The 144,179-nt window shown below is 37.8% G+C and overlaps 3 protein-coding genes and 2 pseudogenes across 3 annotated transcripts; 1 reads left to right on the top strand and 4 right to left on the bottom strand.

Annotated features, from left to right (window-relative positions):
- Positions 1-5,989, bottom strand: part of LOC109101538 — a 7,941-nt pseudogene extending 1,952 nt beyond the window's left edge.
- A 2,530-nt stretch (positions 5,990-8,519) lies between these two features.
- On the bottom strand, positions 8,520-9,080 carry LOC122139542 (rab11 family-interacting protein 1-like). The gene has a single exon (XM_042737690.1). The coding sequence runs from the start codon at positions 9,062-9,064 to the stop codon at positions 8,840-8,842; it is 225 nt and encodes a 74-aa protein (XP_042593624.1). The 5' UTR covers positions 9,065-9,080; the 3' UTR covers positions 8,520-8,839.
- A 21,049-nt stretch (positions 9,081-30,129) lies between these two features.
- On the bottom strand, positions 30,130-40,285 carry LOC122139687 (annotated as a pseudogene).
- A 3,840-nt stretch (positions 40,286-44,125) lies between these two features.
- On the top strand, positions 44,126-47,119 carry LOC109086644 (protein shisa-3 homolog). The gene is made up of 2 exons (XM_042738227.1): positions 44,126-44,559; positions 46,128-47,119. Exons 1-2 carry the CDS (start codon positions 44,286-44,288, stop codon positions 46,682-46,684), a joined length of 831 nt encoding a protein of 276 aa, XP_042594161.1. The 5' UTR covers positions 44,126-44,285; the 3' UTR covers positions 46,685-47,119.
- A 4,166-nt stretch (positions 47,120-51,285) lies between these two features.
- LOC122139688 (phospholipid-transporting ATPase IA-like) lies at positions 51,286-105,316 on the bottom strand. The gene is made up of 14 exons (XM_042738802.1): positions 105,177-105,316; positions 101,140-101,204; positions 89,236-89,336; positions 85,958-86,141; positions 75,340-75,420; positions 72,822-72,944; positions 67,548-67,626; positions 65,448-65,509; positions 65,066-65,122; positions 63,856-63,963; positions 55,609-55,697; positions 54,366-54,458; positions 54,000-54,091; positions 51,286-51,536 (listed from the first exon to the last, which is right to left on the bottom strand). The coding sequence occupies exons 1-14, from the start codon at positions 105,238-105,240 to the stop codon at positions 51,439-51,441; spliced, it is 1,296 nt and encodes a 431-aa protein (XP_042594736.1). The 5' UTR covers positions 105,241-105,316; the 3' UTR covers positions 51,286-51,438.
- Between the last annotated feature and the right edge of the window lie 38,863 nt (positions 105,317-144,179).

The following is a 144,179-nucleotide window of genomic DNA, read 5'->3' on the forward strand; positions in this document are numbered from 1 at the left end:
ATTAAATAACAATTAAATATTCCCATTCAGAAATGAATTTAAATGCAAGTGAAGAAAAAGTAACTCCATACTTTTCCAAGAAGGCCATTATGATTGGTGGAAGGACAAAGATTGGCAGAGGTAGGGCTACTCGCGTTAGTGCTGTTTCTATCAGTGCCTGAAAGAAGGATTTTTTTTTAAATTCATATAACAGTGCAACATGGCTAGTAAGAAAACAATTTTGCATTGATTTAAAAATAAAACAGTGTTACCAAAAAAACATTTTAGACAAAAAAGCTATCAACAGATTGAAGTGGGGAGTCCCACCTGTATAATTAACATACGCACGTGTTTGGCAGCTATCTTTGAGGATCCCACTACATTCCCGTTGCTGTCTAACACATCTATTCCCTCAGACAGCTCATTGTGTCTCATCAGAGCCACGTTACAGATGTTTGCACTGGCTGAGAAGTAAAACATAAACATATCTTAATGATGACCATCCATGCTAAACAAAACATGACATCCAGTTTCTGTGAAAGGTCATTTGTTCATTAACATTCCAGCACATGGATAGATGTGAAAAAAAAGTCTGATACAATATTCATTTGATATGTGTCTAAGAATTCCTAGTTGAATCTGCAATTTACTCGGTTCTAGTTGTTTTTCAGAAATTTTTACCACAGTAATAGACCCCACCCCTTAGACAGCTTTATGTTTATGATGTAGATGTTTATTTGTTTTTTAATAATAAAACATAGCTGTTCTAATAATCCTGGATAAATATGCATCACGGTTTCTACTAAAATATCAAGCAGCACAACTGTATTTAACATTGCCTATAATAAGAAATGTTGCTTTAGCATCAAATGAGCATATCAGAATGATTTCTGAAGGACCATGTGACTGTAAAATTAATGGCTGCTGAAAATAATTATAGGAAAAAATAAATCTGTTAATTAAATTGTAATGATATTTCACAATATTACTATTTTGCTGTATGACTGATCAAATAAATCAGTTGTGATTAAAACAAAATATTACCGACCCCAATCTTTTCAACAGTATTTTATGTGTTATGCTTTCATACTGACAGCAGGGGGCGCTTCATGCTATGCGCGCAGAGTGTAGCTGGATCTGTGTAAGGACATACCTACAGCAGGGAAAGGGATGAACCTCTGGATGAACAGTCTGGTGGCAGGGTTAAATTTGCTGGATTTCTCGATAAGTACATTCAGTCCCACCTACAGGAAGACAGAATATTACACATTAAAGAGAATTTAAATGACATTTACAAGTGAAACATTACTTAAGATGTTAAGTAGCATATCAGAACACTATTAACCATTTTATAATTGTAAATAAATATTCTTCAAAATTATTTTCATATCAAACATTAAACATTTTAATTTTATACACAGCTCATTTACATTATAAATCAAACTCAAACAAAACTTGCTCATCACTGACATACTGCAATAGAAACAGCGCTGGTGACGGCTCCCACATATCCCTGAATAAACTTTGAGGTTGGTGTTGGCTAAAGGTAAAAAAGGGGAAAAAACAATCATCAACATCCAGGTGTAGCAAATGTACCACAGACTGCTGTGCAACAAAAAAACCCCCAGTCAGATGCAGAACAGACGTCTGGCCCTCAGGACACAACAATGATCATTCAAACGGAATCAAGAAGAGGCAACACTTCACTGAAAGAACATCTGCAGCTGCAATGCAAGAGTTAAACCTCAAAGACTTGACCTGAATTAAAAGAGCATTTCAGAGCGTACCTTTGTGGCATTGCGGTTGGCGTAGTTCACACAAGCGTTGTGACTCTGGTTGAGCCACTGTAGAAGAGAAATTCTCAATCAGCATGACATTTAAATGTCAAATTAGGAATGATTTGATTTTCTATGAAGTCAGCTTCTTGGAAAAGTCAAATATATAAGAAATCTAATTAATTAGGACTACTTTAGTCTAATTACGTATTTCTGTTGGGATACTGACGAAGCAGTGTTTGGGCTTCAAATGATGGGAACAGGCCACTTTACCTGCCAGAACACAGTAGAGGCCAAAGTCTGGTTTGGAAGGAGAAGACCAACAACCTGCAAGAAAATCAACTTCTGATAACTATTTATCTAGTAATCCGGGGATACAGCAACACGCTGGTTAATAATTTACACCTATCTATAGAAACAAAGGTTTATTACAATGCAGATTTCAACAGCTCTCATGCTTAGAAGATTTGGATGTGTCAACACTGGATGCATAATGATTGGCAAGGCTTCCTTCTCTCATATTTGCTCTGTCTGTGTGGTCTTTATTTCGCTCTTTGATCTTTTTTTTTACAAGCAAACAGAAGACTTACGATTGGCGTTCCAAACGGCACATAACCTGTGAAATGCATCCAGATAAAAGAAAGAGCAACAACAAATTAGAACTCAGAAATCAGAACGGAGAAAAAATAGCCTCTATGGCTCTCCTCCTCCTCATTTGCATTTGTTTGAATATTTTTTACTTTAATTTTAAACAGTGTTAGTATAGTGCAATTATATTATTAATTTATGGCATGACCAAACTGCTGCACACATGCATAACTAATCACTGTTTTGGGGTGTACGCATCCAGAATAACATCTATAATATAATTTTGCTTAAGTCTTAATTCCAGTTAAACTAACAAATAACAACAGAAAAGAAAATAGAGTTTCTATGTAATTACAATGTTTTTAAAAGAAGCCACTTATGCTGACCAAGGCTGCATTTATTTGATAAAATAATATGATTATAAATAATTAGATTAAACAGGAAAATATATATTTTTTCTATTTAAATTTATTGAAAATATATTGTAAGATTTTTTAATGTTTCAAAATATTTTAAAAGCGGCAAAGCTGAATTTTCAGCAGCCATTACTCCAGTCTTCAGTGTCACGGGATCCTTCAGAAATCATTCTAATATGCTCTTCGTTGCTAACAATGGGAAAGGAACATTTGTGATACATTTTTTACAGGATTCTTTGATAAATCAAAACAGTTCAACAGAAAGGATCCTGAATAAAACGTATGCATTTCTATTTGTTTATACAGTGATCATTTTACATTATTTAAATGCTTCTAACCCTCTCTTTGCTCTTACCTGACATGCGGAAAGGCATGAAGATTTTTTCACCGGTATCGGGGTGAATGATGGCCTGAAAGGAGATGAGTCAGTGACTGTAATTCCAACCTTCATTTAAAAGTGACAGTGAACAATGACCAGAAGACTGACCTGCTTCACCTTCTGAGCCTCCCAGAGCTGAGCACAGAACACAAGTCGTTATAAAGCACTTCACCACATATACTACAGAAGTATCCATCAAAATGTCCGAGATTCACCTGGTGATCTGTAATTCCTGGAGGAAGATTCCCTTGCTTAAAATCATCCAGGAGTTTGATACATTCTTTTAAACGGCTCTATAAAAATAAAACAGAAATCCAGAGTTTTTAATTAGTTGATAAGAATCAGCATTTATTCTTTATAGATGTGACATAATTATGCAGGGTAAGAAGCAGTGCCACTCACTGATTAATTTAATTTAACACAGACAAGATTTCCATACCTCCGCCACAAACAAAGTGGAAGGATCGATGATATCAATGAAATGTCTCAACCTGCCAAGAAATGTGCTCTGAGGAAGAAAAACATTCCTTCAGTTCCACAAACTTACATTCTTAGCCAGAACCTAAGAAAAAAAACAAACAGGACAACCTACTCACAGCACAGGCCAAAACATGATTAAAACATGCTGTCTTATACCTTAAATTGTCAAGAGCTGTTCTAATTTTAGTTTAGAGTTAGACTGAAATATTTTAGGGTTGCAGTGACAAAGCACTGACAGGTTGTGCAGAATGTGCTCAAAGGAGCGACGACTGCCTGCATCAACATTCCTACTGTCTCTGAACCCCGGGCAGCAATGCAAGCGGTTTTCTGAGAGCTGACTGTTTCAGAGGCCCGATGGTTGAGCATGCCAAGGGTTTATTTGGCAAAGAACACAGTGTAAAAAAGCAGCTTCAATCAACTGCATCTTAATGATTTATCCAGGGGCAAGGCATACAAAAGCTGAAATCCATTTGACCTTACAATAGATGGTGAAGAGAGCAAGAAAATCTGACTTTGCTCGGCTAATAATCCTATTTCTAGGCTACAGACACTCGCTTCAAAGCTGTTGCAGAGAGCCATGTGAGCACATGTCTGCTGGAGAAGACTTGTTAATTATGCATGTGTTTCTGCTCCCCAGAGAATATGCAACACAGTTGAAGCAGGAAGAAATACCCTTCAGATGCATTGATTTCACCTAAAAACAGCAGCAATAAAAAAAGAGAACTGTCTGCATTTGTCAAGTGCACTTTTTGCCATGAAACCAATTCAATTTTGATTCAGCCTCAGCAGAGAATGATGATAGAGACAGGGACAGACCACAGACAAAAGACAGTGCGTTGGCACATATATTTTCAGAAATATCTTGGACCAGCTTGTCAGCGGGTCAGTGATCTTTTGTTTGGTTGTATTCCCTGTGGACCCAAAGCAGACTTAGTTGGGCAGCACATGGCATAATAATCAGATGAAACTCGTGACTGCATCAAAAAGAACACGGAGCGAAGTATTTCATTTGGATGCATCCAGAGACAATATACGCTATATATGAGCAGACTAACAAAGGGAAGAGAGATTATACCTCGCCATTCTGCCCTCTAAGACAATGTTAATATAAGGTTCTTTTCAAATGAAGTACTGCAGTAATAATATTACACTGACATTTTTTTTAAATGTAAATGTACATTGAAATTGACAGTATGTCTCAATATAAGCAAAACAGGTGTACTGAATACGACTGATTTCAGTCACAATCAACTACAAATTTACACCGTTTTATGTTTACAACATTTTACAAGATTATAATAATAAGAAAAAAATTATATATATTTTAGAACATTTAGGTTTTCAGAAAATCAATTCCAAATTTTAACTGAATTCAAGTTATCATTAATGCACATATATTAAAAATACCTGAATCTACTCTAATTCTGTATTCACATTTTTTTTAAGTGTTCTTGAAATTTTAAATCAGATCAAGCATGATTATCCAGTGTTGTTCAGAACCAATATGGACATCAGAACTACCTATTGAAACATTACCATTAACATTTTTTTTTTGACTGATTATCATTTATGACTGAATTCACAGTATAAATAAATTGAACACAATTCGGGTCTGAACGGGTTAATTAGGATGACCGCGGTGTTTCCATGGAGGCAACAGGATTTAAATAGATGGTCATTCATTTGACCGACACGAGCGCGAGAGATCGTACAGATAACATAACTGAAGAGACAATTATTTGCATTCGTTCAGTAAAAGCGGATCTATTTAAAAATGCAAAACTTGAATACCTGAGGTCATCCTGTGTATAGCCACATTTGTTTTAGAAAAAATAATAAAAGCGTGAGGACAGGTAGGTTTTCCAGCTTTTCAGAAAAAAATATGAACTTTGACAATGGCCCGCGAAACCACTCCCACGCAATGAAAAAATAAAAGTGAACAGTGAAATTGTATTCAACAGCTTTAAAAAAAAAAAAAAATCCTGCCCTACTCATTTCCTGCTATTTGCATATAAAAAGAACAGCTACTGTGCATGCATCTAATGTTTTATGGGGTTTCTAGTATAACGGTGCTACCAAAACCTCTGTTACGCTCATCACGAACAATTGCATCGGCCAGTTAAACTGCGATGAAGCAACGAGCAAAAGACACAACGCCAAAAAAGCGTGAGAAATGGGTGACTTTCGCAGAACAGTGCTGGAGCAAAGCAAAGGTATCTACACACATATGTTGTTTATCAACGCCCATCAAAGATGCCCAGACAGAAGATGCACTTTAACATCGCTGCAAACTCTTTACCTGCTCGTAACGCGGTCTTCCCAGCTGAAACACCGGACAAGGACGCAGATTCCGCCATCTCAGCAGCGCTGGAGTGATGTTAAATAATAAAAAGGTCCATGAGACGGAATTGTAAGAAGAGTCAACTCGGGTACGTGTGAAGCAATAGCTCGCAGGGGTTCATGGGAAGTGTAGTTTCCTGATGAACTCAAGACAAAGCAGAAAGAGCGCATTCCATCCACACCCATTACAATTACAAAAGTCTGAAAGATATCCATCACAATGCTAACGTTAAAAACCTGCTGATTTCTAACAATTTTGAAGTTGAGCAAAATAATTTACATCTAAAGAATTACAATGATTTGCACCAAATAGACCTTTTAACCATAAAAATACTTATCCATAAAAAAATGAATGATTCTGAAATATCCTTTTGTTAAAACATTTATGCAACTCTTAAATGGTTTAAATTAATCATAAATTGTAAGAGTAATGTTAAATAATTTTAACCATTCAATGATTCTTAAAATATTAAATGTGTTCCGCCCCCAGTCCTAAATATGGGGATTATGTAATAAAAAAAGGTCACAGAAGGAGCAGAAAACACCTACCCAGCAGTTAAAAATATTATCTCTTGAATTTAAAAATAGACAATCTTGAATAATCACATTGGGGAGATGTGGTTGTTTTTATGATTCACAATGAACTGTATAATATATGAATCATAAAATAACTGTATCAGACAAATAAATGTTGTTGAGTGATGTTAGTTTGGTTTATAATAAACATAAAATTGTCCATTTGTTGCTCTTAAAACAGTATAGGATTTCAACACTGTGCCAGTCAAGCCTACAGTCAGGAATAACTACATTTAGGGAATATTTTGTGACAATATGTTTGTTCCACCAGAGATAATAAAACTAAGAATGAAAATGAGTTTCCTCTATGCCCATAGGAACTGTTAAAGATCAAATTTGCATTACTGTGGCATATTCATGTTAAAACAGGCAAAATCTCATTGTCATTCAATACAGAGCCCAAACAATGAATGCAGAGACACTGTCAGTTTGAGCATTGATTCCCACAACATTAATATTTCATGAAACCCAGCTGCACAGTTTGCTGCTGTTATGAATCAGCTGACTGTAACATTTTATATATGTACAATTCATTATGTACTTTTTACTAATAGACTGTTTCTATGCAATATACAAAATTGTGTTACTATTACAATTTAGTCTAACGTTCACAAAGTGGGCCAAGCACAATTGATGTACAATAAATAATCTTATTACTTCTTGTAAGTGCGGTGGTGCCCCCCAGTGGTACTTAAATATATCACTACTGTGATTGTGGATGTGAGAACCACCAAACTGTTTCAGGTTTAGATGAAGATGAAGCTCAAAACCTCATAAACCAGTACAGGCCTTTATACAAGTCATTTATGTAAAGAACTCAAACAAAAACACTGCAAATGATCTTAAAACTTTATTTTCAAATAACTTTGAAAATGAAGCCGTTTGAAATAATTAGCAATAAATAAAACAAAATAAAACATACAAATGTGAATGTTGTAAATAAATCCACAGAGGCACGTTGCAAAATGAATCAGCAACAATCTAGAATCACAGGATGTATTGTTGGTGATACACAGAAAAATTGATGCCTTGAGTCAACAAAATTAAGAGGAACCCTGTACTTTCTTTACGTCCAATACTGAGACATAGAACTGATGTTCTTGTGTGACAGAATCACAATTACATCAGCCTAATAAATCACGAAACATCAACCAAGAAAACACTGAATACTGTATAATGAACAAAAGTCACACGTAACTTTATCTTTGAAAACAGAACAAAAACAATGATATGAAACACAATCAGAATGAATATCTGAGAAAATCACAAAGCCACTCTAACACGATGAAGTTATAATGCAGTAAAATGAACAAACAGATCTTCCATTGTTTTTAGTGGTTTAGAAATCTTAGGCATTTTGCATATCACTAAATTTGCTACGTTTGCATGATCTAAGTATGCTGCAGTGCTAAGGCTTCATGGATATATTTTGTGTAGCATATATTAACTCAAGCTACAGGCTTAGCAGGTTGTATTGCATAGCTTACATGTTTGCAGAGACAATCTCTGCTTTTGTGCGAGTGCTTGATGGAAGTGAGCATGCACTAATATCAGCGGTTTCTATGAAGCAAAGCTGACTGGCTCAAGCACAACGGTTTTGCATTAAGGTGCTTTTTGCCTTTTTAAAGCTATCAAGAAGTAAGATATTTATTTACATTTACATAATATTATTTAAAGCAGTATTTTACATCAACTTTGACACAAGGTGTATTAGACTACATATTATGTATTAAATTTTACTGTTTTTAAATCTCTGGATTCATAATACGTGTAACGTATTAGTTTTAATACCATGTGAATATACCATGTCAATAAATCGGGTCAACAATATTTTCTTGAAATATGGACAGGATTGAGATATGGAAGTTCGACACATTAACTGAGAAGTTTCCGAGTTATTGTTTTTAGTGAAAAAATGTCCAATTATGAGGAAAGATGAGTGTTAACGTTTCAAGAAGTCAATTAATAAAGGCAGCGTTTTTTTTATACTTGCATTTATGGATTTGTATACATTAAGAGACAGTTTGCTTGACATTTTGAATGCATAAATATCCCAGAACTTATTTCCTATTATGAAAATTAGCACATTTATGAATATGACTTTTTTACTTTTAACCACTGCCTTGTGCTCATAGCATGACTAGGAGTATGCTAAACCTCAATGATTGTGGATTTGGAAATCCAGTAAGAAGCATGCAAAGCTTTATCGTGTCTATGTGAATCTGGCAGTTTCGAAATTTAACAGAGCATCACAAATGGCTTTAGATCAATATAAGGTGTTCTTGGGACGGAGCAGGTCGCTGTAGTCATTTTGGTCTGGCGCGTACCTGCAGCAAGGTCGGCGTTTGTTCCATGATGCGCACCAGCAGCTTGTCAATGTAGTCCTCCAGGTCTCTGACCTGAACCTTCATCTTCTTCAGTTCGGCATCACGTTTCTCCAATAACGCCACCTGCACCTCAGTTTCAGCCTGCTGCTTCTTGACGTCCATTTCCTGCTGAAGCAGCAGAGCTATCAGCTCCATGTTAGTCATGTTCTGATACTGAGCCCGAGCCCTCCATCAGAGCCAGCTGCACAGGAAACAGGGACAGAATCATGAGAAGAACCGTAATGAGGTACTGTGTCATGTAGAGAATGATGAACCAAAGCTACTTCATTAAACACTTCAGCTGATCTTTGATCACGTGTGCATTCTTTCAATATCTTTATAGTGCACTCACCACAAGTCCACATTCATTTTAATGAGACTCTAAATAACCTCTCAGATCAATATGCTTTTTTCAGTGTCTGCTTGTAATCTGTTTGCAGATTACACTTTTCCAGAACCTGGGCCAAAGCGTGTCTTCCATCTCCTTACAGGAGCAGTGAACTGTTAGCAGTTTCACTTTATCAGTGTAAAATTAGAAAATTCTGGATTCCACGGACCACTACGTTTTAGAAAGGGGATCATTTACTTTCATGTATAAAGACCAATTTAAAGTGAGGAAAAAAATGTTTTTTTAATATTTCAATATTTTAATGCAACATTAAATGCTATATTGAAGGAAATTATTAATATGAAAACTACGCATATATGTTAGTAGGGAGTGCTATTAGATTTACAGCACCTTTAAACTTCCAGTACCTGGTTTTCTCATCCTCAGCAGTGGTTGCTGGTGCAGATCGTGCTGGGTTGATGGTGGACTTGAGTTTCTCCAGCACTGAGGCGCTTTCAGGTTTCTTCTCTCCCTGTAGAGTCGTGTTGGTCAAGGGCTTCACTGGGTGAGGGCTGTACAGCGGTGCAAAAAGGAGATCAATTAGGTATTTACGTTGACCTAGGCATTTCATCATGGTGTAACTGGTACTGTGTAAGCATCTTTTACTTTTTCTTTAAGACATTTTTTAGATCTCATGTTTATTAACTTCCTTAGTTCATTAGTATAACAAAGAAATAGCACACAGTTGAGGAAGCAATGGTTAAAAGTAATGAAAATACAACGAGCTGCTTTTTTATATCTCAAGGGACTTAGTTCTTAGTTATCTTTCATTTAAGCAAAAACTTGTTTGGAGATCTTCTCTTAGCAGTGATGTAAACATTAACTAAAAGTTAAACATAACATTAAAAAATTGTTTTCATTAATTGAAATAAGGTGAAATGACTGTAAATATTAGAACAAAAAACAAAAACAAAAAAACAAAGCTGTAGTACTGAAATAATTAAAACAAAAGTGAAATATATGTAAACTGAAATCTAGTGCTGTCAAATGATTAATCGCATATATAAATACACACCCATGCATGTACAGGAGCATCTCAATAAATTAGAATGTTGTGGAAAAGTTCATTTATTTCAGTAATTCATCTCAAATTGGCAAAACTTATGTATTAAATAAATTCAGTGCACACAGACTGAAGTAGTTTAAGTCTTTGGTTCTTTTAATTGTGATGATTTGGCTCACACTTGTAACAAAAAACCCACCAATTCACTATGACTTAACAAATAGAATATGGTGACATGGCCAAAAGCTAATTCAACTCAAAACACCTGCCAAAGGTTTCCTGAGCCTTCAAAATGGTCTCTCAGTTTGGTTCACTAGGCTACACAATCATGGGGAAGACTGCTGATCTGACAGTTGGCCAGAAGACAATCATTGACACCCTTCACAAGAAGGGTATGCCACAAACATTCATTGCCAAAGAAGCTGGCTGATCACAGAGTGCTGTATCCAAGCATGTTAACAGAAAGTTGAGTGGAAGAAAAAAAGTGTGGAAGAAAAAGATGCACAACCAAACGGGCGAGAAGAACCACCAGCCCTTATGAGGATTGTCAAACAAAATTGATTCAAGAATTTGAGTGAACTTCACAAGGAATGGACTGAGGCTGGGGTCGAGGCATCAAGAGCCACCACACACAGACGTGTCAAGGAATTTGGCTACAGTTGTCGTATTCCTCTTGTTAAGCCACTCCTGAACCACAGACAACCATCAGAGGCGTCTTTCCTGGGCCTAAGGAGAAGAAGAAAAATGGACTGTTGCCCAGTGGTCCAAAGTCCTCTTTTCAGATGAGAGCAAGTTTTGTATTTCATTTGGAAACCAAGGTCCTAGCGTGGCTGGAGAAGGGTGGAGAAAGCTCAATAGCCCAAGTTGCTTGAAGTCCATTGTTAAGTTTCCACAGTCTGTGATGATTTGGGGTGCAATGTCATCAGCTGGTGTTGGTCCATTGTGTTTTTTGGAAAACCCAAAGTCACTGCACCCGGATTTACCAAGAAATTTTGGAGCACTTTGTTTCCTTCTGCTGACCAGCTTTTTGAAGATGCTGATTTCATTTTTCAGCAGGATTTGGCATCTGCCCACACTGCCAAAAGTTGGTTAAATGACCATGGTGTTGTTGTGCTTGACTGGCCAGCAAACTCACCAGACCCTGAACCCCAGAGAGAATCTATGGGGTATTGTCAGGAGGAAAATGAGAAACAATGAGACCAAAAAAATGCAGATGAGCTGAAGGCCACTGTCAAAAAAAAACTGGTTTTCCATACCACCTCAGCAGTGCCACAAAACTGATCACCTCCATGCCACGCAGAATTGAGGCAGTAATTAAAGCAAAAGGAGCCCCTACCAAGTATTGAGTACATGCACAGTAAATGAACATACTTTTCAGAAGGCCAACAATTCACTAAAATTCACTTTTTTTTATTAGGCTTATAAAGTATTCTAATTTGTTGAGATAGTAAATTGGTGGGTTTTTGTTAAATGTGAGCCAAAATCATCACAATTAAAAGAACCAAAGACTTAAACTACTTCCAGTCTGTGTGGCATTGAATTTATTAATACATGAGTTTCACAATTTGAGTTGAATTACTGAAATAACATGAACTTTTCCACGACATTCTAATTTATTGAGATGCACCTGTATACATTTAAGAAAAATATGTTATGTTTATATATTAAATATATTTACATATAATATAAATTATATGAATATAAATATATACATGTAAATACATGTAAATATTTTCAAAATATATACTGTAAGCATGTGTATTTATATATACATAATAAATATACACAGTACACACAGATATATTATGTAAATAAAAGTTTATTTTGGAATGAGATTAATCGTGATTAATCATTTGACAGCACTACTGAAATTCTTTGGATAAATACAAATTTGATTGAAGACGTTGCCACTTCTAAAAGATTTTTTCTCAAGTCTCAAGCAATATAATATCAATACTGTCTAGGAGAAGCACTTTGAGAAGCATCTTTATGATTTTTGTCTCTTCAGGTACTAATAAACAGGTCAGTCAGCCCTCATAATGATACAGTCAACATCTCACATCAAACCTCTCATGAAAACTACATGCATACAATACAACTTTCATCTAACTTTAGTTACCTCTACAAAGGAATATGTGTTGCTGCCAAAACAGCATGAAGGCTGAAAGAAGCTAAAGAAAAGCAAAGATGAAAAATGAAAGAATCTAAACAGTAATGCAGCATGAGCAAACCAGGAGGAAACATAAAAAGAGATGGTGCTGGAAAAATGCCTTTACAACATTTGTCAAAGTGTCCGAAACCATAGCAAGTTGTGAGTGCAAAAACAAAGTCTGTTCTAGGCCAGTAGGCATATGTGAGGAGAGAATTTATGAGCCTGTCTTAATGCACCTGTGAGAGAGAATGAGCTTGTTTCTCAGGTGAGATCAGAGCTGAATTTTCATTCGGTTTTAATAGGAATCAGTGAGGTCTCACCTGCTCTCCTCATGGGGGTCTGACAGGAGGATGTTAGCTGGCTGTGTCTCCTCAGGTGAGAGGGGAGTGAGCGGTGCGTCAAGTGGGGCTCTGGGCGGTGGGAGGAGCATGTGGAAACCCATGCTGGGCAACGCGATGTGGGGGGGTTCGCAGGAAAGGGAAGGGTCAGGGTGGAGACAGGAACTAGTACCTGCTAATGGGAGGGGTGAAGGGGAAGGATCATGCAAAAAGAGATCTGACCTAGGATGAGGAGAGCCTGGGAGCGAATCGGCACCCGAGATGGTTTTGGGTGAGCCTGTGGTTGAGCGCGGTCTGATGCGGGCTGATCTGACTTCTGTTTTATAAGGGCTTCTGGAGTTTCTTGGAGCTACTCTATGCATGCAAGTCCTCAAAGCTTATTTGTTCCTCCAGCGTCGAACAAGATTCCTCGACTTTGTTGTTCTTTAAGAAGCAGACTTCAGAGTTTAGATTACCTTCTGTTAAATGATTATGCTCCTTATCATCATGTGTAGTGAGCAAAATCATTTGTCTTTTGCTACCTCTTGTTTGATTTGCATTGTCACAGTGTTGTCTTTGCTGTGAGCATGTGTGATTGATCACAGTGATCGATCTGCGTTGAGGAGCACGATAACAATGGCAACAGCCACGTCGGGGGAGGGACAAGAGCATGGCGTCACAAGTTAGAGGTTTCTGAAGCAGTGTTTTGGTGTTCACAAGTGTTCGACTTCAATGTCTTCCCAGTTCTTCCACTAGATCGGCTCTCAAAAGGTATGATGAAATGCAAGATTTCTGGGGGATTGTGAGTCCCTGACCTCAAATATGATGTGATATTAAAATGGGTATTTTGTTTGGTGAAAAATCTCCAACTCTGATGCCATTTTGCACAATATATCCGACGGGTAAAGCCTGTGGAGCTCGCTCTGGGAGGGAGCGCCGAGGGACCATTCGAGAGTGCAAATTTGAACAATCTTTGGATGATTTAACACCATCTTTTATTCATTTTTTCAAAAGGTGGTTGCAACTCAGACAGTGAACAACTTCCAGAATCAATAAAAGCAAACTCTGAGGGTTGTACTTTCTGTATTGTTGTTTGAATCTTTAGGTGAGAGGGTCAACAAACCCACGCCATCGGTCCTGCATTGTTGTACATTAGAGACCTTTAATTCAAAGGACGATTCTGAATCATGTTTCGGTAGGGTCTGAGGTGAACTGCAAAGGGATTCGGTCACTGTGGTTTCCCAGTCGGATGGGAAACACAGAGTTTCAGGAACTGTGTACTCACATTCAGAACTTCTGAGTGCATCTTCACCGAAACCATTCGGTGAGCCATTACCATCGTTGTTTGTGGCAAAATTCATGACCCCTTGCTTCCCCCAAACATTAATTCGTTTCCAGTTGTTTATTGGCTCCCTACTGAATACCGCTGTGAAACTCTGCATCTATCTTGCTACACCCTACTGAAAAAAATGGTGCAAACTCTTTATCTGAACATAAAATCTGAGAGTTTCCTCTTCACATCTCCATCTCTCACATGCTGAAGGGAGGCAAAGTCAGTCTGGGAAAGGAAGCAGGCCTCTTTCTGCACAGCCAGCTCATGGGCTCTATCCAAACCAGCTGTCCGTGGTGATCCCTTGGGTCCTCATGGGTCTACGTGGGGTAGAGGAGGAAGATCCCATGGCCTTGAAAACACCCATGTCAACTTCATCGACCCTTAAACCAGTGTTTCACATTGTTGTTTACAACACTGGTTTGTATTTGGTACCTGTGAGAAAAACGGTGCCGATGGAGGTCTGGCTGGAGTCCCACTTGGTGATTTAAGTCGGCTGGTGGCAAATGCTTCAAAATCATCCCATTCCCCGGCCCTCTCAGACAGAGAGTGGTTGGGATTAGTGTTTGAGTTTGATCTGGTGTCTCAGGCATAATAGCCGGAAGAGATCTCTCTGTCTGGACATACTTCTGGGTCTTTCCCGTTTTATTGCATACATTTTATTCTGTGATCCATTTTTGTTCTGGAGGGGACTGCATCCGACTGATAATGATAAAAACTGGAATTAAGAGAACAGTAGCAAGCAGTCGGAGACTTCAGTGATTCCTCGGCTATAAGATACTCAAAAAAAGGGGTTTGTTGTAGTCGTGTGAGGAAAGGGTTGGAGGGAGAGATGGAAGGGGGTGTTGGGGAAGATGTCGACGTGAATGGGTGGTGTGTTTGCCACTAGGGGGAGACACCGAGCTAGTAGTGCAACCAAGGGGAAGAGAGCATGGGGGCTGACTGGGGGGGGAGCAAGGGATCTGACAGGGGGGTGTCTGAGCTGCTCTCTACCTTAGGAGAGACTCCCAGCCTGCGGAGGGAAGGCACAAGTAGTCCTCTTAGTCATAGTGTGCAATGGGCCATAAAATCTAACTATGAGTGTGGAGGGGAGAGAGGAGAGACTGTTCTTTTTCTATTACAGAGAGGACACCTCTTAAAGGTATAGTTCACCCAAAAATGAAAATTCTGTTATTAATTATTCACCCTCATGTCGTTCCAAACCCGTAAGACCTTCGTTCATCTTCAGAACACAAATTTAGATATTTTTGATGCATTCCGAGAGCTCTCTGACTGTCCCATAGACAATAAGGATCCTAACACCTTGCATACATTGTTTACGTATGTGATACTTTCCAAAATGGCACTATAGGGTGACACGGAGGAAATGAATTGTTGAATAAAGTCATTATTTTTGTTTTCTTTGTGCACAAAAAGTATTCTTGTAGCTTCATAAAATTACAGTTAAACCACTGATGTCACATGGATTTTTTTAACAATCTCCTTGCTACGTTCCTGAGCCTTGATCGTGTTAGGATCCTTGCTGTCTATGAAAGGGTCAGAGAGCTTTCAGAATGCATCAAAAATATCTTAATTTTTGTTCTGAAGATGAATTAAGGTCTCATGGCTTTGGAAGGACATGAGGCTGAGTAATTATTGACAGAATTTTCCTTTTTGGGTGAACTATCCCTTTAATAGAAGAAAAACGGTCTTTAGATTCAAATTTGTTCATGTTTTGATCAGAAGTGTCTGGCATGTTTTGACCAGCTTGCACACTGTTCCTACATAAATACTGCTGGCTTAGCAGGGACAAAAGGGGAGAAAAGACATTTCCTGTCAGCCTATAAACTCTAATTAGAGGTGGGCGATATACCTGTAAACAGGATAAACGGGTACAAATTTCAAAATGGTATAAATCTCGGATCATCATCTCTAGTGTGATTATGCTAAAGTGATGATTTTATGTTGTTGCCTTTAAAACGTTTAGCATTTGCATGCATTCTTAAGCCTTGCCAGTTTAAACTTTAAATCAATTTTAGAACATTTAAGCACAATAAGACATGAGACATGAAAGAATTCAGTTTTGTTTCCCCATTTCACATAGCATGAGTACTGAATTACATTCTTTTTCATGGTTTATTTTGCTTATATTGTTAAATATTCAAAAGGTTATGAGACAATGCCAGTCTTGGCAGTACCGGTTTATTCACATAAACACTGTTGGTGATGTTTTTAGTGAACATAGACAGTTGGGAGAAAATTGGATGTGTATCAATTTATTATATGATGTATCAGTTTTAGGTCCTTAAGTGACAGCAGCATAATATACCTGCTGTCTGTGTCATTTAAAGGGATACTCCACCCCAAAATGAAAATTTTGTCATTAATCACTTACCCCGATGTTGTTCCAAACCCCATCAAAAGCTTTGTTCGTCTTGGGAACACAATTAAGATGTCTTTGGATGGGCCTGACGACCCCTACCGGGCGCCTGGGACTGTCCCCATAGACTGCCAAGAAAATAACAGTGTCAAGGTCCATAAAAGGTATGAAAGTACTCGTCAGAATACTCCATCTGCCATCCCCCGACATGCAATGGTTATATGAAAATGATTGGAACACTTCATTGTAAGCGAAGAAAACAAAAAATAACGACTTTATTCAACAATTCATGTCAACGGTCTCACGCTTGTGTCTCTCATATCACCATATGCTGCGTATGCTCTTCTGTATCAGCCGCGTCACAAGGATGCCCCCCCCGCCCACCTGTTTTACTACACAGGTGTATTTGTAGCTTTTGATCTGAAAGAAAAACAGCGCAATCACCAGATGTGTGGCGTGGAAGGATACAGAACAGCACCACGTAGCATCCGGGTGATATGGAGAAACACAGAGGAGACCGTTGACAAAGGAATTGTTGAATAAAGTTGTTATTTTTGTTTTTCTAGTGTTCCCGTTGCTTCATGTAACCCAGATTGCACGAGTCTGATGGCAGCTGGAGTATTCTGAGATGACGACTTTCCTACCTTTTGTTGGACACCTTACACACTGTTATTTACATGGGCAGTCTATGGGACAGGTCACAGGCCACCCTGTTTTCTGTCCAAAATATCTTAAATTGTGAGTCCGAAGACGAGACGATAAAGCTATATACGGGTTATGGAACGACATGGGGGGTAAGTGATTAATGACAAAATTTAAATTTTAGGGTGGGGAGTATCCCTTTAAGTGAACAAGCACTTATGAGTCTCTTGAATGATGACTACTTTTTTAGTCTTTGACATAATAATCCCTGCATATTTTAACTGATACAAGTGATGGACTGGTGCAGTGTTTTATTGTACATTTGATTGCTTCATTCAATTTCTGTAGTATTCTTACCCACTTTAAGAAAGTCATACCTCAAGAGTCACTATTTCATGTATTCATTGTTTTTATTGTAGGTTAGTAGTTTACTTGTTTTCACTTATAGCTTGAGACACTTATTTTTATTAAGGTAAGTAGTATTGTGCATAATATATCATTGTAAAATTTCTATTTCATATAAAAACTTATCATAGCAACTTTATTTCAAGCAAAAAAGAAGCTAACTACATCAATTTTTTTCGTATAGGGTAGCATGGCATAAAAATTAACGAATAAAGATTTGTTCATATCGCCCCTCTTAATTCTAAACTAAAAATTAATACAGATTATACAACAAGAAATGGCTGAATGTGTCAAAAAACAATCATGCTGATGAATGAAAAAATAATTAATGAGTGCATAACTGAAAATGTGAAATTAAAAAGTTACATAAATCAATCAAGTTAAATCTATTAGTGGACATTTCCTTACATAAAAATAGCTGATTGTTTTTTTGAATGCTTCAACAAATTTGTGGAACCACTTGACAAACAAGGTTTCTTTTTATTAAAACGCACCACTATTCAAACATCCCTTCTTTTTGAAAATTGTCTTTAAAGACTATCTCCTGCAGACCAAGAGCACTCTAAAAGGCCTGAGATGGAAACTGGCTGTTGCAGTAACGGTTGCATCGCGCAGACAATATCACAACACTAAAACAATCTCTTTCTAAGAATTTTCGTGCGTCGTAGGACCAAACTGCAGGCTGGGCATTCAATCGCCCATCCACCTGTGTTTGTAAAAACGAAACAGCTATCCCTTTCGTAAAGACGTCTGCACAAGAGCGAACTCAATATATGATCTTGGTGAACTGCGCTCATTGATCGGATATTTGCGTGTCACACAAGCCAAGTCAGGAACATCGTGTTGTACTGGTAACATAAAACGTTAGCTGACTTGGCAGCAGTATGACGACGCCTCTACCTTGCGATGTGTGGAATAGAGGCCGCGCCATGTCCGCTGTCAGCACTTGGAAGAAAGCCCAAACCATCTCTCTGCGTCTTGCCCTCAAGAGTGATCAGACACCTTAGCGACATCTGCTATCGGATCGGCTTAGGCAAGGAGCGAGTCACTGCCCGCTAGAAAACAGATGTGTTCCTCAGCGTTTTGTGTCCGTACTTGTTCCCCCACTTATCGCACCGCTCACGCTGGGTGTGACAGCTCCTTAGGGTCTGACGCTGAGCTTCATCTGCCTCACTGTTCCTCCTTCTTTGCTCTGGTTCAATGGACCACCGACTCCCATCGCGCTGCGTGGAGGGCTCTGAATCTTGCAACCACGTGCGCAGGTCCAGATTCTGGTGAGAGAAGCGAGGAAACGGGAGTTGCTATGGCATGGTCTCCTCGTCCAGGAGGAGGCGCTGGGCGGTCGATGGGGCCTGGGCCTCTTGGGGGCTGTACAGGCTCGGATGATAGTAGATGGCGGACTCGGTCGGCATTGATGCGACAGGGTCCCGACTATGTCGAGAGACGCCATACTTTGGCCTTTGAGGTTTCCAACAGCGCAGGGCTGGGATGAGGAAGACCGGTGATCTTACTGGCTTCCATCCACTGTAGTGCGAGAGATGTTACGATGAGTCATCACTTGAAAGACAGAGGGTCACATGAGAGAAGAGAAGCCGAAAGGGGTACAGACCAAGATCAGTAGTTGCCCACAACTCATACCACTGCGCCGAGGTTTTAAGAGTGACTCGGTCGTGATTCCCTCCCGCTCCATCATTCACTGCCAAAACATGTTTGACTTTCTTCAATTATGGGATTTACGCCACCACGCACAGCAACGAACACAGAGTACTATTTTGAAAAATGTCTCAAGAGTTTTTTTTGTACACAAAAGGAAAAGTCATTGAGTCAAATGTTGTGTTGTTCGGACACCACAAGGACTAACTCTCAAGCTTGTTCTGCTACAAATCTGCTGCGTGCTGAGAGTAGTTTTAAAAATATCTTTGAATATCAGTGCACAGAATTAAAGACACTCTTAACGAGTTTAGAACAAACACAAGGGTTGTCATTAAACACCCAATGGAGCCCGAAAGCCCACGATGGACACCTTTACTTCCCTCAACGTGTCAGTGTCCATCCAGGCTCGGAAGGGCCTCCACCACTCTGCTACTTTGCTGTATATGGTGTGTTCCTGTACAGCTCTACTGAGTCGAATGGATACCCGTCGGGAGGATCGCCCAGTAATCGTTACTGATCCCCAATGACGAACAAACGACCGAGTGTGTTCTGGAATTCATGCGTCAGCTTTCCCTTAAGTTGTGAAGTCTTTCACCTTTACTGCTGGTGTACAATCGACCCCCTCGTCCTCGCCACCGGTTCTATCTCGGTTCCCACATTCCGGGGGCGGGGGGGGGCTGCAAAATGAGTACCTAGAAGACCCTGAGTAGTGCGGCATAGTCGCCAGTTAGCAGTAAAGGCAGAAGCGGGATTCCATGGCCTCCTTCGTCATTTATTCTCCGTGGCGCTGGCTGGGATGCCTTTCCAGGCTTCTCCAGCAAACCCACACTCCTTTTATGTCAGGATCGTACATGCTAAAGCGGCTCACTGTTGGTGTTGCGGGTAAAACGTGTCACGGTTACCTGCAGCCGTCGCGCTCGCTCCTTCGTGCCTTTCCGACTCATCCTTGGCGTGCAGCTTCTAGCCCACCTTAACAAAGAGAAAGCAAAACAGTCATCTGAAAGCAAATTTGATTGATAATCACTTAAATATTATTTTTTTACAAAAACCAAGTAATCTTTAGCAAATACAATAATGACAATTTTTGCACCTGTACATTATAATGCTGTGTGTATATTATGCACTTGGTAGTATCTTAAATAAATGTATTACCAGTTTTTAATGTTGTAATTTAGACCAAAATCTTACTATAAGTGTGATAAAGTGTAATTCATCCTGTTAATTACAATTAGGAGAAATTTAATTTCTCATCAGGCTAGGAATGGTGCCAGTCCTTACCTTCAGAACCTCAATATCATTTAATAGTTTATCATAACATAAAAACAATTTAATGAATTAATCTTCAATGAATCCTAGTTTCTTTAAACAAAGTATACCAGTACCCTTCTCAAAGCGTTGATGTTATTTGTTGTTGAAGAGACAGTTTCTGCTGTTATTTCTCTGTCATGAATTGATCACAAGTGAACCCTTTTTATTTACAAGATTTACAATATTACAAAAGATTTTCTTTGAGACGTTACTATTCATCAAAAAAATCCTGAAAAAAAGTTCTATACACATTTCCACAAATATCTAAAAACAGCACAACTGTTTTTGTACAACATTGACTGGTGCTACACATGGCTAAAATTAAATTTTGGTATATTAGCAATAGAGAAAATGTTTATTTTAAACTTGTAGTATTTCACAATATACTGTCTTTACTGCATCAAATAAATGCAGCCTTGGTCTGACATAGGCGCCTATCTTTCATTGTGTAATTATTGATGTTTATGTTTTTTCTGTGTGTGTAATCTGTGTAGAAATAAATTGGTGTGCAGCGGAGAACAGGATCATAACAGTCAGGGAAAGAATACAAATCATACAAAGGTCCTGTCTGCGGTATCTATCATCTTTCTACTTAAGCGCGGTGTGGGACGCACCTGCTCCACACTGAAGATCAGAGCGCTACATTGACCTATCAATGGCGAGCTCGGGGTGTCACCAAACACAAGGGGGGAAACACACAGCGTAGTGTCTACTGAACGCCATCCCATATTGCTTCTCGCGCTGTCCGCTCGTTGTGGAGCGACTTCTAAGGGAAAAAAAAGGGGGGTATGGGGGGGGCGCCTTAGCACGGTGCTGTCCCTTTGTCCGTTCACACAGATACCAGTTGGGACAAACAGTTTCCTTTCCTCCATTTCCGGTAAGAGCAGACAGACACCTCATGGTTTGCATTGCCTTGTGCAGAGAGTCCAAGAAAAACTGCCTTACCATCTGGGAGACGAAGACGAAAGAGAAGCCGGAGATGTTTTATGGTGTTGGGGTTGGTCAGTAATCTCTGAGCGCAACTTTAAAGCCATATGTGCCGATATATAGCCTCACGCACCTACAACGACCACGTGATAGACCTCAAGGTACTGTGTGCAGAGACGGCCATTTCTCAAAACGTTCTCTCCACCATGACCTGACGCGCTGAGAGGCGTATCTACGGTATGCCAGTGCAATTACTTTTTGAACCGTATAGAGGTGGGTGAATGAACGTTTGTCACGAATAAAACAATTGACTGTTGACTGTACAAAGTCATTTATATGTATTTTAATAGACGGTTCTCCCACCACTACTCCTGCATTATGGTGTTCACGATGGGTTGCTAGGGCCGTTGCTACGGTGCATTGTAGTTTAGTGGGTTCCTCCAGCCTTGTAACTCAGATTCATCTTTGTCCCAAATACACAATATTTGGACGGCCCCCCATCATATAGGCTCAGATATTTCCAGTATTTCTACCATAATGGGACAGATCTGCTTGTTTTCACACAAAGATAAACAATGTACCATAAATGTCATATATACCTAGAAATGATTCTAAGTGGATCTTAACCAAACTTGATAATAACCACAAGTCTCAAACAATTTGTCCTTCCATACATTTTAAGAAGTGTATTTTCTTTCAACAACAAACAAAACACAAACACACACACATACATAATTCTTACTGCAGGAGAAAATATAATTGCAGTTTACATATTGTATTTGTGTGTTTTTCACATTTGTAATGTAGCTTATAATTAGTTTTGGCTTTGTAATCCAAGATACTAATCGTCCTAAGGTCAAAGAGGACATACTGGATCCTGTGAGGCCGACCCTTTGTGAATTTCAGCAATTCTAAATATATTTCGATTTTCTTGACACAATTTGGCAGATTGGGTGAGAATTTTTTAAAGCATTGTAACATGCTGACTGAAACTGGATAAGAAACAAATTATACCAATTACTGCTATCAGTGGCCAATTCCGTGGAAGATAAATGAGAATCCGATCGCTTCTGCTGGACCAGTTGATTATTGTTCTAGGGGTCATTAAGACTCACATGGTGAACTCTAGTGTATTACCATAACTTCAGCCGTGCACACAGAGCTGAAGTAATTTACGTCTTTTGGTTCTTATTAATTGTGAATGATTTATTGGCTCACATTTAACATCACATATCTCAACAAATCAGAATACTTGTCATAAGAGACAACTTAAAAAAACACAAATAACCAACATTTATTTATTTTATGTTACAATTGGTGACTTCTGGAAGTGTATGTTCATTTACTGTACATGTACTCCAATAGTTTGTGGTCGGGGCTACTTTATTGCTCTTAATTCCTTCCATCCTCTTCGGCAGATGGGCCTGAAGGTGATCAGTTTTTGGTGGCACTCGCTGAGGTGGTGTACTGGACGCCCGTTTCTTCTGTGACAGCTGGCCTTCCCTCATCTGCATTTTTTTTTGGTCTCGTGTTTCTCATTTTCCTGCGTTGACGGTACTCCCATATATTCGTCGAATGGTGTTTCAGGTTCTGGTGAGTTTGCTGGCCAGTCAAGCACATTCACAGCCCACCATGGGTCATTAAACCAACTTTTGGTGCTTTTGGCCAGTGTGCGGCAGATGCCAAATCCCTGCTGGATAAACTGAAAATCAGCCATCTTCAAAAAGGCTGTCTTCAGCAGTATGGAAGCATGAGTTTTGTTCTAACATTTCTTTGGTAAAAAAAAAAATACGGGGGGGGCACGTGACTTCAAAAAAACACAATGGCCCAACACCAGCAGCTGACATTAGCAACCTCCGAAATCCATCACAGACGGTGGAAACTTAACGCTGCGCAACTTCAAAGCTACTTGGACTATTGAGAACTCTCCTACCCTTCCGCCAGACTCTAGGGCCATGGGTTCCAAATGAAAAACAAAACTTGCTCTCATCTGAACAGAGGACGTTTTGGTTGATCCACTGGGAAAACAGTTCAGTCCTTCTTCTCCTTAGCCCAGGTAAGGATCGTTATTACGGCCATCTTGACGTTTGTCTGTGGGTTTGCAGGAGTGGCTTAACAAGAGAGAACACTGACAAAATGTCGCCAAACTTCCTTGGACCCTACGTCATGTGTGTGGTGGATTTAGCTCTTGATTGCTTTTTCCCTGACAACCGTGTTCACTTGACCCCAGCCTCAGGAGATAACCATTCCTTTAGCTGTTCATGTCGACAATCTGTGAAGGTCGTGAATGGATTTGGCAGTTGACTAATCCTCTACGTAAGGCTGGGGTTCTCCTCGGAGTCGTGGGCGTTTAGTGCATGTCTTTTTCTTCCACACTTGTGTTATCCTCCCACTCAACTTTCTGGCTGGACATGAGGCTTAGGATTACCTTAGCACTCGGTGAACAGCCCAGCGTCTTTGGCAACGACTCGTTGGTGGCTACCCCTCCTTGTGTGAAGGGTGTCGGTCAATGATTGTCTTCTGGACACAACTGTCAGATACACAGCAGTCTTCGAGCCGATGATTGTGGTAAGCCTAGTGAACCAAAAAAAACTGAAGAGGATTAAAATCTCCATTTTTGAAGGGCTCAGAAAACCCTGGTGCATGGTGTTGTGCTCGTTGTGGATTTGATTAGTGATTGGCCATGTCACCATATTCTAATATTTGGGGATTGAAAACTTGGTGGGTTTGTAAAAACTGTGATCCAAAATCAAATCCCAATTAAAAGAAACCAAAGGGCTTTCAAAACTACTTCAGTCTGTGTGCCACTGAAATTACTGGTAGGTGTGACAATAAGCCAGTTTTGACCATGTGGGTTGAGTTGAATTACTGAAAAATAAATGAACTTTTCCACCGAACATTCAAATTAGATTGAGAGGCGCCCTGTAAATTGTTTATATCCTTAACCTTGAACTGTATATTAGCAGTACTAGGATACTTTTAAACATCTTACTCGGTCGTTTAAATCGGTTTTGTTAGTTTGCACGTTCAGTGCATTTAAAAGTAAGAGTGATGCGGGGCGACCGTGAGAAGTAAAGTAAGGCGTATATGAACATATGAAAAACAACAATTGTTATGCTTTGCTCAGCAGCTCGCCTCACACATCTGATTTCCTACCTCCTCACGTTTGGGTTATAAGATGTTTCAGCCAAGATGCCCCCACCGACATCCTCTCGTCCTCCCCTCATAATGAACAAATGTTAGTGATTACGCTCCTCCTAATGGACGGGCACTACTAGCACGATGTACGTCTGAATTTTTCATCTATTAGATTTGCAAGCTTTTTAAAAAAAAAGAACCATGGGGGGCGGGCTATTCAAATAAATATAGTGAACCACATGAAATAATAAGACGGAAAACAAAAACAGTGAGAACAAGATTCCAGGAACCGCGTTATGTCTGTGTTGAGTAAGCGAGCGTGAACTGGGCCACACAAATAGGTGTCAGGTTACAGGGGGTCTGGGTGTGAGTGGGGTGTCCATTGTCGACATCTGTGCACCATTCTGACACATGCTGGTACTGCCCTGTGTGCAGTTGCGAGGTGATGACGAGAGCTGACTCCTGCACAGCCAAGCGCTACCGCACAACACACTCATGAGGACTAGATGCAGCAGCATGCCCCTCCACAGTATGTTGCTAGTTGTTGGTGTCTGCAAAAAGCCTATCCCATCACTCTGGTATTCAAAACAGTGTTGGTTTTGTGCACTTCCCATAGATCCTTGTGTGGCTTTGACCACTACTGCTGTTGTTTAATATTGCTGTGACATCAGTAATTTCACGCTTCTGTTTTTTGGGGCTGGGCCAAAAGAGTGATCTATCCTGCAGTCCTGTTGTTACTGTCGTCGAATGGGAATGTCTGGTCCAACTGTGAAATGGGTGTGTACAGAAATTCTTGCCGACCTAAAATCACAGGCTCAAGGTTTTTCGGCATAGCATTGCTGTCAAATATCCCAGGACTATATCAACTGAAAAACAAGATTTGTGTATCTTAGGCTAAACTTTTTTACTGTCACACTCTGGGAATGAAAAGAATGGGGAAAAACAGGACTAAAAATGCCTGAATTTTTTTTTCTTTTACATGTACCGTATAATCAGAAAAAAAAAAAAAATTATTGAGTATCATTGAGATAGGCTTATACTATCTATAGTTTTAATTAATGTTTGTAATTTTAAATAAGTGCGGTTTTTAAGTCCTATAACAGTTTCCATTTTATTTTCATTTCAGTTTATGTTCATTTCAGTCACATAAAATTTAAATATTCAATTGAGTTAACATATTTTTTTTTCCCAAGTAATGGGAAAACTAGCTTATGATTATATCCATACCTTGGCCTATACCTTGTTTTATGTATTACTCCTGCCTGAAACATAAAACCTGATCTGCGTCCGCTTTCCCTACATAAAATTAACCCATGGATTTACTTCATAGGAAACCATGGAAACCCTCAAGATTCACCGATGTTGTTGGTCCCACACCCTCAACCATGAATACTTGTAGTAATAAACTATGGCTTATACAAATTAACCAATAAACCATTGGATTACTACAGCTTTTACTACATACAATAAACCATGGTTAAGTTTCCGTAAAGCGTCTCTAGCTATATCTGGGTGGTGTTTAAGGAAGCGTTTGTATTTTTTTTTTTACTTTGTTTTTTTTTTTTAAGTTTTTTTAAGTATATTAAAGAGCAACTTTTTTTTTTTTTTTTTTTTTTTAAATGCACACATGAAATGATGAGTAATCATTCAAGTAACAATAGGTTAATCTGATGCCATCAATCGTCCCATGACAGACTGCAAAAGACCAAAAAGTCTCAAGGTGAAGGCTCGACCAAGAGGCCTAATTAATTGGTCCAAAAAAAAAACAAAAAAAAAAAAAAAAAAAAAAAAAAATAAAATGATAAGCCAACAAATTCAAAAAAAAAAAAAAAAAATAAAAAAAAAAAAAAAAAAAAACAAAAAAAAAAAACACATAAAATAAAATAAGAACCTATTATTAGCTGCAAATACGCACCATCATTGCTCCATTCCATCCTGAAAAACGCTGTGCGAGGGCGAATAACAATCTTGGACCGAGAAACACGTCGAGCCGGATGTAGCACGCGGTGCATCCACTGGGAGACACCAGGTTGCTGTTCCTCCCACCCTCCTCCAGCAACCCAGGAAAGCTAGCTCAAGGCCGCACTCGCTCGTCTTCCACTGCGGCTACGCAGGCCTTCCTCCACCAGGCGGTGGTTGTTGTACTTTCTCACGTGACTACCTGGATATTGGGTGTAACCTGTCGAAAACGGCTGCCTTGCCTTGCCTTTCGTCCGCAGACCCTCGCGCGAAGACGGTGTCTTCGTGGACGTGAGTCGGAGGGTGAACCACCATCTTGCTCGTCGCGTCGTCCGAGGCTGATCAGAGCGCATCCCGCTCGGGTTTGGCAGGACCGCAGTATAGTTAGGGGTTGGAAATAAACCAACAGAACAGAAAGACAATAACACTAATGAATGACACTTGACACTCTTCTGACTGACACTTGCGCAATGGCTAACAATGCACAGCCCGCGCCCTTGCGCCTGTCCTCCGCCCGAGTAGTTTGCAGTGACGGCGTGATTCGAGGCGACAAAAGCTGCTGCAGTCTCGTCCCAGATTGCCATTCCAAACGGTGACAATCACAATCGCCAACGTTTATAACTAACTAGTCCCTGGCGGAGTCAAACTTCCCAAACAATTTACCGTATTAGTGGGCGAGGTATACTGGACCCTCGGTATTCACCACCCCACAAACAGTTTTTTTTTTGACAACTTCAGGGCCACGTTAGCCTGTGCGCGCGGGCCCGCCCACCCAACCCTCTTTTTTTGTGGGGGCTCTCAGCCAAAATGCCATAAGTATCAGTATATTTCCGCCGAAATTATTAGAGAGAAAGGCAACGCAAATTCCGTGTCTGCGCGCTATAGTTCACCTCAGCGAGAGAAACAATCCAGCAGAGATCCACTAGTGTTGAGGCTCTGGTCGGGATGTCACAGGGAGCACCGTCGTGTGATAAGTGGTGGGATAACTTATCCACACGTCAGTCGAGAGAAGGTTACACTGCGTTTGTTTCTGTTTGTTGAACGGACGTTTGGAATGAATTTACTTTTAACGTGAATGAATCGGTTGGTTTGAACAAATCTCTTAAAGGTAGGTGTGTATCTGATAGCGGTCTCGTTATTTTTTAAATGCACTGAAGCCTTCAAAAGGATCATTCGAGTACGGATCTGACAGAAGATGCGGGCGTTTTGAGTAGTTCGGGGAGGCGGGATGAGTGAGTGGGGAGTAGGGAGAGTAGGGGAGGAGAGGAGAGTATGCGGGAGGTATGCTCAGCTCTCTAAAATTTAAAATCCAAAATGTGGCGTTAAATGCCGCTTTTGCGGGCGTTAAACGGTTTTTAACACCGATTACACCCAATTTTCTTAAAAAACCAAAAAAACACATCCACAACACACCGTGTCAACATACCTAGAGCAAATCTGGTAACACCCCATTATTGAAAAGTTCTTGTAGTCCATGAGGAAACGCGCAACTAGAAGAGATCCGTTTAGAGTTTCTGATGACATGTAGATAGATCAAGAAACAGGACGTTCTGCTCAGCCTCTTGCGGTGCAGTGGCGACAACCTCCTGCATCAAACTCACCGATGCCTGTAACGTTCTTCTAGCGGCAATTCTGAATTCACTTGATTAGCTTTTCAGACCCTGGTCGTCTCGGACGGATGAAGAAAAACAGGAGTCTGAACGAAACTAAAAACTGGAACACTGTATGCCAAAACCCGAAGAGCGAAAAGGCGCATTTCAAACCAAAGCGGTTGTGTGATATATGTAACTTAATGACGATCTAGCTCCCCATGATGTTATCTCGCAAAAAAGAGTCAAGTGAGGTGAATCAGAATCAGTAAACCTATTCAAAAGATTTTCGAATCAACTGAATTCAAAATCCCCATCATTCTTCTTGCAGTACAGTGCAGATAGTGATGAAGGTGGTGGAGTTCGATGCTATCGCTTGCCCTCAATGCTGTCCCATAAGGATGATGATGAGGATGATTTTTTTTCCGGCTGAACTAAATTTCTGTTTGAGCCACATATATTGCGCAATATCTGCAGCACGCATTACATACAAATACGAAGTTTTTTTTTTTTTGTAAAAGCTATAACTTTACAATGGCTGTTGATTAAACTGTCTGCATAAACAAAAAACAACAAGAGTTTAAAACTAAAAGGTTTGCTGGCCTTCGCTTTCAGCTTGGTCCAGCTGGTCGCCTGATAAGATTTTAAAAGCAATTTTCACTTTGAGCCCAATCTTTACATTCTTGTTTATCATAAATAGGCTAATATGCTGCCATTCCGACAATGATTTCATAAAGTAGGGGTACTCGCATGTCACTGGCCGCAGACCATCCTCCGCAAATTATGCGCAGTGGCGTTATAGTTGTTTACTGCAATCTATTGTTCAAACTTCTATGCAAATTACTAGACAGCTTACCATTGAAACACTAACACATTGCATTGTTCGGGATCACTTTTTTGGCTTCATTGTTCTTTGCTTATTTTTATCACACATTACATAAAAATGCATCTTCTGTTGGAAAAGAAAATATCATTAAGAGGAAAAAGATCAGTGCTAACCACTTTTTGGTGGGGTTGCACAGTGTTGAACATTCTTTGAATAGACTAGCGGACCTAACAAACTTTCCAATGTACCATGGATTTGTACAAATCCACAATCAGGTACCTAGCACAACAACAGTGGCTTTTTGTAGTCTATTGTAGTCACAGGCAACAGGCAACTTGGCTTATTTGAAGGTCCTACCCCACTCTGACACAACTAGTGTTTAATGTTTGGGGAATTGCAACAGAACAACTTGGGACGGAACGTATTTGGAAGCAGAATTATGATGACCACCACTCAACAGACACAACAAGTTTTATGCAGCGGCGTTTAAAATGTTAGGGATTCCCCACCATTGATGAGCGCGTGTGAGGGGGATTGGCGAAACTGAACATTGGAACGAAGTGGGGGAGGGGGAATCAATGGACAATTATAGTCGGCGAATAATAGGACGAATGCCGGGAAGGAACGGAGGGGGGTGAGAATGAAAAGGAGAGAAAATGCAGAATGAGAGAGCTCTGAGAATCTAAGGCCAGGACAGAGGATATTCACATAATGCCTGGGAATGAACGAATGCGAACAAGTGGGTCCATGATAGTTGATGCTAGTGGTGGAGCAGGTATGACGAAATGGTAGGGGGGGAGGTGCCCGCACCATCATGCACGACGTCTGAATTTCAATCTCGCAAAATGATTCTGAGAAATGAAAATTCAAAAATGAGCTTAATAATAAATGATCATGTATGACTGACTTGGCGTCATCCAGACCTGAAATTACACACAATGACCTGACTCAAGATTGCCATGTATAAACATTTCATTAGACAGAGACTTTGTCTAAGGCATTAAAGAAAAGAAGTGGTCCGTTTTCAAACACATTTTTCTTTTGTTTGAAAACCCAAACAGCCAGAGGCCACTAATGTAAACAGACACCAAGAGATAAACAACAGTCTGAAATTGGACAGTATTTGTAGTTCTTAGTGGTAGATGGTGTCTCTTTTTAAGGGCATTTCATTCAGTCTCTTATGCGGTCACACAGAATATTATAATGTGGTAGAAAAATGAAGTCGGGTGATCCTTTAAACATTGATCTTTGTGGTGCTTGACGAAACTGGAATGCAAGAATAGAGCAGCAGCAACACAAATTTATGAAACAACATCGCCTCCTTATTGGATTTCAGATGGACAGATTAGGAAGCCACCCAAACACCACTATATTACAGACTTACGGTATCTCCACAGGTCACAGACACGGACAAATTTGTAGAGTTCAGTAAGTTTCATCCTGCCAGCCACTGTTGGAAAATGAATTTTGCAACATTGCGAAGTTTTTTTTGTTTTAAATAAACATCACAGATTATTCAACATCATTGATTAAATAGAGGGGTAGAAGGGCGGGCACTGTAAATGTAAAACTATATCAAAAAAGAATAACAGAAACATCAGCTTAGGCACCTCATTTGCAGGCGTGTCTGTATATAAATATCTGACACTAGGAAAGAAAGCGCTCATTATTTATTTAAATGGAGTAAATGGATACATATGTTGCTTTAGTTAGATCACAGTTCTCTAATGACATTCGATGGAACAAATCATGGGAACAAATCGGAAAACGGCGCATAAAAACCGTGATATTGTGTAGAATTCAACCAAATCTGCTGCCTAGTGACTACTAACCATTTAACACAATATAGCAGGAAGAATCCCACATTATTTTAGTGGGTAGGTGTGAACGCCCTGGAAATGTTTTGACAGGAAGGAAACAAGGTCAAGATTATTTTCGTACACAAACCAAGTTAAGATCATGTAAGTGCTGCAACTTCTGTATGAGCAGATCTGGAGGGCTTGATCCATGATTTGGACGTATTTTTCTTCTTTAATCCCCACAAACCATTCTGTGAGCCCTTCAGATAGAGCTCATCCTGAGAGAGCTGCCCGTCATAGCTCTCCATGTATAAAACTACTACCACTGCTTGCTGCTGCCGCTACCGCTCTGCCCCCGTTGCCCCCAGGAAAGAGCATACAGCCCGGCCCCTGCCGCGCGCGTGCCCTACTGCATCGCTGAAAAAAGACTTTGTTTATCTGCTCCTCAGAGGGCAATCCAACCAGTCAGGATTAGAAGAAGCACAGTGCATCCGGATAAACTCTGCGAGAGGAGGAATGAGGGAGACAGTCGACATGTGAGATGCTAAATTAAGTTTGCATAATTTTGCACTGGGATAATATGATTAAAATTAAATGCTAAAATAAACAAGTGTAAGAATGTTTTAGCTCACTACCTACTGAGACAAGTGACCTTGACGGGCTGTTGAGAGGTCCTTCTCTCTGGCCCCGGCTCCCCTGTGGTTTGTACCGAAAACGTTTTCCCTCTTCCCCAGACCGCATGAGGTATTTCAGCTCATCTGTGGTGAACACGAACCCGAGGATAGATAGGTGAAGTAAAGCAGGAGCCGCCGGCCATCTTTTTTTGACGAGTTGACTGCCCCCGTCCCACTGCTTATTGGTGATGAAGAGAGGGATAGTTCCCCAGAAGCGGTTTACCTGCCCTATTTAGAAAAGACAGAGATTTATAGATCGTAGAGGGGAAGGACAAGACTTGCGCAATCGTAATGCGCTTTAGTGCATCAACATTTAAACAGATGCTGCACTAAATACAGTACAGGCACAAATTCAATATAAAAAAGAAACTATTGAAACTTTACTGGGATGCTAAAAGACCCTGGTGCTTTTAGTTTAAGTAACAGTATCTTTTAAAGTGATATTTTCATAACCCAAGATTAGACTTTAATTTGACTGGGTTTCAGTTCTTTTCCCACTTATAATCGTTTCTTGTGTAAACCTGCGTCTCTGTGGTTTTCATGACTATTTTAACAGCACTGAAAGGTCTTTTTGTCAGGCTCACCTCGGTAAAGCTGCTCTTCAGACTGGGGCTGCACAAATTGGTTGTTGTAGTGCCGAAAAGAACAGTCTTAAAAAAGTCCAGGACATTCTGGCAAGGAGCTGTTAAGGCAAAACCAGAGAAAACTGTTGGCTGATGAAACTTTTTGTTTCATTTAAACCAAACAAAGCTGAAATGTTTGTAAAATACAAATGGTACTGTTAGAGTGCACAGAGTAATCTTTACAGTTTTCTATTGTTTCCCCATTCGGTGGCAAATACAGCCAAATGTCTCAAACCTTCATATAAAAATCACATCTTTACAAGAAGACACAGTGAAAAAGGCTTTTTTGTTTATAAAAGGGTATCCAAAACTGAAATGTTTAATAATTTCCACTGCAAAAGTCAGACATGTTGATCAGCTAAGAGGACCAAAAAAAAAAAAAAACATTTCAAGTAAGTACCCCTGTTCTATATGGCTATACAATAATAATATTCAAAATAAAAAATTACAAATTTAAAAAGACAAATATTACTATTGCAACAAAATTATTATTCTGAATAATTAGAATGTAATATTTAATAATAATAATTAAATTTTAGAGAACAACAGTAAAATATTACAATACATTACTATATTTGTGCCATTCTGAATTTCTCTGCTTTCAAAAATTACTAACTACAGACTTGTTATGTTTGGTGGCAAACCGCTGGAAGACTGTGGAACTTCTCTTTTGTTGACAAACAGATTTTTAAAATGACTCTCTTTACAAATTTGTTGTAATGAGAATCTCTACTGTGTCCTCCAGAAAGTTTGATAAACATTTAGTGAACAGCCGCCCGAAACCCCTTTTAAGTACACTGTGCACCTTTAAAACATGCTTAGGATAGTAATAATGACTTTGTGGCTAATATAATGATTACAGTGGATTATGTGTCTAATATCAAGACAGAAATAAAACCAAATCAAAGTTTAATTACCTGGTATATTGGTCCAGTTTGTGTTATCAGTTTTCCTCTTTTTCCTGCTGTAGACTAAGAACTTCCTGTTCCAGCTCCCTACGTCCGGCATTCGTTGGACAAGCAAACCTTCCTCCTCATCTTCCTTTCCTAGGCAGTGTGGACCGAGGGGTGTCCGTACGGACTCAGAAGGTGCTGGAGGAAGCCCTCCCATCCGCCTAAGTTCTGCTCGGGGACCCTGATGCTGCCGGCTCAGACCTCTACGGGCGACTCACGTTCAATGTCCTGATGAACTGGGGTCCGGACCAGCAGGTAGTTATGAATCGACTCTGTGAAAATCCGACGACGCAGAAAAAGGAAAGCGCGAAGTCGGATGCGTGGTTCCACGTGGTTGCCCCGTTGAAGGTCTCACTCCCGTGGTTTTTCCAGGGATGAACGTCCTCTGAACCTGGTCTCTTAGAACTGAGCCTCTCTCTCACTGGAGACAAGCAGACTCTCACCTCCTGTTTTATTTGAGAGTGGAGATGGAAGAGGATGGAGGGACGAGGGAAGGGCTGGGGCCAAGGAGCCGTCCGTTGCTGTTGAGGAGGCTGAGCACACCGCGACTGCACTGCTGGGACAAAAGCATCCAATACAAGACGGTTTCTCTGAAGGGAAAGCAAAAATCACACATAAATTGCAGCATTAGATTCGTCATTTACATTTTTCATTATCCAAATGCAACAGTTTCAACCATAAGTGAAAGTTGAAATTAAAATAGCTAATTTTAACTCACTATCACGTATTTTTTAAAACCCTGCATGACATTGTTGTCAAATAAAAAGTCAAAAAAGGGTTATTTACAGATAGAATTTTCTGTACTACTTACATGTATTCAAGCAATTTTCCAATTTTAATGTTTACGAATGCTTTTTCAGTGCTATTTGAACAACATTTAATTTATTACAGTCAAACCAAAATTTGATTCAGACAACCTCAACATTTCTCACACTTGATCACAGTTTATTCACTATAGTTTAGTTTAGAAACATGGTAATAAAATATGACAAGAACTCAGAGTTTAAACCGAGTCAGAACAAATTAATCCTTGATAATGTCAGAAAAACTTTGAGAGAAAGGTAGGTAAATGCAATTTGGGTTTTGAATAGCTGGCAAGCTGTTTAAATTTAAGTACCATAATTAGATAATAACAATTTAGGTCAGCACACCTTACCAATGCTTAATTTTGTTCAAGTCCTGTGGTGATTGTAAAAAAGGTTCCATTAGCAATTAAAGAAAAAAAACCACTCAAGCAAATCAGGGTCGGGCCAAAGTATCTGAAGAATTTTTGGTCCCAAAGGTTACAGGTAGTCCACTTTATGAAGAATTCTGTCCTCGGCTAACATAAATGAACTATAGTTTCCCCCACCCACTAGTGATGAAAAAAAAAGATACATCAAAAATTATATCCGGGTGTCTGAATAACAATTTGGTTTGGACTGTATTTTAGTTTAGCCTAATTTCACATACCCATTGCTTTTGATCTTTATGAGCTCCATTTTTGCTTTTTTCGTTTACATCCTGGGCATGTCCTCTGTTTGCATGCATTTCCATCCATTTCTATCTTGTAAATCGGCAAACTCGGTCCTGCATGCCTATAGATTTAAGAGATAACGGAAGCTAGCGAATCTGTCCGCACACACATAACTCAATTTACATCATGGTGTCACGTGTCTAATAAACACTATGCAATCTTCCAAATCCTCTATAAATTGATGAGAAGAAGCAGAGAGATTAATAAAAGGAAAACTGCTGACCAACCAACCCCGCATACAATTACCTCTGTCTCCCCACAGCCTTTCTGGGCCGCGCCCAGATGCAGAATCTTAAGAGGATGATTATGAATTTGCCACCCTCACACAAAAGACACAGGGGGCAGACAATTATCAGCTCAGGCAGTCGCCTGCTGTGGCACCCGCAGCCTCCGCCGTCGCCATGGATGTGTCTAGCCAGGCTTAAAGCAGGATGTGGCCATTTATTAACATGCGCCGCAAGCATCTCTGTTTACCCCCAGCAAGATGGATTATGATATCATCTCCTAACCCCCCCTCCTTCACTCCTTTGCTGCTGTCATTCCCTCTCTCCACCTCTCTCCCTCCCTCTTTTTCTCCCTCCATTATGCCATGCCATGCAGAGTGAGCCTCATGAAATTTCATTAAACACAACATGTGCCGCAGAGCCAAAATTTATGAGCCACATTGTTTTAATCACAATCCCTTTGGAGGAGCTTTTAATGCAATTTGGTTTATTGCACTGATCTCAGAGCTGTGTCCTTGGGTTTGTTGTCTATGGCTCCTTTCCCCAGGGCTAGAAAGATGAAACCAGTAGCCCTTGTCTGCATTGGCAAAAAAAAAAAAAAATCCCCCCTCCCCGTGTATTGTTTTGCGGGTGGATATTCCTATAACGATAAACCAAAAGGGCTCGGTATGAAAAATTAGAATTGCACTGTTTACAAGCAGGCGCTGTGAACTCTGATCTTCAATGGAAACCATCTACTGTTGTCTCCAACAAGTGCAAATAATATTTAGTGAACAGCCTGAAGTCCTTTGAATGATGCCCAGGTGAATTTTCGAAATGACTCTGCATGTTAAACACTACATCAAAAAAACTAAAAGGGTGGCAAGGTTGATCTTAAAACCTTCCTATAATCCAATCCATAACTCATGTGGAGGGAAAAATAGATCAGCTAAATGTCTGTACATGACACTGAGGCCTCCTGTTGTGTATGATAATGACACAACTGCTCATTCGTGAAGGCCTGAGGCTCTGCTGACTGAAAACGAACGTCTTGCAACAAGCCACATGAAAAACAATTACTGAAGTTGACAAGTTTACGTAATCAGAGAGAGAGCTGGTGAGAAAAAAACAAGATGCTTTCCACAAATCCATGCTGTGAGGCGGGAGCATCTTAATGAAGCGTGTAAATAAATCTGACAGTACTTGAGAAAAATTTCATTTTTATGACAGTTACTCTCTATGATTCATGGTGTACCAAGTGTTTACATTTCATTGTAAAACTCTACACTACCTTCACTAATGAACTAAACATGAGGGATCTGAGAGCATTTTAGAAATTACCTAATCAGGCCTGTCGACGCACTGTGTTAGGAGCCTAATATAAAGATGTGTAAAAGAATTGCAAAATTTAAATAGAGGTAAAACTTTTATTATTTGTACGTGTTTACAAACTCAAGCGATTTTTAAAACAGCGCAAGACGAAGAGGCGGAAAGAGCAAACAACAGAACAAACAGCCTTGACAAAGATTAATCCGAATTCATTTATATAGTAAACACACTCAGAAGAATTGGAGAAACTGAGGAGGAGTTTCAACATCTGGAAAAGTGGTTGGAAACTGAGAAGGTCCTGGCAACAATGGTTAAAAATAAAAATAAATAAATAAAAAACTCTCCAAAACAACATTCCCCCACTAAAGCTCTCGTTTTTGACTAAGTCCATTATTTATTATAATTATTATATTGAATTTAAGACTGAACAATGGCTTGCTTAGATACAGAGAGAGGCATGAGCTAATTGAATAGAATATCTTTGTCATTGTACAAGTACAATTAGAATTTATTTTGAAACTTAATTTCAAATTGACAGTAAAGCTTAAGAATACAAATGATTTAAAATAGCAATATAAAATGATCAATTATAAAAAGTTTGCAGCAGTATTAAATATAGTGCAAATAGCTCAGATGTTTGCAATACAGCACTAAAAACCTAAAACAGTATAAAACAGAAAACAATGTAATTAAAACGGTAGGGGGTGGATTTATTATTCCATGTACATTTGAGGTTAATTTGTGTACTGGGCTACGTTTTAGTTACAGCAGGCAGCTATCACTGTGTTGTTATGAAGTCAGTTGTGCAGACAATTTTGGAGGCAGAGACAGATAGTGGGGGGCACTTATAGGGGAAAAAAACTTAAACTGCTGGAATAAAGAGTTTTAAAGGGTTCAGTGACAGAAAAACTTGCAGGTCAATAAGCATCAATGTTTAGGTAAACACGTACACGGCGGCATATAATACTACCCGTCTGACATTGGCATGTGTTATTCAGGTGTCAAAATTGAAGCCTACAAAATGTCCAACATTAATCATACATTGTGGTGCCAATACTCAATAAGTTACAACGCAAATCAAAAATTAAAAAAAAAATTCCTTTACTGGTCATTTTGAAATGTCAAACTTTGTCCAAAATTGTAATCCTCCTCAATCTGTATTATATTTTAAGGTTTTAAAAATATTCCCTCATGTCCAAATTCAACATGAAGGGGGGTGGTCTGCTGCAGAAAGAGGCATTTGAAAAGACTGCACTGTTCTCAGTCATTAGAGGTATATATATAAAACACACAACATTTACCAGAGAGCTTCACTCTTTTTAACACACTGAATGGTGATACACTATATATATATGTCTCCAAGCAAAAGAGAATGACTCCCTGTCACAATTAATGTAATTAAAAAAATGTCAAAAAGCTTTTCTTGTTTTTTCTTCTCATTTGGCAGATGCTGTGATAACCAACTTCCCGGCAGCAACAGAGTTGGACTTGAGGAATGCAGTTGGGAAGCATTTTAAACAAGCAATAAAACCAATAATTTATAATTTCCTTTAAGTTCACTGTTGGTTGCTTTATTTGTTAAAATAAGTAAAACAACAAAAGCGTTAATCTTTATGTTGTCATTTATCCGTAATGTTTTAATGTTAAGTGTGACATGTTCTTGATTTGTATTCGATTTTTTTCTTTTAAATATCTTGTTATTTAAAATATTTTATTATTTTATTATTTATTATTATTTTATTATTTTATTATATTTTATTATTAATTGTGTAAAAAATTCCCGATTTTTTTAATCATAATATTTATATTTAAGTGTATTGTATTTATAATATTTTATTTTGTCATTAATTATTTTGTTAAGTTTACGTTGTCCAAGTTCTAAAAAAATTAAATACACTAAACAATGTTGGATGGATTGCCATTTTGTTGTCCAATATATTTATATATTAGATGCATAAATGTAGGCATTCATTAGCTGTGTATTTGGTGTCTTGGGCTATGATTAGACGTCTATTAAATTTTCACTGACGGCCCAAATTCAACATTGTTTTAGCCTAGACCCATATTCACTGTCTATTAGATGTATATATGTAGGCATTCATTAGCTCTGTTTGATGACTAGTCTGTTCTTGGGCTATGATTAGAAGTCTATTATATTTTCACTGACAGCCCAAATTCAGCCTTGTTTTAGCCTAGACACTCTGGGCTGTGTTTGGAGGGCTAATAGATGTCTTTTAAACTGAAAATTGCTTGCTGGGATATATGTAATCGTTTAATATGTGTCTAATTGATGACTAGTCTATTCTTGGGCTACGGTTAGACATCAATTAAATTTTCACTGACAGCCCAAATTTAGCCTTGTTTTAGCCTAGACGTCTGGGCTGTGTTTGGATGGCTATTAAGTCTTTTAAACTGAGAATTGCTTGCTGGGCTGAGGCTCTGCTGAATGAAAACGAACTCTTGCAACAAGCACATGAAAAACAATTACTGAAGTTGACAAGTTTAGGTAAATCATCAGAGAGAGAGCTGGTGAGAAAAACAAGATGCTTTCCACAAATCCATGCTGCGAGGCGGGAGCATCTTAATGAAGCGTGTAAAGAAATCTGACAGTACTTGATGAGACTTTCATTTTTATGACAGTTACTCTCTATGATCATGGACCAGTGTTTACATTTCATTGTAAAACTCTACACTACCTTCATTACTAATACTCTATACATATTTTTTATTTTTAGGCAATATGAGGGATTTGAGAGCATTTTAGAAATGACCTAAGCAGGTATGTCGACCACTGTGTTAAGAGCCTAATATAAAGATGTAAAAGAAGATTTTTGGTAACTATACCACAAACAGACTTACAATGTCATCATAATACAACAGATACAAAACATTTTATTGCAGGGGTGTTATTAATTTACCAAGTCACTGTTGTTGTTTATTTTTTTTCCCGTCATTACTTCCAGGTAAAAACTGATGTGAAATTAAACGTCGACAATGCTTGAATGAGTTGCATCATTTGGGCGTGGGTCCCAAATTGTGGTTGTATTTGAGTCTAAAAATAATTGCAATGTTCGTATGAAAACACACACCCAAAGTTAAACACTTAAAGTCCTCAGCTTCGTGATGGATAAAAGTTTCTGAGGCAAAACTCGTTCACTTACCTGAGCTTATTCCATAGGTGCAGTCTGGAGACTGGTGGCGACCCGCCGGGTACCTGCCGGGTATCTCCTGGCCGGCGATCCGCCCCTGGCTGCCAAACGATGCCGCGGCGCTCCCCGCTGATGCCGCGCTGGGTGTCGCGACTCTGCCGCTGGGCCTGATTTCGCAGGGGAGACGGTGCTGCTGACTGCTGCTGATGGAGAGGGACGCTTGCGGAAGCGGTACGCGCTGTGAATACTGCTGCTGCTGATGACCGAGAGCTTGAGGATGGTCTCCGAGCTGCGGGATGTCCACCATTGTGGGTCTGTCGTATCTCGCCTTGCCCGCCGCGCGTTTGCTCGGGAAGGTCTTGAGGGAGCTGTACGGACTCCGCTGCTGCTGCTGCCTGCAGATTTTGGGCGCAGAGAGCCCTTCGTCTGCCGGTAGCATCTCCATCTCCCTCGCACTTGAGTGTCGTTCTGTCCCGGTCTGGTTAAATCAGTTATGCCAGTGTCTCGCCGCCTTGCCCTGTGTCTCAAACACTTCTAACTCTGTCTGAGACACTCAGAGGGTGGGTGACTTTACTGACAAGTCATTGCTCCAATCCCCTGGCGCTAACAGCACTCGCTGGCTTTTGTTCTACCAACAGGGGAATACCGGCGGCATCCGCACGCGCCTCCGCCGCTCGGTGTGTATATGTGGCTCGTGCTCCCATCAGTGGGAGTGTCAGATGAGAGAGGTGCAAGATGATATAGAGAGGTGCGCGCGATGCCTCCATATTTTCTCTCATAGCCATGTTGTCAGTGATGGGGGTTATTTGTTTGTTTGTTGTTTTTAGCTGGAACTGATTGAAAAAAAAACTTGAGGAGTTGTCAGAGCAGAAAGGAAATGCAAATATAGTGTCTACATGCAAATATAGGCTAGACACTTAAAGGGATATTTCACCCGAAATGAAAATTCTGAAAATCATTTACTCACCACCATGTCGTCCCAAACCTCTATAACTCTCTTCTGCGGAACACAAAATAGTAGATATCCAAGAGTAAGCAAAAAACTGTATGGACAAAAACAAACAAAGAGACGTTTCTCAGAATAGGTTATATTGTGTTTCACAGAAGAAACAAAGTCAAACAGTTTTGGAACATGTAAATGGTGACTGCATTTAATTTTTTGGAGGACTACCCATTTAATATTTAAAATTACATTCAATTTGGGGGGGGGGGGGGGAGACAACAACCTCAAATATTAAATCAGGTTGTGTAAATAAAGTTCCTGTGTCTACTGTATCACTCCTGCAGCACCAGATGGAAACCAAGCAGGAAAACTCAAAGTATGTTTTCTTACGTGAATAGAAGCAAAGTTGTGGGATATATATTTATACAACAGTTACTTCTAGTCTTTTCAGCCGTGGGATATTGTACCAGTATCAGTATGTGAACACCCAGCAAGCAACTTTCAGCTTAAAAGATGTCCATTAGCCCTCCAAACACAGCCCAGATGTCTAGGCTAAAACAAGGCTGAATTTGGGCTGTCAGTGAAAATATAATAGACTTCTAATCATAGCCCAAGAACAGACTAGTCATCAAACAGAGCTAATGAATACCTACATATATACGTCTAATAGACAGTGAATATGGGTCTAGGCTAAAACAATGTTGAATTTGGGCCATCAGTGAAAATGTAATAGACTTCTAAATCATAGCCCAAGACACCAAATACACCGCTAATGAATGCCTACATATATACATCTAATAGACAACAAAAATGGCAATCCATCCAAACAAATTAAATATACAGCTTTTAACATTTTTGACAACTTAAGACAATACAAAATGATAAAAATACAAAATAAAAAATTAAAAAAAAAAAAAATTATAAAAAAAATACAATTAAAAAAAAAAATGATGATAAAAAAAATAAAAATATAAAAATGAAAGAAAAAAATCGGAAAATGAAAAAATGTTTCAAGAGCATGTTATTACACTTAATTAAAACATTAATAAATGACCACATAAAAAAGATGAAAAACATTTTAATAAATAAGCAACCAACAGTGAACTTATTAATGATTGGTTTTTTTATTTCTTGTTTAAAATGCTTCCCAACTGCATTCCTCAAGTCCAACTGTGTTGCTGCCCGGGAAGTTGGTTATCACAGCATCTGCCAAATAAGAAGAAGAGAAGAAGAAGAAAAAAAAAGCACAAGAAAAGCTTTTTTCACATAATATTTTTAAAAAATAAAAAAAACACATTAATTGTGACAGGGATTCACTCTCTTTTTGCTTGGATGCCTACTAAAAACAAAAACAAGATATATATATAGTGTATCACCATTCAGTGTGTTAAAAAAGAGAGAAGCTCTCTGGTAAATGTTGTGTGTTTTATACACATACCTCTAATAACCGAGAACAGTGCAGTCTTTTCAAATGCCTCTTTCTGCAGCAGACCACCCCCCTTCATGTTGAATATTTTTAAAACCTTAAAATATAATACAGATTGATGTGGTTTACAATTGTGGACAAAGTTTGACATTTCAAAATGACCAGTAAAGGAATTATTTTTAAAAATTTTCCAGGTGGCCTAAAAGCAGACTACACATAGCCTGTCCAAGAGAGCTAAATCGTGGCTATGCACAGGCTACATATTGAACATGTCAAAGAAATTAAACCAAACACCTTGTAAACACTGTTGACTTTGCTTACATGATGGAATATCATACATCTCACACATGTAACCAAATTCAAGGTTATTTGGGCTAGAAGTGGGTTACACATACCCGGACTATATCAGGTCCATAATTATCCGAGACTGAAATGACGGCTATTGCTTGCTGGTTATTTACAGTGTTGACCCTTGTTCTTCATTACCTCTGCAATTCACTCTGGCATGCTGGATATTAGCTTCTGGGCCAAATCTGGACTGATGGCGATCCATTCTTGCCTTGTTAGTTCTCGGAGTTGATCACAATTTGTGGGCTTCTGCTTGTCCACTCGCCTTTTGAGGACAGACCACAGGTTCTCTATGTGATTGAGATCCAGGGAGCTGCCTGGTGACGGATCCAAACTTTCAATGTAATGATCTTTGAGCCACTTCTTTATCACTCTTGCTTTGTGACATGATGCTCCATCATGCTGGAAATGCACGGATCATCACCAAATTGCTCATGGATCGTTGGAAGAAGTCTCTCTTGCAGGACGTTTTGATACCATTCTTCATTCATGGCAGTGTTTTTGGACAGAATTATGAGAGAGCCCACTCTCTTGGTTGAAAAGCAACTCCACACATGGATGGTCTCAGGATGCGTCACTGTTGGCACAACACAGGGACTCGTGGTAGCGTTCACCTTTTCTTCTTCCGAACAATCATTTTCCAAATGTCCCAAACAGTCAGAAGGGAGCTTGATCAGAGAAAAGAACTTTGCACCAGTCTTCTGCTGTTCAATCTTTGTACTTCTTGCAGAATTTCAGTTGGTCCTTGGTGTTTTTCTTGGAGAAAAGTGACTTCTTTGCTTATCCAAAAGTCTTTTTACCTCACTGTGTGTGCAGATGCTCTCACATCAACCTGCTGCCGTTCCTGAGCAAGCTCTGCTCTGCTGGTGACACTATTTCATAGCTGACTCCTCAGGCAGAGACGGTCCTGGCGCTTGCTGGACACTCTGGGATGTCCAGAAGACTTCTTCACTGCAGTCGAACCTCTCTCCTTGAAGTTCTTGATGATCCAGTAATTGTTCTTTCAGGTGCAATATTCTTTGTAGCAATTTCCTTGCATGTGAGGCCATTTTGATGGAAAGTGATGATGGCTGCATCTGTTTCTTTGGAGGTAAGCATTGCTAAAAAGAACACAATGATTGGAAGCGCTTCTTCCCTCCATCACTTTGCTCTTACAATCTATTTATGATAGTGATTTCACCTGACTAGTACTCATTCACACTTACACGTGTTGCTGATATGATGACGCTATTAACGTTAGCTACTTATTTTGTGTTAAGTAGCACTTGACTTTTTTTTTTTTTACACTTTAAGTTACACTGTCAAAAGACTTTAAGGTCTTTAAACCTAACTATGTGATGGTGTCACATACATAGACCTATCACACCTGCAAAACTATTTGTAAAAATAACCATTTGAGCCCACAGATGGGAAAAAGCATTTGCTGTGGAAGAACACTGGCTATTTATTTTCAAAAATGCTGACTCGTTTTAGATGTATTCATTAATGCAAGTGAGCCTGTAACAGTCAGTAAGCAGCCTTCAGGCCAGGGTTGTACCAGCTTTACATAAAGAAATAATAGCCAGAAGAGGGCGACAACATGACACTAATTTTAAGGCAAAGTCTCCTCACCCCTTTCCAAACGACTGAAATACGCCAAGGATAGCCTAATTCTGCGAATATAAATATAAATGAATTAACCGACCAATTGAAATGAAATGAAACGCTTAACTTTTAAAGACTCCATGCTATAAAAAAAAGTTTGGTTTTAAATAAACCAAAAAGAAACTGCTAAAAAATAGCATTAAATAAAAAAAAAGAAACAGATCTTTTTATTAAAGACGTTGGACACAGAATACAATCAGGTCCAGATATAATTCTGCTGTCCATCTTGCGTTCCCCGCGCAACAGGACGCAGACACCAGCTACATGAATGCGCACGCCAGGCCAGCCGTCTGCGCGCGCGCGAGTCTAAAACAAACTTACTGGAAGCTGAGCACACATTTGAGAAGTGGCTTCAGTGCAGATGCTACTACGTCATGTGTCACAGTCACAACTTCTTGAGTGAGAACTGCAGGATAGGAAAGTGCTTTTACCAGGTCTTTGATAAAAACGCATTGGTGATAGTTTATTATTTTACATCCACATGGATATTAGAAGCATTCGATGAGTAGTTTTACAAAAAGACTAAAAATGACTGTAACAGCGGGAGCGGATGAAATGCGGATAAAATCATGGAATTTCTGGAAGTGATATTTTAAAACAATCCAAGACCGGCGCTGGGGTGAACTCTTAATTCTGGATTTGAACAACAATCCCTGGATTTAACAACAGTGACATTTAAATCTTATGAGCTGATGGAGTATTTTCATAAATCAGTTCAAGTTCGTTTACCGCTCGCTTAACCCAAAAACGCTCTGTTTGAGAGTTAAAGCGCGTCTCGCCGGTATGGTGCGCCTGCTGAATTGCCTGGTCTTGGGGTATTTGACATGGAATCTGCGGATATCTGATGCCCGGGGAGAGTACTGTCACGGCTGGCTAGACAGCAGTGGAAATTACCAGGAGGGCTTTCAGTGTCCGGAGGACTTCGATACGGCGGACGCGACGGTGTGCTGCGGGACCTGCTCGCTGCGCTACTGCTGCGCGGCCCCCGACGCGCGTCTCGACCAGGGGACCTGCACAAACGACAGAGAGGAGGAGAACGACACGCAATACGCTGCCCGTAAGACACAGATGAACTCATTAATAAAAATATCTGCAGCATTTGCGTAATTTAAAAACATTTAGATAAAAAAAGATGTAAAAGTAACAAACTTTTTATTAAAAAAAGATTCGTCATTACATGTGTATGATTCCGAAAATTGACTGAACAAATATACTATAAAGTTTAGGTTCTAAAAAAAAAAAAAAAGTAGTAAAAGTAGTTTTATCCCCTTACTATTAATCATTTTAAAGCGTTTTTAAAAGCGAGTAGGCCTACTAGATATAACACTGCGTTTTATGATAAGCAGTAGGCTGAATAAACTACATGATCTAGTTTAGAACAGGGATAACAAATTAAGCCATAATGACATCTGACTGAATTACCTGTTGCCAGCAAAATGATCATATTACAGAATGTCATAACAGGATTCTATGATATTTCAGGTCTTAGTCATGAAGTTTATTATACACAGTTTTACTCAGATAAAATACAAACAGCAATAAAGGGATTTCAGTTCGCCAGCACCTGTTGTAATATCTGACAGACCAGAGTAGAGGTTAACCTGACACACCTGCAGTCACTGGAGAAAATGTTCTCATCATTAGAACTTGTTACAACAAATTTGTCATTTCTACAAGATGCCAAAAGTTAATCGTACTTGGTCTCATTTCATTATGTACACAAACATATAGTTTAATACCATAATAGCAGGTGATTTTACGATGAAATCCTGATGATGCCAAAAAGGAAATGTACAGTAGGTCACCACTGTAAGTCGAATTACAATCAAGCACAAACTAAATATTCTTAACTCTGAATATTTTTATACAGGATTCATTAATGGTTCTGATAAGCTGTCAAACTCTAATCCGTTTGACCTAATTATCATTATTCCTCATTCCACTTAATATACTGATCTCAGCTATATGCAAGTATATAGGATAAGTGAAGTAGTTGTGTTGGTTACTAATAATCAAAACAGTTTCTTTGTCTAAATATAATTAAGCATTCAGTTTACCCAGGATTTAAAACACATTTGAGCGTTTAGCCTCAAGCAAACAGTGGGAATGTTTTGAACATGTAAAACAAAGCTCTTGCCAATTTAAATATTGAAAAGATATTATTTTAAATCAATTACAATGTAAAATAAGCAGTAGAGGTTCAGATAAGGAAAAAAGTTAAAATACATAGTAATTATTGTGATGTTCTTTCTGCTTTTTAAATAAATATTCCATATTAAATAACCCTTTAATTAACAATTAAACAAATAACTCACATTATCAGTAAAAAAGTTAAAATAATTACAAGATTGTATAAAATAATCTAAATCTTAAGAACTCATGGAAACCTTGAGTTTCTTCAGTGAATAAAGGTTCTTTAGATTATTACAATGTTCTTCACACTTAAAAAAAAAAAAAAAAAAAAAAAAAAAAAAAAGATTATTTTAAGGACTGTTCAATTAAAGATTCTTTGGAGGACCAACATTTGTTCTTATAAGGCACCGCTTATGGACCCTTTATTTAAAAATATAAATTAACCGAGGAAGATTCGTTTTTCTAACCTCCCGGGCCATTTCTCTTTCACAGAGCCCATCTACGTGCCCTTCCTGATGGTGGGCTCCATCTTCGTGGCGTTTGTAGTGGTGGGTTCTCTGGTGGCCGTGTACTGCTGCACCTGCCTGCGACCCAAGCAGCCCACACAGCAGCCCATCCGCTTCTCACTGCGCAGTCAGGGCGAAACCATTCCCATGATCCTCACCACAGCCCCTCCCAGCCTGCGCACGCCCTCGCGCCAGTCCAGCACTGCCACCACCAGCTCCAGCTCAGCTGGAGGAGCCAGCTCCGTCCGGCGCTTCTCCCTGGGACGGGGTGATGGGCTGGGACAGTGTTCGCAGCAGCAGCTCCTGATGGTCTCATCTTCCACGGCCTCCTCTCCTGTGTCCGTGGCTCCGGCGCAGCCACTATTGCCTCCACCTCCTCCACCGCCCTACACCTCCCAGCAGGGCAGTCACTCTCTCCAGTTACAGCTGCACCAGCAGTCCCTGCAAGGCTCTGGCTTCCTCCTGCCACAACAGTACTTCTTTCCCCTGCCGCAGGAACCGTTCTCCACAAACAAGGGCTTTGCTGACTTCAGCCAGAGCTGACCTGGGGTTCCCTGATCAAAAGGAAACGGACACCAAAGAATCTGTCATTCACAATGTCGTTGTTGTAGACTCGTATTACAGGGGCTCCCGTTCAAGGAAACAGGCACTAGTGTGTCTTTCAGCAAGCTCGACTGGCACTTGTGAGACCGCAGCTGGAATATGTGGGCCGCTAAAGCTGGTCAGATAGTGAACTATCAATCTGACAGACACTTAAGTGCTGGATACAACATGGAAGCCTAAATCTACAACTGATCGTATCTCATATGCACTTTTTAATTTGCTTATTTGATGAAAGACATCTAATTGTTTTTTTTGTTTTTTTTTCAGCTGATCAGTGACTCTCTAATGAACAATTAGCCTCTGTATTTGAGATAATTTGATATATAGATGGACAGAATATTACATGACAATCTCAATCCCATTTTAGGGGTCCTACACACAAATGGTGCCATGTATGAATGAGGGTTTTATAGAAATTATCTTATTTTTCCAATGGGTCAGAGATCGTAGGTTTAGTTGACAGACTGAAACAAAAATGGTTCATGTTTAAAAGAGGCATTCATCATGCATTATTCTTGCTCATAGAGTATGTCACATAAGGAACAGGTTAACATCATACGAATGTGCAGCTACCTTTGGGAAAACCTCTGTTTTTAATGTTTGGAGAGCACTCATTTTTCAATTTAGTATAATCTGTAGCAATCTGAAAGCCATTATTGGCTTAGTTTCAGATCACACTGGCAACACAGTTTGTTGTATTTGATAGGAGATGTTTTGTAAATGATCAGGTGTATCTAAATATACAGAGCAGCTGGAAGCACATCATGTGACGAGACGGCCTTCAAATAAGTATTACAGTCTCTAACCAACAGTGTTTTTAAGCTAAATTAAACAGTTTTATCTTTCACTTATCTTAGTTGGTCTCATCACTCTTGAACATCAGTAATGCATCAGATATAAAATGAAAGAACATTCAAGAAACTGTATGACATCAGGTTCCATTTTAGAATTGACTGAGAATATGTGACATTCCAGTTATCCTGTTACCCAAGAAGGGAAAGCTTGTTTTAACCTATGGACTAATTCTTTCTAGGGACACAGCCGGGGATACATTTACATCAAGTATGGCCAACATAAATAAACGGCTGTTATAACAATATGGAACAGATAACAACTCTATTAATATCACCGACCAACAGAACAGTCAGAACGATAAATCTAAACTACAGGGGATGTCATCTATTTGACGCATCTCCACCTTTTCCTGTTTGGATTGATATCGCATCCTGTTTAATGCCACACACGATGACCAGCTTCAACATCATATGTCTTTCCACAATGAAAGCAAAATTCTATACAATGCAACAATCACAGAAAATATTTGTTGCTTAATATACATACATACACTACTGTTCAGTTTGGGGTGAAAACATTTTCTGAAAGAAATTAACACTTTTATTCAGTAAGGATGCTTTAAATTGATCAAAAGTGATCAGTCAAAACATTTATAAATGTTACACAATTTTTGTTCAAATAAATGCATTTTTTTTTTATTTTACTTTCTATTATTTAAAGAATCCTGAAAAATGTATCATGTTTTTCACAAAAATATCAAGATGACAAATCGTTTCATAAGAAGGATGTTTCTCCACAGAAACCAAGTGATAAAAAAAAAAGTTTTCAAAAGTTTGTTGAATACAGTGGGTGCTGAGCCAGAGTTTGCTCATGATTAAACAGTATAAACAGATTTTGGTGGCTGTAAACAAGACATCAATATGAATTTGAACACCCTAAACTGCTCCCTAAAAAGGCTCAGCAGTGCACATATTCAGGAGAAGTGCATATTAGCAAGTGCTGTGCAGACAGGGAAACACTAAAAGGTCTTTAATGTCTTCAGTGTCTTTACAAGACATGAAATCCAGTGCATTAAGTGTTAACTGTCTTTTTAAGTCAAACATTATAGTGGGCAGAAAGATTTATACATGCAGGGAAGTTTTTGCTATAATTTAATGCATTAGTCTAGACAGGAAATAAGCTCTTGGAAGTTTATGGTATGGAAACAAAACAGATTATTGCCAAATCATGACTCTGTGTTCACTGAAACCCCAATGGAGTCTCCACACAATACAAATAATCAGTGATTCTCCTGATGCCTGCTACAATACTGTTCTAACACTAATAGTGTATATCTTGGACAACCCTTGAGGCTTCATCGGGATATAATTAACAGAATGCAACAAAACATGAGAGAAATCACCAAAGAAGAGCTTCAGATGGAAAGTTTATTTCAGTAGTCCTTCATGGCAGTTAAGACAAAACACTTAAAAGTTTGCAGTTCCAACATGCTAAACAAAAAAAAAACAAAAAAACAAAAGATCTGAATGAAAAAAATAAAAAATAAAACACCCAATAGAGAATTAGAAACCATATAAAAGTGCATTTTCATTCTTTAAAGTGACCAACACTAGAGGGAGATTCAGCGTACAATTAACATTTAGGCTAAACCAAGAACCACTTTTCCATTCATGCAATCAGTCACTTTGACAGACAGGTTTTAGAAAGCAACAGTCCAAGCTTTAACCAACATCACTTCATATTTCCAGTGTTCGAGTTGAATGATGACCCACAATGCCAACAATCGGTCAAAAGCACAGCTTAAGGAACGAAATGCACAGTAGCTATAAACATATTCTTTCCACGTTAAATAAAGACGTTTCAGCTGGAAGAAGAAGAGTTACAGTGAGATCTGAAACTAAATGAAGAACATGTACGGTACATCCTTACAGATAAATAATACTGCAACTGATATGAACTAGATAAGAGAATATTCATCACATAAGAGTTAAAAGAGTGCATTGTGCAACATCTCTGGTCAAGCTTTAGCAGAGCTTCATACAAACCGAGACACACAGACACACGGGACACACACATGCGCTCACACACTTACACCTGCTGACGTACAGGGCCATGCATCGGCATATAGCTCACCGTTAGTATACCTGGAGTCGTGCAGACGAACAAAACAAGCAGCGGGACACAACCAGACAACACACGCATCCTCATTCCAGTCTCTCAGGCTGCTTTAATATAGTTATACAGACATGCATACCGACAGGGTCACGAACACTCACGCAGTCACGCACACATCCGAAATGTAGATCACATGCACATGCAGACAACACACACTGCGCAGACGCACGATACAAAACGTGCTCTCCCACAGGGAGAAGAAAACCAACGCACAAACTCCACCATCAAATAAAGAAGCGTTAATACGACAGTTGTAGTCACTTAAGCTCATGAACCACGACGAGTTTCTGAAGGGGAACCACAAAAATGAGGGACGACATTTTCATAACAAAGCAGATCAGTCCAAAAGTCACACGTAGTCCAATATAAAAATACAAATTCACTAAATAACTATAGAGACAAAGTTGTATCGATACTGTGTGGGTCTGGCAAAATCCTCCGTTCCTCCCCTATGCTAATGGCACTTATGTTTGAGGGATGAACACTTTGTTCCAAGTCAAATAAACGTTATGGTGAACATCTGATAGTCTAAAAGAGTTTCACGCACGAGCCCCTTACGATAAGCCGAATGCATAAACGGGGCTGAGGTTCAATTTGTGGCTTAAAAAGCTCTCATTTTGCCCGTGTAGCCTGATACATCATTATTTTGGTCTAACGTGTAAGCGTGCGGTAACACTGCCCAGCTAGAGACTCTGGAATACTATCTCTCTGTTAGGCACCTTTGTGATCATTACAGCCGTGTAAGACGTGGAATGCAGAAATGTGTTCAAAAAAGCTGTTGAAATGTTGCCAAATTGTAAAAAAAAAAAAAAAAAGAAAAAGAAAAAAAGGTAGATACATGCAAGCTAAGATCTGAAGAACCAGGCACGATAAACTGACTGATCAAAACAAAATCAAAAAACAAAACAAAACTTTTGAAAAAAGAAAGCTAAACAAAAGTTAAAATACAACATAAACTAAATGCAAAACAAAATTCAAAATAACTTAATACAAAAAAAACAAACAAACAAAAAAAACATACCTCTTAATGGCTGAAGGCAACAACAAATATAAGGCTTTGATAGCTTGGAATTTAACATGAACAATAATAAAATAAAAATCAAGGATAAAGTTGTCAGTTAGATGCAGAAAGCATCTAAGGGTGTGTAAAAACAATTATAATTTCTAAATTTTGTTTTTAAAATGGGGACTGCATTTCTAATATTCTTTGGAACTTCATTTCTGGTTATCTGGCATGCATCCTGTTTTCTGACGCAAATAAAATACATATGTGATATAAAAACAAAAGGGAGTGTTTCATGTGCCATTAATGATTAGGAAGTCACAGTCAAAGACAATTACCACAAATGTTTCTCAACACCTTTATCACCACCCTCATCAACAGCACATTTTTGGCTGTAACACTCATAGCCGAAGGAATGGCGGAGGAGAGTCAATTCTTTTTGCTGTTCTCCTCTGTTTGACAGACCAGAAACCATACTGACCGCAGGCTGGGCAAAAATATGCTAGCACAGTGCTCGTGTCTGCTGTTGAACATACAAATACAACACAGCAGAACGTGATTTTTTTCCCCCTCTCTCCCTCATACTGCTTCATTTTTCGTATCCATTGTTGCCCAGGGTGCCCTAGGCTTGCCAAAGTTAAACTGACAGTCTTCAGCACTCTGTCAGCCTTTAAAAAGTTGAGTGACCGCTGAGAGGGGGCAGGGTCCAGCGAGCCGGATCTCACCACTCACTGGTCCGTTGCTTGGTGGTGTCATAGACTCTGATGACCTCAGACTGGGAGAGCACGCCATTCTCATCCTGTGAGAATGCGTAGCCGTCTGTAAACAGGACCCAGAAAACAAGTGTCAGATAAATACTCTCAACAAAAAAACATACTGCTGGCAAAACACAAAACAAAAGATACAAAAAAAAAAAAAAAAAAAAACAAAAAAAAAAAAAAAAAAAAACACAAAAAGATAAGAAAAAAAAACTAATAATTTTTTTTCTCTCTAGAACAAGCCTTTTCCTAAATCATCACCAGGGTGTACACTTTGAAAAATAAATAAAAGATTATTTAAATCTGCAGGAAAATAATGTTTGCAAATATTACTAACAGTACCAAAAGTACCGTTCTCATTTTTTTTGCGAAAAATGCACAATAGAAATAAATAAAAGTAATGTAAATCCTTTATATTTCTAAATAATATTATGTAAAATTACATTATGCACGCATTACGTAAATGATATATAACATTAATAGTATAATAATAAAAAATGATAGACAACTATATTTTATTATAAATATTTATGGTCATAAATAAATATATATTCGCTCCGTAAGAAAAAAATGTGGGAATATTGTCCGTAAACTCAAAAGAGGATTCAAAGACTGTCTGGATTATTCTGTTGTTGGGAGTCTAAGTGGGGGTTTAATAAGCCCTTACAATGACCTGCATACACTAATGGGACCAAAATGTCTGAAAATATTTGTAGTGGTCCAAATTAAAGGAGGTCTTTTGTCTGCAGAAAGACGCAGCAAAAAGACATCAGTATGCACAACATCCTGACTGCCTGCTTCTAGAAATAAACAAAAAAATTCAAATCAGTCTCAGAGGGGACCTTGGAAAAAAAAAAACGGCTTTGGCAGTGTGGGTGGGCTGACTGGGACGAACGGGGTAGTCAATAGTAATTATCTTGGCAGACTCTAAATGGAAGCTGGCAGGAAATAAGACACTGTGAGTGTTGTAATGTCAGATTATTGATTCTACCTTGAAAAATCAACTACTCTTTCTTAAAAAAAAAGAAGAAATGTGGCTCATTACATCAAATATGGCTACTGAAGTCTAGAAAAACTAGAAAAACAGGTGTTCTCCTTTGATTTGGACTCCAAGTCTATCAAATCCTAGTTATTTTAATATTAAAGATCTTGCTCATACTGGCGCTATGGTCTCTACAGCACTGCACACTGGGATTGGCCCTTTGATCTATGACTCACCTTATGTCTCAACCGACTCGATCTCTACCTGCTGGCCTGATGGGGCACATGCAAGAGGCCGAGGAGGGCAATGCATGGTGGGAATGATAGCGGGACATTAAAATGATTAAATATGACTCTGCCTGTCAATCAGGACACAGCAGCACATGCACAGGTGGGGAATGGGAAGGACGTGATGGACAATGCAGGTTTAATTATAGCATTAATATGTATTGTGTTTATAAGGCAACTGCATTAATATTTAGTGATATGAGCTAAGGGGTAAGAATGCATATAACATCAGACTATCACTGAACGTCCCCCATCCTCACCTAAAAGCAAACACAAAAATAGAGCAAATAAAGAAAGGTAAAAAACAGAAAATGTAAATGTTAAACTATAAAGAAATGTAAAGACAATGCTTCTCAACTGGTTATGCTTCAGGAGCCAGATTTTCCAACTTTTCTTTTTTTTTTTTTTACACAAACGTACAAAAGAATTAGTTAAAAATGATATCCAAAATATAATTATAAATAAAAAAATTCTAAACAAAAATTCAATGATTATTTAATAAAACACATTTTAAATAGTTTATAATTTTATAATGAATTTATATATATCTCGATTTTTCTATCCTTACTTAGCTGCATTTTTGCATTTGTTTTCAGCAGTGTTTTCACCTACTGTTAGCAACCTCAATCAGACCTGGAGCTAACCAGTTGAAAACCACTCAAAGGAAGCACATGAAAACTGGAAGTGTAGTATAACAGCATATCCAGGAAGGAAATGTTAGTAATTTAATAAGACTGTGTGCATGTGTGTGAACTCTGTGACTGTACATATTATGACCTCATGAATGAGCTTTAATAAGTCAATTTTGGACTGCGATATCCTCAACAAAATTTTCCAGATTTAAAGCGGAAGGCCAAGTTGTTCCCTGCCCAAAAAACAGCTGCCTGAGAAGGAACCCTATGACCGGTGCCATCTCAGTCTAACTTGAGCTTTGCTAATGCAGCTGTTGCTTTCGAGTGATATTATGACTACATTAGTTACTATCTGCAGCTGTCAAGAACAACCATCCTCACCTAATTTTCATGGGTTTTGGTTCAGATTTGTACATCTGTGAGTGTCTGCAGTTGCTCATCCATAAGCCCTTGCGTTTGAGAGTGAACCTGCATTTTGATGCTGCAGATGGGGATGGTAGGGTGTGTGTGCATCAGTGATTCTGCATGAGTCTGTCTGTGATGTCTGCGCTGTGGAGAACATGTAGGTGTGTCTGCGTCCGTGTGCCTGTGGGTGGCGAAGCACATGTGTGTCGCTGACGTACGGAGTAGATTCTGCTGCATGGAGTCAGACCGGTACAGACTGACGGTGCTCTTCTTAAAGACGTTCTTAAGGAGCTGGGCTCTCTCGGTCAAACTACAGGAAAGGACACAAAGAGGAACATTGCTGAGACACAGACATAATTATGCACAAAATGGACAGCTCTTTTCTCTTCCCGCAGAAGAGCGATCGAATTAAAGACAAACTTCCTGCTGGACAGATGTGTCTCCAGTGAGAGGCTGAGGATTCAGAATGAGACCGGAGCCGGGAGAGCAGCCAGTAGGATCGTTTACACTTGGAGGTGATCCCTGCTGATCTGCTGTTTTTGCTTGTTCTGTTTTATTATGAATTCATGAGGAATGGCCCTCACCTCTTTCCGTGCACCACAGCTCCTGGATCTTTCGACAGCGCCTCCAACTCCTGCACCTCATCAACCAGGGTCTTAAAGCAAACCTTTTTCATACTGAAACGGGGTAAAAAACAAACAAACAAACAAATAAACTAGTCAACAGTCAAAACTATGACAAAGATGGAAGAAAAACCCCTCAAGGTGGAACAATTTTTATATAAGAATTCTTGTAACGTCAGACTATCACTGAACATCCCATATTATGCCCTAAAAAAATCGCCCCCCCCAAAAATATTTTATAAACAAATAAACAAATGTTTGATTAATAAAATGTGATTAATACATACAAAAGCTGGATTTTTAGAAGTTACATCTTACAGTAATAAGTGTTTATTACACAAAAGTAAACAAAAAGACTTATAATAATAATAATAATAAAAAAGTTTAATTCATAATAAATTTATTATTTTGCCTTTATGTTATTCACTTTATTTTAACAATTCATATTTGGTTTCAGGTTTCTTGTTCAAACACAACTGCATTATGTCAAACTGACTTGAAATGGTTATTCTTCGGCTTAACACAATGTTCATTTTGAGTGGCAGGATTTTTAAGTAGCAGGATAGGGAAATTATTTTTTTTAATAAAATTATATTTTATAATATTTTTTAGCAAGATGAGAATATAAGAACATTTGTTAATGTTTAATGTTCTATTATGTTGCTATTTAAGTTTCCGTCACTTTGGTATCAAGTGTGTGCTTGGGTAATATTGACATGCTATTTATGCTGATTTAATTTAAAAAAGCAACTTTAATGGGAGAGCTGGATGTAATCAACACCATTTTCCAACTGCCAAAATCTAACATCATATGTGTAAAAAATTTTAGATTTAACTTGCTATGTTACTGTAACACTTTGACTGAACTTCATTTAATCATGGACAATGTTTCCACATGATGGAAACATATTATTAGATACTTAATGTACAATGAACTAAAGTAAACTGAATAAACTCAACTGAAATTAGACATGTCCAAATAACTTGACTCGTTTGTATCCAAATAATTTGATTCAATTCTGTGGAACCACTCTCCATGATTGAATCATGTACAGGCAAAAACTTATTTTTTTTTTGAGTGTAGCAAGCAATTTAAATTATACATCAATACTTTTAAAACTGTATACATGACACAAACCTCTGGTGACCACAGAGAAAGATAAGTTCAAGGTTTAATGGCTGGTACTGAAGAATCTCAACTTACACTTTGTAGGCCACATCAAACACCAGAGAGGTGATGGGAATGAAGATCAGACCCATCCAGAAGACTCCTGAACTGAACATCATGTCCGCCTGGAAAACACACACACACACACACACACACACACACACACACACACACACACACACACACACAGATGAGACAGAGTACCAAAGAGAATTTGTGACTGATTTCCAAACTTAACCCAACCATTTAGCTGGACTCTCAACATCAGTACTACATAGAGCTTAGCCTTCAATTACCGATCTGACCAAAACTTAAAAGATGTAATCTAGTTAAGGGGGGCTGGAATGTGTCTCATCCTGGTACAATGTGTTTAAATGTGTGTGTGAAAGATGAGAAGCCAGACAGACAAGAAGAGGTGAAATGAGAGACAGATGAGAGAGGTAATTGGCTAGAGTATGGATCCCAACTGTTAACTGCTAATAGTACTTCCCGGATCACCTCTCTAAAACCCTGATCCCAAATGATGACCCTGACCTATCCGAATTCATGCTTCTTATGATACATGGGAGACAGTGGGGTAAGATGCTACCATATTAAAAAAAGGGTCTATCATTACACAGCTGCTTGTGCATGTCAGAAACAAACACACAAAAAGGACAAATAGAGATAGATAGATAGATAGATAGATAGATAGATAGATAGATAGAAAAAACACACTCTCCCCCATGTGTTTAAAAATATGAAATGAATATGGAAAGCAAAGGAATATAAGCCACTGCAATCACTCCATAGACACCAACCCAAATAGTTAAAAGTGCCTTAAAGTAAAAAAAAGTAATTTTTCTGCTAAACTATTTCAACTTGGGCTGAGATTAGGAAAAATCTATGATGGTCATTATTTGTGTCATATTTTAAAATGGATGAAGTCAGGTATGCATAAACAGCACTATCTGTTATCACAGTCAAGATTACTGGATGTTACCACCAATCACTCTTAGAAAGCACTGCATGGTACCAAGCGCAAAACTCAGACACATAAGTCTTCATTACTTTAATGAATCAGTTCATAACTGTAGTAGTTCATAAATTTCCTGCAATTCCAAATTGGAACAGAATAAACTCGTTATCTCAAAAATTTCCACAACCAAAACAGACGATTCCTAAATGAGAGCCAAAGCAAGGCCAGAATCGGAACATCCATCTGCCAAAATACACTCCTTAATTAAATAAACAAGCAGCGAACAGATTCATCTGCTTTGAACTGGGTGATACTCAGACAATCAGAAACAATCTCCCAGATAATTATAACAGTTTGTCCTTTCAATGTAAAATATCTTAATTGTAACAGGCACATCCAAAGTGAAGAGTGCAAAAGCCTGTGAGGTAGCGAGGAATTTGGAGAGAGACAGAAAGAGAAAAGGAGAGAGAAAAAGAGTAAAAAAAAAAAGGGTGCTCTGTGGTTCCACAGGGTTTGATTCACAAGACGGAATAATCTAGCATGGACTAGTGGGGTGTGAGATGCAGTCGTCTGTGCTTATCCTGTTTGCTTTGGCCCAGCTGTGTCGAAAATACCTGTCATTAAATGTCAAAGAGCACCGATCCACCCCCTTGCAATGCCATTCAACATACATGCTTGCACCACTTGTCTAAACTCTGCACTCTGAGACAAATCAACTTCCTGTAATCGAAACCAGTAAAGGCCCCAGCACAAAGCCGAGAGGCACACCTGCCTGCAGCAATCTACCAAAGGTTTCAGGTGTTCCCAAATTAGTTAATCTACTCACCATTAAAGGAAAATAGACTTTGATGTCTAACAAAACATCAGGGAGGCAGGAAATCCCAAATGACTGGAAATCAAAATGGCTTCCTCCACCCTACTAATGTCATCTTTGACCCTGAATGAAACAAGCGTTCTGTATTGCCAAGTGGAATTAGAGAAAATTGTACATTGGTGAAAAGATATTCATGGTGTGCAGAAATTCGACAGTCCCAGAGGTAGCATGTAATTTTCTCTTTGATAATGGCAGTTTAATAATTTTCTTTGGGGGCCAATGTATTGAACAATCAGACAGGACCAGGGGGCTCAAAGACATTAAGTATGAATAAAACTAGTGGTGGGAGTCAATAACTAAAAAAGTATGTCAAACTTCATAAATATTTTCCTGCTAAGTTGTATGGTATAAATACTCTTAAAAATCAATAAACAGGTTACTTTGCTATGAACTGTACAATTTTAAATTATAAAGTGAACATACAAACAGTATGTTTTTCTAACATTTCTATGGATAGTTCTGGTAAAAACACAAATCTAGTTGGCTTTTGAAAGCATGCAGGCCAGGTGTGTATTTTTACGGCAGAATAATAAACCACTATGGCCTCGTCTCGGCTGGAAATCAAGGGTGTCCGCATCCACTGTTTAGACAGGACATCGACTCCCTCTGTCTCTGCTGGACACATTCTCCAACAAATATACATACACATTATGCAACTTTCCTGCTGGAAAAACCCAGGTAAGGTAGTAGCCAGCCACCATGTTCCATAAACCAGCTTAAACTGGTAGGTCTTTGGATTTGTTTATATCCTAGATGGTATACCAATGGTCTACAAACGCAATTTACAGCTAAAGTTGATTTTTCTAGTTGGACGCCTCTCTCAGCCTTAAAAACATCATGCATGCAAAATATTAAGTATGCAAATACTTAGAAAGGTAATTGTGCAAAGATATGCACACATACGGTACACAAAGCATCCCATCGTTTGTCATAAGCAATCAAAGCACTGAATGTGTTCTCCAGAGCTGGCATGTGCGTTTGAAGGGCTCTTCACTAAAGCTGAACTAAAGTTACCGCTGAATAGGGGGGTTAGAGCACATTACCTTATTGGATTTGGCCAAATTGTACATGCAACTTGGACAAAAGCTGATGCTTAACGGAAATCTGACAAAAACAAACTCTATATAAGCACACACTGTTAACCACAATAAGTTGACACATACACAAACCTTCATGCACAAACTGTAATTAATCAAAATTACTATGTTGCTCTGTCAGAAGCACACATTAACGGACCATTTAAAATCTTCAATCAGGTCTTTCAAAACCTGAAAGCAAACGTTGACAGATTCTATTAGTGCTTAAACCAGGCAAACTGAGTCTGAGTGTTTATCATTCAATCCCACGTGGTAACTTCCTCTGGTGATTGACAGGATGGATTAACTATGCCTGGGTGCACTAATCAGCAGTGCTGTGAAACAGCAGAGTTTGGCTGCTCATGCCTGCCAGTGATAATGTTGGCCCAAGAATGTTAATACCATCCATTGTGATGGTAAATATGAGATGAGAACAATTCAGACATGGTCATTCACCCTCGGCCTGGCCTTTTGGCTTTACGGACTACATACTAACGCCTGAGCCAAGCCGACTTTATCCACATTCACACACACACACAAAGTCATGTGCAAGAAGAATAAAGAGTGTTTTTGCCTTTTCTCCCAAAACCTAAATATTTCACTTGCAATTAATTCAAATATGCTTTTATTACGAGCCAAGCCAGTCACTCAAAGAGTCTAATGTCAACTTGTGTATATAAACAACCTAATTGTAAACGGTCTATCAAAGTTCCTCTAGTCAGTTTGTGGTTTGAATGTCTAGAGCATAGAGATTCAAAGTCCCAGTGGACCAGATACAGCTGGAGTCCTATCTAATTCCTGTTGTTTTTGAGAGAAAAATAGGAAGAGAAAAAAAGCAAGAGAGACATCTAATTCCAACAGGGCTTACGAAAACAGCAAATCTCAGTTTGTCTCAAGGCATGGTGAATGGAGGTATTCACAAGGCCTTCAAGTGTCCAGTATGGAAAACACAAACACTCTAATATCCCATCATCCCGTGTTCCAACATCTCCATGGACTGAAGGAAATTTAGGAAAGACTATCTGAAAACACAAAGAACTCAAATAAACGAATGTTGGCATACATTCTGAGTGTGTAGAAAATTAGTCACTCAGTTGGAGGAATAACACATTATTCAGAGCACATCACACACTAATGTAATGGAAAATATTACTTTAAAACATTCCAAACTACCTCTTCATCTCTCATACTGTGAGGAACATAGGCTGCTCAGGTTTTACTGATTTCTGGAGTTAAAAGTCAAATTTCCATGACTGGTAAGACAAATACCTTTAGTACTCAAAGTGCCACAAATAGTGAAACTTTCAAAGAAACATCACTTTTAGAATAAAAAATGTATTTGAAAAAAAAAAAGTGTTATATTCTAGAATATTTTGTAAATATTATAAAAACGGTAGCTTTTCAACAGATTTTAAGCAGCCCTTTAAACATTACAATATAATGAACTAAGATATTTGACTAAGATGTCGGACAGGAATTGCCTGACAGGTTCGGTTTTAAAAAAGTTTGAAAGAGAGCAGATCACACACACACACACACACACACACACACACACACACCGAGTTTCCAGTATACAGTGTTACAAGAGCAGCAGGCTGTAGTTTTATCTGCTGATAGAGAGAGTGGGGCTCTAAAGGTGAAATCTTGTACATCAAAGAGAGTGGAACAAGATGAATGGTCTGTCTCACACAGATACCAGGTGCACTTGTATCAGACAGACCTGTCTGATGCATTCAATTGAAGAATGGAGAGGAATGCACCACAGAACACTTTCAATGTGGCTACAGCTTACCGTTACATCACGCCTATGACATCTAAAGATATTTTTTTCATCACTGTAGCACTTGTTTTATCCACTGTGACTTTCTTTAGAGTGTTATCTAAATTCTACATGCCTTTGGATGCAATATGTGATGTCTGTCTGTTCAAAGGTGCATTCATGACTTGACTGGCTGAATGTGTGTGTGTGAATGTGCATGTCTTTAAACAGGTGTGTGAGATGAGGAGGGCTTTGTAATGGCAGGTGAGGTGATAGCTGGGTAATCGGCAGGCTCTTGATTTCGAGTACTGTATTTCAAGTTGCCTTGAGTGTGACATGGTGCGACAAGACTGTCAGAACTAGTGCAGTAGACAACTAGATCAAAAGTATATTGTTAACATTCATTATTTGACAGTGCATAGAAACTCAACATTACTAATTGAGTAGTTGTTTTAAAAAGTAGCTGACTAGTCAATGAGTCAACGTTTAGCTTATGTAAATTGCTACAGCGTGAATCCCGCACACGTGAGATGATGCCAATGATGTCCTGAATGGAGTAAAAAAACAGATGTTGTCATGGTTTCTGTCAGCCTCTGGGCAGCCCTTGGTTCATTCAAGAGGTTTTTAGAGCAGTTCAGACCATCTCAAAGGTCTGTGCTTCTATTCTTTATTAACTTTATAAACTTAAAGGGGTCATATGATTTCAAATTTTCCTTTCTCTTTGTAACAATACAATCTCTCATAAAAAAAATAAGATCTGTGAAGTTGCAAAGAATAAAGTCTCAAATCCAAAGAGATATTCAGTGTTTCAGAAGGCGGGCATAGAGGAGAAACAATAATGTACAGTATGTGGAAAATAATGTATTTTTTTAACCTTATACCGCATAAACACATTTCATTACACCAAATACACAAAATAATGTTCTTTATAGCAGCATCATATGACCCCTTTAAGGTTCACTGTTTCATCATTAGTGTGACACTACAAATAAAAAATTTAGCTGTCACAGGTTAACATATAAAACTACACCACACAGCTACACGAGGATGTGAAAAAAATCCTTTTGGAATGCAATTATGTAATTCACAACTAGTCGACACAGGCCCTAAAACTAAAGCAATCAACTAGTAGTTGTTTCTGAAAATTGTTCACTGTTTGAGTAAAAACTTGCATATTAAACACATTTCTCAGTACTCCAAACCATTTGGCAATACAATTTCACAAACAAATAATGGAATTTACAGTTTAAGTTCCTTAACTCAATTTTCTGAAGAACACGCGCAATCAGCAGGGATGCATTTAGTTAATCAAAAGTGACAGTAGAGACATTTATAATGTAACAAAATAATTATATTTCAATTAAATACTGTTCTTATTAACTTTCTATTTCAGAAAAAAAACTGGACAAAATATGGTTTTTTTTTTTTTGGCATCAAATCAGCATATTAGAATGATTTCTGAAGGATCACGTATACTAAAGAATAGAGTAAGACCTGCTGAAAATCCAGCTTTCCCATCTCAGGAATAAATTACAATTACATGTTTTGATCAAATAAATTAAGCCCGGATAAGCATAAGAGACTTCTTTCAAAAACATTACAAAATCCTACCAATGATTAAAATATTAATATGTCTATTTTCACAGTATTTCAAGGTACCTTGGAGTACCAAAAAAGTGTCAAAATAAGGATGCATTGTGTGATATGTTAGAGTGACAATTCAAGTAAATAGATTTAATGGTGTGGCATGTCTTTTAACTCTTTCCATCATAATCGTTTTCCCCTTTCTCAGACCATCAGGCAGCTGTGGCAGCAGTCAGAGATCGGTGTGAGGTGGCCCAGAGTTCAGGTGTGTTCAGGTGCGCTCTCTCTCAGGTGTCCCCCGTGCTCTGATGTAGTGCTGTTGCTATGGTTCCCCTTGGCATTGGGTTACCCTGAGCCTCTAGGGTCTGATCTACTCTACTACCCTACATGTAAAGGGAAAGAGCTGATAAAAGAGCCCACTTGACTGGCCATTCAGGACGGGTGTGCACATGAAAGGAAGAGGCTACTTTTACACAACGCCAGATGCTGGGATAAAAACCTTGGATGCTTTTGAGAGTATTTAGACAACGCCAACAATGTGTGCGAACAGAGCGTTCTCCTATTGGTGTCCAGACATTATATAAATAAATAGCAAAACAGCAAAAACACATGAACTTTTATTATCTTTGATTAAAACCATACCAAACTATTATAAACACACAAGTATTCTCTCTGGACTCCAGGACATCTGAGCTCTCTTCTCACACAAGCAGTTGTAGATGTTTTTAAATTCTTTGCACTTCTTCACAGGTGACACAAATAGGGTCTATTAGGCCCCATTAGGAGATTATGAGGTGAGAAAAGAGCAGAGACCTGTGGTGCCCCAAGGCCTCATGGAGGTGTAGAGTTTCCAGCCTAATGAACACACACAAACTCTTAATGCTCAGATTATGGCATAGATAGTGTAGAGCCCCAGGCGAGAAAAAGGGTGGTCTGTGCGTGTTTTATATCACCTGACACATCCAGAGCCCCAGGGATAAGGATGGGAAGTGTGTGGTTTTAGCTTAGTATAGTTTGAAGACAAATTTGAATTATAAAGCTAGTTAAAAAGTTTTTTTTATTAATTTTTCTTGTTCCTAAATGTCTTATGCTCTGCAAGGCTGAATTTATTTAATCAAAAACACTGAAAGACAGTAATTTGCGAAATATTATTACAATTTACAGTATAACACCGTGTCCTAACTAATTTTCCATGTTAATAAGAGTTTTTGCCCTAACTAGCCACGAAAAACGTTTTTTAATTCCGCGACGTCATGGCTGGAACAAAAACATACAAACTATATGACATAACTATATGTTATAATCTCAGGTACTGATTGTGTGATTTATTCAAAGTTAAACGTATCTAATGTGAATCTGAATGCCATATTGCGTAGCATTTATAGCCATACTGAAAGCAACAACAGATAGTTTACCTCAGATCTTGCAAATAAATAAAAGCAAAGATGTATGTTAAAACTGTGAACTCAGTGCAAACCAACAAGCATATTGTTTTAAATTTTCATTTATTCCTGTGATGCAAAGTTGAATTTTCAGCAGCTATTACTCCAGTCTTCAGTGTCATCAAATCACTCTAAGACTACATTCACACTGCAGCAGATTATGGTATACTCGAGAGTTACTCTGTGCTACACACGTGTCCAGCGAGTGTTGCACTAGTTTGTGCATGATGACAAATGTGACAAATTCTCCATCCATTCTCACTTTGAGGCCTGCAAGTAAATGTGGCTGTCAAAATCTCGAACACTGAGAGTGTGAACATAGACTAACATGCAGATTCAGTGCTCAAATTATCATTATGTCGAAAACTGTTGTGCAGCTTATTATTTTGGTGTAAACCGTGATCATTTTTTTTTTTCAGGATTCTTTGTTAGAAAGTAAGTTAAGATAGATAGAACATTTTTTGTAACATTAGAATGTCTCTGCTGTCACTTCTGATCAATTAAAAAAATTCTTAAAAGAGCAAAAAACAGTAGTGTAAATAAGCAAAACTTTGTTGTTACCCAAAACTTGTTTGTACTGTATGTCTTACCTCTCCTGACATTTCCGGGGCCAGAGGAATCAGAGGCCATAGTGAGGAGTAGATGCCAAAGAAGACTACCCACAATCCAATGCTGCCCCAGATGGCAATGTGGCTGAACTATAAGCCAGAAAAGATTAGATAAAACACACAGTGAGTTCATTCTGCTGATAATACAGAATGAACACTCAAACAGCACAAAACCTCATCTGAAAGATGTATTATAATTTTAGACTAGTGACATTCATAACAACAACCCTTAACACACATGAATTTTACATGAACACATGCTAAATCACAAGTGTGCACATATGGAAGCATGTTACACCCATGTGTTTTTGTTTAATCACATGATCATCAAGCATTTGAAGCTTGAAATTTGCACATGTGAAACATTGGAACCACATGTGAATGTTCCAAAACCACACGAACATCAAAATCATGCGATTCTGTGAAACTTATACTTGCAAAATACAGTGCAGTGAAAAAGATTGAATTTTTAAAATGCATGTAAAATTTTACTATGGCATAAGTATATACAGTAGCATACATTCACACTTATATTCAAATGTTTGGAATAATTAAGATTTTTTACTCTTTTTTGGAAAGTTTGTTGCTCACCAAGGCTTCACTTATTTGATTAAAAATACAGTAACAGTGTGAAATATTATTACAGTTTAAAATAACTGTTTCCTGTTTGAATACATTTTAAAATGTAATTTATTCATGTGATGGCAAAGTTAAATTTGTAGCAGTCATTACCCCAGACTTTTAAATTACATTTTAAAATTCAAACTTCAAAGAAAAAACAGTTCTTATAAATTTAAATATTTCACAATATTACTATTCTTACTGCATTTTGATTTAAATTACACTAACATAACTGTTGATCACATTTTTAATTCTGAGCATTTGCCTTGTAATCACCATTATAGTAATACAATTTCTAATTTCTAAAATGTAAGCAACAGTTCACTATAATTGCATATGTGAATAAGTGCTTTGATAAGTGATGCAACCATGACATCATCTCTGAATGCTCTGAACTTTTCCATGACATCAGTGGCAGAAGAAAAGGGTAAGTGAGAGGAGTGAGAGTGAGGGGGGGTGGAGGAGCGTGTTTCTACTGATAGAAGGACAATAAAGTCAAAGGAAATGGGAGGACACAGTGAAATGGAAGAGAAAAGAGATAGAAGGATGGAAAGAGTCATCCAACACTCACCATGGTCCAGGACGAGGTCTCCAGCCCAGCCTTCAGACACACTGTGATCACCACAAACTGTGAGAGAGACAGGTTCTTATCTGAGGTCGCATGTACACATAAACAGATTAGATTGTACAGACGTATGATCTAATGGGAGACAGTCGGCAGACAGGAACCTCCAAACAGATTCTGTTTGAAGTACAGTTTGAAATAGAGCAGGTCAGCTTCATTTTCATTTCAGTGCTTAAAAAGTTGGCAAAAAAAGGAAGCCAAAATCCTCAGTGAGGCCAGACTCGGCACAGAAGGAACATTTCACAGCAGGACAACCGGGACAAAGTGTCAGGCGACGGGGAGGACACAGAGACGCTTTGTGAGGATCTGAGGGCCCAAATGCACTTACTGTATAAACCATGTTGCCTAAGAGGAGATAGTCTGGTGTCTTTCCGTTTCCAAAGACGGTATCTGTGAGGAGAATCAACAAGAAGGCTTTTAGAGTGAAGGATCACATGCTAACACACACATTTCAATGCAAAACACAGGTCAGTGGGACGGTTGTAGACACTCCATTAAGATGTTAAACTCAAGAGGGATCAAATGCTCAGATTAAACAGACAAGAATACCAGAAATCTACTGTTTACATACATGATGGTAAAATGCAGACATTTAGACAACTTAATATGCTTTTGACTCAGGATATAAATTTAAATTCAGGATATTAAACATCTGCAACTTTGATTTTGTTTTTTATTAGAAGTACAAAATTAGGTATTAAATCAAAATATTATTCCTCAAATGCTGTTAACAGGGCTGTAAAAAGTGTTTAAAACTTTCTCTAGGATGTCCTGTTAGAGACAGAGCCATGGCTTAGTGGAGCTGTGGTGCTCATGTGGGTTATGCAAGTTTGAATATGACCTCTTTACGGGTTTCTACCTTTTCTCCCTATTTTGCTCTATAGGCCAAAACAGCATTTATGCCTCTTTAATCCAAACCAACAAGCTCGTAATGAACTTATTCTCCTCTTATGACACACCTGTGCTCCAATGGTCATGTGAATAAAAGGTAACAGTGGGTGTAAAAGGAGCTGTTGACAGCTGTACAGAGAGGTTTGGAAAAGAGATCTCTCCAAATCATTAAAGATTCATTGACCATTGAGACAATCTGGGTTTTCTTGACTTTTCAAGATGATAGCTATTGGCTTGTGCTAATTGCTTCAGCAAACATCCCCGATTAAATTGTACAAGTTCTGGCTTAAAATCTGGGAAAGCCACATACAAAAACTGCACACATGGTGTGTGGTTTAGTGGAGGAGTATTAGTCATTCTCCGATTGTAAGTGAGAGCGGATGATCCAAAACCATCAGTGCTCTGGCACGGCGAAACACAACGGACACCACATGTGGATCAGGAAGGTATGTGCATTTCAGTGTGTGTGTGTGTGTGTGTGTGTGTGTGTGCGTGTGGTGCTGACAGGCTGTCAGTCAGACAGAGTCTCCAGTGCTTTGTTTAAAAAGCAGGTCTGATTCTGACTGTGTGGTCCTGCAGTCAGCCAGATATTTGTGCTGACACACACACACACACACACACACACACACACACACACACACACACACACACACACACACACACACACACACACACACTCCTTTGTACATGCTTACACTTATGAATACATGTAAAGAGCAACTTATAGACCACAGAGCAATTTATTAAACTATAATGTTAACCTTAGAATGAAAATTGTGTCATTATTTAGTGTCAAGCTACAAAAAAACAGTATGGATTGTAGATCTGTTGATAGATTTGTGTGAGGAAAAGCCTCACATTTTAAGTTATTTGACTAAAATTTGTTCTCAAATTTACTAAGAAAAAGTGACTTGTGAATCATTTTGAGCTCAGATCTTTATAAATAAGTGGATCACGTTCACAAAACCTGTATGAACGATTCATTCATAAAGTTGAACTCACTAAATCCAAATAATCCATTTAAAAAGATTATCAGTGAACCATTAAATTAAATATTAAAATAAAATTAGGCCCTTTTTGTGACACAAAGAAATCATATGACTTTGTACACAAGTCGTATAGATTTTTTTTATGCTTTTATGGTGCAACTGTATATGTTTTGATGCTTGACAGCCACAGTCCTCATTCACTTTCATTACAGTATATTAAAAGTAAAAAGGATATTTGTCAAAACTACTGCTTTTGTTTTTAATGGAAGAAAGTCATATAGGATTGGAACGGCATGATAAATGATGACAATTTTCACTTATGCATGAACTATAACTTTAAATGAGTTTGTTGGAATGGAGAAAAGGAGAGAATGTGTGTGCACGTGTGTGTATATGAGTGAGTGATCTTCAGATATTCATGGTGGCCAATGAGAAGCAATTAAGCTGAAGAGAGAGCAGCCCCATCTTTCAATAATGACACCCACTGACCTCAAAAAACAAAACACTAAACGCAGTGTGAGAGAGAGAGCGAGTGTATGTGAGCTTACCGTGCTGGAAGGCCTTGAGGGGAAACCAGAAGAGGATGACTGAGTGAAACAGGCCGTTCAGACAATGAGCCCAGAAGACCTGCAGTAGAGTGGAGGAGGGGTGCAGGAAAAAAAGAGAGAGAAGAGAGGCATGAGAAAGACAGTGGCCACCCTAACCCTGCCGGTGACCCCTGACCCCAGGCTTTGTGTGTTCTCAACGCTAGGCTAAGTGGAAGGTTTGTCAGGCCTCCCTGCTCAATGGCCACCCCGCTGACAGACACTTTGTATATCCTGTGAGTGAGGAGAGAGCAAGAAAGAGGGAGAGGGGAAGCGCGCCAACTATATGAGAGATGTCAGTAAGCGGTGTTTTTTCCGCCATCCCTTCTCTTTTCCCTGCAGTTAGTTGCCTCATCGAATTTCCCCAATCGTTCCTTTGTGAGTTGTGTGAAAAACCCCAAATCCTTCATGGCTACTTTTAGTACAAATACAGACAAGTTTAAGAAATTAAGATGTATGAGTCTGTCGCTACAGTGCATGGTTATTTGGGAGCATGGAAAAACTATCGCTTACACAGGTACGGCATAAAGTCTTTGAGTGTCTGCGACTGTATACATGGGCATGTGGACTTTGGATGTGCCATTTAAACAAATATCCTCCTCCAAAACCGCCTTGTTTTGAATTTACATTATGCACAGACGTGGCCAATCAAAACACTAATGGGCGATGTAGCATGAAACAGCCGTGAAATGAAATCAGGCCCGTCACATGTCCAGTTTCCAAACCCTGCTTTTTTTTTTTTGGTGTTGCTCTTTTCACCTCTGCAAAGTCTAAGACTGTTCGCTGCCCACAGACACAACAGATTATTTCCATATTTATAAGCAAAACAGCATAATATTTGTGCTGAGAGGCAGTCAACAGTATTAAAAAGTCAATTTTTTTTTTTAATTCACAAAAATAAATAAATACAAATTTCTCCATATGAACAAAAATGTTATTAAAATGAACCATATTTGTGGTGTTGCTGCTAGAGAGGACCATTTTGTGAATGAATCATTCTTTTGAACTGGTTATTTTTAATAGGTCATTCAATTCACAAAGTGCTTAAAGGAACAGATCACCCCAGAAATGTAACTGTCAGCTTCTAAGGTAATTTCTCTCAAAAACCTTATTGTTTTATTTCTATCAATAAGGATTTAATTGCAAAAAATTCATACAACAGTTTCATGTGAGGAAAATGACTTCATTTTTTTTATTCAATTATTAAACACAAATTAATATTTTTTTAATTACTGTAGCTGAGAAGCAGTATTATACAACAAATGTTAAATGAAAACGTGAACGTAAGGGACCCTTACAAGTCATGCAAATGAATAAATGATTACACTTCTCTTCAAAAGTTTGTGGTCAGCAATATTGTGAATTATTACTACAATTTAAAACGGTTTATATATTTTAAAATGTAATTCATTCCCATTATTGCAAAACTGGAACTAAAACACTCCAGTTTTGCAACAGTTTCACATTTGATTAATTTAATGCATATTACCTGGATAAATACATTTTAAATAAATAAAAATAAAATAAATAAATCTTACAGACCCAATGCTAGTATCTGACAGAAAGGGCTAGAATCTATCCATCTTTTTCCTATGTCCCATGATGCTTTTCGCAAATTATGAGAGCAACTTCTGTTTACACTGTAAACAGTCAGCAAAACGTTCACTCTATGAACGCAATAATAAGAATTTTCATATTTTCATTATGAGGTGACATTATTTTACTCACCTTTCAACCATCGATCATTAAAATTCAAGGAAATTTAAAAGTGTAAAAGCATTACATTACTTTCAACATACCATGAATAACTCCTAAAGATCCTGCTTCTATCCCCAGCAATATTACGGACGAGTTAGATATCATTACAGTAATACATGTCTATATTTTGTAACAATTACATTTTACATCATACATGTGAAAACAAACCTGTAAAGAGACATGAGGATTTTGGGAGAAAGAAACTAAGTGCATTCCAGGAAAATATTCATGGTTTATCATAAATGAAATTGGGAGAGCAGACCACAAATGCACAGTATATGCTCTCTTTTTTCAATTACTTACAGCGGAATACAAAGGGGAACATGAAAAACAATCAGAAGGAAAATAAATGCAGCGGCTTAAAAGAGCTATTCTATAGATGTTGTTATATCACGTCACATTAATATACCAAATGTAAACATTTTTTCCTTGCCTTCAAAAAAATTTATAAAAAAAAATAAACAAAAAAGAATGAAAATGAAATGAAATGAATGAAAATTAAAAGCCCATTCAGTCAAAATGACGGATAAGGATTATTTTTTGCACAATCTTATGATTTGAAATGATTTGTTGCAGTCTTTTTGAGAGGAATTTCCCCACAACGGAAGTGCTTCCAATAATTTTAAACGCAAAAGGTTTGTTAGGAAAAAAGGTGGATAAAGATCCTCAGTCTGTAAATGTCGAAACAACTGCCACAAGTTTTTCCAAATCCAACCAAGTGGCAGCTATGAAATCTCTTGAGGGGGATGGGATGCAGAGAAAAGAGAGGAGAATGAGAGAGTGGGGGAGAAAAGAGGAATACCCTGAGATTGTCTTGTTCTGTGTTGTTTTCACAGAGGCCCTGTATGACCTCTCGGCATCTCTGCCCTGACCCTCTCACCTCCGCTATCGGCAAAGCAAAACAAAGCTCAGGGCTCCGGCTCTCAGACAGCCAGCTCATCCTACACCTCAGAAGGACACTATAGCTCACCCCTCCTAATCTTTGGAATTAAATTCATACTTAAGATTTGGGGTTTATTCAAATTTACAAGCCCAAGTATTAAAAAAATGTATTACACTATTAAAGAATTCAAAATTTTCACTAAGCTATGGACATGACTCCATTCTACATTGATTTGACTTGAGATTTTCACATAGTAGGCAATAAAACACAACCAACTAAAACAAAACATGATGCAAGTGCCATGCGAAACAACCTGCTCTCACCCTCGCCTGGTGCTTTACACTCACAGTCCTGCAATGAATGCTAATGAAATCGATAAACGTTCATAATCATTTGTCACAGGGAGGCCCCGAACTCCTCCGTTTCTAAGCGGGTTGCTAAGAATGTAGGTGTGAATGGCCGTCTGTCCTGCCTGAAGCAAAGCACTGCATTCTGTGTGACAGCTTAATTGCTTAAACTAGCATGAAAGGATAAACTTTATTTTGTGCCAACTATTTCCAGACGCTCTAATAAGCCTTCTCCAACTATGTTGGGCTACAAATAAAGCCAGAAAGGGAGAGAATGAAAGAGAGAAAGAGGCAGAAGGAGGGAGGGATGGAGGCTGCAGTGTGTTGAATGAGTGTAATAACCGCTATCCTGGGGTCTACGAGGGGCTTTGTCGTTATTAGGGAGACTCGTAATTAAATGTGAAAGGGGACATGGTGGGTAAAGACCTAAATATTTCACACTCTTTGCTTCTCCCCAATCTAATGCATGATCTTTCCCTCTGCTTCCACAGACTTTATTCACAAATAAAGTGTCTGTTCTGTACACAGATGACGTAGCAGTCTGAAACAGGGATGCGGCACATGTACAGCTGGTTCGATCATCAAATAAAGTCTCCATTAACGTCTACATGAACACTTCAGATCACTTTAGAATCAGCCATGATTCAGCATACATGTATTCCTATATAGGAACATTTAATTTACATTAATTTATAATTAATATAATTTACACTAAAATCAATGCAAATATCAGGATATTTAAGTAGGAGTTGCACGCAAATATTTTAGACTATTTTGGTAAATGAGTTTAACCAAGTCATGAGATCGTTTAAAGGCTTCTGTGAATCAATTTAACCAATTCTTTAAAAAAATAAATAAATTCTAACTCAAAAGAATCTTGGGTTCACAATTTGGACAATTCTACAGTATTCAACAGTTGCTCTCATTACCTTCCCTTATATATCCATTAACTCTGTCTTTGCTTCTTTGTTCAAGCAAATATATCACTCTCATTATTTCATTATAGTGAAATAACAGAAAGCAGCCTATTATAATTTCGATAATATACAATTCACCCTTCTTTTTTTTTTTTTTTTATAAAATACTGTTCTGTTAGTGATTATTCTACTGCATTTCCCTACTTCAATTCTTAATTTTATTGTATATTATGGTCTTCCTCTTCGCCGTTAACGTTTTTTTTTTTTTTTTTGGCATTGAACAATTAAAGTAAGAATTATGTGCTTGCGTTACAAATAGCCAGTAAATCTGTCTCTCCCTCCTGACCCCAGGGGTTGTGTTGTCTGTAATCCGTGTCAGTGTGGTGGTAAATGGGTCTCCACGGCTGTGGAGCAGGGCTGTGAGGTGACACCAGCACAGACACACTGGAGCTGGAGACCAGACAGCTTTATTAACACAGAGAGACGCAAAGCCAGCAGTCCACAGACACCTAGAGAGGATGGAAATATGCTTGTCCTATATACCATTAAGGTATCTGAAATAATTTTACTAGGACATATCTAGCATCTAAAACTGGGTATATGTCTTTAAAGATTGAAGACAAACTTGATTCTAACTTTTATTAATAACATTAACAAACATTATTATTTTATTATACTTGCTTTAAAAACCAAGTAAATGCACATATAAAAAGTAGTAATGTCAAAAAACTTCATATAAACGTTCATATATTAGACTCTGAGTGAACGGTTTTTAAAAGACTAAATTAGGAGTGGTTTATATGTATACATATTACACACTGTGAACAAAGCTTCACATTGGTTACTGGCTTAAGAGAGTTTATGACCTTCTAAAAAGGGAGATGAACACTCAAAGACATCTCAGATAAGCAGAAAGGCTGACAGAAAGGGACAGTTTAATGCACGGCTAAACCAACAAGGTCTTGCTGTTGACCTGCTTTTTTACAGTTTAGGGAGTCATAAAAAGATCTGTTTGTTCAGTGGGGTTTTTAGCCTGGGTGCTAAACTGTTCACCAAACACAGCTCAGTAAAGTGTACCCAGCATGACCTGTCTACAGGGTCATCATCATCATCATCATCATCATGAATGGAAATGAACTAGTTTCACTAGTTTATTATTTATACATTTATTTACAAGAGATTCATTACCTTATGGCATATGTTTTTAAGAATTTTTAAACACGTTCGAATTATAAATATGCGTTTCCATCTGCCATTTACATCATTCCTCAATCAGTGGGCTGTTGATTCAGCTAAACTTAGATTTACACTGCATATTTGAGAGTGTATTTACCTTGGTGTTGAAGCCCATTGCATTCTGGGAGGTTTTGTAGAGTTCAGGGTATTTGAGCATGTTCTCTTTCCTGCAGGAGCGTTCGAAGATGCCCAGAGTCAGAGGAGGCAAAGCAGTGAAGATCTAATAAAACGAAAAAGGGAAAAACAAAAAAATGACACAGTTTTTTAGTATAAATCACAGAAAACTAAACTAAATGTCAAACTGTTGTGCAGACGATATAATTTATAATGAAAACTCATACTAAATTATAAAAATGCAAAACAGAAGCACCTCTACTAGTTTCAGATATTTAGGCCCCACAGCATGTGTTTTTTTTTTTTTTTTTTTAGGGATAGTATAAGATATTATCCTAGTTCTCATTACAGAAACTAATTTGTGATGAATTGAAATAATAAACTGCTAGGGCTGCCGAGAAGAGTCGAAGAAAAGAGGCTTGGTTGACCAAAATTTTATTAGTCGCAGAAAAAAAAAAAAAAAAAAAAAAAAAAAAAAAAGGGGAAATCCACAGTGAGTGGTGAGTCCGTTACAGACAGATCGTTAACGACTGGTCTTTGTGGTAATACGGTACATTGGACAGGACATTCAAATGCTTGCCTATCATTCCTCCGACCTCAAATAATCTGAAATATGTTAGTAGCAGCAACTTTACATGTCTGCTCAATCTAATGCTTACCTAGAAAAATGTGTGCTATTGAAGTGTCTGTGCGAAGTATGAAAACTAAATAGCAGTGCGCTCACTGCATGGCAGATGGAGGCTCATTTTTGGTCATAAAGATAAGAGTAATACATCTTTTTGAATCTGTAAATACTCTGCGTTTTATTTTTATGTGCACTCAGAATAACAACAAAACATTGTGCTTTTTGTAAAATAATGAAAGAAAACAGGATTCACATTTTGCTGCCTCTGCCACTGTGAACAGAGCGCAAACGCTCTGTGTATACTTGCCTTACAGACATGGAAAATATATTTATAGAGAGTGGAAAATGTTCACTTTCAAATGAACCCAATTCAAATGGATTATGTAATCCATGTGAAACATACAGGCGCATCCACTACTGCAGAGATGACGAGGCAGTGTCGCCAAATTAATCTCTTAAACTGAAAACAAAGAAAGCACTAGTTTATCAATTAATGATTCAAATATTAATGCAGCCTCCTTACCGTTCTTCCCTGACACATTCATAATCATTACTTCTCCTGGTGTGCTGTGGCAAGCTTTATGCATGTGCTTATTAGGGTATGTAGCAATTAAAGGCTCATTATTATTATTTAAATGGTTTATTAATAAACATGCGATTAGACCACAAAAACCTCAAATCGAAGGCAGCCCTAATATATATATGCAGAACAGTTCAATTCTTTAATAAAAAACACTGAAAAGAAAAATAAATAAAAATAGATCCCTAAAAATACATAGCAGTCTAAACAACTACATTCTATCCTGAGCACCAGATGTGCTCCCCTTGTCTGCCGTTTTCATTTACTTGCTTGGTATAGCTCAGTGAGCCTGTAACTTTCTGGCATTTATCATATTTGCACTCTCTCTCAGCAAAAATGATTCAAAAACGAACATCTGCCACTGTGCCTGCAGCTTGTTAGCAGATATCCTGGATGCTTTCATTTTTCCGCAGAGCTCTAACGTTTCTCCGTGCAGCAGCTGTTGAAAGCGAGAGGGGTGGTATTATGGTCCAGAGAGGGTTGTGGGGTCAGTCGTAAGTGTCTCTCACTGGCCCAGCTGGAGCGGTTGACATGGTCGGCTGGCCTTTTCCATTAAGGGGTGGTTTCAGCCCGTTGCATCCAACAGATCCCCTCTGACACAATGGAATTCCTCCTCTCTCAGATAAAGAGAGAATGCGCAGGGCCGAGTTGTTACAGGCCTCACAACGCCAATGATCCATTACACAGGGCTGATGGGAAGCCGTGCTCAAATTTTGTTCTTTGTTCAGGCGTAAAGAAATAATTTCTCAGGACAATCAGCGAATCGGGTGGCTTAGTCATTTTTCTTCGTATCTTCATTTGTTTATGCAAAATGGAAAAACGTACTCCACCCGGAGCATTTTTTCCCTCTGAATAACTTTCCTTCCTGTTGAAAATATGTTAATTAACAGCATCAATTCCTATCACCAAGCCCTAGGGCAGCCCAGTTCACAGGACTCCACCTAAACGGCCGTGTGTGTGTATATTTAAATGTGTCTGGATTCAACCTGTTCCTTTATCATCCACCGCTGACCTGTTTAACGCAGCTCTTCGGGGCATGACGCGTCTGTTGTTGCAGCACATTCAGGACATAGTTCTGGGCACGGAGGGAATACGGATTGACAAGCGGTCATAAATAAGAGGGAGATTTTTCAGGATGGCACTGACACGGGCCGCAGTAAAGGAGCTGGCTGGGGTGCCGCGGCTAATGAGTTTCTTGCCTGAGCGCGACAGGGGAGGCGTTTTAACACTTTTCCTCTCACAGTAATGAAGAGGGGAGAGTAAATCACACACCCAGACAGATGTATGAATGCAAACACTCTTACCACGTTTGTACAGGCCGATGCACCAGCGCTCGAACAGAATCTGCGAGAAGCCGTTCACAAATGCAAACCAGATCTGAAAGACAAAAAGACAATGCAATGGTAAACGACTCAAATGTGAACATTTAAAAAGAAAATTTGGCATGTTACCCAATTATATAAAGCACATTATTAAAACAAACTAAATTTAAGTACAATAATAATAATAATTTAATTGAGATATAAAAAAAAAAAATTCAATTATTAAATTAATTTAAATTAAATTCAATTATCATTCAAAAAATTAAAGTCTTTTAAATAGTAAAAAGTTAGGGAAAAAAAAAAAGAAAAAAAAAAAGGAGTAACTATATGCTTCCCAAGTCGTCCTAAAGGAAATGGTAAACATATTAAAAGGGCAATGACAGAGCATATGATAATCATTACTACATAATGTCCTGTGTGACTAAAAGGTAAATATATACCATCATTAATCATATATTCCCCAATTTGTGTGCGCTTAAACTCTGCTCCTAGCGGATTTTAATTTAGGTTGATCGATGGCTGTTGTTTTCTGTGGGGCCTCTCAGTGCTTGAAATTACCCGAGGGAGAGAGATCTCTCATGAAAGCAGCAGTGAACTGACCCCATCAGTCCTTTCTACAGTCTCATACACCTGTATCACTGCAAATGGTTTTTGTTCCAAGATCAGTTCTTGGAGAATAAATAAGCCAGCTTTGGGTCACTTTTTCATATACATAGTGGGGGGCCAAATGTCAGACCACCATTGAAAATTTTACTATATTGTATTTTATTTATTTATTATTATATAATACTCTTCTTAATAATTTAGCAAGCGAACCAATACAATTTTTAATTTTAATGTATTTAAATAAATAAAAAATGTTTAAGATAAAACATAAAAATATTGACTTTTTTATTTTCCCCCATACAAATAAATCAAATAAGAAATAAACATGTCAATTATAACCAAACAAATAAATTACAATTATATTAAAAATTGCATTCAATATTTTAAGATATTGAAAACATTTTCTCTTTCATCTAGACCTGCCCACCAGCTAAAAACCACTGTTTTAGATTATAGTACATTTTGATAAGTAAAAAGATTAATAGCCGACTATCAATAAGAACAGCTGTGAGATGAGTGCAGGTAAAAACAGTTAAGCCCCTCATGCTTTAAGCAAACATACTGCCAAGGCTTCAAAACATCTAAACATAGAGAAGCCCAACTATCTTGTTCATAGCGAAGCCACAACCTGGGCTTAACACATCATTACTCAGAGGACAACCCCAGGCAGGAATGAGAGAGGAAGGGCGTTAGTGCTGCAGTAAGAGAGAGAGAGACTTCAACAGTTTCCCATGACTTCAGGCCAGAATGACTCGTAAATCAGATACTGTTTCCCTACCTTGGTTCAACCCCGGTGTCTCATAGCTGAAACAACTGATCACATATCAGACTTTCTATAACAACAAAGATGAGTTTAAGACTGTACAAAAAACAGATCAGTGCAAAAGACTAGATGTGGACTGAAAGTATGTGAGTTATTGGGCTTAAGGGCGGAGACCAGGGAAAAGACCACAACCGAAAAGGAGAAGAGAGAAGAATGGTGTATCTAAACCATATCTCATGCCGCGTATGGAGATGAGTTCATCACTTCATATCGCTATTAGTTTTGACTAGTCTGGCACACCAATTCTGTCATAGTCATCTAAAATCGGAGAATGTGATAATAGCTCACAGCAGCTGTTTTAAAAAGAGGGGAAAATCTGTATAAACTCTAAAAACTGCGATGCCGAGAATAAAAAAGAAGACAATATTAATATGGCAAAACACAGGATCATGTGACACCCAAAATTTAAACCGATAGGTCTTTTAGAATTCTGTCATTTAAATACCACTTGCAATCTACACTGTTTAGAGATTTGTTTTTGAAGGAAGTCTCTTATGCTCACCAACGCCGGATTTACTTGTTTATAAAAATACATTAAAAAAATTTAATATATTGCTGAAATATAATATTAAAAAGTTTTTCTATTGAATCATGTCAATGTACTTGATTCCATGTGATGTCAAGCTGAATTTTCAGCAGGTCATTACTCTAGCCTTCAGTGTCACATGATCTTTCAGAAAAGCTATTCTACTATGCTGATTTAGTGCTCAAAAACCGTTTTCATTATTTATATTTATGCGGAAATCAGTGCTGCTTAATTTTTTGTAGAACCATAATGCAGTTTTTTCTGCTCTCATTTAATGAGATGACATTTTTTACAGAATCAAGAACTATTTTTTTCCCCGTACAAATTGATCACACAGCTGCATTAGCATTGGACAACATATAATGCACAAGTCATATGGAGTAATTTTTACACAATACTTTGATTCTAAGTGCTTTTTATAGCAACTTGTGATCCCCTGGTCACTGTTCACTTCTACCATATAGAAAATAGCAGTGTGACATACAACTAAACACTCTCTTTTTTTGTGGTTGTACAGACTAAAAAATACAGGTTTAGAATAGTATTACTGAGTAATCATTGAATAGCATTTCTTAAATGAATACGACTTACCTGGAGCCAAAGTTCAGCACTGTTCAATTTTGCTCGGGCTCAATGCTGTGAGCTTCTCTACTGTATTTAGAAAAAAACCATTTTTGAGAGTCTCACCCATTCTATGAGTATGTGTGTTGTAAGAGGTTTCGACGGTTAAGCGGCCGGACCCAGGTTACTGTGCAGATGGCCATGGCCATGCGGACACATGTTCCTTCCCTTCCTCGCTTCATTTACTCCATTATGAAAGCGGGAAATTGCTACACAATTTTTGGGGTTTTTACAGAACCCCCTCGCATCCACCGCCAGCCTCTCTTCATTCAACAGTGTGAGCCAGTGCGTGGAAAATGTTCCCAAAACAATGTCTGTCACCCCACCCCCCCTCTGCTCGTCCATAGAGAACCAGAGAGGAGAAGAAAGAGGAGGATGGCGCATTTCACTTCCCCCCAATGCCCCCCAGCCACCTGCCCACCTGTTCCAACTCCCATTTTCCTTGTCCAAACAGGTGCATTCTCCGTGAGTAATTTTTTAAAAGAGAATCTGCTGCTTTATGAAACCCATTTGCACAAACAAACATGCAATAAATTACCAATATCGCATCAGTTATGTTGTTTTCCTTCCCGCCTCGCACACAAATTCCCGACTCTAAGAATTCCTAATACCAAATTTTGATCAAAATCCACGAAAATTCGTGCCACGTGCATGCTGGCTAGTCAAACAGGTGGGTCAGAGAGAGAGCTGAATTAATGCGAGGTCTGCCTCATTGAGGGGCTACGGGCTGCAGGATATTGTTGTGCTAGTTCAAACTAAAGCCATCTATTCAGAGCAGCGACATGCAATCTGATGAGAGCGTTTTGGCCTGGTCCTCGGTGTCCGGTCCTGTGAGTGCCCGCTCTCTCCCGGCTTCCTTTCAATGAGAACAGATTCATTGATTTGCGTCATTAGGACCGAGGTACATAGTGTGAGGGCTCTCTCTGTTTTCTGCTCTTACTGGCGTCATTCGAGAGGTGCTCGGCGTGGAGGGTGGACTGCTGCCCTCTGCCCATCTGCTGCCCACAAATCTGAAAATGGCGAGGAGTGTGGTGGGTGGGTGTAAGCGAGAGAGAGAGAGAGTTTGTGGGTGTCCCCATGAGACTCGTGCCTGAGGGGCTCTCGGCGAGTGTATTTTTCAGAGGATTTTGAAATCTGTGATGTCCACCCCCGCCTCCTCTGTCTCCATGTTTGGGTGGGAAGGAACCCAAAGGGAAGAGACAAACATGAGAAGCGGGCACCTCTTTGCTCCATGTCTCTGCTTGAAAATCTCAGCTAAAACTAGCGTAGCTGTGGCTCGGGAAAACCATGGCAGCTGGTCCAAGCTGCTTTAGGTGGCCAACTGGTGGGGGTCTGGCTGACCTTGGAACAGGAATAAACTAGCTACTATGTCTTAAAAAAACAGCTTGGCCCCCTTTAAAACTGGATATCAATTTTCCCCCAGTGGGGCCCATTACGATTTGTTGGTAGCCCCACCAAACCCACACGGGGAAAAACCCAAACTCCTATCTTTAATATAAAAGCTTTGTAAAATAAAAAGGCCCGGGGGAAACATTTTTTCAAATGGGAAAGTTATTTTTGTTTTTGTTTTTATGTTTTTTTTTTAATTAAAATTAATTTTTAGGGTTAAAGACATAAAAATTTTTAAATAATTTGTTTCCCCCAAAGTAAAAAAAAAAAAAAAAGTATAAAAATTTTTTCAATTGTTTCCAAAAAAAAAAACCAAAAAATTATTTGGAAAAATATTATTTGTAGGGGGGGGAAAAGGAAAAAAACCCCAAAATTTTTTGGGAAATAAAATTTTAATCAAAAAAAAAAAATAAAAAAAAAAAATGAATGAAAAGAGCTTTTAAACCTGACAGTAACAATGGCACATTTTCTTTATAAAACACTAATTTTAAAAAGGTTGGGGTCATTTAAATATTATTTTTTAATGAAACTTTGAGAAATTTGATGTTTAAAGTGTTTAAAAGCATAAGTTACAAAAAAAAAAAAAAAACTATTTTAATTAAATGCTGTTCTTCTGAACTTTCTATTTAACAAAGAACCCAGAAAAAAAAATGATCACGATTTCTCAAAATTTTTAACCCCGAAAAACCCGTTTTAACTTTGAAAAAAAAAAAAGGGAAATTTTTCTTTCGACATGTTTTAAAGGATCACTTTGCCCAATGAAGACTGGTGTTGTGGCTGTGAAATTCAGCTTTCCCATACAAAAATAATTCATTTTAAAGATATAAAATAGAAAAAAGTTTTTTTTAAAAAAAAAATTTTTTCAAAACGTTAGTGTTTTTTAAATTGGCAGCCTGGGGGGAGAAATAGTGGCTTTTTTCCAATATAAAAAAAAAACCCCAAAATTTTTAAACCCCAGTATTTGTAAAACCCAAATACCCAGAAAACCAAAAAAAATTTTAAAAGCCAATAAGGCGGGCCTTTTTGGGGAAAAACCCAAAAAAAACTAGCTGGGGTTTTCCCCTTTGATGGAACCAGAGGACTCCCGGGCCCCCAGGGCCCCCACTCGGGCCCCCGTCTTTTTTTTAGCCTGCTGCTCTGTCTGAATGGGGCCCCTGTAATTACCTCAGAAATGCTACTCGTCCGTCAGCCCTTCTGGTCCTGCTGAAGAGCTTTCAATCAAGCGCTCAAGACCCAGCAGGGATAATGCCCGCAAGCACAGCAATTTGATTTGTAAGAGGGCTTTTTGCATGTCTCAAAGCAGCTAATCCAACTAAGTTTCTGAAAAGTTATTTTTCCCGGTTAATTTTTTGCTCATGTCGAAAGAATCCCAAGACCACAAACCAAAGACTAAATAAACCAGAATGCCCAAACGTTTAGGTTAACCAACTTCTTTTTCTGACAATGTTGGAAGATCAGTGCTATTGTGTGGTTACAACTGGAAAAACATCTATCTGAAACAATAGAAACCATTCTGAAGCTACTATGATATACAGGATACAACACTGGATAGTAAAAAAAAAAAAAAATTTAAGATGTGCACATATCCATTGCTAACCACAAGTTGAGAAGGCTAAAGGGCCCACTAACATCCTTATCCACTTCCTTGAGGTTAATGTCTGTAAAAATTATTGAAGAAAAGCCTACGGACACAAAGGTAAACTATTAGGGTGACAAATGTATCCTTTACCCTATTAGGGAAGCAAGTGTCTTGAATGTCAAGCTCTTACAAAACCAGGTGTTTTTGGTGTGAGGCACGGAAACAGTAAAGCTCTGCCCTATTATATTGTAAGGCCCCTTGGAGAGGGGGAATACATTTTCTGCTCATAACAAAAGAGGGGCCCGAGGAGGATAACATTCACCTCTACGAGCTGGGGTGCGCTGGGTGCTTTCAGTTCTCTTGGAGATTCAAAAGCGAGCTTAAAAAGTGGCTAGAAATATTCTGAGGGCGGTTTGGGGTCAGGCCATTTACTGGGCGTAGTTGTTCCAGAGCCACCTCTTATGCAAAATAATAAGAAAAAAAAAATTAAGGAAAGAGATGCTTTTTCCTTGATTGATGAGAAATGTTGAAATGTGATACAGTCAGAAATGTTTGTGTTGAAGGGAACTTTCATTTTGGAACAAAAAAACACAACCCCCCGGCCAAACCAGAAGGAAAAGATACATGAAAGCCGCCCGGCAAGACTAGTACCAAAATGTTTAAAATATCAAATTCATTGAGCGATAATTGCTCGCACTTTCAGGCTCTGAGATTCCCACGGATTTAATCTTCGAATTTAAAATAAGGAAAAAATCATCATGGCTTCCACTTTATAACACGACAAAGCAGCTTCCCACATCTAAACAGCACAGAAACATGTAAACAGGAAATGGCTATGAAATGGGCCGAACTAACTCACAAACCATGCCATGCTGTACATTTGGAGAGGCAGAAGAACCACGGTCATCTGAAGTCCTGATTCATTCCTTATCCTTGTTCTCACATCTACAGCATAACTGGACGCCAACAGAGGACATCTAAGGGGCTTTTTAGAGATTTACCACGCACATAAAACAAAATCAAAATGAAAGGGAAAAAGAGTTCAAGGGTCAAGTGGACGCAAGAGGGCCGAGGGGGAAAAAAAACGGATTTTGAAGTGCTCATGTTTCTGCTGGGGTTGTACAGCTCATGAATACTGGTTGTTGGTCTGTTCAAATCGGCAGTGGCTGCATACAGAGGGAACATTTTACAAAAGAGAGATAAATTGGATAAAGCATGAATTTCAACATGAAGTACCCGCTAATGTGTATGCTTTTCTCCTTACTTGGATGCATTAGTGACTGAAGGCTTCTTGTCCATTTTAAAAACCCAAAAACACATTGCAATTATGATTTCGAACATCAATAAATAAAAATCGACAGGGTCGTAAAGAATAAATCCAATACAAGAAATATGCACTATATGTTTAAATTTGGACAATCTTTTCCCTTTTGACATATGTCTTTTGCATACTAGCACAAGGTATGTACCAAAAGTCCTTTCATGGATTTTAAAAATCTTAGAAATTAAAAAAAAAAAGGTTATTTTCCTAATGGTTTTTTAGACCATTATCTGCTACTAACTCTTCTTTCAGCTCTTGAGGAAACCAAAGTTTGTCCCTGAGGAAACTTCTCGAAACCAAGCGTGTGCAATAAAACCCGGCCCAAAACGCCCTATGTAAAGTGGTGCTGATACCCCCCTTAACTTGTCAGGCAGGTCTCTGAACCCTATCACACCAGGCCTGAAACTGTCAAACCCCACAAGGGTCTTGTCCCCACATCGCAGACCTGCATTCCTCAGCAAGATGGAGACATCAAATCCATTTTTTCTTTAAAAAGGTATCAAAATCTCCGTGAAAGGATTTTAAGGGCTAAGCAAAAAAGGGGTTTGGTGCTCTGTCATCCATTTTGTCCCCTGAGTTTGATAAGACATTAATATGACTTTTTCCCAATAATATAAAGCCAATGTTCGTAGAAGAATACGGGAGCAGGCAACAGGGTTGAATTCCAAAGCCCGTGAACCAACGAAGTTTCTTTCAAGTATTTAAACTGTGAGAGGAAGGGGGGACAGAATAATTTTCTTTAAAGGGCCTATGTTTAACAAGATCACATTCCCCCAGCCAACACAAAAGGGGTTTTGGTTTAAAAAATAAAGGAAACTTTATCCTTGGGCAACGGGGAAGCCGGGATTTGCAGGACAAACAAAACGTTCATCAATTCCGGGAAAATTTCCAGATACAATCTTTATTTTTTTGAAAAGAAAGGGGAAAGGAGAACAATTTTTGCAGCTGTGCAAAAACAAAGTAATTGTTGTTTTGGTTAACACATTAAGTTTGGCTTTTAATAACTGTCTTATATTATGAAAAGTTTATCAGGTTTATCAGCTGGCCACTAAGAATTAGTTTAAACCTGATTGTCACAATGGTATTTTAATCCTCACCCAAATCAAAACTTAGATAAAAATTTTAAAATCACGGGTCGTGTCAGATTTATGAATATAAAATGCTTTTTGTGTTGTGCCTTTGGGTTTAATTTTCATCAAGTCAGTTTCAAACAGTCGATGAAATCACCCAATTTTTTTTGTTGTTTCATAACATAATTGCAAAAGTTGAGTAGATAATATTTTTTCAAAAACATTAATTTCAGCCCCACTACACCCCAAAACGGTCCCCCCAAAAACTCACTTGGAGTAAAACACGGGGGATTTCACCCCACAACATTCACGAAAATTTTAAATTGTTTTTCACTGGCTTGACATAAAAATGTAATCAGGATGTGTTTTGCTACAAATAACCCCAAAATGCTGAAAGGGTGTTTATTGCAGATCAAATCGGGGTACCAGGAAAACTTGGATTTTTTCATACGTTATGCAATTAAAATAACAAAAACAAACCAAAAGACTTACATGTTATTGGTTACAAACAAACAAAACAAGTTTTTTAGTTTTTATAGCCCCTTTATATACCCTAAATAAAAAAATATGCAAAATCCAAATTTTCACAGGTGCTCAAATTCAGTGACCCCCTGACAGGTAAAAAATAATATGTGTTAATGAAAACACAACAAAGATGATTTAGGGACCATGTTTTATTTTTCCCAAAGAGCCCTGAATGGACAGTTTTTTAAACATCGTTCCCCTAAAAAAAAACCGTCACTTTAAAGGGAGGGAAAAGGGGGGGATGTAAAGGAGGGGGGCCTTTTAGGGGGCCGGGGGGCTTTTCCCCTGGATGGAGGGGCTGATGACAGACGATAAGTGAGCGTTGAGCCTTTCCAAAAACTGCAGATCTTGGGGGAAACCCAGTGCGAGGCTGAAGCCTGCAAATTCCGCTCACACCCCATTTACCCCTTTACATAAACAACTTAATCCAAACTTCAAAAAAGCCCCAAGCAAAACAAAAACCCTGGGTTTAAAACAAAATTCACCGCCACCCCCGGGAAACCCCCTTTTGAGTTCTTTTAAAAGAATTTACACTTGGGGGCACATGGGCGATATAAGACACACAATACCCCCACCAAAGATCTGAAACAATAACCCTAATTTGAATTAAATACTAATTTTTAAAAAATAAAAAATCCTTCATTATATTAATTTTTAAAGGATGGCTTTAACCCCTGTAAAGCCTGATGAATGGAACAGTTTATTTAAAACCTTTTGACAAAACCCAAAAAAATTTAAATTGGAATCATATTTTATACATCAAGCTTTTAAAGGGTTTTTTTGGAAAATGGAAATTTCCCGGAGGGAAAACCCCAGTTTAAAACAAAGGCCCATACTGAGAAAAAAAAATTTGGGCTTGTTTATATCATGGGAAAAAGATTAATTCTGCAGCTTGTGGCCCTTCATGACGTTTAATCAGACTAAATAAAATGAAAATAATATTCTGTATATATCCCAAAATAAATAAATTTTATTATATATTGTATATTCGTGGTCCCCTAATGATTTGAACAAGTTTTTCGCTAAAAAAGGTTTCAAGTCAGTTTTTTTTCTTTTGGTTTTTGGCAGTAGGGAAATCGTTACATTCTAAACATTCCTTTTTCCCTAAATTTAATAAACCATAAAATTTTTTTTTGCATAAGGGTTACATTAAAAACTTAGTTTTTTAAAAAAATATAGACACCAACAGTTTATGTATACATTTTCATTTTTTTATAAATTGTAAAGCCATTGTGAAAAGCCCATAGGCAAATGCTGACACGGTTCAGGATGATGAATGCACAGTAAGCTGCTGCTGGTACTGCACACCAGTTTCCCTGGCCTGATCCAGCACATATCATATTTAGCCATTTTATTGGAAGGCAGTCTGGCTTACTTTCTATGAAACTGCCCGCATTCCCTACCACCTCCACCTACAATATGATGAGGCACTTAAGAAAAGACAAGATGCTTTCTTGCAACCGATGCATGAGGCCAGTGAACAGACAGCTCAGAGGGCAATATAGGAGAAAAACAAGTGTGAAAGAGGGATGTTTCCATGAACTGCTACAAAACGGGAAATGAAACCTGAGAACAGAGATGGCCGAGAGCGATAAAGACAGCGATCGGCGACACTTGAGCTCTTTCTTGTTGGGAACGAACCAATGAAGATTATGCTATATCAAAATCTGTTGAATTACAAAACATCTTCTTAATTAAGTTTACATAAGAGGGACAGGTCCCGTTTCACCATCAGGCAGGGGAGTTTGAGCTACGTGAAACACTAAGCCATGTAAACCGAAGCTCGACCCACCCGCTTTCTGCTATCTCAGACTGCAGAATCTATGAGCCACAGGTTTTAACCCTTCACCCTAGATACACATAATCTAGAAACCAGATTTTATTTTCTGGGAGTTGCACTGTAGTGAAACAAGACAAAGCCGTTGTGTTTACATTGGTAACTGATATGGCTTCCAGGACTTAGAAGCCAGCAGATTACATTTTATTTCGTGTAATTTTATTTCTATAATAAATGCCATCATTTTTTTCATTAATTTCATTATAATTTATCAATTAATATTATTTAATTTACTCACAATTTAGCTAACTTATTCTTTCTTCCTGCAGGCATGTGCAATTTGATAGTTTCTCACCTGTGCAATAGAGTAGTCTGATGAGTTGGCAGCCTGCAGTCCTTCATTGCCAGAGATGCCGACACCCACATGGGCGGTCTGGATCATGCCCACATCGTTGGCTCCATCGCCAATGGCCAGAGTGATCACTTTCACCTGTTTTTTCACCATCTCAACCACCTCAGACTTCTGCAGAGGTGAAACCCTGGAAAGAAAATAAATAAATAAAAATTACAAAGTGACAAAGAGTGATATCTGCTCTGATGTGAAATGTTGAAACCACGGTTGAAACTGACATTTTATTTATCTTTCCACAAGGAAAGAGATTAGAGATTTACATATATAATTGCAGGATTTGCAATGACACCTTTATAGAGGGATCTGAGGCCATTTTCTCTTGTTGCCAATTATTAGTGTTGACTACGTTCATTTGATTTGATCTTTTTGGCCGCCTGTTGTGGACATTATCCAACTTCACATAATGAATCTGTCTCTTCAAAATTACCATTACCATTTAGAAACTTATCCATCATTGTGTCTTCACCACCAAATAACATCCAACTAAATTCTGTTCAGTTCTTAATGTTTTTAAAATAAGGCTCACCATGGCTACATTTATATAAGAATATTGTGTATGTATATTATATATATATATATATATATATATATATTAATATATATATATATCTATATATATATATATATATGCACACACAAATATATATTTTAATTCAAAGATATTCGTGTAATGGCAAAGCTGAATTTTCAGTAGCATTTTTACTTAAGGTCTTCAGTGTCACATGATACTTCAGAAATCAATCTAATATGTAGATTTGCTGCTCAAGAAAACATTTCCTTTATTTCCAGTGTTAAAAACAGTTGCGCTACTTTTGTGGAAACTATTAATTTTTCTGGATTCTTTGATAAACTGAAAGCTCAAAAGAACCTCATTTACTTGAAATAGACTTTTATGCAAGGATGCAAAATTTTACCAAAAAAAAAAATCCTAAGTAAATGTTATTACATGTCCTATTAATTCATTATAAGTAATGAGTATAGATGTTTAAAAATATCACTCTGATTAAGACCGATTCAACAATTTATTTATTGATCATTTTGTGAACTTTGTGTTGTGACTGAATCATTAAAATAAAAAACACAGAAACGAATAACTGGCTCACAAATCGCTGCAGCTGGCAAGCCAGTTTTACACAAGATCTGAAAAAAAAAAAAAAAAAAAACCTAATATATATTTACTACAAAAAGTTAAATGGTTTTTCACGAACGTTAGAAACCCATAACATTTAGAAACAGAAGAACCCACACCTTATAAATGCCCAAACCGGGTAAATTTGTGTTCCTGATGAAGCCAAACCTGATCTCAGGATCCCTGACCTTTAAAAAACATATACAAAAGCTTGCAGCACATTACAGTACTGCATCATCTGTGTCAGCAAATGAAATTAAGATCTCGCTTTCGGCTAGAAAAGCTCCTCCGGGGTTTAACCCTGGTTTAACGTTCACAGGTCATCCTGTAAGCAATGAATGTAGAGTGATGTAAGGCTCTCCAGTGAACCAGAGATTGCTGCCGATATAGCAGGAGACCTCTAGAGTCAGTTTAACATTTACTCATCTGCAGGCACAAATCTGTTCTCCTCCGGACACCATGTGGCTGTTCGTATGTGTGTGTGTAGTGAGCGAAAGCAGATAGGATGGATTACATCAAGCATTGCATAATGGCTGTGGCACCTGTGGTGTGCGTTGTTTCTGGAAATTGACACTGATTTTTGGCAGTTCCTTGTCATGCTCAATTGGTTCCTCATATGTTTCTTTCGCTGTATAGCATTTTTTTTTAAACACTTTATACTAGTCTGCGAACACACAGTTTAACTTTGTGTATAACTGACAGACAATCTGACTACAATCTACTATTATAAAAAATAACACTCATTAGTAATACAACTGCTTTGAAAGCGGTACTAATATGTTTTGCGGGAAGGGTTGCGACCTTAAAGGGTAGGGAAGGTTAATTTGTTCTTTAAAACGCACAGCGCATTTCCCTGTAATTGTTGCCAGTCATGATGTTTTGTAGTGCACAGGAATAAAGTCACCAAGATGGAGTCAGTTCCCACCGGAAGGGCAAAGGGTGTTATTAACCTGCAAAGAGAAAATGTACATCCCCCTGTGAAACGGGTAAAAGTTAAGCCGAGCTTAAACTTCCTGTGGTACTTTGGTCTAACAACGGGAAATAAATTTAAACCCTGCATCTAATCTACAGTGACCCAATTTGTAATACACCCATGGAAGTCTTTTATTCCTCCTTGAAAAAAAACAAACATCCCATGCCTGGACCCTAAAAAAAAAAAAAAAGAGACTTCTTTCATTTGTAAGTTAGGGCGTGTGCGAATACTGTGTTTTTTTAAAAGGGGGGGGGGGGGGGGGGGGGGGGGGGGTTTGTATCCCTCCCCATGAGTAACCAGTATGAGATTTTTGTGACTATCGCCTCTATATGAGTCTATTGTGACGTTGCTGTGTACTGTCGTACTTGGTCCCGAAGACCAACAGTATCGTTGTTTGCACACATTTTAAAGCATTGCGGTTTAAAAAACAAGTGATTTTAAGGTGCTGAAATGCAAATCAGAGAGGCGATATAAAAAATAATTAAAAGAAAACATATAAGCGCGGGAGTATTGAACGGAGTTATTTTTGCCACTTTATTGGCCTTGAACAATTATAGAAAATCTTTTAAAGAAAACATGTATAACAGCATATTGGATCTGTGCAGCTCTTAAAGTGACAGCAGTCTAACTGAAATTATTTTCTCAATCTTATTTAATTTAAACATCTTGATGGTCTCTCTTCATAAAGTTTCTGCTTGATATTTTCATGCTGACAGACCAATTTGGATTGTGTGTGAAAACTAAACATTAAAAAAAAAACGTTTTGTCTTGCCTAAATTACATTTTACCTTTTTTCGTTGTCTTTGGTACTACAGCCAAAATAAAACTGATACATTTTCTAGATAATATTTACTTTCAAGTGCCCCCTGCGCGACACTTTTTTTTAAACCCCTTGTGTACAGGAAATCTTTGTTGTAATACTTTGTAAGGGTTTTGTTACTGTTATTATTGGACTGGATTAAGTTCTTGCTGATTTCTGCCCATTTTCAGCAAATTCCCCAGGTATAGTTACATCACCGCAGCATATCACCAGCCTTGCAGGAAAAGAGCCAAGTCAGGAAACATACTGGCGTTTGCCCACCACCTCTTTGTAATGTTTCCTAGGGTCATCCCATTTACTTCAGTGTCTTTCCATCTATGATGAGAGCGAAGTCGTTCTCCTTGTGCAGAGCATCTCCCAGCATTGCTGCAGTGATGGTCTGAGTGTTCTCCCTGGTACCCTGCACACAAACATGTACAGAAATAATAAAAGATATTGAAAAACTTCATACAAAATTATATGACATCAGATTCATCACAGTGTGTAAACTGACTAAATCAGCTGGTATGTAAACATTTTCTCTGAGGAACGTGCAACTCAAAAGATCTGAATTCATTCTGATAGGGATTTGTAATGCAATAAATCTGACTCTTGATCTAAAACTGTTCACAGACGTCTGGATGAGACACCACACATAATTTCACCTTTTCCTTCAATGGCAAGTGTCAATCAGTGCCAAGAAATAACATAGGCATTTAACATGCAGAGCACCAAAGACACTTTTGCACATGGGGTTTTACGTCGTTTATTGTCAATGCACAGGGCATTCAAAGTGAGAACATACATATGGCATGCTTATTACGGAGAGGAAAAGCCGAAGCTGGGGGTGGGCTGGTTCGTTTTGTTAGAACAAGGCCTTTCAATGGCCCTGACCAGGAAACACAACGGCATGGGAACTTACCCTGAGCACTAGCATAGCTGCAGAACCTCCAGTCTTCTACCTCTCTCATTGCGTTCACACAATCGGAGTGAGAGCATACGTCTGGGGTTTATGGGTTATTTCAGAGGAATGTTCTGTCCCAGCTGTATGGGCTCAAATATTTCTGTGTGTTGATTAAAACCTGCAAGATCTTAATTCAACACTGACTGGGCCAGAGAAAAATTGGGATCTTTGACTTAACCTGACCGTTGTTTTAAACTGAGTTTAATGGTGAAAATGGGACTTTCAGCAGAAAATACCCCTCGTAGTAAGAAGCTGTTATTGTAAGGATTTGGGACGTGTGGGAGGATGCTTCTGTGTTTGGATTAGGAATGCTGCTGTGCCCCATAAAAAATTCCTTTAAAATCACACAGCTCCTGCTCATAAAATGATCCAAATCCTGGTAGTAGAGAAAACACCACACACCAGCTCACAGTTCTGCAAACAACTACTAAAAAATATACAAAAATATAATAATCATAAGAGAGTCAGTGGTCTCCACTACATAACCTCTCAACACGTCTGAGAGTCAATGTGAATCATCTCACAGAAATTCCTCTTTCCTCAAAAGAAGCTGGTCTTTATATAGCTTTAAATCCCTGAGCCATTGTGAGTAAACAAACAGTGCATGTCTCTATCTGCAGCTCATGTTCCACAGCTGTCCAGCATGTTTTTTCAGCTTCACATTCCAACATGGTGAAGACCACGACACAAACAAGGCCTTCTGTATCCGAGGGGTGAGATAAATGACTAATAACAGCAAGTCTATGCAGAGCAGACACGATCGAAGCTGAAGAATTCCAAAGTATTCAAAATGTCGCATGGTCAGAGTTTAGGGCTTTACAGTTAGATTTCTCTTTTAGGTCAACTACTCTCATAGTGGAGAAAAAAATACTCAAGAGAAGGTTTCTAAACAAGTGTGTTAAAATTAATTAAACTTGACATTTTTTTTTTAAACCTACCTATATAAATAACATCACTTAATGACAGATTTTAAAAATTTGCCAAAAATCTGACCAATACCAATAAGCTGATACATAAACATAAAAAACATAAACATAACATAACATAACATAAAATATGTAATACGAATAAAAAAAATATAGATGTTCTTTTAAATATTAATTAATTATCACTGTTTTTAGTGTTTTAGTAATAATATAAAAAAATTAAGGTATTAGTTGATATATTGAAAAAAAAAATCCGGAAATATTAATATAACATGGAGACACTGCTGCTTTTAAATAAATACTAAATAAATACAGCTTATTTAAAACTATAAAATCTTTGTCAAAAACAAATTGTTTTAAAAACTGTACCAACCAATGCCAATGATCTATATCAGCCGATACATGACAGGACAAAATGAAAGGACAAACGACAAAAAAAAAGAACCAAACAAAAAACAAAACAATAAGAAAAAAACAAAAAATCAATAAAACAAAACAACCCAACCCCCCCCAAAAAAGAACGAAATAAAAAGTTACATGCCACATTATAATCATTATAGCTGTCTTACTTTGATAGAGATCTATGCTGATGATCACCACTAAATCTTGAGACTGAATGTATGTGTATGTGTGTGTGTGTGTGTGGGTTTGGGTGTGCACGTGTGTGTGTGTGTGTGTGTGTGTGTGTGTGAGTGAGGAAGGCAGATGCCTAAGGGTAGTGAGATTACACCTCTGGGACCAACCAACATTCTCCTGGCATAACAGACTCTGAAACCCAAGCTCAAAGGAAATATTTAGAGAGAGAAGCCTCAGGTTTCAGAGAAAGAGAGAGAAGTGCAGCTGTAAGAGCTTCTCTGATATGTGGCGTCCATTCTGTAGGTGTCCTCGTGTGTAATGGGTGTAAATAATACACAAGTGTGCCACAGATCAGATGATAAGACCGCTTATGAAGTCTAATGAGAGGACAATGTCTCCATTTCCTCACAAGTCATCACCGTTTCCCAGTCTTCCACTTTGGAAGCTCGGCTTGAACACTCTCAGTCATCCAAACAGACCTCGGTGTTATGGTTGTGTGAGCAAACCGGACCGTGATGACTTAAGAGTGTTTGCTTTGCACGTGGGCAGAAGGCATCAGTGGGAGGATACAGTACATCCAGCGCTTCCACACACGGCCAAGATCCAGCAGATATACGGCTATTTAGGCCCTTTGGAAATCCTTTATACTGAGATGCCTGGACTCCAGGCATGTGATATCGGACATTATAAACAAGAAACGAAGACTGCAAGTGCATACATACACTCAGAATTGTATATAAATATGCCTAGACGGACACCAACTTGCACACTACTGCTTGACAGAAGCAACTGGCTTTGAAAGAAAGAGAGAATACGGTTGTTATTTTCAAAAACTGTAACAGATCAAAGATATACAAATGGCAGAAGAAAATGAAATCAGGAATCACAGTTATGGCTTTGCCTATTAGAGGAGTTCTGACACAAATTTCATGATTCAATTTAATTCTGACAAAGCTTTCGATTCGATTAAATTCAATATCGATTATTTTGGAAACATATCAGGTACAATACATGCCAAATTTTCTCAAGGAAAAAAAAAAAAGGTAATCGAATATGTTTTTTTCTGGTGTAAATGTGACATTACGTGACATTTTTTACAAGCTGTTATACTGAAATCGTTGCATGGTTGAAACACTAATTAAGTGATTACATGACAGGATATTTCGGTAAGTTGTAATCTTTCTTTTAACATACCTCCAAATGTTTATTCATATTTATTTCATGCAGAAACGGTATTAAAGTGGAAATGATCAGTTCACATGCACTTGCCGCTTCTCTTGAACTGAGCCGCTACAGTGATCTGTCTCTACACATGAAACAGTGCCAAAACAGCATTTATTGTTTGAATACTGTCATAAAATGGTAAGAATCTGAAATCGGAGACTTCAAAAGGAACAAAGCACAGAGCTTACTGTGATTTATTGAATGGGAGGTGTGCTAAAATGTTGTGTTCATTAACTGAAAACAGGCTACACTAACTGATTCTTGGGATTTAAGAATCAATATAATCAGAATTAATCAGCTGCGCTGCTTTCCATTTTCTGTTGTTGTATGTTGATGGTGGTAGTGTTGTACTCTTAACTGTGTGTATTTTAATGTAAGTTTAAATGTGGTGTCATTGATGTATTTCTGTTCGGAGAAGTCGAAGACAAATTTCCACTAAGGTGGACAATAAAGTCTAATGAATGAATGAATGAATATAATTTGGTAAAAATTAGAATCAATTAAAATCAAGAAATTTAAATTTTTTACCCAGTCTTTTTTCTTTCTTTCAAATGAACACCACATAAATCACATCCAAATTCAGTCTAAGATTATCACTAACAACAAATAAATGACTATAAATGGCTTTAAAAAAAAAAAAAAAAAAAAAACTAGATGAAACGAGATAATTGACAAGATCTTGAGAAAACAACTTATGTTCAGATAACTAGAAAATATCTATGTTTCTGCATTAAATTTTCTTGTGCTCTTGAAAAAAAGAAAATGTAATTTGAGTATCTTGAGAAAAAGGAAAATTAAGATCTCAAGAGCAACTTTAGATGTTAACAAAATTACTGAGAACACTTTTTTTTAATGTTAAGAAAAACGTTTTTTAAAATTTGAAATTAAAATTACACAAAAATCTTCAAACACAATTTTATAGTACCAAGAACTAAAGAAAATCAAAAAGTGAAATTACTAAACAAAAAAAATATTGCTTTCAACCTATGGCATTCTGCGTGGGCCTGTCTACTAGTAACCGATTTGTAAGCAATATCAACAATTAAAATGCTGTCAGCATGAACGCACTTGTAGAGGAAAAATGATCAAGAAATGGAATTACAAACTGTATTTATAAAATAGACCTCAAGGAAGGAAAAACATAAAATAAATGCTACAAAGCCTAGAAAACGGTTCCTTTACATTAAATTAAAAGACAGTGAGCTCTTTGCTTTGCATTATCTCTATTTTTGGCCCAATTCCTTTCCTCCTTTGTACTCTTCCACAATCTCTCCATTCTCTCGGCTTATCTGCACACTACAGCTCTTTTTCATCTGCGAGCAGCAGAAGGCACTGCGGTCCGCCGCATATTTAGTGTGATTATTGAGTTACTGTTCTTTGACCCGTCCCACAGTGCCTTGCATTTTCCTCCACTGAGATAATGAAACCCCCTCAGACGTCCGGTGAAGACCTCAACCCCTCTCTCAGGGCCGGATGAGTGGGCTCTTCATCCATCTTATTTTCCTTAATACGCTGAATGTGTTAAACGCAAAAAAACAAGAGAAGGGCCGAGGGGAAAGGAGGCGCACTGTTCCAGTGTTTTCTCCTGCAATGTGAGAGCACGGCAAATCCCACCACTGCCGGACCTCCGAGCGCTCCGAGAATTCCTCCTTGTTTTCTTTTCTCGTGTTGTATAAGCATGTGCATATGCATGAGAGACAAGGCGCTGACATTTCAAATGGCGGCCGTCTGCTTTATGGAACGCTCCTCTTTTTCTTTGGCTCCATCTATCACGCTAAACGGCTGTTTGACAGACTGAGAGCCGTCCGTCATCACCCAAACCCCACCCCCCTCGCAACGGGACGGTCCCCACCCCGATTAGGGGTTCAGTGAATGTTTGGCACAGCTGCGCAAAATGGTTTTTTAGAATGTCCCGGCAGGGCAGCTGACCTGGCAGGCTGTGGTGTATTTTCACAATGGTTCTCAAAGCCGCAGGGCCGCGGCGTTAACTTCAAGTCAGTCAAGTGTTAAAATCCTTCGCGAAACTACCACCAGGTGGCGCAAAGGGACGGATTGCGAACTGAATGTAATTGTAAAATGAGATAAAAGGAGGAGGTAGAACAACAATAACATTATGATATAACATTGTACCATCTTTAAAAAACCATTAAAAAATGTACAGTGAGTTAATTTCAAAATGTAGGATAGTCTTAGGCTACAGTCTACTCATCAAAAATTAAAAGAAGACCTTTACACAAAGGATTATGCTTGCTATTGTTATTAAACAGTCATTAAATATAAGGCCTATATATACGGATAAAAAGCAAAATGTTTTTCATTTCGGTTCATTCTTGGTTTAAAAAAAAAAAAATCCTTCAGGTTCCATTTGCAGATAGAAATGAGAACGGTCCAGCATTTAGCAATAATTATGATTCATTCTGTTATTATTCTTGATTTTTCAAACTGCTAACACTTTGCATTTTTGAATTATGCCTTTACTGTGTGACCAAAAATTTTGTATTTTCTGTTTCAGCTGTTTGATCGCGCTGGTGCCTCGCGCACATTCATTGGAAACAGTAGCCGTTCACCGTGCCACTCGGCGCGAGCAGCGGTCCACTTTGGCATATTTTTGTTAATTATGATTTTTAAATTTTTTCCCCGTCGATACTGAAACACGCGTGAACTACAAAGCCTATTTTTCCTAATGAATAATAGTTAAGCTTGAAATAGGCAACATCACAAATATGGAAACGTTTGGATTTCTCCCGAATGAGAGCCCAACCTTACCTTATGGTTCGCTTTATATTATTATTCATTATTTTTATTTTTTTTTGTTTGTTTATAGCTAAGCCTATATTATTATATACTGCAATTTTATTTATCCATTAGAATTATATATTTGTAATTATTGTTCTGTTCTGATAAATTTGTTAAATTTAAAGGATTTGTTGTTAAGTGAAGAGAACTAAAAATATCCTGTTGGCACATTATAACATTATTAGGCCAGCCGTTATTATTTCTGAATGTAATAAAATGCAACTTATACATGACTTATATATTCTTATATATATACTTATATATTTTTTTCCTCTCACAAACTTAATTTACTTTTTAGCCTGTTTTAAAAAATAAATAAATAAATAAAAATAAAATAACGCAGCAAACGAAAATAGGCGATTAATCGGTTAAAATTTGTTACTGTGGGGTTATTATAATTATTATATACTTAGGAACAGAGTCTGGGCCTAATCTAGGCTATCCAGGATTTTTTTTTTTTTTTTTTTTTAATTTTCATTGCATCTGAAAATGACTTTGTGCAGCACATTCACGCTCAACCTGCCTCGCGCGTTGCTCAGCTGTGGACGATTTAAAAATGTTTGATATAAAGGTTGCTGTCCCATTTTATACAGCAATTGTTCATTTAAAAAAAAAAATCAAATTATATTGTTAGTTCTAATTATATTGTTAACACAAGTTAATTTAGGCTATTTAACATGCACTGTGACATTTTACCCTTTTTAACTTATAAACTCCTTGAGATTTTAAAGTCAGTTTAATAGTATTGAAGTTCAAGTTTTAAAAAAAAAGGTTTTTAAATGCTTAAATTATTTCTATGAATTAATAATATGTTATCAGGTTTTAATTGCTTAAATTATTTCTATGAATTAATAATATGTTATCATGTTTATTCTTGTAGAAAATAAGTGTTTATTCTTTAAGAAAATAAGGGAAAAAAAATAAAAATAAGGACGATCCAAATATTATTCATATTTGTTTTCCTTCACCTATTTATGTAAGCTACAATTATTCTAAAAAAAAAATAAAATAAAATAAAAAAAAAAAACATAATGTAATTAAAAGTGCCATCGGCCTGAGTAAATTTGACCATTATAGAATTGTGACTTTAAAGGTTAGTGATTTAGGAGGTGAAAATACTGTGAAATTACAAATGTTATGGGATTTTAAAGCATAACAACTGAAGGGCTATGAAACGTTAGCCCAGTGGTTCTCAACCTTTTTTTCCAACGGGCCGCACTATGGTGCAAGTGCAAGTCTCGCGGCCGCACGCATATCATTTACATATTACGTTATCAATACAAACCAACCTGATTTATAAATATTATAGCCTAAATATTATGATATTTAATCGATTACATTCATTGAAAAATTAATAATTCTACTCCCCATAAATAAAACACCTGATGCTGTCGGGAGCTGACCAATTTTGTGAAATTCGGCTCGAAAGGAGTAACAGCACAATGAAGTTGCGATTGTAAGTTGCAGTCTGTAAGACGCGCACGGGAGCATGACTTGACGCGCGACATTGCAGAAAATGTGCGTTCACAAATGTAGCCTATGTTGATCCAAATATGGAAAGCACTTTCGAATTTAATAATATGAGGTTCTCTCCAGAGATGTTTTGCCACATTTCTGCAATTAAGGATGATTGCTGCGTAGTATGAGTGTTTCTATTTGCCTGAACTTACGGCGCAAACCGAAAATCCAGCACTCTCCTTCACTGCTGATACTGTGACTATTCTTGTTTGTATGTGTTAATTTGCTGGCATTTCCACACTTCTTTTTACTCCCTTAAAAACAAATTTGTCAATTCTGATGCTCAATTTTACCGAACTAATGGCTGTTGATGACTATTTGAATTGAATTCTGCCAAAGTGCGGGCTTATATGTGTTCATAAAATGCGGAACGTAGGTCTGCTCATGTCTGAAAATAATATATGAAAAACAAAAAAAATTTACATATAAACATTAGGCTATAGCTTATATTTTTTTAGTACATTTTTAAATGAATGTAAAAACTAAAATGAATTGTAAAACTGAAAGTTATTTTTTTTAATTGTGTTCAGCATGGTGGGCCGCATTTGAATTCGTGACGGGCCGCGGGTTGAGAACCGCTGCGTTAGCCAATAAAGCATTTTTTTAAACAATGGCACTTAAAGTTTTGAACTAAAATATTATTTCAACCATATAGCCTGTGAATAAACAAAATGCATACTTTTCAATGAAAGAACACTGAGAGTTTGCTTCTGGTGTTTGGATTTGTACTTCAATAATGAGCTCCAAGTTTAGGAATAGCCAACACGGTTTTTTTCTTTTTTTTTCTCTCTCTCTCTCTCTAACTAACTCTCTCTCTCTCTCTCTCTCTCTCTCTCTCTCTCTATCTTTAACTCTCTATTTAATTAACAGCATTAACTTACAATGAAATACATCTTCCTTCAGGTAGACTGAATGTTTTTCTGTCTTGCTAAATGTTGGGCTCATGATCAGTAAGTTGTATTCGCTCAAACTGATTTAGTTAAATCAAAATTTGCGGACTTTGAAGCTGGGCGCAGTTTAGCGCGAGTCACGCGCGCTGTGAAGCGGGAGCAGCTGATGGAGGACTCCGCTTGGTCTTAAAGCCTTCCGCAAACGCTACGTTCACAAATAACAATGATTTTCGTAAAATAATGATTAATTATCAATTGATAATTTGTTATTATTATGGTCTTGTGAAAACAATAATATGGGCTGCGGGAAAATAATGAATAAAAAGAGTAAGGCTGCTGTGAGTGCAGGCATGTTTCAAACACAGTAACATGAGAACACACCGTTCCTCACAGCCAAAAAACAGACCGAATTCAGTTCAGCTGGAGGGGGTTGGGGTAGTTATGTATAGCTTGTGGGGGTCGAGATAAAGGTGTGAATCTCTTGGTCTTTCATATGGACAGTGTCTTATGAGGGTATCAAACTTGCAGAACAGGTTTAGATAGGACTCGTCATTTTGGTTTTAGGGCAACTTTGAAGAAAGGTTTTGATCCACTTCAAATGTTGACTAATGTATAGCAATATAGTTTATTAGTTATTATAACTTCAGAGGAAGTTGCCTTAACTCAATAAAATAAATAAATAAATTCGCAAACGACATCCAGACCAGTCCAGACATCAGTATGATCCGTCTATGATGTTTTATAGGCTTTTTTAGATTTGGGAATACACATGCGTTACAGACATGACAAAAAAACTTTTTGGAGACATTATTATTATTATTAATTAATTTTTTTTTTTTTTTTTTTTTTTTTTTTTTTTAGCCTATTTACAATGCACAAACCAGAAGCAACAATATCTGCAGAGAAGGCTTGGCCATTCTCAAAAAAAATATCAATTTTATTTCAATTTTCGTTTTTGTGTTTCAGAGGAAAAATCAGTGTTAAGGCATCTCTCCATTACAGACCGTTCTGAAAGAAGAATTTATGCAAACACATATAAAATGCTTTAAAAACTTAAACAGAGATGTCTAGAGGCTATTTAATAGGTCTGCCTCCAATGTAAGATTTTTCTAGTTACTAGTCGTTCATTTGTCATTATTCAACTAATCGCAGGATTATATTACATTTACATATATAATCCATAATGAGCCTTAATATATTTCGCGCTCAAGCACATGCATTAAGTTTGCCCCAAAGCACAGGAAGAAGTAGCCCAATAATTGTAAAAAAAGGAGACATTTTAATTATTTATTAATAAACAAATGTTTTCTTGTCGGCTGCAAGATGAAATTCACAGTGCTGCCTCTCTCCACATGAACGCGCCTTTAAAGAGACATACAACCTTCACAGATTACACAATGCTTTCGTTCTGAATTGATTCGTTTAAAAGACATTTCAAGCTTTCTGTAGATATATTTCTCATGTATGTGAGACACCACAATTTTAAGTTAATTCATTATCAGGAAAAAATTCAAGTGATCTAGAGGGCGCCTCCCTGTCCTGCATGTGCATTAATAATTTTCGCACAAACACTTAAATATGAATAGTTATTCACATTTTGCATATGCATTACAACGTAAATTATTTTTTACATGCAATTATCCAAAATAAAACCAAACAAGATTTGTAATGAAGATAAAACAAATAAGAATAAATGCTGCTCATGTACTCAGCATCACTCGCGCCGTGCAAATCTTGCACGCAGACATTTTACACACCTACATTTAAATGCGGCTGCAATTTTTTTTTTTTTTTTTACTTAAATTCTATGTAAGCAAGTAACGGCGGCTCCCTTTAAAATCACTGAAGTTGTCTATTAATGAAGCTCTTTTTTTTTTTTTACATCATTTGCAGTTTGGTGATTATAATGAGAGAACTTGAGTTTAATCGTGAGGACGTTTTATTAATCCGTCCATTCTTTAGAATTTCAATGATTTAGCTAAATCGTGCAGGTTTAATTTATTCGTTTCTTGTTTTAATCAGGCCTAAATAATGGGAACGAAATTATACAGTGCCTCACGTTTTACTAAAAGAAAATAATTTATAAAACAAGCAACAATTTCTTACAGACAAATATATTTTCCCAAGAAGTTGTCTGTCAAAATAAAGGACAGTTAACGAATAACAAAAATGCATGTTGTTTTATTAAAGGAATTTTAAAATATAAATTAAAATATAGGCCTAATATATGAGAATATTGACATTTTGCATATAAATCCATGTAGCCTAGCTCACTAAAATAGGCTACCACTTTTAATGCTCTGATGCAAAGTAAACCACAGTTTCTTTTGAATAATATAACACATAATTCATATTATATAAATAATACTGCACACCTATTAAATGTGTCAAATCTAAAATATGGTGTAATACTGTGTAGCTTAGAGAAAATATAAGCACAGGCTCAGGCATAGGCTTGACATTTATCCTGCTTGAATTCGTTCTAAGAAATGCACATAACTTCATAATTACCAAACTTTCATCTGTGAATATTAAATATTTTTAACTATAGTGTTTTTCTTTCATTTTCCCTGACTGCAGCCGTCAAATGTAACACATCAGAGAGGCAAAACTGACGTCTATTTGCGAAAACTGTGCTTTGATGCGCTTGTTTGAAAACTTGTGATTAAAGCGCCCCTCACTCAAAAGCGGTCAAAAGCTGCAAATGCACTTTGCAGACGCCGCGGCGGCGGTACGAGCGGCGGTAAAGTGAACATTTCAAAACAAAGAGGTATGACAATTTGTTTTTACTATTTCTAGGCCATGTACAGATGGTACCTGCTTCCATTACTTTGCTTAATTTTGTTGTGGAAACTGATTTTTTTTTTTCAGCATTCTTTACTGTCATATGTGATCAATTTAATCCTTTCTCTTTCTTAAAAAAAAAAAGTTACTAAACGTAACTTTTAAACAGTAGTGTAACAAAACAATAAATATTTAATAATAATTATAATAAATAGTTTAATCATAAAAAACACAAAATAGAAATTTTTTTAATAGTGACTTTTGAGCCCCACTGTATCACTTTATTCCTTTCGTTTCAGAGAAATATGAAACAGAAACCGGAGGGGGGAATGGTGAGGGGAAGTTTGGATGAAAACTCAAAACAAAATCCATAACTGTTCTGGAAGACAGTCACATTGGGAATTATGTCACATGCTTTAAAGTACCGGGGGGCTGAAGCGATCCGTCAGCTGTCATGTCTTTTCATCTTTTCTCTGAGCTTGCATTACAAATGGTGACATGTAACTCTTTTTTCAAATAAACATACACCTCTGTCTCAGTACTCACATCCAGGGTGTCCTCGTTTATCACCAGCAGACCCATGTTCTTCGTGAGCAGTTTGCAGGAGTGTCCTCAGGAAAAAAGAGAAAATAAAATAGAAAACTCATTGCTTATACCTCTCACTATTAATCCTGAAAACATATGGTATGTGTAGTGTGGGAAAAAAATGCCTTGCTTGGCATTTGAACAAAATGACAAAATGGTTTGCTGCAACTTAGTATTTTAGCAATAGATCAACAGTACAAAGATATGCGACGTGTAACCACAGCAACAGATGAAAGAAATGACTAATTGAGGAGTGAAAAGCACATTTTGTTATTAAAGTTTACAGCAGACCTGAATTGAAAACCTCCCACGCCGCATTGGTTTGTAATGTGCCTTTCCACTATCGTATGAGATCATAACTGGATAAAAAAAACCATGACATCCCATCAACCATCAGGATGTGTCTAAACAACATAAAGGGGGGAACGGGACATGTCCATTCGCTGTTTAATAGGTTACGACACCTCAGTATTTGAGGAGTGATGTCAGTGGGGAAACATTTTGTGTGTGTGTGGCTGGAAAGAATCAATGGGACACATAGTTTAAATAAAAGTTACTGTAAGGTCAAGAATTGCCCAAAAGCAGTAGTATATTAAATTACAGGTACAGTATTTATATCCGATAGACCTGCTATTATTTTATCCTAGCAACAATATTTCAAACATTCTATAATGATTGTGTGCTTTTATGGACTTGCATTATACTTGTACAAACATTACATTATACCTGTTAGATAGATATATATATATATATATATATATATCTATATATAGATATATATATATAATATATAGATATATATATATATATATTCCCCATATATATCCTTTTTTTCTTCTGTTTTAAGTTTTCTGGATTTTGTTTTTTCCCCATTTAAAATTTTCTACACTCCATTTTAATAGTAATATTAATAAAAAACATTAAAACCCATGTCTAATAAAATTATGAAAAACAAACAAGTTTAAAAGATTAACAACAAAATTACATTAAGGCCTTAAAAAAATGTTTTTCCCCCTCAAATTTAGTTTTTTTTTACCAAAGTTCAGTTTTCCAATACTTCTCTGAATTTACATTGTAATGGTTTCATTAGATTTTAATAATCAAAATTATCTTCTAATTAACTGATTTCATAAATCAAAAAAGCTTTTGTTATTTTTATTTATTTGTTTTCCCAGAAAGTACTGTGTTGTTACATTTTCTACTAATAAATGCCCTTAATATTCACAGTCACTTGTCCATATTGCCATTCTGATTCAACTTGTACTGACCTACTTTTGATTTGATTAATCCACAAATTGGCAAATTCCATGACATTCTGTGTTATACAGTAAATTCTGTATTTATGCCTGGATTCCACATCACACATCGCAGATATAATACAATATATATTTTTATTATTAGATCCAATATAATAGGATCATTAGGATAATTTAAACTATTTAATATATAGCTTATGGTTCTATGCCAACAGCGACATTGTACAATATTGCAAAAATAATAATTCACAAAACAGGTTTCCTAAACCCCTAAGGTCCCAAATTTCAAGCACTTGACTGAGCTAGTAGTAGGACCAATCGTAAACTTATGAATAGTAGTCTTGTAGCTAACTTTACACACTTTAACAGAAAAAAAAATAAAATAACATAAGAGATTGACACACTTCACCGTTAAGGAAAGTGACTGTTGACATTACAAAACTGTGACCAAATTCAACAAGAGCATGGATGTGTCTTTGAGTATGTATTGGCGTGCCGGTTGTCCTGTCCTGCCATCCTGTTAAAGCATTTCTGTGACGATTTCAAACTTGCATATACCACCAAATTTCATGTCTCTGTGTGGAAAAACAGATTTGGTTTCCTGACAGCGACTCAATAAACCTTGACATATTCCGCAGCTTCATTCTAACCACTGGCAGTAATGTCACCTCATCCCTCTTCAACATGGTTCAACTAAAGAATCCTTGGTAGAAACGATAGATTTACACTGAGACACCTGCATGACGCAGCATAATTCTGTATGAATCTGGAAAGGAGGCATTGAGGTTACCCTCAGCGGTTGCATTGGCTCCGTGCTACTGCAGGGTGGGTTTTCATTCGGTCTGTTGGCAGTGGCTGTGGGTTAGAAGAGGGCATGTTGAGTTGTTTGCATTGGCTGCATGCTGTTTGTTTGGGCTTTAATCTCTGAGGCTTTACAGTGGCACCCAGTGGCCAAGGAGAAACAGCTCAGCAGTAGCAGCACAGGGTGGATAGCACGCCTGTCCTCTCTCCAATCTCTCCTGCTTAATGGTTAATGCTGATACATTAATAAGGCCGTCAGAGGGCTAGTGTGGATAGAAGAACTGGAGCGGTTTTATGTACTATGTGCACTAAGTGCCCACTAACCCAAGATTAAACTGCGCTTGACTTCACAGTCCTGGGGTTCACTTCACTTCTGATAGTTTTTCATGTTTTGAAGAGTGCAAGTGTGGGAAATAGAGAATCCTTATTTTTATTTTTTTAAGCACACTGTGGTTTAAATGTATGCATTCATGTTTTCAAGTGATAAAAAAAACCTTTATTAGTTTCTCTTATGTTACGGTTAAAAAAAAAAAAAATGGTATACTGAAGAACTGTCTAGCTCAGGGGTTTTCAAACTGAACAAGCCTGTAAAAAAAAGAAAAAAAAAAAAAAAAAAAAGAAAACCAATAAGATTTGTATTTTTACGGTGTACATTTCACAAATGTAAAACTTACTTTTAACTTAAGAAAATGCATAGTGAAGTGCTGTCTAATCCAGAGGTCCTTAAGAAATATAGTATAGTAATAATGAATATATTATTAAATTGTCTTTTTAAGGCTGGTAAAGTGCATACATTAAATGTAACTACATTTAATAGATTTTTTTTTCAATTTGTTTATCATTTTTTTTTATTTTTATTTTTTACTTTTGTTAAATCTAAGATACATATCACCTTAATAAAAGGTTTTTGATAAAGTAAACAATTTGATTAAGTAAAATGAGAATGTTAAAGTCAATTAAGTTCAGAATCAATTATTACATTTTGTTGTCTACATACTATATTGTATATATCACATTTTAATATTTAAGAAATTTAATTTCTCTCATTAAATGCTTATTTTTTCCTTGTACTGTCTTTATATTTTAGATAGAAAAATAAGTTTGAAAACAGCTGGTCATATCACCTCAGACACCTTTTAACCATACTGGCAAAGGATTCTGGGAACCTATACTAGCTGGAAGACTCTTGTCATCCTCCAACTCTTCAAATGATGAATTACAAAAAGCAAAAAATACAAAAGTAAAACAGACATGGGTGTCTTTATTTTTAGAGTGCATGCCAGCCAAGTGGAGGTCCAGTAAAAACTCCTTTCCTCTGCTGAGCGTGTGCGTTTTCAAGCCACGGCACAGCTGGCCGGTGGGCACAATGGGCTGATTCAGGATCAGTGTTGGTAGGTGGCCACAGACTGTGCTCTGTTAGGATCTGTTTTTCTGACCGTAGCATTTAACATGAGGCCTGTTCAAAAGCCACATTGGTAGCCACGTAGCTGTCAGACTAATACGAGATGCCACATCACAGGGAAAAAGGAGGGGGGCCGCAGTCTGTTTTGAGAGCTGCTGGTGGATGCAGGGACAGATTAGAGTCGAGCAGGTCGAGGACACGTGCGTTACATCAGCTTTCAGATGAACAGAAGAACTATGTTTGTTTGAGTGAAAGAGCGAGAGGGGTCTGAGGAAGGATTGTGTATATTTTTGATCATTTAAATTAGCCAGAGAAATTCTTACTGGTTAATGTCAATATATCAGGAAAAAAACCTGATGCATTTCATCTGTAAGAACTAAATAGAACAAAAAAAAATGTAATTACACGACTTACAGGTAGCGTAGCATAATACGTCGCTTATGTTATATACGTCGCTTTGTTGATCATTTCCTGTCTGGTCTCGTCTGTCAATCAAAGTGTATGTTCATACAAACAAACTTTATAGGTTTAACTCTCACCTATGTTGATGGCGGTCTCCTGTTTGTCTCCAGTCAGGATCCAGATCTTAATGTCGGCTTTCATGAGGGTCTCGATGGTTTCAGGTACTTTGTCTTGAAGTTTGTCTTCAATCGCTGTGGCCCCCAGCAACTGCAAGTTCTGCAGAGAAACAGACAAATAATATATTATTAATAATAAAAATAAATCAATCAATCAATTAGAAAGCATTGATAAATAAAGACAGTCTTTTCCCAAGTGATTCCTGTTTGTAAGCAGATTAAAGAGAAAAATAAAGTATAATCTGCTATCGGCATTATTAATAAATAAACCGAGACACAGGTGATCAGGAATCTTGTAACTATTATTTTGGGATAATGACCAGCTGATTGTTACGTATTCCTTTCTTTACTGCTACTTTTCACAAATAAAACACCATATGAGCATGAAATGTTTGTTTATATTTCAAACAGTGGAGTTGAGAAAGGCTGTGAAGTAATATATGAAACTAAACGAAAGCAGAAAATAAGTGCGCTGAGCTGCATAGCAATTCTTGCTGGTGTTTTTCCTACAGTCAGTTGTCTACGCTTACAGTTAGATGCTAATTCCAGGACCAGAGGGGCATTTGAGAAAAATCATCATCTCATTCTTTGGATTACAAAGGACTCAGTTATGCGGTATGAGCAAGAGAGAGGAGACCGAGAGAGAAAAGAGCGAGCGAGTGGAATGTTAATGGTTTTTCTCAGGAAGCCCCTGGCCCTTTGACCAGCCATGATCCTATTGAAGCGGACAGGATTTTGACAGGACCCCCGCCAGAGGAAAGTCAGCTGCACCAAAGAGAAGAAAAAAAAAAAAGAGCGAAGTGAGAGCAAATGGCTCCTGTAAGTGACCAGTAACGTGGTGAGCAGGGGCTCGGATCTGATACCACCTTTACTTAATATGCTCTATTTTTTTTTTTCTTTTAAAGGGCACAAATCTGCAAAATCTCTTTTTGGTAGCTGAAAACATCACATGAATCAGAATAATTATCAGAATAATTTTTAAATCATTTTTATACAGATATGAATTCAAGGTGCATAGACTACAGATCAAAAGTTTAACGGGGTCTGTAAGATTTTTTTTATTATTATTATTTTATTATTTTTATTCAGCAAGGACGGATTAAATGTAAAAAAAAAAAAAAAAAAAAAAAAAAAAAAAAAACCAACTGAACGTTAAGAACCTTTACAATGTTATGGGAAAATGCTGAATATTTTTGTCCCAATTACATTTCAAATTCATTTCAAGAAGATTTCAATTAATGCGGTTCGTTTGAATTGTCTTTGCATCAAGATCCTGGAAAAAAACATGTACCACGGTTTCCACAAAAATATAACAAAATGAGCACAGTTTTCAACACTGACAACTAAGAAAGACATGTTTCTTAAGCAGCAAAATCAGCATATTAAAATGATTTTTTGAAGGATCATGTACCAGCACCAGGAATCAATTTAAAAATATATTAAATAAAAATATATACTAAACAACTGTTTTATATTCTAATATACATTAAAGTTACTAAAATTGTAATAATATTTCACAATAGTATTGTTTTTTCAGTATTTTGATCAAATAGATGCAAACTTAGTGAGCATAAGAAACCTATTTAAAAACATTAAACCCAATCTTACCAAATTTGATTTTGCAGTGATCATCTACTAATAAGGAGTTTTCATGTGCCCTATAAGGCAATGTTTTTAGTTTTTTTTTTCTTTTTTTTTTTCCGTAATGTTTTTACCTTTTATATTAAATAACAAAAGATCAAATTCCAATAGTATAACTTCATTCACGTAAATCATTTCTGATTATGCTCAGACCAAAAAAAGAGATATTTCAGAGTTTTAAGTGCTATTCCTGCTCAGAAAAATTAGAAGAGCTTGCTGGAACATCAGGTGCCACCGTTGCCTCCCCCTGCTGATGGAGTGTTGTAATTACACCCATCAAACGAGCAGCTTTTATGTGAAATGATTGATTAGATCCATTTTCTCAGAAAAGGTGGCAGGGCTGCTTCAGCCAGTGATTAACGATGGGTGGTCGGCCATTGTTTGACGAAACGCTTCCAGAGCCCAGCTTTCCACAGGTCCACCACTGTGCTTTCTTGTCGCGGTTTGAGGCTAATCGTTTATACTTTTTGGGATGCCAAGTGGCGCAGAGAAAACCCAGCCCTCATTGATCAAACCGAAGCCATGGAGCTGTTCTGGGACTTCGCCAAACTAAACTTCCTACAGGAGAAGAGGGACTGCTGGTAACCTGCAGGCTGTCCTCAAAATCCCGCCGGTAGTGCTTCAGAAGCACGTCATTTCTGAAATATGGCTGTGTTGACGTTTCCTCACACCATCCCTCTTATGAAGACAAATGACCTTATGAAAATTTGAGGAAGAGAAGTCCAAAAAGCTAAACAAACATGGACTACTGTATTTTAATAACTATAATAAAGGACTATTGCTTGTAGGGGGACCATTGTGGGTAATGCCATGATACTGATTAATAACCATATTCATGAATGGTATATGCATTACCAGTCAAAAAGTCTGGGGTTGGTGAGATTTTCAAATGCTTTTTAAAAGTCTATTGTTGCTCCTTGAGACCTATGATGCTAAATAATATTGTGAAATATTATTAGATTTCCAAAAAAGTGGTTCTTTTTCATTTCTTTTTTCTTGTAGATTTTTGTAATTAATTCTTGTGATGGCAAAGCTGAGCCTTATACTCCAGTCACATGATACTGCGATGGTAACTCCATGATATCTTATGGTACTTTTTGATTTTGTAAAAACAGATATGTATATCTCTGCACAGCAATAAATAAACAAGAGGATTGATATATTGCCTTCCCTTAGTTTGGGTGCAGCAAGGAGAACAGTTGGCTGTTCTGGAAGGTTCTGTGACCACCTCATCTGTGCACACTGGAAAAGCTATTAGGATACTCACCTGTTTCAATCAGTTCAAGCTTTCTTCCATCTTGAGTGCTAGGGCTGTTTTGGAGAGAGACGTCGAAGCAACGATGATGAACCCCCAGCCACTGCTGATAGGATGACTCTGAGATGTCCACCACAGCAAAACACACAATGTGCGGAGTCCTGCAAAAATGCACAAAAATTAATACACAAGCTTCTCTTAGATGTGCTATTCTCAACATGTTCCCTTCCTCAAAAAAATCCCTTTCTTTTAATCTTCCCTCAAGAAGAAAGCCATCATCTGTTTTTAAGACTGATGCTAATAAAGCTGAGTGGATGATCTCTGCTCAACATGAATTATTCATGCAGGATGTTCAAAGACAAAGCAACTGATCTGCTTGAGGGTCCTGTTAGGCTGATATATTCTCAGTTCTTCCACCAGGGGGCGTCATCCTCACAAGAGCTCAAAGTACTGCAGTATGTCAGTCCATTCAAGCACACACATTTCACATCAGTCTGTCCTAATACTCGCTTCGTCGAAAAACCGCTATGAGAGGATATGGCAACCATCATCAACACCTACAATGATTTGAACAGAAGAGAGACAGCAGGATACTTAGCAGGGTGTGTGTGTCTCTCACCCTCTGTGGCAAACTGTTCCAGGTGTTTCAGGGTGATTGTCCTTGTATTTGGAAGCTGTTCTGCTAACCGCGGTCATAGATCACTGTTGTCCTGGGAGACAACAAAACAACTGTTGCTACTCTGCATTTTGTTGTGATCCATGAAGTCAGCACGGAAGTCATGATGTGGTCTGTCTAATTCTACACTCTTTCTTTACTTCATGGATACATTTATGGTTAAAATGTTACTAGGGCATCACGGTTTTAAATGCATTACCACCAACAGCTGGGGATGTGATGTGGGAGGAAAAACATCTCCAATCATTCTTTGTCTGAAGCACTAAAGAGTGCTTCCATCTTATATTACATACAATACAGTTATTACAGTATAGCACAGACACACAAACACAACTCTGCGAGCTAATCAAGAGTACTGTACAACACGGCCCAAAATGATCTAAATTATATAGAAAATTGATGTACAAAATAATTTAATTATTATTCATGACTTGGTATCAAATATAAAATTATTATATATATATATATATATATTATATATATATATCGATAATATTGATCTATATATATATACTATTACATATAAATACATATACATACATATACATACTACACCTATACATACATATATACATACATATACATACATACATATACATATATATATATTATATATTACATATATATATACATACATACAGACATACATACAACATACATACACATACACACATATATGTATCCTATATCTTATATATAGTAATAATTAATATATATATATATATATAATATATATAAAAACAGTTTGACATTTACATTTGTATAAGGGATACTCAATTACCAAAAAAATTATTTGCACCAAGGCCGTGTGCTTTGTGTTATTTGTCTTGCTTTTTCAATTGTTCACAAAAGAGAACACTCTAGAGTGGGTGAGGCTTTAGTTGCAAGCGTCCGGATTGCGCTCAGTCTTCCATACGCAACAGACCGATACTCACAAGCCTCCTTTGGCATAAAGGCGGATCTTTTCCTGATGGAGTGCGCATGATGACTGAAATCCTCTTCCTGGTGCTATTGGGTGGGGGACAGGGAGAACACAGAACAACAGCATATCATTACTACCATAATCACTGGACATCATCATCATCATCTTCACCATTATGAGTACAAGTATGGTGCTGTAATACAGCAAAACCATCAAGTTGTTTTTGTTTTCTCTCCAGCAAAAAGAATAGGCAGAGCTTGAACAAATGACAATGAAAATAGAAAACCATGAAATAATAACATGTAGAATGTTTGTGCAAAAATTACCTTGTGACATTCCAAAACGTGCAGCAATTTCATATTGCTCATCTTGTCCATGCTGTTAAGAAATAAATGTTTACTATATTATAAACAGATTTTCCTATTGTATTTTTTTTCATATTTGTGCGGCAAGGAACCTACATGAAAACGTATACAAAAATACACACACAACACGGATACCATATATATACACACACACACACACATACAACACCACACACACCACACAACACATATATCTATAAAAATGATATATAATGTATATATGAAGTGAATACTAATAAATACTAAATGCCTAAATGAAACAATAGATTTTATTATATATTACATCATTCTAGGCAATACATTGTACGAATGTCTATTAATGACATCTGGATTAAGAGAAACTACTTTGGAACCTGAGAATAATTGGATAAAAGTGACAACAAATGTTGTCCACATTTTTTTATTTTGTTACTTGTCACTGTAATCTTCTACTGTCTCTCTTGGTTAGGACACTGTCTTAGCCCAGCGTTTGAGATCTCTACTGTGGTGTCTTAGCTTATTTTGAAAGACCTGAACTCATTCTTGTGAGCACCAGGGAGCAGGAAATTAAAACTTTAAATTGCTTTTTTTGGCCCCCCGTGACTTTAAGAGCGCAAGTACCCGTGAGTATGATGATGTGGTGAGGGTAAGATGGGGGAGATGTCTTGCACTGAAGGGCCAAAATTAGAGTGGTGCTACAGGCCAGGGAGCACAATGGACTCGCTCTATGCTCCCCGGCGCTGCTGCCATCAGATTTAACCAATTACAGCTGCAAAGTGTGACTCCTCGCTCCCAGGTTGAAGAGGAAAATACCACAGCAGCACTTTCTGTCTCAATAATTTAAATTTTCTCTAATCTTCACTCAGCAAGTTTCTTTACGAGCTCTGCGCACAGATATCTGCAGCACATCGGCCGGATCTCTCACTATCCCCTCCAGTGCTGCAAGATCTCTCCACTTTTGTTCTTTGCAACTAAAGAGAAGAGTGAGAAAAACAGAGGGGTGGGGGGAGGCACTGGCTGCATGAAAACTGCATCAAACCATCACGATTCCCAGATCTTCTCCACTGGAGACATTATGTAGGGTGAGAGAAATCACCATCAGATACTGTGAAACCCATGCTTGTGAAAATAGTCTATACAGCATCTCTCCTAAGTGAACTCTTCCTTATTTTCAAATCAACAGAAGCACTGATTTTTCAGAAAAAAGAATCTAAAGACAAGCTAAACTTTAATGATAATAGTACAGCAGCTTCCCAATTTTGCAGGTATATAATGAGTCCTAAAATACATACTAAAGCCATACGTTTTTTGTATAATTGTGTGGTGTGTGTGGTTATAGATGTACAGTATATAATATATATTAATTTTTTTTTTATTACCGTTTTATTACTTTAAAACACTTTGTGATAACTACAAGTTACATACTAATCCCAGTAAGTCAGTCAGATGGTAATTTAGTAATGCTGAGATGGACTCAGCAAAAAAATTTGTTAGTCCCTGATTTAAAGTGATAGTAGTGAGCAATTTGGGGCATTTCAAGTAAAAGAACCAACTCATAATATATAATTATCCTTTGTTAATCAGATTTAAAGTTCAGTCTGCAAACTTACAACTCGGTTAAATATAATTATTTACATTCAAGTTTTATTTTAATCTAAAACATCATTTATTAATTTTTGGTTGTAATGTTAATTTCTACAATTACTAATAGACTACTGTTTTAAAAAAATGGTAAATGTATTCCTGTAATAGTAAAGCTATTTTCAGCAGCCCATTACGCTAACGTTCTAAATTACTACTAATTAATCTAGTTTAATAAACTATTTTCAGGAAATCTTTCGAGGAATAGAAACGGACAGAATTTATTTGAAGTATATTTTTTGTAGCAATGTAAATGTCTCTTTTGTTCAATTTGAATGCATCCAATGCTTATTAAAAGTATTAAAAAGTATTACTTTTTAAGCGGTAGTGTACATCTTTAACATTTCAAGTTGTATGAATTAGCAAAAGCTGTATAAATGATTGTTCATGACACCTAATGCAATAACTAATTTTGTAAATCGTTACTAATTCATTCATGAATTTTTGCTGTGAAGATTCAATAGCGTCACTGGCGAATATCAGTGCAGAAAACACTGTATTACCATCGTCAAAGGGTTATTTGTTTCAGACAGGAGAATGTTCAGCTATTCATTGACTCAGTCTATGAAATGAAGTTGCCACAGGTCCATGAATGGCTTCCGTCTCTATCATACTTTATAATAAGGAAAGTAATGGATCTGGGCACCCATGAAGTGGGACTGTGCCGTACAAATGGCCTGTAATAGCTCTCCAGAGTTGTAAAAGTGTGAGTGACTATGCAGCATGACAGAAGGGTGAGTCATGTTATCCCAGTGGGCAACTCAATCATCTATTCCCAGGACGGTCTCTTACTTACCGACTCCACAATAACACAGTCTGGAGTTCTCCCAGAGAACACAAAGCCCAGGTTTTGTGCCGCCCGAACCAGAGCGCCTTCATCTGTGGAACAAGACAGCATGTGGTCAGGGGCAGGTGGCGGTTAAGTTGCATTGGTTAAAAGCGTCTGGTATATGACTACTTGTTCACGGACACTAAACAGACCAACTGTTCGAGATGAGGTGGCACTATTAAAACCTGCTGCAACCTTTTGTCCTGCGATCTGTCCCCTGTGCAATCATCACTGATCACATCACGCTGCCCTAGCCTTCCATTTATCTCAACCACAGGTTTTGCTAATATTCAATGCCACCGCTGCACTGACGTGAAATTAAAATGGGTCGCAATAAACCCATCTCGCTAAGCCTCAAAGCCAGGGCTAACTTCTGACAAATGCTAAAAAGATAAATTATGCCATAACCATGACTGTGTCAACGCAAAGTAGCAGAGAGAGAGTGAACCAGCATTAATTAACTCATCTGTGTCTATGTCTGCATTAAATCATATCTGTTTTTATGAGGTAAATTGATTTAAATGCATTCAAACAGATCCACTGCTCTCAGTCTCCCCTCAACACTGGTGTCTATTAAGAGTTTTTTCAGAAACCAACAGAAAGAGGAACAGGAAATTCAGAGCATGCTGTGATTTCCCTCTTCACTTCCCGTGCCCCCTTTTCAAAACTCAACCAGCTCTGCATATCTTGAACTGAGAGCCTGTTTTTACCTGATGTGTGGGAAGGCTTAAATTAGTTTCACGATCGATTTGTGGACCTGTTTGTTAGAACTACATCTATAGATTTTTTACTGATGTATTTATAGCTTTATCTATTGAATACATACATTACTGTTCAAAAAGTTTAGGATCAGTAAGATTTTTTTAATGTTGTTAAAAGAAGTCTCTTATGCTCACCAAAGACTGCATTATTTTGGTACAAAAGCACTAAAACAGTAATGCTGGGTAAATGCTCTATTTAAAAGAAAACGGTTTTGTATTTAATATATTTTAAATGTAATTTATTCCTGTGATGGATGTTTTGATAAAGAGAAAAAAGAAAAAGTAATCTTTTGTAAAATTACATATTTCTTTACTAGCATTTTTTTTGATTCATTTAATGCATCCTGGCTGAATAAAGTTTGTAAAGTAGGCTGAATAAAAAAATCTACTGACCCCAAACTTGAAGGGTTGTGTATTGATGGCTCTCAATGTGAACCTAATGTGAACATTTGTTGAGTTTGACTGACCTGGGGAGCAGCCTGGAAGGTGATCTTGTTATCGATGCACTCAGGAACGGCCCGTTGTGTGGCAGATAGCCATCATGGTCATGAATTCCTGGATGACCGAAGCAGTGGGCTGTGTGTAAAAAAAACAAACGTAAGACAAAGTATAAAAAGACATGATTGACACCTCAAATCATGAAATTAGTTGAGGAGATGTCCTGTAAGTTAGTTTTACTAACCAATCAAACTTGTAATTTTCCCCCCTAGCAAGCTACAGTAGATCTAGCAACAAGAATACTGTATCACAAAAAATGATACAAAAACACCTTAATACATGCTTGTTTTTAAAAACCATCTAAGAACCCTTTTTTTGCTTTCACCATGTATTTCCTTCAAAGTAGTGCTGTCAAACGATTAATCGTGTACCGTGTATATTTTTTTATTGTATTATAAATCAACATGCATACAGCATATCCATGTAATTTATATTATATATAAATATATTTAATTTATAAAATTTTTCTTAAGTATATATATAGAAAATATTTACATATATATATCCATGTAATTTATATTATATATAAATATATTTAATTTATAAAATTTTTCTTAAGTATACAGACATGCATGTGTATTTATATACAGTACATAATTTTAAACTGTACAAACATATATTTTGTAAACAAAAACGTATTTTGTATGTGATTAATTGTGATTAATTGTTTGACAGCACTACTTCAAAGTATAAATCGAGATATAAGCTCAAATACATATTCACACACTTAATGTTTTTTGCACTGTGAATCTGCTCAGAAAAGCCTCATAATTAATTGAGTGAGCAATGATTGAATATGCACTGATGAACTCATCCCACTGATGAAACTCTCATTCATGAGAAGAACAAATGCCTCATGAAGTGTGGAATCAAAGCCTGTTTGGTTGGAAAGGCAAGAGAAGCTTCAGGTGGCCATGAGGAGCTGCCACAATGCCGTCACGAAGGTAAACCCCTGAGTTCATGTCTGATTCAGAGTGACAGAGAAACAAAAACATTCTGCTGAGGTTCTCTGACTAACCCCTGTCAACGCTTGTGACTGAAGGACACAAATCATGGAGTCACCAGGCTGAAAGAATCAATAAAACGCACGCATACAAACCAACAATGGTCAAATAAATATCTTACTCTTCAGCACCTGCATATGGGGTCTTAATTTTATTTAAAAAACAACAGTTAAAAGTCTCAATGTCATTAGAGAATAAGTTTTGTGACCGTAGACTATTCATAAACAGCAGGGTGGGCAGAACAGAGCTAATATGAGCCAGAAAACGTGCCGTGAGGGAAGACAGGAGGTGTGAGCGTGTGGATATCAGGACCTGTGTGTAAATTTCTGGCTGGCTGGGCATGACTGAGCAGCTGGTGATGCCATTACAGTACTTACATTGATTACTTTGGAGGTTTTTTTTGTCCCAGTAAGCTGGGGTCATTAAATCCCGTTTCCTCTGTGGACCCTGAGAGCTGTGACTTGCATACAGAGAGAGAGATATGAAGGGACAGACAGAGATAAAAGGTACACAAAACAGGTGCTCTCATTTATAAACCAAGGGACCTTTTTCTCCCTTTACTGACAAAACAACAATTCTCCATCTGTAATGAAACTTTATCTGAAAAATAGTGGAAAATAGTCCTTGAATCGCTAAGCACAGTCTGTTTGGTTTTGTTCATAAAGTGCCATTTACACATTTGAGCCCCAGGGGGTGAATCTGCAGTGGCACTGTAGGGGGTGTCATTGTTTGATTTCAATCCAACTTTCAGGAAAAAAAAATCTTTTTATCATACATTAAACCAAATTAACATTAATTATGTTTTTAATGCTGACAAAAGCCACAATTAAGAAGTTAAAGAGTTTCATGCATGTCCATAACATTTGTAATTTAACAAGTATAGCAACAAGAAGATTATTTATTATTTTTATGGGAACCATATTATTTTTTTTAATGGAATTGCAATTTAAGATCAAACTAGAAATGTTACATAACATTCATTAAAAAATAAAACAGCAACAACAACGACAATAATAATATCCAATTCAAAAAAAAAAAAAAAAAAATAAAAAAAAAAAAAAAAAAAGGCAAGCGCAGTTATTTATTTTCATAATTAAGAAAACAATGTTTTGCTATTAATCAAACAACGCAAAGGAAGAACAAGAGATGGTTATAAATATTAAAATTATGCAAAAGAGAAGAGAAGCTGGAGTGTTTCATGCATGTATTAAAATGTAATGTACAAGTACAACTCAACTAAGCAAATAATGATTATTTATTAATAATAGATTCGCAATTTCAGCATCATAAACTAGAAAGTTTTTTTTTAAAATAAATAATTTATTCTTTTTTTTAAAAAGGGCAAGGGCAGTTCTTTTTACAATTAAGAGAATAAAAGTTTTGCTATTAAATCAAACTTAACGCAAAGGAACCACAAGAGGTGATTAAAAAGGTCGTCTCAGCAATATTAACATTATGCAAAAGAGCCCCTTCATCAGAGAAAGCTCATCGCAAAAACTTTAATATTAATTTCCTCACACGCCATGCTCCTAACCTTTGAATCCCACTTCCACAGTACTACCACATTATCAAACACTCTTGAATTATACATAAAAAAAATAAAAAAAATCATCTCCTCTTACTATTCATGAAGCATCGCTTTAGGGTAGATACAAACATCATGTGACCGCCTATTGACTTCTTTCTCCAGTAGAGAGGTACACTGAATTTACACCTTGCAGACTACAGCACTTTCAGGAAGGATATTGATTAGCAGCTCTGTGATATACAGGCCCCATTCAACGGCTCAGTAGTGGACATAACTATGGTCGTATGCTGAACATGACATTTTTAAAGAACCAATTTAAATACTATATACAAGCACTGCACCAAGCCTGTGTGGAAAACTCTTGATCAGAACATCACTGCAGCAGCAATCTCAAAAATCAGCACCATATAAATCTGACAATGAATAGGTTAGTGCAGATTTTTGGCTTCTGGCAAGCGAGTCCGGCGGAAACATTTATGGGATTCGTCACAGCATTGTTCACCCCGCACCGGGTTTTTGCATTTAAACAAACATGTCGCAGCTTATTCAAACTGTGGGTTGGTGAGATGCATCTCTTAGACTGAGGATGTCATGTTGAGGTAAGGACAAATCACATATGGGGGGGTGGAGGGTGGGGGGTAGGAGGAAGAAAAATCAAATTCATCACACTAAGAGGAGCGCATTATGAAACTGTGGTGGCACCAGCAAAATCCAATTTCCTGTCTCTCAGCACCTCAATACGTGCAGGGATACGTGCAGACATGCTCCTCTCACTCACACACACAGAGATACAAGTTTCTAAACACGTTTAAATGCACTGGGCGAACATTAGCACAAAAAAGCAGCGTATCATGCAACATCAACACTCGGATCACTGCTGCCGTGCTGACAGAGCACTTTAAAGCAAATGCTAGGTTGCATTTACACACAAATATAATGATACAGCAGATTTACCAATTATCATCAATAAATAAATGCACATCTTAACAGCTTTTCATATTAGAACTGTTTAGTTTTTTTTGGTTAAGAAATTCTTACTTTTGCTCAACAAGGATGCATTGAACTGATCAAAATTATTGTTACAAATTATTTCTATTTAAAACTATTTTGAGTATTTCTACAAAAATATTAAGAAGCAACTTTTTCATCAATGTTAATAATAATAATAATAAAAAGCATATTAGAATGATTTCTGAAGGATCATGTTACTCTGAAGTCTGGAGTAACGACACTTGAAAATTCAGCTTTGCCTTCACAGGCATATTTTAAAATATACTAAAAAAAGTTATTTATGCAGCCTTGATGAGCATAAGAGACTTAAATTTAATTATTTTTTTTTAAATCTCACCAACCTCACACTTTTGAACGATAGTGAACCTTAATGAACCGCAATAATAATTAACTAAATACAATTTTTAACATCTAAAAAAAAACATTTATTTCTGAGAGACCTCTGGCTGAGTTAATTGTGTAAGGCAATAAGGTCATGTGGACAATGAGGTTGTTAACACTGATAATGCATATTGCTTCACATGCTATTTATAGAAACAGTAAGCCGTATTCCTGTGTATACTGCTCCGTAAGCAGCACACTAGTATTCCATTCTGAACACAGCCTGTTATTGGTGATCGAAAGCCCAGCGGGGCAATCATCTCCATAGAAACAGAATGCAGCACTGTAGTTATTGGACCTTGATGGTCCAATTTTGCTCGTTCATTCATATCCCTCCTACAATATACTGCAGTATTGAACTATAATGGACTATAACAGATAAACACGTTATTTCTCTCTCTAAAGAGGAGAGTCCCTACGCACACCACACTGGTCACGTGCAGCATATCCTATTACCAGCTCCACTTAAGAGGTAAGCAGTTTTTCGGCAACGTGTTTAAATGTGTGCGTGTTTATGAAAGGGATTTTCAACAGAGGGTAAACCTCAGGAGGTTGGAGGGGCAGGAGGCATATGTCAGTGTGTTGCTTACACAACTCCCACAAGAGACACGCACACATGTTTCCATTGTCCCCTGCACATGAAGCTTCACTGCTCAAATGAAGGTTACAATCCTGTCCTGAGGACTCAATGCTCACAGCTCAAAGACAGCAACTGCATATATTTTTCAGTGCATATCGTTAATGACGATTTTCAGAAAGCTTTTTTCTAGAAATAAACATACAATAGTTCTCATATTTTGCTGCAACGCGCAAGTCAGTCCTTCAGGCAATCATTATGTATGCTTTTATTCTTGCTTGATACACGCGACTCCTGCTTACACTCAAATAATAATGTTTTAAACAAAACTGCATAGTGTGCAATTCATTATAAATTTGTGCAAAAACCTAAGTTTACTTAAACCAATCTACAGTGAGACTACATTTTTTTTCACATCATTTCTTGGCAGTTATCATAGCGCAGCGCCTTCATGTATGGCTCAGTAATAATCCACAGTGATGATTTACATTAAAAAATAAAATAAAAAAAAATCACCTTTAATTCGTGTATGACTTCTGCAAACATGGTAAAAATGTGTTAAGTGTTTTCAAGTGTCAAAGTGTCCATACAGGAGTGAAAATCAATGGGGTCCATCATCTTATTAATTACTATTAATTAGGAATAAGACATGAAATTACTTATTGGTCAAAAAAAAAAAAAAAAAAAAAAAACCAGTACACAGAATCTCTTGGATTACAATTTGCAACTTGTCAAAAATCTGGGTGTTATATTAGATAGCAAACTTGTTCTTTGAAAATCATATTTCCCATGTTACAAAAACAGCATTCTTCCAAGCATACAAAAAAACATGTTACATGTTTTCTGATGCAGAAAAGATAGTTCATGCAATTCATGACCTCTAGACTGGACTATTGTAACTGAACTGCTAGCTGGTTGTCCTGCATCCTCAATAAACAAGCTATAAGGTAGTCCAAAAATGCAGTGGCTAGAGTCTTTACCAGGTCAAGAAAATATGATCATATTACCCCAATTTTACAGTCTCTGCACTGGCTACCCATTAAGTTCAGTATCAGTTACAAAAATATTATTTACTCATCTATAAGGAACCTTAATGGGTTTAGCTCCTGCGTACATTAACTAGTCTTCTACCACACTACAAACCATCACGCTACCATAGCCTTCCTGATAATGTTCGGGGTTCAGACATAATCTCTCTGTTTAAATTTAGATTAAAGATACATCTCTTTGGCCAAGCATTGAAATAATGCATCTCATAATCTGTAAACTGCAGTTACATCTGATCAAAATGTATATTATTATTCCTTAGATTGGGTTGAACAAATCATTTTTTTCTTGGCTGGAACAGCAGCTATGCTAATTATGTTTCTATTTTGTTTCTCTGTTTTTTGCTGTCCACTAGGAATTAAACAAGCTTTAGTCTGGATCCAGAACACCTGAGGAAGAGATGATGCCCACCCCCTCAGAGGACCTCAGATGATGCCAACCCTGAAACAACATACAGAACTACCAAAATCTTGCTACAAGTTTGATTGCTACACATAATTTTTTGCTGTTAATGGTGTTCATCGTCTGTTTGATTACGTCTTAACTGAATTTTTACCTCTCATTTCTGCCATATGTTACATAAACTGACAGTCATTTCCACTGATAAAGCCCTGCTACTAAATGGGCATTGTAGAAACTTAATTTTCTGTAAAGCTGGTATGCAAACGATTTGTATTGTGAAAAAGCACCATACAAATACATTTTAACTGAATCTTTAAGTCTCCACAAGTCCTACAGGTGTGGAATGACAAAGGTGCAATTTTTCATTTGTGGGTGACATCTATGTCTTTTGACTCTTTCGAGATTATTTTGGGTAACTTCCACAATGTTTTTTCATTGAGTTTCACTAAATTTTAGGATACCACTATAGAAAGTATCAGGGTTAAAATTCCACAGTTTTTTCATTTAATTTTACAAAAAAAACCATTTCCAATTTGTGGAACCACTAGGAATTAGGTTTCTATTTTGAGTTTAACAAAATACTTGGCCTTATTAAATAAGCCTAGACAGACTTCAATATCAGATGGATCTATTAAAATGTATTGGCGGTATGAAGATATTCAATCCAATGGACACCACTGAGACTCTCCACTCTCTCCACAGGCACACCAGAGACCTCTAGGAGCCCTTCTTCACAAAGTGAAAATTAACGACCACGGTCTGTACTCATGGGGGTCCATGTGAAAAAGATTGATTTGGCAATCAAAGATTGATCCTTTGGCAATGATGTAATTTTAAAAGTAGATTTTTTTTTAGAACTTTTCTGAGCATAAAGAATCAAGAAAGAGAAACACCCCAACAAACCACTGCTAGAAAAACAATGCAACAAAAAGTTAATAATTCACATATTTTTCCTCACATATATATTTACCAGATCTCAAAACCCCCCCAAGGAACAGGACAAATGTAACTGGCCTCTCTACAACAGAAAATAAACACCTGATTGCTGTTCCATACAGTACAGCCCCCCCAAAACAAACAGACGGAAGAGATTAATCAGAATTTTAATCAAACAAGCATAGCCAGAAGAAGACAAAAAGGCTCATCATTAACTTCACATTCACATTCATCTGCCTTCACACCAGTTTTAGTGAGTCCACTAAACATAACCACAACATCACAAGAAAAGGGCTCAAAAAACCACATTTAGCAAACAAGGGCGTCACGGCAAGAACACATCACATGAGCATAGAACAAGCAGCCATTGGTTTTGGTCCCCTTACCAGTCCTCCCTCCCGCAAACTACCATCCTCAACTTCAGCTGCAACTGACTGTTGGGTGGAGTGAAGAAGCGTTACAGACAGAACAGAACAGAAATGACCATCTTTACCCCCTGCATGTCCCTGCCCCTGCAAGTCATCAAAGAATATATAGAAACTGATTTAAGATAATATATTTATATACTTTGAATAGAAAGCGGTACTAATTTATTATAATATCTAAGGCCTAATATTTATATTTAATTCCTAAATAATCAACATGAACAGAATGGAATTCAAAAAAAATCCTATTTATATTTTTCCAAAATAATCTGCAGAGGCCAAACATGTTAAGCAAAGTAGAAAATAAGAGAAAGAGATTTTTGAGTGATGTAAGAGTGCTGATCCAAAATCAGTACTTAAAAATACATTCACTGTAAAGGCAAAACTCTTGTGTGAATACTTATCCTATGGTAATCATCCAACAATGTAGCAGATTTAATACACCAAATCTAAGGGTAGGGAGTAGTCACTAGCAGATAAACATTTAAAAGCACAAATCCAAGGTGCTGTAAAACAAATAATTAGGCAAATAATGTCATTATCTACTAGGCAATATAAAGACTAGTGAGACAAGCCAGTGCTAGTAAAGGGGCAGAGGATGAATTGCTGGCTGCTAAACTGTGTGTCTGCTGGGATTATAGAGACACAGTCACTGCTGCAGGCTTTGACAGCCGCAAATTATTTCTCGCGTCTTTGCCCGGGCAACAGATTCGGGTGCTGAGGGCTTTGTTAATTGTAATACGAGTGGACACACTGGCCCTGACCAAGTGTTTTCAAGGACCAGACACTGGTGAGAGGAGGAGTATACAGAATAAGCAATGTGTGTATTTGACCCAAATGGAGAATAAAAGAGCACATATAAAAGCATTTTGAAAAAGCAATGCGCACATGAACACCATCAATGAGTGGCCATGTCTCATGGTATAATTTGTGCAACCATTCTTTGAATTCCCCTTTACATGTAAATACCATGGGTACTGACATCAATATGAAATCATTCACTGTCATGCTATACACCAAAATATACAGTATGACGTAATTTTTTTTTATCATGGTACGGTCCATAGTAAGTTTTTTGAATCGGGTTTGGCATGCAAAATATCTGTAGAAAAATTAGTTGGAAAAGGAAGGAGGCAAGGAAAATAAAAAAAGAAAACAGAAAAAAGGAATAGGAAAATGCAGGGAAAAAAAGAGGAAGAGAAAAGGGGAAACTCTATAAATCTCCAAAGTGTCAAATGATTTTACATTTCTGAATACATTGCTTTTGCTTCAAAACATTGCTACTGATTCATGTTGTTTATTCAAACGCAACATTATGACTTGAGAGAAAAAACTATAAAAAACAAAAAGCAGGTTCACTGGCCATGCACCATATCTGACACGTACCATCAGCCCTCAGGGGGAAAGTGAATTGTTTAGTACGCCGAAATAAAAGAACTGCATTTCAGCAGGGGGGAACAGTGCCATTTCGCTAATATAGGCCAACACAACAAGTCCCCTGCAGGTATTAGACCCTCGACGACGACTTCACCATCCAAACAAAGAGATTTCTGCAGATTGGGTGGTACTTGGTCTTTTAAAAAAACATGCTTTAAAAACAAACAAATGCTAGCCGTGTCAAGGCCCTGTGGGTTGTTACCGAGAAAAGGAGCTTTGGGGCACAAACAAGGTACAGAGAGAAAAGAAGAGAATCGCAGTAGGCTCCTGAGACCATTTGCATGAAAGGATCCCTGGCAGAACTGCAAACTACCTCAGTTACTTCAGAGAGACACTCTCAAAAGTACTTTGTTGAAAGGGTTGGTGCAGCCTAGTTGGTAAAGATCACGGCCTTCAGGTTCCCCCATGCTGAAGATTTAAATAAGTTGCAAAATTGGAGTCATGACTTCTATATCTTTGTCTTTTCAACCATCATTGTAAAATTACATTGCATGTGTTTTGCCCCCCCCCCCACAAGCTATAAGGATTTTGTCTTACCTTACCGTCATAGAAATATCATATTAACATCTGCACCAATTTGCACATATTTGACCCCGTTTCATAGTTCTGAATAAAACTGAGGTGTTCTTTATGACTATGATCTCCTTACTCTTATATCATACTGTATAGCCATAAAAGCCAGGTGATATAATACCCCCCCCCAAAAAAAAGATTTAGATTTTTATTTATTTATTTAGTTTTAATTGTTGTCTAAATGCTCAAACAGTTAAATAATAATAAAAAAAAATTGCAGAATTTTAAAATAATACTTTATTCAAAAAGTATTGAGAAAGACCAAGGCAATAACTCTGGTTTAAACACAATTTGTGCTTCATACAAACTTGTATTTATATTTTCTAATTATTTTTTGGGGAAAATTATTTGAAAATTAGTCATTAAATGACTTCCTAGCATCTTCAGGTAGTTATAATCTTATGAAATAGTCCCTTACATGCAAAATAGTTCACAGGAATTCTGACAATATGGGAATCTGACTCAGACCCCCCACCTACCATCTGACCTAAATAGGTAATGTTTATCAGATTCATTAGCTACTGTACCATGTGCACAGATGAGACCATATCTAACCCATGAGACATTTGGGAGGGGGGTGAGTACAGCTGGACATTGTACACACAATAACTGACGAACAAAGCATAAACAGCACTCTTGGTTGCACCCACATAATCATCTTGTTTGTGTCAATCACCCCAATGCTTCTGCCTGAGGACTATACACTATGTTGAGTAATATATGCCAAGCTAGATCCAGGCTACACACGTTAATGTGTTTTTAACAAGTTGTAAAGGAGATGGGGCCAGGCTAGAGACCTTGATGTAGGCCTATCGTATAAGCTGAGCAAAAGATGAGGATTTGGCATAGAAAAAAGGAAAAGTGCAAATTACCATCCATAAAAAAAAAAAATAAACATAAAAAAAAACTGCCACAGCTTCACAAGCCATCACAGTCATTACAGTCAAAAATTTCTAATATTAAAAACAAAAAGAAATAAGGACAAAAATATGATCAGACACATTAATTTCTCTAGTGTTGATGGCTAAAAGAGCACTTTGGCCATTGTGTCTCCATGAAAGCTCTTCAAATTAATTAACATCTTCACTCAAAGGGATTGTCTTCATTAACTACTGTGCTATTAATTAGCTTGTGCAATTGTGAACACAAGTGAAGGGGACAAAAGACTGGCAGGGCAGGTCAAGGAAAAACACAACACATCACACACCCCTTTTTTGAAAATGTTAATCTTTGTTTTAACATGAGACATATGGCTATAAATGTCTGAAATTACAGGACTAACCTGAGGACAGAAAGAAAAACACTCCAATGCTTTGACAGAGACACCTTCAGATGAGCATTCAAGTCCATTCTACAGCGTTGTTATTGTTAATTTAAACAAACTATTAAAATCTTTGTTAATTGAAACAAAAGAGAAAAAGTAAAACAAATTTTAGAAAAAAACAATTGGAAATGTTTGTCTTGGATTTTTAAATCGAAATGAAATTGAGATTAGTCTGAAGTACTAAAAATTACTAAAAGCAGAAATAAAAATAAATAAAAAGCTAAATAAAGTGAAAAAAAAAGCAAAAAAAATTTACTTAATTACTAAAAAAGTAAATTACTAAAATAATAAAACACACACACACACACACACACACACAACACACACCACACAACCCACACAAAGAAATGATACAAAAAAAAACCTGCTTACAAGAGTTGACAAGATTTGAAGGATTTAAAAGTATAAATGAACAACAAAGACAAAAATAATATTTTTTCAGCAGTTGCTGTAGATTTAGGAGATGCCTTGAGTTATCATAGTCCTTTTAAGACAAGTCATGTCACTCAGCGGCCATCTTTGAAACGCCTTTCAGGCATGTAAGTGCAACTCCTACCGAAGAAATCTGCGACACAACTGTTTCATAAATGGTCTTATTACTTTTGCTCAAATAGCGGGCTTAGATCAGCCAGTTGGCTGCAATGCGCAAGTATCCGAAAGAAACACGTCCTCAGAAACTCTGGGACTGTTTCATATGCAACCGGGACTTCTAACGGCAGCTGCTGCAGTGACACACGATGACTTTAACGATTAGCAATTTGGCCCTTTCATTAAGAAAGCTGGGCTTCCCCTGAGATTGAGCAGCCATATTGAGTGGTTGCATTAGTTTCTCATTCAAAACTACTATGAGGTAACTTCAAGAATTTCAGCTCAGAAGTAACGAAAGAAAGACATAAAAGACAAGGTCTAGTGGAAGACGTCAGTTCGTTTCTCAGCATTAACACCAGGAACCCAGCATGCTACACTAGCAGCATGTGTGGTTTTTTTTTCCAGTCCCACAAACCTGTCAAGTCAAAATCTAGGCTATAATTCACATGCAAAACTCTTCCTTTGGAAGGTTGCAACCCACACCATTTGTTTCCCCCATCTCACTGTAAGAAAAAGTATTCCAACGCTTCAAAACAACATCAATTGACTTTGTGTGCGGTAAGGCTGCACCTCGCTCTGACTCCCATGAGAAGAAGAATGCCTCCCTTCAAACAGGACCCAAGTTTAGTTGAAGCTGATAAAAAGAGTGGCATCCAATTTCCATGAGGTGGAGGAGGACCAAGGACTTGCTTTTTTTTCCCTGGAAAAAAAAAAAAATAACAGGCCAGTTTTTTGCCAAGCGTTCAAAGTTGGCCATGGACAAAACCCTTTGTTGAGAGATTTAAACAGGTATCGTGTGCTGACTTCCACAAAGATGAATTAATCAAAGGGGTTCATCCTCATCCTCTTACATAGACCAGAAAGAAAAGTCCTTGAGGAACTGACAACCTGGAGCTTGGGCAATGATGCTGGTTCAGAACGCCGGGTGTTTATTCCAGGTTGTGCAAAAAAAACAAAAACCCAAAAAAACCCGCCCAAATGCTATTCAAAACTAGCTCCAAGTCACATTTTTTTTTTTCGCTGGCAGGTCCGCTCGTTTTTGAAAATCATGTTTTCCAAGGTGGATTAGTGAAAAAAACCTTCAGTAAATTTTACAGATTCTTATCAATAATATAATTTGCAACGCCTAACCCATTTCCAAATTTTTTTTTTTCAGCAATGACACAGCTCGAAAATTGATCGAAAGTACAGCACAAAACAATATCTAGATAACTTTCTTGAAGGCTCATGTGTGTGAAGGCATCGCCAGTTGCCTGCCCTGAAAATTCCAGGCTTTTATTATAAACAGGAATACATACATTTTTAATGTAGAAAATAGTTTATAAAACATTATGCTCATACTACAGTTTTACCCTGTATTTTTTTTATTTTAAAAAATGTAGGTGAAGGGCATAAGGACTTCTTTCAAAACAATTTTTTGAAATATCTTTACGGGCAAGCAAAAAATTTTTGAAATCAGTAGTGAATGTGATGATTTCAGTGCATTTCGCATGTATAAATTATGAAAGTATAATAGTTTGTCTTGTGTTTTGTACTCCGGACCAACGGTCATGTTGGGACGTTCTAACCTGTGAATTCCACACAGCAAATGACTTATTATTAAGAAGGAAAATAAAACATTAAACAGCAACCCCCTAAAAACACAAAGGACTAACCAAAAGTTACGCGTATAATTTTGCTGCCTTTACCAAATCCTGTTAAACATGAACGACTTAACAGTTCCAGTGACTGTCTTACACCTCATACAACGGTCCCAGAGGAGTGTCTTGAATCTCCTCATCTCAGAGAGTTTTATTGAGCTATAGGGATTAATTGGCTACTAATGCTGAAAAAGAGTATTTAGATCCAGCACCTGTAGTTGACGCCATTGTGCTTTATTCTCTGAATGCAGAACATTAAAGAGACACCATTAAACTTGAATGTGAACATAAGGGCTGTATTTTGTGATGGTTGCCATATCTATGATAAGATCTGAAACTCTTGTGCATGTAACACATCCAAAATAAAGCTCAGCGCCACGGCCTCGATGTGGACCTCGTCCAATACGCCTCATCTTCATAGATTGCTTACATAAACATCAACACGGTCATAAAGTCTATTCATGAGCAGGGGGAAAACACAGATACGCAAAAGAGAGCTCTGCCACACGTGAGAAGCTGACATGAACATCTTCGAAACACACTTGCATGGTAATCAGCTGCAGCACAGTGGAAATTTTCACCTTCACATAAACTTAGCTTCATTAAATACAGGCTATGGATAACCAAAATGTTCTCCATCTAGTTTTAGAACACACACACACACCACACACACCACACACACACACACACACACCACATATACCATATAGATATGCATGCCCCCATAAAAATGTCCAAAGTTAGACAAATAGGCAACCAGAAAAGCGCAGTGTTCCCATCTAGGCATGTAGAGGGGAAAAAAAAAAATGGAAGAAAATCTGCGGAGTCCCCTTCTCTGATATTTATAGAATCGCTCTGGCTGTGCAGGGAAGCAATTGAGGCAGCTGCTACCAAGGGAGTGCAGGACAAGACCGTTAGACGCCAGGATGAGGACAAGACGCTAGAGCCCAGAAGTGTACACGCTGACTGATCAGGGTGCCTGAAAGCAATTCACCTGTTTCAGAAACAGAGCCTTAAGTCCCGTGAGGCCACGCCTGCAATTTGCATCACTTCTTTAAAAAAACTGCATGGACGTTGCAGGTCAGGGTGCCTGTAATTTGTCCGAAAAGATGTACTTCAACCCTGGTTTCAGGAGAAAGAGAGAGCAAGAAAAATAGATTAAGTAGTGACACTTAAAGTGAATATTTTTCAACCATTTTACTTCCGTAACAACTTCGGCCATATAACCACAGAATATCCTACAGAAAAAACACAGGGAGGCGATGATTTTAAATGCATCAAGGAATAAACTAGATTGTGAAAAGCGAAGCTATGATTGTATTAAACTTGGCCATTTGAGCTGTATCCTAATAAAAATATTCTAACCATTACAGCTATAAAACTGAAAAGATGTGTTATGGCTGAGAGCGATAAGCTGATGAATGGCGGATGAATAATTAAAATTCCTATATTCTTTAGTCTAAGGATAAACTTGAAAGAACAAAACATTTGAGAGTGACTGCATACACGAGTACATGAAACCCAGTCTGTTATTAATAATAGTGGTCTCAAAGATGATGATTTCAAGATGAGAATCCACATGTGATAAGCAAAGGTGATCTACAAGGATTAAATGGGAAATGAAAAAAAGAACAAATGAACTATCCAATATAGGCAAACAATATTTATAAATACAATTTTAAATTATGGTCAATAATCAATATGGAATCAGTACACAATGTTTCAAACGTTTGTAGTCAATAAGATTTTTTCCCCATTATTTTATCAAGTCTATTATGCCCAACAAACTACAATTTTGTTAATGAAAAACACAAAAATTTTAATATTGCAAAATATTATTACAATATAAAATAACTTTTTTTTTTTTTAAATACATTTTTAAATGTAATTTTTAAAGCAGCAATTTCTCCAGGCTTTAGCCTCACATGATCCTTCGGAAATCGTGAGGGCAAAAAAGTACCTGTCCCAACTCCTCATTCAGGTTTGATGTCCGGGCCATAGCTGGTGTGTTGGAGACTTCATACAGCATGTCAGTGTCCTAAAATCACCAGGCAGAATTAATAATCACGAACCCATTTTCTATTAATACCTTGCCATCTGGACTCCAAAACATATGCCGCTCTTTCATATTCTGTCAATCAAAACACAAGGAATAAAACAACCGCTCAAAAGTCTTGACACTTGATTGGAATTCACAAAACTCCACTGCATCTAAAAGCGGTGTCTTTGCTATAAGCGCCTTGCCCCAAATCCAATTTTGGCATCTTCAAATGGGTTATTTTGATAAAGCTCCACTTTCGTTTGGGCGGTGAAGTTTTTCTGGGATTGGCCCTGGAGGTTTAGGCAGTGTGCATTTCAAAGACAGCAGATTCATCACACAGACAGAGCTCCCGCAGCTCAGCCTCACACTCACCCAGTTGATAAAGAAAGCCTGGACGAACTTGATCCCTAGAGTCACCAGTAGACTGATGGGAATCAGGTTGTTGAAGAGGATAATAAAGGTGAGGAAGTTCAGGCCGAAGTTGGCCGCTCCACCATCTGGAAAAAAAGAAGAGCGAGGGGAGGAAAGAAGAGAGAGAGAGAGGTAGCTGACAGAAAAGTTTCTGAGCTATGAAAGGCAAGATGAGATGGGGTGGACTGAGGAGAAATGATGGAAGGACAATAATGCCATAAGCTCATCTGGTCTAATTTGGCAACATTTCCACAATGCTCCACTAGCGTTGTGTGAGCATTGTGCAAACACTATACAACTCTTCCACCCAATCTCTCCAGTAAGCCTCTAACCTACAAATTCATTCAATTCTCCAATCAGGTCTCCATTAATTAGTAGCTAAACTCGATTCTTTGACAACATAGTGGCAGCCTTGGCAATATGGGCAAGATTCAAAGCAACACATTATCCCACAATGCACTGGGGTGGGTAATCATGATTTTCAATCTTAATCAAACACCAAATTTAACAAAGAGAGCAGCACAAAGAGAAAACAAAAATGTAATCAATAAAAAATAAGACCACAGACACAAGACAGCTCACACATAGTTTTAAAATCAACATGAAACAATATTCACAACCCCATTTTTACTTTGACATATGACCATGTTTAAAAAGGATATTCAAAGAGAGGAATGCATTAAACTACATTAACTATTAGCAAGAAACAAAAAAAAAACAAGCCTTGAACAAAAATAAAATTCGAAATTCAGCGGTAATATTTGGTGTCGTATTGTATCCTAAAATGTTATTTTAGCCATATTTGTTAACATTAAACACTGATGAAATGTCCATAACTGAGACTAAGAATGTTTTTAAGAAGTAAAAATGGGTTCTTTTTGACTTCCATGTTTGACTTTAAACATGAATAAAAACGCTTTACCTGGGGGTATCCGCAGAATGCAAAAATTCTCTTTCTGAGCAGTTAGGAGAGGGAGTGCTTTTCTCATACAGAATCATAGAACTAGAGAGGCTGGGCAATCATTACAATGCTATTGGAACGACTCTCACGGAGAGAGGGAAGAGGATTTGGCTGATGGTGGGAAGGAAGACAATCAGTTTGGATGTTTCAGTGTAAAGGAGGAAGACCAGTCTAAAGTACCATTCCAATCACATGGCAGCCCTAACAGAGAGATGTGACATTGAGAAGATATTTCAATCATTTGGAAGATCCGAAATGTGGTACAAGTAATACTGAACAAAGCCTGACCGTCTCTTGCATGTACGGCGAAGGAGACTTTTCTGGTGGAAGATTTTTGGCTGCATCGGGACTACTGAATAGTCTAGTTAATAAACGACACCCAACACCAAGTTGGCAATAAAGAAGAAAACTTCTCTGCTTCGACAGGTTACAGTAAACAAATGCATCTCTAATCGCTCACACATGCTCACCGCGACATTCTGGCGCATGCAGGAAGATGCCTAGCACCATCTCTCTCAGCTTTAGCGCAGGTCCAGTGACATCAGTGCAGCAAGGAGTTGTGCTGCGGGGTCAGCACTTCTCAAGGGACACCCGTCAGCATTTGGGTACAGCACAAAATCTGCTACCTGTTATTTCATGGTCAGGAGTTCAACAGGGGTGACTGTTGTTGCAGGTGGCATGGAATGCATAACAACATGACTGCGCCAAAGTGCTCTGGAGGCCCATCTGCATAGAGGCACATGCGTTGGTTTGGATATATACTGGGCAGTAGCCAGAGTATACTGGGCAGAGTAAAATATCAAAGGGGTGGCCGTTCAAGTCAAATGAATTATTTATGATGAATACTTGCTCATCTGCCTGAAGTGTGCAACGCTCAGACCTAATGAGTGGAAAGCGTGTATCAGTCGCCCTCAGTGTACGCCTGCTAACCCAATCTGGAAACCTTCAAGCACAACTATTGCATTGTTTTTACCCTCTAGGGGATGAGCCATAATCTGACATCCAGCAGCACAAAACCAAACAGAGGTCAAGAGTTGGCTGGTTAAGCTTGACCCAGTTAGCTTGCAGATGTCATAACTACACTATCTGGTTGCATAAAGCATTTTTCTCCGTTGACAGCTATTCAGATGAAGTCTGTATTCTGACTAATTCAAGTTTTCAATATTCTGTTCTTGTGCAGCTACTATGTTTAGGCAATCCGTTACATTACCATTAAAAATTTTGGGGGTCATTAGGGCGTTTTTAATGTTTTTGAAAAGTCTCTTATGCTCATCAAGGCTGGATTTATTTGGTAAATAAAATAATTATATACATACATAAATACATATGTATGTACATAAATAAAAATCAGTAATATTGTGCACAGTTATTACAATATTTAAAATAACGCTTTTTCCATTTTACTGTTTAAAAATTTTATTTATAAACCGTTTTCTGCGCAATATTTCTGTGGAAACATGATATTTTGTTTTCAGTAATTTTTTATTAATAGAAAGTGTTTATTTGAGATAGAAATCTTTTGTAACATTACAAATCTATTTACTTTCAATGCATCCTTGCTAAATGCAAGTATTAATTTAATAATGATAAAAAAAAATAAAAAATACAAATCTGAATGGTAGTGTAGCTCCCTCCAGATATTATTAAACCCCTAATCATTTTATCATGAATCCTTGATTATATGAGATATACCACTGACTGAAAAAAGCAAGAAGTGTCCTTGGTTTATAAATAAGGTATAATCTGCCAAAAAGCATGTAAACGACAAATCAATGCCACATCTCCTTTTACAGCTCCACAAGAAAGGGCAAACAACAAAACATGAGACCTAGAGTCCCTCTCCTTTAATTCATGAGCCGGATACCTGCTTTATGACCTCACTGTTCCCTCACATGGCACCATAAACATCATTATTTCCTATCCAAATGACTGCGGCTGGATGTGAATGATTACAGGTGGAACCCAGCATTCATGGTGGTGCATCTCAGCGTTGATGACATTTTCGATGAACTCTCACAGCATACCAGAAGGGAAACTTGGGGTAGGCAATAGAACAAGCTGCGATCGAGTTCGGACAACAAACAGCCCCTCCTATTTAAATCCCAATGAGTGATGAATGGTTGGTCGACCGTTTAATTAATTTTGCAGCGTCTCTGCAAACTTAATTTAAAACATATTGTTGCGCCTCTTGTAGGTGCACAAAATTGTTCATTTTTCTTCTATCAAACTAACGGTACATGCTCAAGGCAGGCAACAACACGATGTGTTCCCATCAAGTGTCCATTATAAAAATAAAGGCAGTGTTTGTATGACTTAATATCATACTTGTTACAACCCAAACATGAAGCCTAATTGCATGGATTGGCTCATCTTCTCCAGAGCTGGGACTTTTCTGCTTCTTCGTTGTTCAGCACCGGTATAACAAACCAGCTGAACGAGGGAGTTGGGGTAAGAGGAAAAGGGGGGCATTAGAAAAAATGTCACGGTTTGAACCTACAGGGTCTTTCGGCTTCTGCAATAGGAAAACACATTCTAACTCTTGCGCTGACAGAGCACGTGGAGTTAACTACGGCTCCTTCCCACGTGTGTTTATGTGGGGTCGAGGCTTACTGTCGTGGCTAATTTGTACGGCACAGAGCGGAATAAGGACGATGGGCGCAGCCAAAGACGGAGCCTTGAGAAGGTGTTACCGTTGTCCCACCAAATTAAAGAAAGGAAGGGGGGCACGCGTTTGACATCAGGCCAGTAAGAGGGTCCTACACAGTGTAGAGCTGGAAGGGAAGAAACCTATTCAGTGGATTCATGGTGTGTGTGCGGTTCCTCTGCCAATACCCCACTCAATGTGTAGGCGCAACCATTATAAGTGGCTTTCGGTAGCTTAGCAAAAGCATGAGCTTCCGTTAGGGGTTAGGAAGGAGGGGGGGTCATTCATAAGATTGGCCAAGGGTTTTAAAATGGTTGTTACCTGGAGCTTGTTAAGAAAAGGAACAACAACAAAGAGAAACAAAAAAACACAAACCAAACAGAACTTTAGAAAGGAAAGCTGATAACAAACGAACACGAAAAAAAAGAGTACCAGCAGCGTTTGTGAGATACAAACCATTTATATATTAATGTGTTCTATGCATATAGAACTAAAAGGGAAAAGTTCTCCTTTCAATTTTTATTGACAAAGATTCACATAATCAAATGCATATTTGTTTTACATAGAGGGAAGCCGAAAATTAAGGACGATAAAAAAAAAAAAAAAAAGGAAAGCACACAAAGGCGACCACGCAAGCGGGCTAGCATGAACCGAAGGAAAGGGAGGAGTATGGTTCTTACAGTTGAGGTACATTGTACCAGGAGTCATTGCCGTAATGGTACTTGCCAGCTGGTTAGGCCTATGGAGCAGACCAACGGAAATGGATAACGACGACAGCCAAAAAAGCAATTGAGGATCTGCAAAAACACACAACAACCAAAAACCGAAGTTGGTGATGCGCTCCACTTGGGAAAGCGTCAGAGGGGGGGAACGTGGAGTTCTGGAGGAACACCAAAACTCAGATTTCTCAGATGCAATGCTGGATTTTGGGATTAAGACTGTGTAAGTAGACTGAAGCAGGACTAAATATACCCCTGATGTGAGTGTGGTGTCATGGTCCTGTGTAGACCACGATACACGATGGATCCACTGGGTTGTTCCTGAGCTGGCTCCTCCCCCCCTCAGCAAGCCATCTGATCAGGATATCCCCGAGTGGTTACCAGTGCCTAAATATGGAGCAAACCAAACAATGATCAACATTTTAAAAAAATAAATCCACCAAAAACAATAAGGCCATAACCAGCAGGAGAATGTGAGATGTAGACACACAGAAATAAAAATGGCCACAGATTTTTTTTCCGGCATCAAAGTTTCGTTACCAAACACAACACCTTCTGGCTATCGTTATAAAGTATACGCATCTTGTTCCTTCATAAATATCAATACGAAATAAAACCTGCCATTTCAGTATCGAGTGAGATCAGTTTCATCCTTCAAGCTAGCGATGCGAACCCTTTCTGCCTGAAATTAAACTCTGATCTCACCATCATCAGTATCTCAAGACTAATGAATACAAGGCATTTCTGCCATTGCTTTCTTAGTTTTACTTTCAATCACCTCAAGCTAAATGTTACCTTACCCATCACACTCTGTCTGTTGATTTTTCATACCTGTGTCATCCAGGCGAATATTGCCCACAAACTCATACAGGTGTCTGTTGGGACTCTCACATTCCATCCGTCAAGAGAGACGCATTCATTAGACTATCAATGTCCTTGATGTCCGCCAGTGATCTGCAGACCCTGAGTATAACAAAAAAAAACACTCAGAAGTAATACAAATTCACACCAGGAAACAATTAGCTGAATTGTAAAGTATTAATTAACAGTAGGTATGATATTAATTATATCACCTGTCTGATCTTGAGATTAGTTTCTCCATCTAGATTTGAGGTCTCAATGTAAAGCACATTCCTTGAGGTTCACTATGATAAACAGCACCATTATCGAAAAAAAAATATACATTTTTTAATCACATGCATGAAGATATATGGCACCACCAGTAGAATACTTTGCAGTTTACTGAAATATATACTAAATATATAATAACATTAATTTATAATGTTTAAAAGTTTGGGGTCAGTGAGTTTTTTTTTTTTGTAACACTTATTTGGGCACAGGACTATTTAATTGATCAAATTCTTTCGGACAATAATTAAAGGCAGTAATAACCATTACAAAAGATTTCTATTTCAAATAATAAAAGCTATTCTTCTATTCAATAGAATTCTGAAAAAAAAATATCAAGGTTTTTGATATTTCACAAAAATATCAAGCAGCACAACAACTTTCTCAACTCGTTGAATAATATATGTTAGCTGAGCAGCAAATTAGCCTAATGACTTCTGAAAGTATCATGTGACACTGAAGACTGGTCGTAATGTCTGCTGACAATCTCACGCTTTTGCATCAATGGGGAATAAACTTATTTTGAGTATTCTGCAATATCCACTATTACTATTTGGAAATATATTTTAGATTAAATAAATCGCAGAGACTATGAGTGGGTACAAAGAGATTTTCAAAAATAGAAAAAAAAATAGGCACTAAGCCCCCAAACTTTTACAACAATAGTGTTCTTAAAACAAATATTGTTATAGTAATGATCTTAAACGAAACTGGCACAGTCCTAGCTACTTTAATAAAATATCCAAAATATTCACATAAACAAGGCTAAAGTGACCTTGGCTAAAATAAGGTAACCTATTTCATGTATAGTCAATACACTAAATGATCGTTTAGTGGTCGACATCCAAATCAAAATGTTCACTACACCACGACTACGAAATTGCACACGCGATCCCCCCGCTCCCATATCAAAAGATGCCTTGTTTTCAAAATATAGTTACAGTTTTCTGTTAAAATTATATTGATCAATATTTATTTCAATAAGGAAAGGTTTATACCCGTGCCATGGCAGCATATTCTTCCCCAAAACTGCCACTTTATTGTACTTGGACTTGAAAAATGCAAAACGAATTGCTCTAATGGGACTCCCTTAGATCCAGTCATCTTTCACTTTTGCACTCAGCCAGCTCAGGTAAACTTTTCCTTCGATTCGGCATCTTTTGTGCAAGGCCATGCATTTCCCTGCACGTTTTGAATCTTTTCTGCTTACATCCTCCCCACATTGCAACAAAGGAACAGATGCAGCAACACCAGAACAACCCCCTATATGGACGACGCCAGTTGCCAGTGTTAATACTGAGAAGAGCAAAAAGCAGGCATAGAGCGAGTACACAGGGCCAAAGCTGTTACACACTCTCTTAAGTAAACGTACTAGTGCACGCAAAATGATAGTCCTAGTACATTAAATGAAAAGTTATCAGAAAAGTTTGCTCTGCTTTAGGTCTGTATATCGAAACAATCAATACTAGATGTCTCAACTACTTCTAGTTGCTCTTACGCTCTGTAGCTTGTGACCTCTATTAATTTTAATTCCATAGTCTTAGATCACACCCAAAACAAGTCCTGTTTATCAAACATTCATAGATTCATGTTATAACAGACAATGTGGGTTTTACTAAAATGGCTCATGACCCCCATTCACTTCGCTCACACCTTGCCTACTGTGCGGAAGGATCGTGGATCTTACGTCTATATGGCAGACGGTGCACATCCCAGAGTCTGACGCTCCTGACTGGAATCGTCCAGTGTCATTGTTGCCAACAGCTGTGACATTTTACAGTCACTCACATGGTTTCTTTTCTCCAGCGGGGTTACACTCTCTAAAATCAAAAGGTACAAAAGTTCTCATGGTTGTGGTACCTTTTCAAAGAAGGCACAACCTTGTTTACCTAAGAGTCCATTTTAGAACGTCAAGGGACAATTAGTACCTAAAGGTGTACATATTAGTACAATAAACGTGTCCTTGAACAAGGTACGCCCCATGGGACAGTGTAGAGAACGCGCTTTGTTTTCCCTGTGTGCACATGTGGTGAAGCATCTGAAGCACAAGCAGAGTCTGTAATACCATCTCTTACGGTTATGGAAAGGGCTTCCTCAGTATTTCAGCTGGGAGTTGAACAGCGTCGTTCCTTCCGAATTATGTGCCTAGTCAGCCCATTGTTAGTGCTTGAATTAAGAATCTCATGCCAAACCGACCCAACAACGCATGGGCGGTTGGGAGTCGTGTACTGATTTGTGAGTCTCAATAGGCTCTGTAACTGCACCCAATTATCAACCCAGTGTGGCTGAGAAATATATTTAATCTACAAACTAGGCCTATTCAGGTCTGTGATAGGCTGATGACAAATATAAAACGTCGTTCACACTGTAATCTGTACTGTATTTTTATTTAATGCACTTTATTTAGACATATACAAGGTTTCTGGAAAAATTACGTGTTGTTGGTGCATACTTATGTACTCCTCTAGTTTTAAGTTGTGAGGCCTTTAAGGCCTCTCGTGCGCGTGGACGCCCTGGACGTCGCGGCCTGCGATGTTACAAGCAGGACGAACGCAATCGACAGAATGGACTGCCTTTCGTACACGATCATGCAACAACAGTTAGTTTCATCCTTATCTGCTATTCATGCCGCCTAGGCTAGGTGGCCCCCGACCAACACATGTCAATTACTATATTTCTCGGTAATAAATGGATTTAACACATCATTCTGCTGACTAATATACACAGCATTAACCTTAACGATAAACACGATTTACACCAGAACCAAACTCATCTATACTGCGTACAAGAAGAGGGTTACAGTCCCTAAACATATAATTAGAAGGTACCATTTAACATCAAGCTGCACTGGAAAAATGTATGTAATTATTAATGTATATGGCTTAACCCACTTGTCTAAAACCATCACATGAGTGGAGTAACTAAACTTCTAAATTGGTCGATACTATAGATGATTTTGATCTAATAAAGCAGACTGTCACTTTTTTGTAATGTTTAATAACGCTACACAACGGATACGGAAGATTTTGTCCAGAAACATCCTTACTGGCTATAAAATGTACCAGGAGCTGGCATTCACAAACAGCCATACAAAATAAAATAATTGTGTAATAATTGCATAAACTCTAATCTATTTGCTTTCACATATTTCAATGTGCCAATGAAAAAGAACGTGAACATGCGCTCTGACATCTAAACACTTAGCAGCACCGTGGAAAAGAAACAGGGATGAGTGCCTCTACAGGATATCAGCATAATTCAGTGGCAAATTAATATAATCTGTGTACATTCTGTTATAACAAGACACGTGAGATAACACCTGTTCTCAATACAACATAACGAAGAACTCAGCATCCACTCTCCATTCTCTAGCCTGGATAACTCTTCTTCTCTGTGTCTTGTTTAACACTGTCTGATTGGCAACAGAGCAAGCTGCTCCGTCAGTGGTTGATCCTAGCTCAAATCTTTTGGACGGCCTGTGACGTGTTTTTCACTTGTTTGCGAAACTGAAATTTTGTCGACTGGTTCAAAAAAAAAAAAAAAAAAAAAAAAAACAGCATTTTTGGTCATGTCGTGAATGTCCTCACTGATACTAGCTAGGCAGGATTAATTGCTGTGAGGAAGCTATCTATTTGTTTTACTTCCAGCACAAGCCATCGGCAATACACCGTGATTTAGTTGCGTGTTAGCTTCTTGTCATGCGTCAGTGTGGGCAAAGCCTTCTAGTTTACTTGACCTGCATCACAGATTCAAAACATGCGTTTCAAGCAAAACGACATATAACAACGTTGGGAAATACCAACCTAATTTTCACTATTCTATATCATAGTTCAAATTTTGGTTTCCAACCGCACCAGTTCATGTTTTCTCTTGCACTAAGATTCTTAGTAAAAACATAAGCGAGGTAATGTAGGTAACTTCATTATACTGTATCTATATGTTCCCAAAATACCTCAAACTAAAATCTGCTAAAAATAATATCAGACGGAACTTTACACCTATTTGTTATAAACACTTATTGCTTACTATCTATACTACTTGTACCTTTTTAGAATGCGCGATTAAACCAGACATAGGGGGGTCATTACAAAGCTCTGACTAAAAACGCATTCAGGCCATAAGACTCCAAAAAAAACAAGGAGAGCGACAATATCTTCAAAGGTACAGATTCTCAATCATCTCTCTCATCACTCTCGTGCCATCTACCCCTGTCGGCACCCTTTCGCACCGCAGTTGCTCACAGGCAAGACACTGAGCTGTTCCTCGCGACCTTGGATGACCGAAGAAACACATATCGTCCCCGTGAGGTTAAGCCTCTCATTGGTGCTTCTGCGGACTACACTCTCCCCTATCCGACACCTTTTATTTCACCCTACAGCAGCCCCCCGGATCGGCAAGGGTCGCTGTGGACGCCGAGGTTGAGTCGGGAGTAAGGTCAGTCATTCAGCAATATGAGGTTGGGAGGGGAGGGTGAAGACGTGGACATGAGGTAGAATCGGCAAGGGAAACCCTCGCATAAAGATGGGGCAGAGGAGTGCAGGAGAGCTCTACAACGTTAACAAGACAGGGAAGAGATAGACAAACACACACAAACATGTTTAGATCTTGCACAGAGGAATAAACACAATGTCCATCTGTCCAAACACCCACCTCAGCCATGGCTAAACCACCCAGTACAAGTTGGAGAAAAAAAAACTTTTATTTTAGCTGTTACCTGTGGCTGATATAAATGTCTGTAACAATCGGCAGAATTTTTGGGTCAATCTGTACGGGCCATGGGCTGAACAATTGGATTTTTGGCAGTGAAGAAGGACAACGTTCATCAGGTCAGTATATAATCATAGTAAGGCTAAACATCACCACTAAAGGAAGTGCCTGAGTTTTGTGACTCTTCATACGTCATTTTAACTCATTAAGAACAACTCGGACTATAAAATAAAACTCTGGGGCCATTTTCAGTGCCCCCATGCATTATTATAATATAACACGCTAGAACTTTTATGGTCTGGAACAAAATAGGCTAGTAAACAATGGCAGAAGTTTCAATTTTTTGGTGAACTAGAAAATCATTTAAAAAAAAAAACCCCTTTCTCTTTTGTGATTAATATGAATGATGCATTTCTATGATTAAAACCATCAGCACTGATACGCAAGTTTGTAGTACACATGCATGTATTTGAAATCTTTGTCTCAGGGTCTAGTTTGTTATTAGCCTGTTAGATCTCACTTCCGTTGATGTTAAGTGTGAGACGGGGAAAAGTATGGACAAGTTCCTTTCTGATGACTGTAGACTCTCTACCGTGGATGACAGCAGTAATAATGCATCTGCTGGTACAAATGCTTTGCCATTAACTTTAATCTATGTCCTGCCAACCCACAACCTGTAAAACACAAACTGTTATCAATTCAAAAAGCTACAGCAAACTAGCAGCTCACTGGCGAGAGGGAAGAAAAGTAGAAATAAGAAATATTAATTTCACGGAAACCATCGTTTCATTCGAGGAGGACTTAGATCCCACCGATAAGCCTTCACTTGAGAAGCTAAGAGCATTTTAAAATGAGAGCCATATTTGTAATCAAAAAGTATTCTCCGTAAAAATCTCCACGCAAAATAAACAATTTTTTGTGCGTGATTTGCATTTTTAATCATCACGCATTAGCCATAACCACCACGTCAGCGAACGTGGGGGACCTGACTTCATAGGGTGAAACAAAAATGTGCATATGCTCTTTTGACTCAAAGTGGTAGAAACGTACTTCAAATATGCCATGAATGTTGATACTAATGATTTATAAGTCAGGGCCTATATTATCAAATACATTATTCATACTGGTGGGCACTGTAATTCAAAGATGATGTCACAGTGTGGCTTTAATAAAAGGAAAAGGTCCTCTCAAGAAAGTCGCTGGGCGTCACAAAAACTGTTTGAATATTGATGAGATGACAAAGTAAAACATAAACTAGATTTAATGAGAGCTGAAAGCAGCAAACATTTTGTATGCGGTGGTCAGCCACTACCATACTCTAGGCAGCACTTAGCAGAACTTGCAGCTAGGCTTCAGAAAATAATATACTTAAATAGGACCAAATCAAACTGTATTTTAGATGCGCCCGTAACTCACCGCCAACGTTCAAAAAAAAAAAGGGCACAAGTTTAATGCACTCTTGCATGGACTGTGCCACTAATATAGGCAAAAACATTAAATGAATTCTTCCAGTCCTCAGGTAGATATATGTCTCCAGACATTTCCTTTTGCATTTCAGACTTATAATTATTGGGACTGTGTGTTTTCTGTGCGAGGGTAATTAAAGCTCTAACTCTTATTAAGACTACTGAAAAGCTGCTCGGTGGTCTGGCTGCATTAGGATCTCTATGGGGGAGACGCATGTAAGGGCTGTGGGCCCTGGTTAGAGTCAAGCACTTCTGGGATTCTCGACGTCCATTTAGGTCAACGATGATACATAAAGAAAAAGAGCAGAGGGAAGTACCCCTTCTTCAGGAAAGACAAGCCAAAGTATCTGTTTTCAAAACCAAACCCTGTCTCATGGTTTGGCGCGCATTGGCAATCTTTATATTCGCGCCTACTCTATTTCTGCACATGTCTGTTGCTAAGAGTATGTCTAATCATTTCCAGGCTGGAACTCAGTGAGTTCAATTGTATGAGAAAACACCATCCTGGCTGCAGTACCTTCTCAACCAATGTACAATCGCCCAGCGCATGGCATGCCCCTCATACTACACAAAAGAGAGAAAGATGCACCACATAACTGAAATGGAAAAAAGGGGTGCTCGAGCGCTAGACACCGACCACACACGCCATGATATAAAAATTCATACTATATATCCACATTTAAAGTTGACCAGTCATCTTCTTGCAGGAAAAAAAAATGGAAATTTCTAATTACTAAATGCTGATCTCTTTCTGAATGGCTGGGGCCAATTTTTTGGCCAATCTAATTTCTCATTATAAGGGTAACGCCTAACTAGCAAATCACAACTCAAGGATATAAGACAAATTAAAGCTACTGCCTATCAAAAGAGTCATTTACATCCCACCTCAACTTTATTTCAATATTAAATGCTCCAGAACAGGGAGGAAAACTGCTCTAATCAGGCAAATGTAAAGACAAAAGTTGAGCAAACAAATGTCTTACCTTGTGTCTCTTTCTTGTTAACAACACTATCAGCATTGTGGCGTTTCTGAAATAAAAAATGAAATTATTAATCAAATGAGCCAATATGGACAGACATTATTTTATGGATTTTATTACTTTCTTCTGCATTATAAAAGAACTCTGGCACACATACGCACACATAATTGTTACAGACATATAAATATATCATGCATTCAACACAAAGGCATTAGAAAAAGCTAAAACCTCTTAGAAAATAAAATAAACATTCTTTATAGAGAGAAAAAGAGTGAAGTTTTACATGTTTAGTGATCAATAAAACTGCTAATGGAGAAGCAAAGAGATGTGTGTCCACTGAAGCACTCTTTTTCTGTCCCAGATTACAAGAGGTGTTTGATCCGCTCTAATCGAGAACCACTTTGAGTGTTTCTATCTCAGAGAGTGAATGCGAATGAGTGAGAGTGATCTGAAAACACTGATTAGCCTCTAAAAGCTCTACATATACATTTGTGCTCTTGCCTCCAGTGCTCTCTGATTGCCTAATTATCCTCCCGGTTAACACTGGGAAAATACATCCAGTGTCACCTCAGTTTGTCCAGGACAACTGGTTTATGTGCTCAGGGGTTAAAGCAAAAAAAATCCTGAGCCTGAACTTTTTTCCGGGGGCGGGGCAGGGCAGCAACGACTGTGGCAACTTTAACATTTGAAAGGATACTATGGCAAAGTTATTGCTTTCGCTTATTCAAACGATTAAAAAAAAAAAAAAAAAAGCACTTATGAATATATGGTTGATCGCGGAAGAACTAAAAAAGACTGCAACTTGGAAAATCATTAGCCATAGATCACCATCCGCAGAGCGAAAGGAAAAGTTCGCAAGACCCAGACCATTTTATACATGCAAAATCAGCTCTTGTGCAGTGTTGGAGTAACGCCATTTTTCTCGTCTCTTTCTCCTGCAACGCTCAGTAAATCCTGTATTTCCGCCTCCGCCTTCGCTCGTCTCTCAGTTCCCTCACATTTTCCTCGGCCGAAATGAGAGGGCTAGATAGGCTGCTGCGGTAGGGGAAGTATGATTGATTACGCTAATCGTAACTGATAGGCTGTTCCACTGCATGAACATGGGTGCAGAGGATATTTAACAATACAAGAAGGGCCTCAAAGGGAAGAGGCGACAGCTGGTCTTGCTTTGGTAAGATCAGCACAAATCCTGGAGCAGAAGGTTAGCTGAGAGTACAAGTGGCGGTGCAGGGCCGTAAGACGAGGCCACTGTGACACAAGCCTGGGCGCGTCCACCGTTCTTATGTGTAGACTGCTACTTCGTTTGTTAGAGATGGCCGGATTATGTGACGAGTTATGGTTCGACGGTACCAACTGGCTTCTGTTGAAACGGCATACATAATGAAGACAGCGAGCAGTGAAGAACGCCAAACAGAATACTGTTCAAAAGTTTGGGGCAAGTAAGATTTTTCTTTTTTTTTTTCTAAAAATTAATTATTTTATTTTAGCAAGGATGCATTAAAATGATCAAAAGTGACAGAAAAGACATTAATAATGTAATAAAAGTTTTTTCGATTATTTTGAAAAGCATCTTTGGAAACTATTATCAAGAGAATCCTGGGGACAAAAAATAATAATTATATATATATATTATAGCATATATATATATAGATATAGATATTATATATATATATCACTATATATACTCACATACATCATCACACACACACACACACACACACACAACACACACACGACACGACAACACATTTTTGTTATCCCGCCTACCAGCATAGTAGATAATGACTGCTGGGTAATCCTTAGCTAGATTTACAGGAAATAATTACATTATAAAACTGAATAGTAAGTTATTAAATTGACTGGAAATGTCACAATACTCATATTTTACTGTATTTCTCATCAACTATTGCTAATGCATGCCACTTTGATAAGTAAAATGACACTTCTTTTCAAAAACGCATTAAACAAATAATTAAAAAATGCTAAGATCAATGTTTTAGCGCTCATGATCATTCGCTTTTTTCTTTACAATAAGGGCAGGAAAAAAAGCACCATGAAAGTATTTCTGCGCCATATTTAAAGTCCTTGACAGCTCATGAAAAACAGCTTCTGTTAAGCTTGGACAGCTCAAGAAAAACACCATTCACAGACGTTTGAGATTGTGATGTCCTATTAGAAAGCTACAGTTCAAAGCCCTTGGTTCACAGAAAAAAAATATCTTCTTTTGTGTTTGAAAGCCAGTCAATTCAGGTCTGAAACATGAGTTTGAGAAAATTAATTACAGTAGTTATTTTTCTGGTGAACTATTTCTTTTCAAATACAAAAACAACCCAGCCCAAGTCTAACAAACACAAAAGCTAGCACTCAAAGTAACAATTTGAGAAGCCTTTCTCTCACCATTATGGGATGCTTCTAAAATTAGAATTTGTTTTAACTTGAAGGGAAAGAAAGCAAAGGTCACGTGACC

Source organism: Cyprinus carpio, chromosome B14, assembly GCF_018340385.1.
Source record: "Cyprinus carpio isolate SPL01 chromosome B14, ASM1834038v1, whole genome shotgun sequence".
Classification (NCBI taxonomy): Eukaryota; Metazoa; Chordata; class Actinopteri; order Cypriniformes; family Cyprinidae; genus Cyprinus; species Cyprinus carpio.

Coding starts and splice junctions, on each gene's coding strand:
- LOC122139688 (XM_042738802.1), bottom strand. CDS start 105,240: ATGAAAGCCGACATTAAGATCTGGATCCTGACTGGAGACAAACAGGAG. Junction 72,945..75,339: donor TGTACAAACGTGGTAAGAGT/GTTTGCATTCAT, acceptor TCGTTTTATTAG/ATCTTCACTGCTTTGCCTCC. Junction 54,459..55,608: donor TTTGATGTGGCCTACAAAGT/GTAAGTTGAGAT, acceptor ACCCCGTTTCAG/TATGAAAAAGGTTTGCTTTA.
- LOC122139542 (XM_042737690.1), bottom strand. CDS start 9,064: ATGACTAACATGGAGCTGATAGCTCTGCTGCTTCAGCAGGAAATGGAC.
- LOC109086644 (XM_042738227.1), top strand. CDS start 44,286: ATGGTGCGCCTGCTGAATTGCCTGGTCTTGGGGTATTTGACATGGAAT. Junction 44,560..46,127: donor CGACACGCAATACGCTGCCC/GTAAGACACAGA, acceptor TCTCTTTCACAG/AGCCCATCTACGTGCCCTTC.